The sequence below is a fragment of the Sinohyriopsis cumingii genome, chromosome 12 (assembly GCF_028554795.1).
Source record: "Sinohyriopsis cumingii isolate HCF-2022 chromosome 12, ASM2855479v2, whole genome shotgun sequence".
NCBI classification, from domain to species: domain Eukaryota; kingdom Metazoa; phylum Mollusca; class Bivalvia; order Unionida; family Unionidae; genus Sinohyriopsis; species Sinohyriopsis cumingii.
Genome location: NC_142972.1, coordinates 46,686,639 through 46,830,817, shown reverse-complemented (window position 1 = coordinate 46,830,817; position 144,179 = coordinate 46,686,639). Strand labels below are relative to the sequence as shown.

General features: G+C 38.6%; 2 protein-coding genes across 3 annotated transcripts; both read right to left on the bottom strand.

The window, feature by feature from the left end:
• Positions 1–29,570: 29,570 nt before the first annotated feature.
• Positions 29,571–41,090, bottom strand: LOC149786383 (putative peptidylglycine alpha-hydroxylating monooxygenase 1). The gene is made up of 12 exons (XM_089976803.1): positions 40,697–41,090; positions 39,858–39,915; positions 39,107–39,194; positions 38,500–38,603; positions 38,021–38,098; positions 37,551–37,608; positions 36,918–36,982; positions 36,174–36,254; positions 35,205–35,284; positions 34,572–34,625; positions 31,015–31,064; positions 29,571–30,539 (listed from the first exon to the last, which is right to left on the bottom strand). Exons 1-12 carry the CDS (start codon positions 40,886–40,888, stop codon positions 30,320–30,322), a joined length of 1,128 nt encoding a protein of 375 aa, XP_089832929.1. The 5' UTR covers positions 40,889–41,090; the 3' UTR covers positions 29,571–30,319.
• Positions 41,091–45,297: 4,207 nt separating this feature from the next.
• On the bottom strand, positions 45,298–98,855 carry LOC149786382 (putative peptidyl-glycine alpha-amidating monooxygenase pamn-1). Of its 2 annotated transcripts, XM_089976801.1 has the most exons (11): positions 98,796–98,855; positions 83,300–83,387; positions 80,603–80,707; positions 78,553–78,630; positions 78,140–78,197; positions 76,811–76,875; positions 74,232–74,312; positions 69,587–69,666; positions 48,365–48,415; positions 46,731–46,780; positions 45,298–46,245 (listed from the first exon to the last, which is right to left on the bottom strand). In XM_089976801.1, the coding sequence occupies exons 3-11, from the start codon at positions 80,643–80,645 to the stop codon at positions 46,080–46,082; spliced, it is 672 nt and encodes a 223-aa protein (XP_089832927.1). In that variant the 5' UTR covers positions 80,646–80,707; positions 83,300–83,387; positions 98,796–98,855; the 3' UTR covers positions 45,298–46,079. The 2 variants fall into 2 exon arrangements, with proteins under 2 accessions (XP_089832927.1, XP_089832928.1); XM_089976802.1 differs by lacking the exons at positions 76,811–76,875; positions 78,140–78,197.
• Between the last annotated feature and the right edge of the window lie 45,324 nt (positions 98,856–144,179).

Below are 144,179 nucleotides of genomic sequence, written 5' to 3'. Positions count from 1 at the left end.
TTTTATAGATTTTTTATGTGGAGTGAAATTAAGTCGAGGACGGAGACGTGTACAGGACAGGCCCTCCGTCTTGGCACCAGTGGTGAAACAAGTGGGTACGAAATCGCAAATCCTCGGGGGTCGTAGGTTTCAAATCGACGAGTAAATATGCGTGTGGTGTTTGAGTGGCATCGTCGTACGCCTGAGTCAGCCAAGGCGTTCCTAACTGTTTGGCTAAGACTTGCACTTGCGATTTATCTCGAGGGCTTTTAAACAAGACCACGTGATGCGCATTGAGACTGATGGTGCGATGGGCTTTACTTTGTTGAAACAAATTTTGAGTGATGTAAACGACACTGGCATTACGGTGATGTCCTTTGCGCGTGAACCACAGTTTAATTTCTTCTTCGTCTTCTCCTAACATGTCGTCGAAAATGACCAGATGGGTTTGACGGGAGTCAGAGACGATGCCATCGTCTTCTTTAGGAATGCCTTCCACAAACACGATGGAATCGCCTTGACTTTCTCGCAAGAGGCTGTACGCCGATTGCCACTCTTTGTAACACCACACGATCCGTTGAGGTGGCCGATCGATCAAATGATGTTTATGTTCGATCAAACGTTTGACGAATTCGGTTTTGCCTGAACCGCTAGGTCCAGCAATGTGCATGTTAAAGGGATGGCGAAGATACAAAGCCTCCCAACTGGCACGATCTAAGTGTTCGTCGATGACTTTGACAGTAGAGGAAGAGGGAGCAGAGGTAGCCATAGTGTGAGAAATGTCACTTGTGACACGAAAACAAACAAGACAAGAGTTTATATACTTTTTTCAGAACACGTTTATTGAATGTTTTTTCAAACATGAATACGAAAGACAAAAATACATAAAAGCCAAAGGCTTAAGTACAAGGATAAAAGGCACATGATAACCATTAACGTGGAATAAACACAAGTGTCTGTACAACATGTTTTGGGTAATGTTCTAACCAGTTCTATAGTAGGGGTAAGGTCACACAAGTGTCCTCCCGAAAGGGTCTTTCAGGCCTGTCCACGACAGTCCCATCCTGGGTGACGGGTTCTTCTGGCACCGTCACTAACACGGGTTGAAAAGTAACTTTTTTCCTTGAACAACTCTCGTGCATACTGGGCCACTTCTTGGGTCCAAGCCTCAAAATCCCATTCTTTCCAGGCACGGACATATGTCCAATGGGGATGTAAGTCGCAAGCTACATACACATCGTCATACACGTCTTGGGTAGCTAAAAGTTGACGAATCTTTTTTTCCTGTTGAGGTCGAGAAGTATCCAGATGAAAACGCAAGGCTTTGAGCAAAAGGAGTTTTTCGTGACCATTTAAGGCCATGGGGGTATGGTAAGTACTGATCGTAAAGAGTCCACAAAGAATCGGCTGGCAAACGAAATCCCAGAAAACAAGTCACTAAGACACACACCACTTGTCGTCCCAAATTGAATGGATACAGTTCTTGTAATAATCGATGGTAATGATCCACGGTTTGAATATGGTCATTGAGTTCCTTCCACGGAATCTGTTCAATCACTTGTGACATAAGCCGTGGCATGGATTCCTGTTTTTGTACTCTTTTTTTCTGAAGCAATACACGTACATTCTACCCAGACATCTTCGTTCTCCAAAAGGAAATCTAGAATACTGTAACCTACAGTTCAAACTTCGATTAGAAGTTTTCTCTTCCACTAAGTAGATTCCATGTAACATATGTTGGTAATCCTTTAACTCGTCTTCCTCAATGCGTTGCTCTAGGTGAATCTCGAAGTAACCAAAATGATGAACATTTCGTTCATTCACTAACTCACTAACAAGGTCTGACCACTGAAACAATTTCTGACGAATCAGTCCTCTTATACCATTCAGGTACCAGTGGTTAAAGATCTGGTGACGTATCGGATGCAATTGTTCTTTACGTTTCACTTGTATTTTGACCAGTTCTCGGTAAATCCTTTCTCTCAATTCCACAGGCAAAGAACGAATGTTCTCTTGTAAAGTATCCATGAATAAGTCAGTCCGTACAATTCACAATCTTCTCCTAGAGCAAAAGTAACCCACATAGTGAGTAATTTCTGACCACTGCCAAGCAGGGTAACGTCCAAGAATGTCACTGAACTCTTTTGACGTAAACGGTCTAAAGCGATATAATAGGATGAATGCACCATTGACCCAAAGAAATCTAACACACTGGTTGACTTTTTTCACTTTCCTCTTATGAATTTCTCGATACAAAAGTTCTACAGTGACCCATTGAGATTTCACTCTGGCAAACCCCTGCCAAACTTCTTTGTAAATCTTCTCTTGCAGTTCTTTAGGAAATGATTCAATATCGTTTTTGAAATGAAGTTTAAATACTGGTCTCGGTGATGTCCAACATTTGACTCCTAACCAATCTGGTTTCTTCTTCGTCAACGACATGGTAAGTTACTTCAATGTCTCGGTCCCACTAAGGGTAAGTAATGACAATTCGGTGACCATCGAGCATGTTCTACGTAGGCCGAATCTTGCGGTTCCCAGTGGTGAAGTGACACACCGCAACTGAAGCACTTGACTTTATCTCCTTCGCCCAAGTAGAAAAATCCGGCTCTGGCTAATTCTTCGTGGGTCGGTCCTCCCAGATACTTAGGCCATTTTCCTTTGAACGATTGAAGACGATTTTCAAAGTCGCAGTATTCCGACAAACGCACAGGGAACGAATATTCGTCTTTCACAGGTTCGTTTCGATGAGGGTTGAGTGACATGGGCAGGAGTTTGCTCAGGGCTGGATGACATCCGTAGGGGGGGTAGACGTGAAGGTGAACATTCCCCTTTAAAACGAAACCCAGTAAAATGTCCAAGAGGACGAACGGCATCACTTTCGCATCCCTCAGGTTTGACACGCACAGCATCCCTTTCCATGATAGGGGTAGTGAGAACAAAGTTCCCATGATGCTTTACGGCATCGCTAAGGTCACAACGTACAGCATCGTACCCATCGCAAGGCTCACAATCGCATTCCACTTCCGAAGCCTCACACTTGAATTGTGCCTTTCTAAACAACTTGTTCTGTGTTTCTCTGAAAGTATTCATCTTGTTCGCTCGGTCTTGGTAGTCACAATGAACTATCGATCTTGACCATAGCCCCTTTTTATACTAGTCGCAATGCAGTCTCCAGCTTGTACATCTTTCCTTTTTTACGTTTTTTATGTCTTGTTCTGGAAGGTACCGTCTCTAAGGTACCGTCAACATTGTACCGTAGTGTGATGGGTGGAAAGGCCATAAAAAGGTAAGGGCAGTGCGGAGACTATCGAGTATGTTCCAGAATAGCTGCATCTTTATAGATACATAGATCCATTCGTAACTTCAGTCCGCAAGCGAAACACTGTACCTCGTATCCCAATCCTGACTCAGGTCCCAAGTAGACAAATCCTGTTCTAGCTAAAACATGCGAAGAAGGTAATCCTTCCCTATCCGTAGGCCATTTCTGAAACGTGTCCAATCGACGGGCACAATCACAATAGTCAGGTAAGAAGACTGGAAAATGGTAGGGTTTGAACTTGGAGTTCTCATCGGGTTTCTCACTCGATTCTTGCTGTGGCGAAGTCATCTTTCTGGTGGGTGACTATCCTCTTACAACCAATGTTTTATACCAACGTGTCCATACGGTAAGGTGAAATGATTGGGAAGTCGCACTCGCTTCTGGTACACGATTTGATAGACTTTTTCCAAGGGCCGACTGACGATGTGATGAGTGGGCAAACGTACAATCTTGTTCGGTTGGTAGGTGGTCACTTTAAAGTTTCCATCCCCTCCCGATTGCAAGGCTTCTTTCAATACCCCAAAGTTGACCACACGACTGGTACGATAATTCAGAGTCAGTCCTTTCACTTTGCACGTCGTGAGCACTTCTTGTTTGTCCCGGTATTCGTAGCCGTAATTTTTGGGACCGCCACTGACGAAACTTAGAATCTTGTCGTCGGGATGCTCGTCTGTCCAGGCTCCTAAACGGTCTCCTTCGATGTTAGGGTGCTGTTGACTCGGGTGATGGATGTAAATGCAACTGTCCGTGTCAAAGTACAGGACGCGTTCTCTAACAGTTCTAAAGCTTCGTACAATTTTAAGCGAGCATGAGCTGTCACGTAAGCCGCAATGATGACATTTCCAAAAGGGTCGTCTTGTACAAAATCCAGATCTTCTTCGTAATTGACCAAGATCAAATCCTCTTGAACGACGTCCACGTGTTTCATGTATTTGGTTTTGTCGTGAATCATCTGGAAGTAGCGGGAAGGTTCTGTCAAATATTCCGTCTTGGGTAAACACGGTCGTTGTGCCATTTTACCCCACAAGCAATTTAACATCACTTTGGCTAACGATCGCCTGCCTTCGTTTTTCTCGATGTGGTCTAAAGAGATGCCTTCTTGTTCATAGTATTTCTCTTTGAATTGTATTTGGTCTTCGGGAGTGTGACACCAGGACGGATAGCCGCTGGCTTCTTGTTTCAGTTTCAAAAAGGCATTCACGTAGTCGGCGAAAATGCCTTTCTGACTGGGATCACCCTTGTGGTATTGTTGTGTCTTGGGAAAGTGGCAAATTTCGTACACTTCTAACAGTTGGTATCCCATGTCCAGAGCTTTGAACAATTCTACGCTGACCCAGGTTTCCGTCAAGGCACGTTCTTCCTGGGTGTGATGGCAAGGCTGGTCTTGGTTGCACGTTTCGGCACAAGTACGGCACAAAGGAAACATCAGTTTGCCTTGGCAATGGTGAGGTAACACGGGATGGTACAAGTCCGTGGGCGGCAAAACTTTGCACTTGATCAGACCTTCGTATTGTCGAATGTTTTTCAGGTCGATGTATTCCGTCAGCAATTGCGGGTGCCCTACAGGAAAGCGACAATACTTGCACACGTAGGGATACAGCGAACACACGTCCAAGTATTTGATTTCTTCTCCTTTCTCTTCGTCGGCTTGATACAGCAAACAGGTGGCATTGGTCCTTCTTCCGTACAAACTATCCCTCGGGTTCAGTGGGTCCATGAACTGGTAACTTTCCACGAGGCGTTTAAACTCCGGATCGGTTTTCATACGGTGATCGTACTCGTGTTCCCACATTTCCACCACTTGGTATCCTTGCTGTTCTAACTTTAGGCGTCGCTGACAAGTGGCCTGGTACAAGTCTTCCATGGTTCGTTGTAAAAACTGATTTTCAATGCCACGGTCAGGGTAACAGACGGGACATCCGTGAAATAAGCAACCGTTAAACTCGTACACGATCTTGGGGTTTTCTAAGTCCCAGCCATCGACCGAATACGTTCCGATGGTCTTTTCACCCCCTCCGTTGCGGGAATGCTGAATCCACTTGTCTTCCTTGTCGCACAAGTAATGTAACCAACGTAGGGCTTTGACCGAGTATTGACGCTTGACAAAGTTGGTCGTTTGAGGACTGATGACAGCCACGGTGTTTTCAGGCATGAATCGTTGTCGGTACACTAAGGAACACGCTTTGGCAATGGTGCAAGCTTCTTTCAAAGGATCGACCCCTCCGTGTTGCATGAACAGTTCTCGAAATTTTCCACAGCAACGCCGTAAAATGTCCACGTCGGAACGACAATACTTTAGCATTTCTTCCTGAAAGTCGAAAGGGTCCGAGGCGTGAGCCTGGTACCAAGCGTAGAAAGCTTCTCGTTGTTCGGTACGCATGTTGTCGGGGTCGTAATAGTGAGCCTCAGGTAAATGGGGTAGAACGGCGTGTTGATTGGCTTCCGTATTGAAAAAGTGTGGAAAGTACCCTTTAGCCATTTCTGTCATTCCAAACGTTTTAGGCATTCGACTCAAAGGCATGGCCAAATAGCTCATCGAATCTTTAAACTGTACTTGTCCCACTTGCATGAAAATGATTTTGGCTCCGTTCAAAGTCACTTTAGGACGCTCGGTGCCTTGTTCCGTATAGTATCTCAAAATAAACTGTCCATCGTATCCGGAGAAATTGTGAGCCATCACCGTGGCATGACGATGACAATCTCCGTAACGTTCGATGTCCTCTTGGCTCCACGTCTTGTCGATGGGGTCTAAGACCCATTGTGCAAAATCGGCTAACGTGTTCGGTCCCCGAAAGATTTTTTCACGCCCTCCAGGAATCTTGCTGCAGTGAGGGCAATGACTGAAGATAGGTTCTTGAATGCACTTCTCGCACGCTCGATGAGCCACGCAGAAATTAGGAATGTGAATGCCGGTCTCTTGCATGCATTCGAAATCGAAAAAGATGAAATTGCCTTTCTTCTTGTGACCGTCCTCTTTCTCTGGTTGGGGTTGGTATTTTTGCACGTAGCATTGGTGTTCCAAGTCCACGATGTGGTGACAAATGTGACATTTTTTCTTTCCTCGACATACGTGTGCCTTGGCATTATTGGTAAGTATGCCTTGTCCACAGGTAGGGCAGAATCTCAGCAGTTGACAAGCACATTTCTTCTGTGAACCTTGCGTCTTCAAATGTTGTTGGTAACAGGTAGGACTGACAAACGTGCGCTGACAAGTTGAACAAGGCACTGGTTCTTCGCTCAGACAGGGTGGAGAGGCCAAACATCCTGGGCATTTCATTCCACAATGCTTGTGTTGCTCTCGATTGTTATAACCATAATCACATTTCTCACAGTAATAACCGTATCCCAGGAATCCGGTGATGGCGGTAATGGTATAGAAATGGTCATCGTGATAATAAACATGAATGTATTTTCCGTCCTTAAAATCTTGGCCTCGAAACAACAGAGGCCCGCGCATTTCTTGAGGGTGCACTTTCAAGGTGTATCGTGGAGCTAGGACATCTTGCAATTTTTGCATCTCAGGAATGCCACAGGGTGTGTCTTTGGACAGGCCAGCTTGTTGCAACAGGAGTTCTGCTTCCTTTCGTTGTTTGGCTCGATAGGAACGTTGAATAGTGTTCCAGGTTCTTTTCCATTCTACCGTGTCGTTCTTGTTGGCATAGGTTCGTCCCACCACGATGGCACGGGCTAAACACATCTGGTCATGAGTGTTGTTAATTCGGACGAGACTCTTTTTGGTGTTGCGAAGGTCGTCCACCAATAACATCTTTTTGCGTCCGGTCCCTTGAGGAGGAGAGACGTGAGTCATGTCCAGTGTGGCTTTACCATCGGTGATGTCAAACTGATCATTAGATTGTTGTACGTGTTGAATCTTGTCCATGACTTTGGAAGCGGTCAATTCTGCAGGGGTGCTAAACTCGATCCAAACAGGGGATTTCAAACCGTCGTGTTGTATGGAAAGTCTCAAGCGATCGTCTTCTTTGGGTTGACATTGTCGCTTGAGTGAAGTGAGCAAAGAATCCCACACCCCAGTGATGAACACTTCTGCTTTCTCTAACGGCACTTCAGCCTTGAAATCTTTAAACTTCACCGTGTATTTGTAAGCCGTGGTTCTAAATTTTCTAGAGGAGCGCTTTTCCGTCTCTCGAATGGAATAGTATTTTTCAGGGTTGACTAAGGGTGGTGAACTTGGTTTAGAGGTTTCAAATTCTGGTTCACTCATGTCCTCTTCAAAATCACTGGCATGAATTTGTGCCAAGATTTCAGCCCTGGTACGAGGCGATAGATCACGTTTCTGCCTCTTACTTTCTTCTTCTTCTTCTTTCTTCTCGAATGAATAGGATCGTTTCATCTTGAGTGAAAAACGTCAAATGACTCAAGTTTAAACACCATAGACTAATTTATAGTCATGGCAGACCAGCGTATATAAAAGGGTGTGTGTCTTGTCCTTTCACCATTCATTTCACTCTCAAGCTGAGCACAACGACGGAAGAGACTAACCAAATCGAACGTTTCATCAGACCTTTGCGAGGGGTCATTAGAAAATTCTCTTCAGACCAGCCCACGGACTACTCTCCTTCCTTTCGAGATAAAAGTCAAGATACTTGCTATATCTGTCAAAAGAAAGGGCATTGGTCTTCAGAGTGTCCAGACCGTCAAAAAAGAAAAAAACCAGGGACTAAAAAAGACAAAAGTCAAGATACCTGTTATTATTGTAAAGAAAAAGGACATTGGTCTCCAGATTGCCCAAGAAAGATACAAGAGGAGTCAGAAGAAAAGAAGGATTCTTCAGAAGAAGAGAGGGATTGTTCGGAAGAAGAGAAGGATTTTTCAGAGGAAGAAAGCAGACAGGTGAAGAAAAAGAAACAGGAGAAGAAAAGAAGAAGGGAAGAAAGCGAGGAGGAAGAAGAGAAAAAGAGTGTGACGGTGAAGAAATTTAAAAAACAGAGAGACTAAACAAGGAGAAAGAAGAAGTCAATGAACTTTTTATTAAAGTGTTGTGTTGTGAATTGTGAATTGGATTGTAACAATGGATAAAAGAATAAATTAATGATATAAGGTAAGTGTCTTTGAGTTTTGATTTTAAAATAAGAAGCTACACTCATGCACTCATACAAAGATACGTACTATAGGGGGTAAAATGGGTTGGTTTATTTTTTTTCTGAGTTATTGGCAAATTGAAAGGCTATCTCTTTTCGAGAAATGTGGGTGGCCCTGAAAAGGGTCTTTTCATTTTCGTGTAGGGGTGAGTTTAAGCAATCAACTTTAACTGCCTTAAGCCTTTGCCACGGCCAAGGCCTACTTCTGGACTGCGTAATGTTGATGATGATTGGGTTGAAATCACTAAGGGTGGTACGGTAGGCTTAGTCACAGGGTTGACGTGTTTAGCTCGTGAAGGTCGTATTCTCTTCGGTCGTAATAAAGAAGTCTGATACATTTGTTTCAGACTTCTTAACTCCGCTAAAATGTCCAACAGTACCGTAACCGTTTGATTTTCCCCCTCTTGTTTCTTTGCTGCTACTTCTTCTTGCTGTTTTTTTTTCTTACCTCTTCTTCTTGCTGCTGCTGCTGTAGGAGAAAAGCTTGTTCCGCTTCCTTTTGTCGTTGTATAAATTTCTCCAATTCTTCTTTCTGTCTCTGTCTAAAATTCTCCACTTGCGGTAATGAAGAAGGTAACGAAGGTTCCGGAACAAATTCTTGCGAGGAGAGAAAATCCACAAAATCCCAATTCACCTCTTCTGAAAGTAAGTCCGGGTTCCCTTGGGCGGTCTCCACTGCTGGTGCACCCCAATGAATCGTTTTCTGAGTTTCCGTCATGTTGAATCACTGTCACATAGATTGACTGTACACAAGCGCTAGCGAATCTATATAGACCACGTGACGTCACAGACTGCTCTCTTCGGATTGGATGCGGACTGACTGAATTTTGTAACGCGTGTTCGGATTGGTGAATGAACTCAATCCGTTTCAATCCTTCCTCTACCTATAAATAAGCGCAGTTCACTGCATTGATTCACCTGTTCTCGTCGCTTCAAGATGTGGACCACAGTCGAATCATCCACCCTTGTGTCTTCCATGATGTTTAGGACGGACATGGTCATGTATGTCCGGTCCAAGTGGACCGTTGTCGACAAGTCAGACACCAGTCTGTGGATAAGAAGAGTGTATGTAGAAAGACAAGGTTGCCTCAAGAGGACACTGATTTATGGCCCTCGAGTAAGACGGAGCTTGAGGACAAGAAGATGCCGCAGATGCCCTTTATGTTAATGGATACATTAACATAAACCCAAAGGCCCTTTTCAGGGCCACCCATATTTCTCGAAAAGAGAATGACTTTTCAATTGCCTACCCTTTTTTTAAATTTTTTTAATAAAAAAAAAATCCCATGTTCAATTCCCCTTGTCCCTAGACAAGCCCAAACTCTATTCCCCCATGTTAAATTCCCCTTGTACGTAAAGTGACCCACGATTTATTCCCATGTTAAATTCCCCTTGTACGTAAAGTGACCCACGATTTATCGCCATGTTAATTGCCATTGTACGTAATCTGACCCACGATTTTTCGCCATGTTAAATTTCCATTGTACGTAATCTGACCCAGGGGGGTCTGTAATGCTAATTCCCATTGTACGTAAAGTATCCCACCTTACTACTCTTGAGTCCAGTCTCTGTAAGCAGTGTTGAGAGTAAACGGAATAAATTGTGACATTTACTGATCATCCACTGCACTTGTAAACGTTACAGTTTACGCACAATTATTATTTAGTAAGTGCAGTCTTAACAGATTTATAAAAGTAACAACTTACACACTATTATTGTTCAGTAAATGCATCCTTAACTTTAATTTTTTATTACGTTACAAAGTTGTTTCTACATCAAGGGGTTTGCGTCATTTAACAGCACCCTTGCGGAGACATTGCGTTTGATCATGCTCCTTGTCCGTCGACATGTGGTCATTTTTCCGTAATATATGCAGTGGTGCTTCTGATCCACTGTGGATAATGTATGAGGATGAATAAGACATTTATTTCATTCCTTACCAATCTACCTGTCTGTCAAACTGTCTGTTTATGCATTATCGTCTTTTTCAGAATTTTCTCAGATTCCGTTTAGGGCAGTCTGATCCAGTAAATGATAAACTACTTCAAATACAATAATTCACTAGTGTTAAACCTCAAGTTTTTATTGCACTCGTACCTTCATATTCACCCCAACACCTGACAGTGACCCAGAGATCCCCATACAAAATTACTCAAATGAATGATCTGCCTTCCTGCTTTGACTTCATATATAAATTTAATCGGAATATACTTGAAAGTGTTTTTGTAAATGAAATTTTCGTGGGTTTTTTTTTTTTTTTTTTTGCCTTTGACCCTCTTCACTGGGGCTGGAATAAAGGTTGATACTGCTATTGCCGATAATTACTCTAACGGTAACACACTTACAGAGTTTCATTCGTTTCCGTGCAGCAGTTTCGGAGGGACTATGGCATCGAACAGGCGAAGTAAAAACTGAGGCTTTCATAATATTGCCAGCTAAAGCGTGATAGAGAAAGTTCGAATTATCAGAAGTTCTGTACGTTCTTTTATAAATGGGTACAACTGTTTAGAAGATAGTAATGAATGGTTGCAAATGGTCATATTAGTCATTAAAAATGAATTTGTTCCTTGGAATCTTAATGGTGAAATATATTGTTGCAGTATCATTGATGGGAAAACTGTTATGAAGTTTTCAGAACAAACAAACGCACGAATACAAACTGTTTGTTATATGCGAAGAACTGCACATCTTTTTCTTGAGAGCATTTTGTTTGGTCTCAGACTCGATATTCCATGCATCCTGTCACAATCATGGAAGCTCGAAGTTCTTTTTTCTACTTGTACAATTTACATTGATAATACTGAAAGTGTGGTTCTTTCTGTAAATGCCGCAGTTGTCATCACTTTTAGCACTGTTTAGGAAGTATACTGAATATAGCGTGGCAAGTAACCATCTCCATTACCCGTTACTTTGCATGCCGTGAAACTATTAAATTTCACTTGTGACATTGGCATTTGCGACATTTATAGGCTGTCAACATTTGTCACGAAACTTACACCTGTACATAATATGACGTTAAGATGTCATTTGGGTCGCCATGAAATGCTGCTAAAGGTGTGCAATGTTCGCAGAGATACAATATATCATGGGATGAAAATGAACTAAGACTGAGATACCTGGATATTTAAAACTGTATAAACTGTATGAAACGTTAATAATGTTGATGCTGTTTTAGTTTTAACGCCATTTCTCAGTGCTAGTTATGCTGTACAAGGCATCCTCTATAACTGGTGGAAGAAAAACCCGAGGAAAAAAAACTGACAAGAACCACCGGTCCACGTCAAGGTACTGGCAAGCTTTCTCACACAACCACATTGGTCGAGTCCAAGACTCGAACCCACGCGGACAGAGGTGAGATGGTAGTGACCGGTAAATTCAAGCGCTTTAGAACACACGGCCACACGGAGCCTCCAAACGTTAATAATAATAATAATAATAATAATAATAATGTAGCCCTAGTTTGCCACTCAGATGCATTATAAACCTAGAATGCGTTAGTGCCATAAAATATATAAACTCAAAATTTCTCGGGTGAGATGAATTGGTTAAAATTGTATTGGTAAAGTCATTTCTTCATGACAAAATTTTAAATTTCTAATCTCAATGACAACACTATTTCAAGGAAGCAAATCTTGTTATGTATTCATCAAAGTACAAGAGTAAGGAACATACAAATACTAAATATTACTTCGTTAAGAAAGGCAGAATCTCTTAGCATCATGGAAAGTACAAATTAAAAAATTCCCAGCTGAGACGAACATTTTTTAAAATTTTTATTGTAATTATCACAATTGCTAATAAACAGACGAATTTATCAGCAGAGAGTTATTAAAAATAGGAACACTATTTTATGGACTGAATATGCGTCGTTTTGCATACTAATAACATGATTAACTGTTATTTTTCTGGAAACAAAAATAAAATATAGTCGGTCAAAATAATTAGACTTGGAAAGATTGTTTACTTCCGAAATATTCATTCTTACCTTAACTTCAGGTGAAACAAAGAACTATCAATGAAACTCAAAATGAATGTTTGAATCTATAAATTACATCTTCTAAATATAAAGAAATGCGTTGTCGGTCTTTAGCTACTCTGCTGAACGTTACCGTTACATGCTTCGAGAAGCAAATCAAGGATTCGCTCTCCAGAATAAATCATTGCTTAATAAAAAATGTTTTCCTTTAGAAAAATGTTTTTAACTTTAAAAAAAAAAACTTGTTTGTTGCCCTAAGATGAGTAATAATTTTTCTTCTTTGACATGAGCTTTAAAATATATTATTTTGTTGTTGATGTTGTCAGTATTGTACACATTCACATGTACAATTGCTATATACATCATCATTAAGATAATACATTTGTCTGCGAATTTAAGTACCTACGATATAAGAAAGTTTTAAGCCAGTGCAAATATCTTTACTGGATATTGTTGTTTTGTTGCTTTGAGTTTAACGCCATTTTCCTGAACGCAAGGAGTCCAGTATAACTGGTGGAGGAAGAACCCTGGAAAACCTCGGGAAGAACCATAAACCCACGGAACGCTACTGGCAACCTTCCCAATATATCCACTATAGCAGAGTCCGAGATTAGAACCCACGTGGAAAGAGGTGGCAACGATCGTAAAGTCGAGCGCTTTAAACCACACAACCATCCGAAATCTCTATTTAAAGGATGTATATTTGTTTGAATTAAAATTAAAGAAACTGTTTTCATCATCCCTCTAGTACACCGATAAATAATCAGATGACATTGGAGGTGCCTCTCCATAACTACATTATGAGTCATTATTTAGACTACTACAATTGTTTCTAATTCTTGAACGTAGTATATAATACACTCTCTCACCATATGTACTACAGTGTCACAGATCAGATTGCATAAGTCACAGGTTATCTGAATTCAAGAAATGATGGAGCGATTCTTACATTTACAGCAACCATCTTCCACGGAGACATGGTCGAACTGATATATGACGTATTTGATATTAATCTTTAATTTTATAATTTTTTTCATTAAATCTAATTCTCAAATTATCAGTTGTTCGACTAACAATGAGAGGCGGTGATAAATAATAAAGTTAAATTGGACATTGACCAGTTGCAATGTCATCAAAGGTGCATATTTATGGAATTTTTATCTTTGGCATAATGTTGACCAGTCAGGTTACTTTTATTTTACACCTTTATATAAGGTATACGGTTGAGCATATTTCTAAATATAAATACTTGCAATAACAAAGATGATTGACCTGCTACTACTCCAAGGTTTGTCCTATTTTAGGTTCTGTGTTACAGTGCTTGTAAAGCTGTTGCTGACGTTATTCAAGAAACCGTGCGATTAATGTTTTTCTTCATCTGTATGTTATGTGTATTTAATGTGCATTGTTTGTTAGTTAACTTTGTCTATGTTTTTATTCATTATATGCGTTTGATAATTGTATTTTGGACTTGACCTTGTCCATAATCAAGTCAATTTTCTATCTGATCTGGATTATTGAATCGTTTTAAAAGAAACTTCTATAAACAACTAATACAAAGCTAATATTTTCCTTCTGTGTATGGGTTCACTGTTAAGATTATAATCTTGGCCTTAGTAAAATGCGTTGTGTTTACCGTGTTCTTTATCATAATTTTAGTAACAGAAATTCTAATTATAACTAAGATTTTATCTTGTAAGCATTTGAAACTTTCTAGAATAAAATTTTCCATTAGGTAATATTTTATGTTTTGGGAAATGCTAATTGTGACCTGAGGTCACGTAGAGGACTATAAAAGCTTGTTTATTGAATCAATCATTTATTCGTGTTGTAAGATCTGAGCAGAATCCAGTTGCGTCCAGGACATCATTTGGGCTGGGATTTCTGTTCAAATCATTAAATGCAAGGTATTCATCTCTGGAAATAAAAAGTGTTCAAAAATAACATTCTTGGAAATAGAGACTTGAATTTATAGTGACATTCAAATAAGAACAAATATTCTTGGAATTATATTATAAAATATTCACAGTTGTCAATAAGATCAGGAATTTCCTAGTGAAAAATTAACGTCCTACTCTCAGATACAAATAGATATGTTTACCTACAATAATACTTATGTGAATATGTAATCTATAATCAAAAAGAAATATTAGTTACGTATTATGTTGTTTACGAAATAAATGTCACCAGTCGGACAGACCATGAACTTCATTTTAGACAAAGGTCAATTACAAAATACAAATATACATCACTTATAATTACAGAGAGAAGCCAACAATCATTAAAAATGAAATATACGTAACAGTTTACTTACACATGGTCTAAGGTTGACATTGCCTGGGGTGGGAGTGGGAGACAAGCGCCCCAATCCTCCAAAAATGCCCCATACGGCTTGCGTCTCTGACTGCCTCTGTCAACTAAAATCCAGCTCCTGGCCTTCGCGAGTGGCTTAGATTTGAAGCCCGGCAGACCATGTTTTCTACTAACAGGAGAAGGGGTGAAGGGGGCCCACTGGCGCCTTAAAACCAGTTGCTTTGGGTAGATGGACTCGTAAACCTTGGATGTTAGCTCATCTAGGAGAAGGAAAACTCCGATTCCAAAAATCTGCTGCCTTGTGGCTATACCCACTCATGGGAAAGGCTAAGTTAGTAAACCCCGACAGAAAATCCGGAGATGGAGTCCCTAAGGCGGTCTGACATTGACTTCAACGTCATTCCGGCAACTCCTGCGACGCCGTTGGTGCCAAGCTGTATCGGCATTCGTCGTTCCCTTGGGCACACCAGCTGCGTAGAGAGGGGGGATCTGCTGCATGGACAACAGCTGATTCTCCATACACCCTGCTCAGGCTTCATAGCTCCATTGGAGAGGACACTCCAGCGTCGTCGTACGGTGTCGGCACAACACGAGAAGTAGCATTTTACCGGTTCTAAGTCAAAGCTCGACTTGCGTAGAGCTTGGTGCCAGGGGTTACTTCTGACTGTGGGAGAAATCACCAGGTCTCACTGGACAGCTACCGCCCGCCTCAAGCTGGGCAGCCCCCAGTCAGTAAGGTGCTGCCAGCCATGGCCTACCTGCTTCACTGGGTGCGTGGAGCTTAGAGAACCATCTCGACAAGTGGGCCACAAAACTCCGCACCAGGAAAGACTTAAAGAAGAAATAATAAGACTCCAACTCTTCGTTTTGCAACCTGGAACATCAGGACCATGTGTCCTGGATTGACTGCTGACCTACAGCAGATCGACGATGCACGGAAGACTGCCGTCATTGACAGAGAACACTCCCGACTGAACATCGACATTGCCTGCCTCCAGGAGACCCGATTGGCTGACAGCGGCACCATCAGGGAAGCCAATTACACGTTCTTTTGGCAAGGGAAGCCCTCGGATGAACCTAGGCAGGATGGTGTAGGCTTTGCCGTCAAGAACACGCTAATCGCCTTCATTGAACCTCCATCATCAGGTACTGAGAGAATCCTTGCCCTCCGGCTGTCAACATCCTTAGGCCCGGTCAACATCTTCAGCGTGTACGCCCCAACCCTCCGCTCCACCTACGAGGAGAAAGAAAAGTTTTATGAGGCTCTGGATCATGCAATATCCAGTATCCCCAACAATGAAAGCCTTTACTTACTAGGAGACTTCAATGCTAGAGTGGGAGCTGACCATGAGGCCTGGTCCACCTGTCTCGGCTTTTACGGAAGGGGCAAGATCAGCCAGAATGGTCAGCGACTGCTGAAGATGTGCTGCACCCACAGCCTATGTGTGACCAACACTTTCTTCAAATGCAAGGAGATCCACCAGGTGTCGTGGAGACACCCACGTTCACGCCACTGGCACCAGCTAGACCTCGTCATCACCAGACGTGCAGAACTGGCCAGTATCCTCCTCACCCGCAGCTACCACACTGCCGATTGTGACACGGACCATTCCCTCGTGGCCAGCAAGGTGCGAATATTACCCAAGAAGCTGCACCACGCCAAGAAGAAGGGTCACCCACGCATCAACACCTGCTGTGCAAGCAACCCAGAGAAAACACAGCAGTTCATCAGCAAACTGAAGGAAGCCCTCACCAAAGTGACACCTGATGACACCATTCACTCCAAGTGGTCACATATCCGTGACTCTGTGTACAATTCAGCCATCACAGCTTACAGGAAGAGGGAGCGAAAGAATGTTGAGTGGTATGAGGCAAACTGGGAGGAGATGAAGCCCGTGACTGAGGCAAAGAGGAAAGCCCTCCTGGCATACAAGGCTGCACCTAGCCCCAGAACACTACAAGCCCTCGGGATTGCTAGGAACAACGCCCAGAAGACCGACCGCCGCTGTGCCAACACCTACTGGCTGAACCTTTGCAACAGTATACAGACAGCTGCTGACACCGGGGATACAAGAGGAATGTATGAGGGTATCAAAAAGGCGACAGGTCCTCCCCCCCCCCCGCTACAAGACCGCCCCCTCTCAAGTCCAAGACGGACGAAGTCATCACAGACCAGGGGAAACAACGATGGGTTGAGCACTATCTCGAGCTATATGAAACCCAAAACAATGTCACTGGAACTGCCCTGGACGCCATTCCAGACCTGCCTGTCATGGAGGAGCTAGACAAACAGCCCACCCTGGAAGAGCTCGGAAAAGCCATCGATTGCCTTGCCTGTGGGAAGGCTCCTGGAAGCGACGGCATTCCGCCTGAAGTCCTCAAGCGTGGAAAACCAGCACTGCTCCAGCCCCTTCACACACTCCTCTGCCTTTGCTGGGAACAGGGATACATCCCACAGGACATGCGTGACGCCAACATAATCACTTTGTACAAAAACAAAGGAGACCGTAGCGATTGCAACAACTGTCGGGGCATCTCCCTCCTCAGCATCGTCGGAAAGGCTTTCGCCCGTGTTGCCTTGGCGCGCTTGCAGATCCTAGCCTCCCGCGTCTACCCAGAGTCCCAGTGTGGATTTCGAGCCGGCAGGTCAACTGTAGACATGATCTTCTCACTACGTCAGCTGCGGAGAAGTGTCGCGAGCAGCAGATGCCCCTCTACATTGCCTTCATAGACCTGACGAAGGCGTTTGACCTGGTTAGTCGGAGTGGACTCTTCAGACTCCTGCAGGAGATCGGCTGCCCCCCACGTCTGTTTGCTGTCATTATGTCGTTCCACGAGAACATGCACAGCACAGTGTGCTTCAATGGCGCAACATCTGAAGCATTCCCAGTCATCAGCGGAGTCAAACAAGGCTGTGTCCTTGCGCCGACGCTCTTTGCCATCTTCTTCTCCATGCTTCTCCAGTACGCATTCAAGGACTGCAGCGAGGGAGTGTACATCCATACCAGGGCTGACGGCAAGCTGTTCAAGATCGCCCGTCTCCGTGCTAAGACTAAAATCACAGAGGTACTCATCTGTGAATTGCTCTTCGCCGACGATGCAGCCTTGAAATCACACACGGAAGATGGACTGCAGCAGCTGGTATGCTGCCTCTCCCATGCTTGTAAGGAATTTGGACTGACCGTCAGTTTGAAGAAAACGAACGTCATGGCGCAGGACGCAGACTCCCCTCCCTCTGTCACCATCGATGGGTACAACTTGGAAGCTGTCGAGAACTTCACATACCTTGGGTCTAACATCTCCAGCTCACTCTCCATTGATTCTGAGCTGAACGGCAGGATTGCCAAGGCAGCAGCAGTGATGGCCAGACTTAACCAGAGAGTCTGGAACAACCCCAACCTCACAGAGAAGACCAAACTGCGTGTCTACCAAGCCTGCGTACTCAGCTCACTTCTCTACAGCAGCGAAACATGGACCACCTATGCAAGACACGAGAGGAAACTCAACAGCTTCCACCTGAGATGTCTGCGGCGCATTCTGCACATCCAGGGGCAGGACAAAGTAGCCAACACAGAGGTTTTAGAACGCGCCAACATGAACAGCATGTTCTCCATTCTCAGCGAGAGGCGCCTTCGCTGGCTTGGCCATGTCAAGAGAATGGTCCCAGGTCGCATTCCCAAGGATCTATTATATGGGGAGTTAGCAGAAGGTGCACGACCAACTGGACGACCACACCTGCGCTACAAAGATGTTTGCAAGAAGGATATGAAGACGGCAAACATCAATGTCAACGACTGGGAGAGCTGTGCAAACAACCATTCCAGCTGGCGTCTAGCTGTTAGGCAGGGAGTTCAAAACGCAGAGGAAGAGAGAAGAATAAAACAAGCAGAAAACAGAGCTAGAAAGAAGGATAAACAAAAGCTTACTTTGGAGCTACGCCATCGTCTCCCGTAGACGGACGGATGCCAAGAAGAACACATAAATCTGTTGTTTCGGGTCAAGCTCTATTGCTGATCTTACCTTGATGACTAACATTTATAATAGGATGTTTAGTTCAAACATATTAAGGAAAATGTTTGGTTTCTTAAATACAATGTGGAAAGCTCTAAACAAATTACAATTTAGATCATGAGATAGCCGGCACGAAACTCGAAGAAGCTCGGTCGTCCCATGGAAAAGTATTCGACTGAAACTGTATATTTTCTGGGTGTGTTGCGTATTCCGTGCTGTCCAGATTAGATTGGTTGGCTTTCCATACCATCGAGATTAGACAGTTAGGTATTTCATATTATCGAGATTAGATTGCAACTTGACTAATAGGACAATTCGTAACAGGCAAAAAACATTATTGCAAGCTCTTTACCCATTTCTACACGTACCTACATAACTTCTGATAATTCGAACTTTCAGCATCAGCTGATGATATTATCATACTCTCGGTTTGTACTTCCGCCTGTTCGTTGTCTTATCTTCGCCTAAACTGTTTAGTTGAAATTCACCTGACTTTGTAGGTGTGTTACCGTTGGAGTAATTATTTGCATTAGCATTGTCAACCTTGAATCGCACCAGTAGACTGGATCAAAGGTCAGATAAACGAACATGTCAGTTACAATAACACTTTCAAGTTTATTCCAATAAAATTTTTATATGAAGTCATAGCAGGAGGGCAGTTCATTCATTTTACGGATTTTTTTATTGAAACATCTGGGTCACTGTTTAGTGTTGTGATTAGTATGGAGGTATGAGTTCAATAAAATGCTTGAAGATTAACGATAGTAAACTATTGTACTTGAGCCAGTTTGTCATGTACTAGACAAGACTGCGTTGGATGAAATCTGAGAAAAGTTTGCAAAGAAATAAATGCATAAACAGGCAGTTGGACACACAGACAAACCAGCAAATACATAGATTGGTGAGGTATGAAAGAAATATGCTATTTCATTCTCATAAAATATCAAAAGAGTGTCGGAATCACGAACACGCATATTAAAGAAAAAAGTACTACGGACTGACGGACAAGAGACATGACAAATGCTGTGTCTCCGCAAAGGTATTAAGATAATGAGGTGAACTAAATGATGGGAGAAACAATATTTATCCGAAAAATATTTACAGTTTGGTTTGTACTAACTCAACATTAATTATGTGTAATTTGTCATGTTTACAAATGTAGTCTATAAGCAGTAAATGTCATCATTTATTCCGTTTACTGTCGACACTGCCTTCAGAGTCTGCTGTTAATGTCATAGTGTGGACTTCACCCGCAAGTAAAAAGCAGAAAAAGCAGGCAAAGGTCAAAAATGCTGCTATGTGTCGCTTTATGACACTTACCGCTGTTTGAGACAGCTACAGATGCTTCCCATTTTGATGTTCTTTAACGTATCTCACCTAGTGCGTTTACCATGCAGTAAATATCTTCTTAAATTTGAGTTCGCTTCAAATGAAATTAGAATTTGTCGAATAATTTCAGTCCTTTAAATTGCCAAAGCTAATAAAGGTAGTTGTTTATCGCAACTTATATATTTCATTGAAACAAACACTCATAGAAGACCTTCTGTTTTGTATTAACATGTGAAAGTCTGAAAAGCTATTGATTCGATTGTAACTACATTATTTTGCTATTTAAAAGGTTTGCTTGTTTATGTGACGGACGTTTTACTGGAAAGACCATTTGATATATATAAGCTTGCTTAGAATGATGCATAAAAATGGTTTCTTTCCATCGGTAGTTGTAGTAGTAGTAGTAGCTTTTTTATATTTTTGTTGTTGTTGTTATATGTTAATTACAAGAAAAAGTGTCATTTATTACAGGAATAGTCTCCATTTGGAAATAAAGCCGAGTTTAAACAAATATTTGTTTTTAATAGTTTGGTAAAACTGAGCAAATTTCATTGTTACTTTATTACACATGTGGACTTCTTTTCAAAACTATTTCAGCAATCACGTGGTGATGACACTGAAGAATAATTTGTTTTTGTGAATATGAGACGCTCTGCATATTTCTCTCAGATAATGTTTGACAGCTCTAATCATTCATGGTTAAATTTTGCACTGTCGTACATTTTTCACTAAAATAATTCATATTCAGCCTTAAAGTACATATTTTAGTTGCTGTTCCAGTAGCAATTATATATAAACAGTAAATGTCACAAATGTATTTTATGGACATTTTCTTTTGGACTTTTATATTTTATATCATGACTGAGAGTTAAAAGAAATGAGTGGGTAATGTATTGCAATGAAAGTAAATTCATTACGTACGAAAACACTTTTTCTTTAAATGCCGGTTATACTGAGTAAGAATTTATTAAACATTTAACCAGTTTTTTCCCGACTTAGGTCTAGTGTAATTCAGTGTGCGTGCCTCGTTGCTACAGACACATTCAGAAAGAAATAAACAAAACAACAGGTACATCCTTGTAAGCAACCAGTATCTGACTTTATCTATAATCAGAAGCAAAAAAATGTGCATACACGTTAAACCATATGTGTAATAAACATATTTATCACCTGCATTTAACTTCATCGTAGCGAAGATAATAAACAGACGCATGCATACCGACTTTAAATGATGATACTTAATTAGCCTGACCTTAGTAAAGCTGCATGTACAAATTTAGTAACAAAACATTTCAATCGGTAATGTCACTACATACTTATCTTAGAATACACTTTTATTCGCAAAATAAACAAATCTCAAATGAAACGAAATTCTGTATTTTCTACTCCCCTTCTATCTCTAACCTCTCGTGTAACACTATTTCTGGATCAACCTTACCTATGCATGATTAGGGAGTCAATCCTGATAGTAGCAGTCTGAAATCGTAGAGACTCAGGCGAAGCAATGAGGTTCCTATATGCAGGAAATGAAATAAATCTCAGCATCAACTGTAACTTTAACAACTTCTGTAAGAGCAATAAATGATGACTATACGTTTGGTTTTAGTTTATTTCCCGGAACATACTGAATAAAGTAACTGACACGAACATAAACAGATGCAATTCATTAAGTGATACGAGGTAGTTGAGCACATCTGGTTAAATCAAACAGGATCTACATTTAATGTAATGATATTATTTTATTAAATGATATGCGTATATATATATATATATATATATATATATATATATATATATATATATATATATATATATATATATATATATATATATATATATATATATATATATATATATATATATATATATAACATACAGTGAGTATAATATAAGTAACGCTATTTTATTTATATATATAGTATTTATATCACATACAAATACACATATTTGCCCTCTGAACGGAGATCGAGTGAATATATATTGACAAGCGAGTCGGAAAACGGGGAGAAGCAAATAACAAAGTTTTCCTACGTTTAGTCCGAAAGCAACGTCTTCCTCACGGACAATGAAATACATACACAACGACAAAAACGCACATCAAGAGTTACAGGTCTAAAACAATAAATATTTACATATTGGTTGAGAACACAAAACCTATCCAAGATAATTGAAAGGTCTAAACTAAAAGAGAAGAAACAAAACAACAAGAAATATATAGATGTCATGGAACAGATCTAATATTAATAAACAAAAGAAAAGACAAACTAGAGCTGATACAGCATATTAGTTTAATAGCGTTATGTTGTTAAGAATGATTTAGTTATCTACATATGTGCGATGGTATGGTCTTTCATATATCGGCATCCGCAACGGTGCATTATTATCTTTTAGTTTTAAAGCCCTAATGCCACAGGCCTAGTAGTTAGGAGAATTTGTTCTTGAAAGGCCTAACTGACGTGCACTATTGTTCTTGTCCGTTTTGTATGTTTACAATATATTTGGAAATCAGCAACAGCTGGGTTTGTCTTCATCTAACGTTTGTCCTTCAGAACATTCCACTTCCACGGATGATCACCGATATTCGGGTCTTATTTTTTATCTAAGATATGCTTTTTCTTCTCAGTCCCGCTTAATAAATGCTGTGTTGCCTCTCTTCCTTCCCTTTCGAATCAACATATACGCCACATTCGAATTTTGTTGTTATTAGATTAGCCCCTAATGGAATTCTTTTTGGAAATCCCGTGGAAAATAACGGAATGACGAGCGACTTCAGTGACATTTTGGTAATATCAAGAAACGGTTTATGTAAGATAGCATATATAAGAAATTATTTTATTCTTTCCAAACATTAGTTAGAATGGAGCAATGACGAAATATATGAAAACAGCAGCATGGGGCTATAAATTCCAGAGAATTAACATTTACAATATATGTATGTATGTATGTATGTATGTATGTACCACGTTCCAATGGTACGTCAGCACATTAGTGTATACATGGCTCGGAATCAAAGTAACATTTTAAAAGTTCAAAATTTATCAAGCTGGAATTTGTTTACAAAAAACTTGAAATAATACAACTCTTGGGAGATAAAACTTTGCAAACCCACCCCCAAGGGGTATAGAAAGATAAACCCTTTCAGTGGCATGTGGGCACAATAGTTTCTATATGATCCGAATGAAGCAAACAGGTCTGATTAATTGCTGTGTTTTTTCCAGTTCTTGCAATTGTTCTGAAACTTTCTACAATCTTTATGTTACATTGGCAAGAAGTCATGGATCTTTCATATTGTGTGTTGCTTTTTTGGCTTTGTTTGCCTTTTTGTGCTTTTGTTGTTTTGTTTTTAACGTCTGCCATTAAAGTCACTACTGTATGATAGAAATAAATGTGTTTCTGCCACAAAATCTGATCATTATTTTTGTATTCTACGCAAAAGCAACGGAGAGGTGTTGAAAGTTTCTTTATAGACATAAATTATAAATCCCAATGGAATATTAAATATAAAACATTATGTTCAAGATTCGCCTCAAAATAAACTAAATAAATCTAACTGTCCCGACAGAGATTTCAAAAGTAACAGAATAATTCAACCAATGATTTTTAAGTCATTTTAATCCTCCATGGGTAGTTGTGATTACCACAACATAACATGTACGTTTGGTCGAAGAACATGACTAACATGTTTAAATGCAGTATATATGTTACTTACCACTAAAAGTTCCTTTGAAGAAATGAAAATATGATCTTGACAGATTCAATTGCTGATTTATTTAATACAGAAGCAAGATGTTTGCTTACCAAATACAAGGCGTAAGAGATTTTGCAAAATGTGCTATAAATAATATCCACCTGTAAATCCTCTTTTACATATTCGTTGGCGCTAACAAGTGTGATACAATAGATTCTACGTATATAATTTTAAATTATGATCAGCTTTATTTCAGATTTTATAGAGAGAAAAATATTAAAAAGTGCCAAATTTACCTTGCTCAGAACGTGTGAAACTAATTTACCTTAAGCAAGTACAAACAGCATATAAATTGAGAAAACGTTCGACAATGGAACTATTTAAGTCTTTTCAAAAGTTAACTTCACTTGAGAACTCCAAAATCTGCGACAAGGAATGTCATACATTTATAAGAGTCAAAGGGTAAAGCAAATGTCGATCAGCTGATTCAGTATGCTTTTCTTACTGAGTGAATTTATAGTAGTGCCAATAATGAGGGAAACTTCCACAATAAATAAAGCAACAAGAACGATGTCACCAGCACACAGCAAGTACGTCACCATGACTATATATGTGCTCGGGCGGTGACGGCTATGATGCTGACTTAGTGGTAGCAGTGCTCGGGCGGTGACGGCTATGATGCTGACTTAGTGGTAGCACAAGTGGCTGAGGAGGTAATGGTGTTTGGAGTTTTTTTGTTGTTGCAAAAAGTAGCTGTATGCTGCTAGCTGTTATTGTTCCGGTCAAATGGTATTAGTACATTTACTTCACGATCTGGAGACTCGTTAGTAGTAGTGACATGGAATAAAGTAGAGGAAAGGTTCAAGAGGAGAACATAAATCATAAAAGGTAGGATATTAAATGAATAAATTATGTTATAACATGATAACACGACGTATGACTTTGGTTAATACGAAATTTGGCATCTTTCGAATATTATATTTAAAACCTTTATAATCATTTACACATGCATGTATATCACATCTGCTCGTCCATGGGGAGTATTAATTGAATAATGTACGAATTGTGTTCCCTGTCAATAATTTGAAAAAGAAGTATTTCATGTACAGTTAAATGACATCAAACAGTTATAAATATTTGTATATATATATAGATCAACACGTTCTACATCAACACAATGACACCCCTTGTGAAACCTTGAAACTTGAATATGAAATATCAAAGTGTTGTTTAAGCGGTAATGCAAATATTACTGCAGTACTTATTGTTGACAAGCACGCGTCACTTCCCACATCATGCATACAAGCTTGAATCTGCAGCAGCAATTCATCAAATACTATTGCATAATAATGTTCAGTTGTTTAAAAACAAACCTTGTCTGCAAATATCGTATTAGTTTATCAGTCAGTTATTTGAGTATTTCATCTAAGTCCAACGTGCCAGTAAACATTGTTTGCCTTAGAATATTTCGTAAAAGGAAACATTTAACATAAACATTGCTTGTTTGCATTGTATGACATTATGCACGGAACATAAGTTACATCAAATGATGCATTTCTTTAAAAAAAAATCCTGACCTATCTTAAACTTATAACATAAATAGTGCGGATAAAGTAGTGTTGCCCTATGCTACCTTAAGATGTCATGGAAACATTTTTAGTCTGATGATGAAGGCCTAAAACTGTTAAATTTATCGTTATCGTTTACCTTTCCTAACATAATTCTTATGTAGAAAATGATGCAAGGATTTACTTTATTTCTGTGCCATTTTGAAATATAATTTTGGAAATTCAGAGCTTTTCAACTGTCCTCTTACCATCAAGCCATATTTCATGATTGATATGCTTATAAATAAAATGTTCCAAATCAGAACTTTGCACCTTTTCGCCAATGTATGTAGTCGAATCTACAGATAAATAATAATTAATTATAATAATTATCTTATTAAATATCAGAATTGTGTGTCTACGTCTTGTACATTCCAAACAAATATATCAAATTCTCATTATCTAAGGTTTTAATGTCAGCCACTTTACTTCTAACTTTAATGGATATATTTAGTTGTAAGTTTACAACAAAAATTGGCCACTTGTAACTTGTGAAATAAAGTTGTTAATAACGTTATGAGAAAAGGTTAATGAGGACATTTATTTATCTGTCTCTTTTTTTATATTGACAGACCTATGCCATTCCTATTCTAAGACAAAAATGCCCTTTACACTCTTCACCATATTGTTGTTTCAGGCCTAAGCAACTTTAAAAATAAAAGTTAATTTCTTTAAATTTAGTATCTCTTAGAAAACATTTCCGGACTACTCATTTAAAAACACCATCGACTCCCTAGACCACACTATAATTTCATGGCAGGGCCGAATGACAATACAAAAGTATTTGTTTATAACAAAATAGATCTCCACCTATTATTTAGAGACTTTCAATGTTTAAAACCACTCACCGTTTGAATGTTTGCCTGTTTCTTTAGATTTTATAACAAGTACGCGGAATGTACCGTAATATAGTGATCTTTTTGCTAATCTAGTTGTCTGATTTTTCATTTTAGTGAAGCTTTGTAACATTATGTATGTTATGCTTATTTGCAAGTCATTTTGAAGAAAGCTGTGGTTCAGAAATGACAGCCCAAGCCTCAAAACCCTAACCCCTTATTCCAAGAGATATCAGTTCAGTACAACAAACTTGGTAAAATGAGTAAATAATTAGATCAAAGCATTTTATAACACTTGTATGGAAAGAAAACATCTTTTGAAATGCCATCAAACTTCTACGACATCTTGAATGGCACACCCCATCAACAAGAAGGAACCGCAATGATCTCGTTCCAAACAACGAGATGCACATAGTATAGAGACAAATATCTCCGACGTATGCACTTAATTGCTGTTTGTAATACTAGGCAATATTATATTTATATATACTCTTAATTAAGATCCGAATCTAAATTTGAAACCCTGAGACAACTGAAGCAAGAACTTTATATCGGCTTTTCTAAACGCAGATTGGAGGAGAAATCAACAAGTTTTGTGTGAATCTTATTATAAGTGAAGTAGCTCGCTGATAAACTATCATTTTTCATCGGCTTCAACAAGCGCAGGTCATGAGGAGAGCTCACCAGTTTCATTAGTTTGAGAAGCAACACATTAATTGTATTACCAGCATGATCATTAATTATACGCACTACGTGAAGCTTCAATATAAGTTTGAGCTAAAACACGCTTATTGTACTACCAGCATGATTGTTAATTCTAAATATCATATAAAGAGTCAATGAAAGACTTATTCTGGATATACTGAATCGAGAGCAATTCTTCTTCAGATGGGTAGGTGTCCGACTGCTGCTGTATAGTAAATACATTGTTCAACGTTTGATATTAAGATATGATTCATTTATTTGTTTAGGGTGGGTCCAATGCTTGCTTCCTTGGGGAGTGATTGATATATTGGTTTGTTGTGTTTTGCTTCAATGTTTTTCGTTCTCTTTTGTTGTTTGTGAAGGTTGGTGGTTGAAGTGTTTGTTTTCTCTGACAGTGTATATCCAAACTACTTTCATAAAATAGTGTCATCTATAGAGAGATATTTTCTTGGCTATATAGTCTACTGTAATATGCCCTCAGGGCCCACTCTCATAAACGTCTCATATTACGCAAATCAATTTTATGGTGAAAAGCTCCTTCTTTTTAAATTATTTTCAAAAGACCAGTTAACTTTCAATGTGTGCCTGAAGCAAATTCCTCAGTGACTAGTCATCGCAAAACTATCCTTTCATGTCATGTATGAAACGTTTAACCTGAATAGTACTCAAATAGAGAAGTTGTATCGACGTTAGACCAGGTTAAAAATACTTCGAAGCCTTAATTACGTCGACTAACATTATTTTATATTTTTAGACAGGTACTTGTTCTTATGCTACAGAAGACATATTCAGTCTATTAAATTATTAAATTACATATGAGCGTTCTTCTTTGAGATATCCTTCTCGAAACATCTTCTATGTAAAAAGAGTTTTTTAATTGCCATCAATTTTTCCGATAATTCATCTCACCCAGGAATGTACAAATTTATAGGTTTGATGCTAACAATGCATTCTATGATTATTTTTATTATTCGTACGTTCCTTTAGTTTTCATCAATATGCTTCAAATGACACATAGCAGTTTCTGACCCATGGTCATAAACTGCGATTGATGATGATATTATTATCATCATCATTATTATTATTATTATTATTATTATTATTATTTTTAATCAGGTGACAAAACTTGTTTGGGCAATGGGCGATATCGTAATGTGGATTTCGAATCGCACTTCCTTTCAAGAACACCTCATGAGGAAATTAATGACGTCATCACGCGATATGGGGCAAACTGTAGTTTCCTAAATCTGAATATATTTCTAAGTAGTTTGCTGATCCTTTTGGCATTGTTAATTGTTATTTAATAAATCAAGCGTTTTCGTTATTTGATCTTATTTTATTAATAAATTTTGTGTTTTCATCATGTGATGGCATTAATATTTAATACATCAGCAGTTTTCGTCATGTGATGGCGTTATTATTAAATAAACCAAGCGTTTTCATCATGTCATGAAACAGAATGGTAAATTTGTAGTCATTTCAAATGAAATTCATTAAACTTGTCGAATAACTTCAATATTTTCTCGCTATTATGGTCAAGATTTAAATTAATGATGATATTTTATATATTTCTTGTCAGAAAAGCACTCATAAAAGATCTTATCTGTATGCAGGGATATGAATTTTTTTAAAACTAATGGATGGATTTGATCTGCGTTTACAAATGAAGTTTGTCATTATATATCAGTGAATTTATATGAAATATTGTTGTATACTAAGGATGCTGGGTGGTTCATTATTAGTGGTATTAGCAATAGCATGCAATAGCGTATTAGGAAACAATTGGCGGGGATTGAGAATTACAGAAATGTAAAAGTGAGCGTCCAATCGGAAATGCGAGCTGAGTTAAAACAAATATTTATATGCTTATAAAGTGTTATAACACTAAGATTTCTTCGTGTCTTTTTTGTACGTGAGTATTATTGCTCAACCATATATTGAAGATACTGATTAATAATTTGACTACATTTAAGAGACGTTTGGTAGATTTGCCTCAGACATCGTTTAAAGCTATAATAAATCATCATCAGATCATTGTACCGTCGTCTCCATTTTGCCTTGAAAGGTGGTGGTTTAGTTTTTAGGCATAGGCATATAATTTCCCTTTTGAATTTGCATTTTGAATTTCATCATAAAAGTTACGCGTTTTGCGTTTTTTTAAGATTGTAAAGTGGATAGCGTCAACGCTCTTGTTACATCTCTCTCATGAAGTTATGATATATGTGTCTAAAACGCCAGCAATACAAGCAACTAATGCAACGTGTAGTTTGAAAGTCTCATTAAACTGATAAACTGTCTGCAGCAAATCGTTTACAAATATATGACACCAAAATAGTATCGATTGTACATTCACTAAAACTTAAGCTGTAACCAGCTCGTGAGAATACCCATGCAAAATTAACAGATATTGTATGATGACGCAATACTGGTTTAGATTGTTTGCGATGACGATGGATTTCCAAAACAAAGTTATAACCTACAGTTGCTAGGGGTTACCATTGTGAAAGATGGGCAGATCAAATGGAAGAATTATTATGATGATATTTCCCTTCGTGTTAATATCATAACATGTCAATTCTATTGGAAATTATAACTTGATCTATATTCCAATGTATTTGATCGTTTCTTAAGATACTTCTAATAAATCTGCTTGCAACAATTTAAATGACCTACTAACAGGCCAATGAAAGGAAGAAGGTCAATCGTTAATGAGAAAGAGTCTTTATTTAAGTTTACGTACATTGTAAAGATGCAATGATCAAAATATTTCACCTTTCCTGTATCTACTTAACACACCCCAGTGGGAAAAAATTGAAGAGGATTTACTCGGATTTCTGCATCTAAATGCCTCTGGATAATCATCATTGTCTAAATATAACTTGAGTCATGTTAGAAGTCGTATGTTGTCTTCTGTTTGGTGTCCTCAACCGAATACAAATGACAATTAATTTTCATTTTTACACGAATCGGATAAAAAACATTTACTGTCTGTTTAAATCGAGAACGTTTTTTCACAGAAAGAGATTGCAACATTCAAAATGCATTTTTAAAATAAGAATAATGGCGCATAAAGAGATTGCACTGAAAGGTCAAGATATTGATCAATGGGAACCTTGAAAACTAAGCGTCCCCAAAACATTGTTATTCGTGATCGCAAAGTTACAATGAATTGATTCATGCTCTGTGGTCAAGGAACAGAAAGAGAAATGTTTGATCTGGTGAAGTAAATATATGCTTGATATAATTATTTTCTCGTTTCTAATGCAATAACACGCGTGTCTTATATATATATATATATATATATATATATATATATATATATATATATATATATATATATATATATATATATATATAAGCAGAATATTGTCTTTAAGAATATATACTGTGGATATCTCACTCAGCGTTTCAATAACAGTTTGCCTTTAGAAAAACTATTTCTCCATTCTCGGAATTACATTATTAATTTGTAGATGTCTTCCGGAACCATATTATTGGTTGCCTCATGGTGTAAGTCACATAGCACACCCACTTGATCATGTCCACCATTTGGACACCACACTGTGTCTTGGGCGTCAGAGCCACATTTGACGGACTGAGGAAATGCGTCTATTTCTTTTGCATCGTATTTAAAGGATAACTCTAGATTACACATTTCGTCAAAGAATCCTAATCTATGAAAAGAAAGACAAACTGGCATTATTCTCATTAAATCAAATTATTTTCTGAAGTATAAGCTGGTGAAAATGTTTATTGAATAATTTAAATCTTAACATTGCCATCAAAAGCGAAACTTCTTCTGTAATCCAAACAAGGAAAAATATATTCGGAACCTTCTAAAACCTAATGGTCCAAAAGAAACTAATAATCTCCAAACCGTAGTCAAACTAATTGGCTTCTTCCACAGCTAACCTAGAATTCGATGGCTTAACAATTTATAAAATTTTATTCATGACAAAAATAACAAGTACAAATACAAAGGCGGATCTTTATATGAATTTAATCAATCAAAGACGAACATGTTTTAAGATATATTGATATTTGTCTTTCATGGATCGTATTTAAATAGTAATAATGCCTGACCGAAATCATTAAACTTTTCCAGAGGATTATTAAATACATTGAAAGAGCTTTCAATGGTCAACTTACCCGAACTCAATCTTGCTCGGCCCTGTGTTTCTGTATGAACATCTAGCAGCCTACAAAATAATAATAATAATAATAAGAAGAAGAAGAAGAAGAAGAAGAAGAACAACAACAACAACATCAACAACAAAATTAAACATACATTCGTTAATATAAATTGAAGCCAAAACTCTAACATACAACGTCACTAGAAGGGACCATATGCATGCTGACAATGACTTTAGGACTTCAGGACAAAGGAAGTAACCTAATCGCATGAGAACTAATGACAAATCATAATACTACCAAAACATTAAATAACAAAACAAATAGATAAAACTACGTTTCATTTTAAATAAAAGTTTAATGGTCCCTGTCGGAGTGCTTTAAAATATCTGAATATTTTTCATATAGTAAGCAAAATATGTAAATTAATGTAAAGGTACAGCCAAGTTCACGTAAGTCTCATCTCGTTCCTCTTGAATATTTTAATACTCTTTTCACAAAGAAATAGGAGTAATTTTGGACTTTTGATGTTATGCATAAAATACTATCTCCAGATACTAGATCACCTCGGTAAGATTGTCCTGACAACAATGCAAGTACTCCGTCGGTTTTATAGTTTATCTCATACTGGAAGAGTCAATACCTTCAGTAATGACAGGTGGAGCTTTAACTTCAATCGTCGCCTTACAAATTTGAAAGAGGTTCTATAATTTCTTTAAAAGTGTTCATAGCGCCAATCCTGAAGATTATTTACGAGCTCTACTCTATTCCAGTCGATTAATTGACTGTTCCCGCGTGGACATTAAATGCATTAATATACAACAGATTATGTGCACACTTACTGTATCAAAAAGCCTGTGTTGTTTATAAAATCTATGGTATTCTTTCAATAACATGTACTGATGGATTGTGTATACCTAACGCAATATGTTCAGTATTTTCCATGGTTTATTTTAAATGGCCAATGTTTACCCAAGTTTTAGTTCAGGCGACTGCAACTAAGTTTCATAATACATACCCGTGTCAACGTTACCTATCATATCATAAGTGTTTGAAAATCACATTTAAACATTATATACCATATGTGAAGAACATGATGGTTGTAAGCCAAATTATTCACCATCATTCATATGTGCACATTGGTTTTAATCTCCGTTATTCAAACATTAATTAATTCTTGTATGATACAGTACATTTCTATCAATGATGTATTATATTGGCCATGTGCTTTTTTCCTAAGGTAAATGAATAAAAGTATGTCCTGTACTTTATCAAATTTATGAAGTTTAAGTGATTTTTTTCTTCAAATAAATATATATAAGTCCGTGCAATGTATACTGATGCTTCCACAGCAGTTGGTACTGTGTCTCACAAAATTAATTTAAATTAGGTAAATTGCAATCCTGTGGCGCGACCGGAAATATTCTTAATTCTGTTTCCTTGTATTTGTGCGACGGATCTCAAAATAGTTGCTTTAAATGGTCATGGTTCAGATTGATACGAGGTCACTTCTGTGGAGCCGCAATATTTATTTTAGGTCCCACATTAGTGTTATTGTATATACTTAATTTATCTTTGTTTTTCGAGATTCAGGACCTTCATTTTATTCGCCGATGACGGAACGTTGTACAAATCTACAGGACTGATTAGCGATTGTGAGCGATTGAAACCTGAGTGAAACATCTGGCTGTATGACCGACCAGTACCGTCGGTTTTAATATCGATTTAAGGTCACTCTATAAAAAGCTACCAAATATTGGATTTCTATATGCGCACTTGCAAGCACTTCGTAGTGTTATGTATATTATGTATTTTATGCTTAGATCGTCCCAGAAGATTTAATAGGAACTGCAAATAGGTGTTTGCAATCATTAATAATAATAATAATAATGTTTCTAGTTTGGGGTACTTTTACATTGGATGGGTGGGTCAGATGTGTTGTTAGAAAAAATTAATTATTTCTCATTTGATAAGTCGGTCAGGTGAGTTCGTTTGCGACGTGGGTTAATCTGAAATGGCACATAGCGACTAGGAGAAAATGGTAATTCAGAGCCGTATGCTTATATATAAAGAGATAGACCTGGACAATTAATGTAATACCCATTTTATATGTTCTTGTTTTACATCTGTATGTGGATGTATTTAATGTTGTGCTTAGATATCATTTGAGAGGAAAGATTTGTTTGGATAATGCACTAGAATCATGATGTGCTCATTTACTCTGTATTAACTTATTATTCTGGAATTGTAACGAATTATTCATTCAAAGACATTTTGGACAATGCCGTATTATTACATCAACATTGTTGATACATTTACACATTCGAGGGCCTGGAATTCTTTCGTAACACTCGATTTTCTAGGTCTTTTGTAGAACCTTTCAGGATTATTTTGGATTTAATTCAAAACACTGTAATTTCTTTTAATTTTCCTATTTTAATTTAGAGAATTAAATTAATTACATTTTGCAAAGGTAGTTGGTTTTGCTTCATTATGTTACTTAGTTTATAACCTTACAGTCGTAACAGTAGATATCAGTCATGTTTGCTTTTGTATCTTGTTTATGTTGTGGACTTGAATTCTGTTCTGAAATTCGCTTTCTTACCAATCTCTTTTGATCCAATAACTGGCACGGTTGAAATAACGTTCTCGATTTTACCAATAACTCTTGCGAGCTCCTTTCAAGACTTCTAAATTGACCACCCTTATAGCGTATGTAGAAGATTATCTATTTATTTTTTGTGTGTGTTTCCTTTTAAGTTTTTACATAGTCCTTTTAACTGTTCGTTTTATAGTTATTCTAATAGACTACAATAATCCAAAACGATATCATAGACACACAACTCTTGTAATGTATAAATATTCGTTCGTACATTAGAAAAAATAGTCTTTCAAGAACAAAGCTAGTCAAAACAAACTTTTGAAAGAAATGCTTCATGATTTCTGATTGAAAAATATCATGTTTTTATTTGATGTTATTTGTACGTGTAGTAATGCATAATGTGGATGTCTTTAGAGATAAACAAATAAATCCATGTATTTGTGTATAATTAAGTAGGCCGTAATAACTCTTTGTACTTAGCAAGTCTCACTCCTTATATGACATATATGGGTATTTCGTCTGTATTCTGATATCAGCGAAGTTCAAATATCAGATTTCTCGATGAAGAATATTGGATCATTTTCTTTTTTTTTTCTATATATAAAAGGTTTTGGAATAACTATGTATCTTCTTATAGGATGATGACCTGCACCACAACTACTTTGTTTATGTCCGAAAAGAGAAAAGGTACATCCTATCAATTTGAAATCAATAATTTCGTCAGATGATTATTTTTCTTTGATATCGATTATAATTTGAAAGGACAATGTTCATCTGGTAGCTAAGATGGTAATTTATCCACATTTAAATTTTGGCTATTTTATTTCTACTGGTAAGTAGTTGGAGATACTTTAAAAAATAAAATACAAAACATTCATTTCCTAGATGTCATGTCCCCTATGTATCAAATAACTCGTTTGATATTATATTACTTATCTGAAATCAACTCTCAGTTTTCTTCATCAAAACTTACCAAAATGTCACCAGGTCTAATCTCAATATGGCGTCCCTCAATCTGGACTGTGTCCTGCAAAGTGACAGATAGCAATAGATTTTATTTTCTCTCCTTTAACTCTCGAAATCTGGTCTTCTTGATGTAAAAGCGTACCGATGTGTCTACCAATCAGTGACATAAATTTACAATATATTCATTAAGTGCAATTAAAAATTAGTGATGATAATGATTTCATTTCAAAGTAATTACTCCCAATCCGACTTTTCAGAGATAGAATGAAAATTAAATTTAGTTAGATTAGCATCAATTTTCAATAAGTAAAGATTCCACTTTCGTAACAAAAGTCAGCAACAACTTCTATTTACATTGGAATAGCTGAGAATATGTACGTCACAACATTCGACAGCAAGGAACAGATATTAAAGACAGCACACAAATGATTCCCATTATTCTATGTACGAACGTGACTGTGATTTTGATTACAATTATTCTTTGTACGAATGTGATCGTAATTCCCATTATTCTTTGTACAAATGTTATCATGATTCTTTGTATGAATATGATCTTAATTTCCACTATTCTTTGAAAGAAGTTTTCGTAATTCTCATTATTGTTTTTATGAATATGATCGTTACAACAACCATAACTTACGTGATTTTTTCCTTTGGGTTTGTCCATCGAAAGTAATATTTTGGTGTTGTTTCTTACAATATATCCCTCTATTAGTTGACCTGAACAATTCAAGTAAAGATTACATATTGTGGAATACGATATACGTTCTTTTTTACTTCCTTCTAATTGTGAAATATGGTAGTAATAGAAACACATGCTATGTTTCTCTTATATGATATCACTGTATGAAAGCAATGGTTTGACGTTACGTACATCATTTTAAAATTGAATTTGTCCATGATTTGTGTTTATATATATATATATATATATATATATATATATATATATATATATATATATATATATATATATATATATATATGAGAGACCTTTATGTGTGTGTGTGTGTGTGTGTGAGTGTGTTTGTGTTTTATCCAACTACTGGGCCGCATTACACTTTATGAAATATTAATCTTATGGCAAGTAATAGGGTTTTTCTAGAGGCAATGAATCCAGAGTGATCTCATTCGTGATACAATGTGTGTGTTAACTTTTCACTTGTAACTCAATTGCAATTTTGACAAGATTCATTATGGATCATGTGCAACTAATTTCAATACGAACTACTTAAACCTTATGATGGAGGTATACTTTCGGTACAAGGTAGAAAAAGTGAACTCAGATTATAGTGAAGTATGACTCACCTCATTCTCTCTTTAAGGTTGTCCATATTTTCTAAAGCAATCATTTGGATAACATATACGAATGCAAACATGACTTGTTGATAATAACAAAGAAGAAAATATAGTTTTCTGCAACAGGTAATTTGATATTTATGCATCACAATGTAAACATATACACGGTAAACGATCATGTATGTAAATGTTAACTCCATCATTGTATATCTGCATGTAGTGAACAAACGAAGGGGAATGAAGACCCTGTTGAGCTTGACATTGCATCTGATAATGTGCAAACATTTGAAGATGTATTAAATATTCCACTTACCATAATTGTGTGCATGAGCGAAATACTCATACAAATTGACCGGAATGCTTTCCCACTTGCAAATTATTTCTGCCTTGAAATCTTAAAATACAGAAGTTTGAATTATCATATTGTACGTCAGATGAAAATAAGATTTATCTTAACAGAAGGTGAAACCATTTTAAAAGGTTCAGTTTTATAACTCAAAATACCAATCTTCTAATGTATTTCGAGAAACCAAAACTTAATTAGCCTTTTTTTTATAATAGTATGACAGTAGAATATACCTATGAGAAGTGTTTTGATCTCCACCACGAAAGTAGTACGAATATTTAGCGTATCATATAACCATTATTCGACCGTCAGTGCCATTACGTTTTACTTTTATCTGTTTTTCAAACATGAGGAGTTGGTGTTTCATACAATATTTCTGGTTTCTAATTATCCAGCAAATTGACTGAAGATTACAAAACAATGACTTCAAGTCAATCTTTTAAAGTATGAACAATGCCAATTTTTTAAAAATTTGTTTTGTAGTTGTTTCTACGATATAAATGTTCGATAATTAATCCTGAAACACGAAAACAAGAATCAAGAAGCAACCAAGCAATTCAGCATTTATCATTTGGGTCTCGATACTCAATGCTTTATGCAAGTCATGGATATCTATGTAATTATATTAAAAGCATAAGGATGTGTTCTGCATTTAATATCGTGACGTTATAAACAAGAACTTTGCTCATTTATGACGTAATAACTTCTTACCTTCTGAAAAAGCCGGGATATATCCAGAGGAGTATAAAATTACTTTTTGATAGGAATAATTTCGGCTGAAATATTGATGAGATACAAAAGAAGTAGAAAATACATTTAGTAGTTATCGTGTAGAAACTGAATTATTATATGTGTCTAGAGGAGTATTCGTTGCTACTATTTCACAAACATCTTTCTTTATCTTAATTTTACTGTGCGAAAACGGATATAATTGATGTGTGAAAACGAATTTAATTTATTTGCGAAAACGGATATAATTGATGTGCTAAAATGGATATAACTGATGTGGCAAAATGGATATAATTGCGTCCGAAAACGGATCCATCTTTATAAATGTAATGGGTTCTATTTCCATCAATACGCATTCATCATAGGAAAGAAACCAAAACAAATTTAAATTATCGGTATGTATATAAATAAGATACATTTTCTAATAATAAAAGTATCGCAGGCAAAACATCATGTCTGTCAAAAACATGAAAGTATCACATTTTTTTAAACTTGCGTTGACTGATTAGAACAATATTCAGATTTTGTTATTCTTATTTATGATTACAATACTATCGAGATATTTTCTGAAGTGATTTAATATATTTTATTACAATGCTTTAGATGAATATGTACCTCTCTTCGGTCAAGAAAAGTGTTACATTTGTTGGGTTGTTTTTCAAAGCATCGGGGTCTGCAAAATAAAAGGAAACAAAGGAACCTGCTTCTAAAAGCTGCACAAGAGTGTTACTGTTGATATTCTAGAGAATGAAATAAAAAAAGTATTTAGAACTTGACTAATTTAAATTCTAAAAAGGAGATTTTCAACTCACATTCTCATAATCCTGAAATTACTTCAAAATGTGAAACTTGAAAGTCAAAACTGAATTCGACTAAAATCAAAAGATTTGTTATTTACAATTTACTTGTGATAATTACAAAAACCCAGCTACTTTCATTAAACACTCTTCTTGATTAAAGTGTATCATGCGTTTTCCAAATTTACTTTGAACGTTCATGACTGGTTCCGTCAACATATTTTATATGGGACTTTTAATTGACAGGAACCAGACATTCGCAGTCATTACACATCTTATGTATTTCACCTGGTACTGCTTCTTTGAAATGTGTCTGAATGACTACGTAGTTCAGTTTAACATCCTTTCCTAACTGGATACCGACATCTGTAAATGAAAATCATACGCATAGAATGTTTAGCTTAAACAACTATCGTGATATACATAATTTTTCCAACAATAAACACTCAAATGCGGGAAAACACTGAAGTATAGTTAACGCTGTCGCTTTAAAGGATGTTAGCTTTAACAAAAATTTAGTTCATTTAGGTTATATCGGCACATGATAATGATAACAAATTGTTAATATTCTTTTTAAGAACGCGTAATTTAAATGTTCTTGATATTCATAAAGCACATAAACATCAGTAGTAGTGTCAAAATAACAACCTCACAGGAAGATGTGTTGGTTTTACTTGGTTAATGCTCTATATTTTCGAAGAACTGAAAACATTATAGATAAACAATTGTGATTATAAGAAGATGTGAATAAATAGCATGGTACCTACCTTCGGGGAATACTGTCTCACTGTGGTTTTGTGATCCCCCATCCCAGCTTCCAAACACAGCGGACCTTCCTGAGCAAATGTGACCATGGCCCATCTTGCAATCCCTACATACAAAAGCTAAAAGATGAAGACTTACGTAGTTTACAATGAAAATACGACTCATGTTAAAGTCCATCGTTATTGAGGAATAATTCAACTGAATAAGTTTTCAATACCTGCAATCTTCTTGGGTGGTAGTATTCGAACAAGTTTGCTTGGGTGATAAATTTTTAGAACAAATGGCCCAGGTTACTGTTATAACAATCAGACAATTAAAGAACCATCGTAGAACTTGGCTCTTTTTTCCTAGGTATTGGACAGCTTTATCCCGGCATATAATGATCCAAACGTGCAGTTCATAAAGCGTACATGGCTACAATCATTTCCCACCCTGGTAAGCAGCACATCCATTCTAAGTTTTAGTTTTCTACGGGCAACTAAATCTCCATCAGCTGTAAATATTAAATATAACTGATTCTAAAATAGTGTATGCTACATATCTAAACAGGTATTTTGTATGTCTTTACTTTAATAGTCATGTATGTGTGATAGAAACAAATGTGCTTACCACACTGTCTGATTAGTTTCGTATTCTTCGCACAAAGCAAGGGAAACGTGATGAGTTATTTCTTTGACTACATCAATTTTAAAACCCACTGGAATCAGAAATTAAAAAGAGTATTCGTACGATTAAAAACCAAATTAGACAAATCTTAATATTTTGACAGAGATTTTCATGGTTAGAGAAAACATTAAACTCTTGAAGTTTTTAGGCTTATTTAAATCATAGTTAATTTTGGTTACAACAGCAGAAACGTTCGTTTGACCGTAAATTATCAGCTAAATCGCTCCATACAAACTGTGCAATGTTTCTCACTTATAATGTTCATTTTTCTTCACTTGATCGAAAACATTTCTAATTGTAGACAATCAGATAAGAATCTTAAAACAAGATGCACAAATGTTGTTGACCATTTTGTTGTTGTTATTCTTTAGCGGGTTTGTGTTGGTTTTGTTGTTGTTGTTTCTTTTAAATTTCTTTAGTCAGACCCTGCTTGGAATTGTGGCAGATTAGATAATAACCTTCTGCTTGACAACACGATTAAGAGCTAATTAATGCAATAAGACATATGCGCATGTAGAATGTTTTATTACTATGGATATTTAATAAAAAATTTGTAACAAAATATAAAAAGCTGATGATTCTACATCGCTCAGAACATGTGGGACTAAGAGTGCTCAAATAAATATGAACATCAAATAAAGTGACAATAGTTTCAATATTTTGAAAATGCAATTCTTTTTTAACGTTAACTTACCTACAGTTGAGAACTCTAGTTCCGTAACAGGTACTGCCATACATATGTACGAGTCAGGCTGATAAATGACGAAAAACAAATTTCAACAAATGGTTAACTATACCAATACAGAATCAGTGAAGTATCATTAAATTCGGCGATTGCGACAGCAGCTATTAACAACAACAAATATAAGAAATAAATTATTGTATGTGTGGCGTAGATAGGCATGGTAGTGTTGTCTTGGCTATTGGTTTAATGGCAGTGCTAATGGCAGAGGACGTAATGGTGGGTGTTGTTTCTTGTCGTAAAATTAAGAGTGATTGTTCTAGCTGATAGGTTATTGCCATGATAAGATGGTGCTAGTATTTTTGTGTAACATTAGAGACATAATAGAGTAACAGTGGTTAAAGAAATCAGAAATAAGATGTGACAGCAGCGTGTGAAATAGAAATTTTAGACTCATTTACATCCCCAGATTAGCAACAATATAATCAGAAACATCTCGAGCGACAGCATTGATCTTTATGTTATATTATTACTATTGTTTATAAATATGTTGATATTAACTTATAACTTCCAACGCTCAACGGACAAGAAAAAAGGTTTAAAGCTTAAAACAATTAACAAAAGCATTTATTTCATAGTTATATAGTATTCATAAACATTTCTAAAATAAAATCACAATGGGACGATTTGAATAGTGTTTGTAATCAAGCCATTATTATTTTATGGATCTAATAAATGCAGCACACAAGCATGTTATATAACCATGCTGATATTGGCGAAATATGATTTAAGCAAAATTGTTTGTCTCGCTTAATTCTATGGTTTTGAAATTACCAGTAATTTAGACTTACCTTATCGAGTTGGATTTTAGGCATTTCGATTAGTGTTCTTCTGGTGACTTCAGAAGTTACTTTAATCGGAATACATTGTATACATGTATAATGTATTAGAAGTAGTATCAGTAATATCCGCTGACACGATCTGACTTTCACTGCCAACCATTCCATGTTTTCTTTACTAGCGAATGTGAGAAAGATGTCCATTTTCACCTTTATATAGATTCCATAGCGTCAGCGCACCGTGTGAAGATCGTCAACATGAATATGACAAATTTGTTGTGGTTGCATTGTGTTGAACTAGAGTTAGGTCACCATAACAATGCACGTCAGTACAAGTTAAAGACTACCAGAGATTGTATCAAACACACGAGCATTTTGATACATTAAGTTCGCTCAGAATCTTTTTCGCATGAATAAATTTAATATATATGTTGTGTCATTGGTAATATAATAAAATGCAAACGTGTAGATCTTGTAAATAAACTTCAGTATTGAAACAATAAATACTTTAAAATACACTATTGAACATATTTCAAATTTGTGAAGCGACTATTAAAGTTACAGATCCACCTTTAATTGCTGAAGGTATTTATTCTTCATGCATGTAGTAGACAAACAAAACTAAAAGCAGTTTAGTCTGTCTAAGGTTGATGCACATTGAAATCAGGTAAATAAACATATCCTGTTAGTACCCCATGGTCACATTCTGAAATTTTATCGAAGGAAATATCCGCCGGGAGATATACTGTTGCAATAAATAACTTTCTTTGTAGAAAGTTTATTTCAATTCACATATCCAAAATGTGTTTCAAGGTCAAGCCTTTTTCATAAGCTGTGACAGTTTTTTTCCTAACAAACAAATAGCCATCATATTTCTTTTTGTTAGAACATCTTGAATCTGAATATTGTCATCATAATGGATTTTATTATTGAATACGTAATTATGTAACCAGGTGTTTTCTTGACACTTATACAGTCGTTTCATAGGAGCAAAGAATTGCAGAGCAATAATCTAGTTTCTTTACTACCCTCCTTGCGGTTTTAAACCGAATCATTATTTTCACCAAAATAAAAATAACGATAATTGGTCTGTGGCAGGTACAATATATAAAACTATTTTAATCATAACTCAAAAAGAAACAAGATATAAAACCTTAACAATTTCTTTGTCAACCCAGAAGTAATGCACGAGAGAAAACAATTAAAGTGTTGGGTTAAAAAATTACGCTTCCATTGGTCTTAAAAGTATGGCTGAAAGCAGTGATGATGTATGATGAGGTGCTTGTACTTCTGTTTTTATATATAAATAACTTTTTTAATGTCTGAAATGCCCTCAGTAAACCGAACACCTCTCAAAACCGAACATTAAATTTGGTCACAAATATTTTCGGTTTAGACCAGTTAACATAAACAAAGAAAAATGTACTCACGTCTGGGCTTCTTCTCACCCTCCTCTTTGTCCTCTTTTCACGTCTTCTTCTTCTTCTTCTTCTTCTTCTTGTCTGCTGTTAGAGTTTGTAAGTGTAGTCTTTTTTGTTTGATTGTTATATTAGCTAACTGTTTTAAAGACTTGGCCACATGGATTACAAAGCTTTCCCATATTACTTAATATGTTTGTTTATATGTCCTTGTGTGGCTGCTTTGGTTTTTCTATCATTTGGTCTGTATTCATGGGAACCATTAAATAAATCAATCTTATAGTCAATCGAAATGAGTCAGAACTTTAATTTTTTTCAAAACAATCGGAAACAAACTAACGAACTCTTTAATGAAATAAGTGTGCATCATATGATCGTATTTTTTTAAGTAGTCAATTAGAATTTTTTTTACTTCATACTATTTTAGGAAGGAACTCATGTTATTCACTTTTAACACAAACATTCGACCCGGTGTAAGAGATAAAGGCTCTGTAAAAGATTGCAGATTATAGAAACACATTTGTGACAATATTCCTTGATTTCGAGAGCAAATTCTCGTTTGCGTTCTTTACAATGAATATCGACTAAAGGTTATCAACAGAGTCGCAAAGGATTCAAACACTGAGGCGACCAAACAAACTTTCCACTTGGACGGATCAGGAGAGGAGTGACAGAGCCGATGCCCCACCCCCACCCCCCACTAAATTAAACTATTATCGCAAATCACAAGGCATGTTTGCAAGAGAAAGTTTCTTTACAGTTAGATAGTTAAAACTATGCACAGGAAACACTTAAAATGCAGGAGATTATGATGACATAACCTCTTGGGACCCCACCAAAAACGTTATGAATGGTGAACAAATACATTTGATACACCGCAACAAAAGAACAGAATTCGAAGAGAAGAGGAATACATGTGAATAGCAAGCAAACATTTCTAAAGATCTTATCATTGACATATTGGATGGGCATAAATAAGAATTAAAGCCAAACAGGAATGAAACTTTAACCGGGTTCAAGCATTTTTGTGACAATGTAACGATTTGCGAGGTGCTCGCTAATGGTGATATAAAGGAAAATGAAGGTTAACTTTGTTAACACCAACAAGAAAAGAAAGCTTTCATTTAGAGATAAAATAATGTTCTTGTTTACTCTCTCTCTCTCTCTCTCTCTCTCTCTCTCTCTCTCTCTGAATGTGAGTATGTGAGAAAGCGTGCCAGTAGCTTCTCGTCGGTCGGTGGCTCTTTCCGGGATTTTACCGGGTTCTTCCTCCACATTAATACTGGCCGCCATGCATAGCCTATCGTGTGCTGAAAAATGGCGTTAAACTCTACAACAACTACAACTCTCTCTCTCTCTCTCTCTCTCTCTCTCTCTCACCATTTACAATATTACAACCCCACCCCATTAATTACAACTTTGTGACTGATCCCAGGCTCGATAAACTGAGGAATTGTCCTTTTTCGTTTGATAACCCTATCATCTCGTTCGTAAATATTATATAGTTCCATTCGCTTTCAACAATGCATTCAATATTTTCCCTACACCATGTTTTAAATTCGCCATGATACTAATTGTTTCCACATTGTTCAATATATCTCGGCTATCGATACTATTTATAAATAAATCTTTTTTAAGGCGATATGCCCTGTACCCTATCCCGCTGTACTAACGTCAGTAGCCAAGTCATAAGAATGTCGTTTATGTGGAGGGGAGTTGCGGGGTTGGCAGGGGATCCGGACAAGTCACGAAACTTGTTAAGCACTAAATCCAAGCTAAACTTCAAACCACCGAAATAATAATAATAATAACAACAACAACAACAATAAAAATATACACAGTACTTCTTTTTTGTTGACATTAGGAACTTGATATTAGTTAATCTGAAAGTACGACGATTTCAATGATTTATAGCTCTTTCGTTATTAGAGTTAAAGACTGTCGGAGTTCTGGGACTTTACAGGTTAAGTTTCATGCTCAAATATTCTTTGAACAATAGAGGGCCTTGAGACGTAGCGCTATAGCTATTATTGCATGTATTGCTTGTAAATCAATTACTCAAAAAATGTGTGTGTCTACAAATAACCTGTACATTTCAATGTTTGCTGATGGTCCAAACATTCAATTATAAATTTATCTCTGATATGCCTTGAAGACAAGTTATGGTCAACCAGTTTTTGGCATGAAAATATTGACTGCACTGGAAGGTAACCAATAGTCCGTCAGCAAAATCAACAATACAGAACTCATTAAACATTTTCTCTTCTGCTGAGGCTTTGCTATTGCTTTCTAATGAATACAAATAACGTTGGTTGCGAAAAATCTCCAGTCAGAAATATTCCGTTAACAATGGATAATACCGCTGTGATTTCAAACAACTTAATTCACAAATCAAATTTCAACTACATTAATCAATTATTAAGGTGAAAACGAATGGGGTTTAAAACATATTAGAAAAGAAGTAAACAAAGTTATAACATTTTTTATAGACAGTAATTGAACAAAACTTCAGTACAGTATGGTGTGTGTGTGTGTGTGTGTGTGATTTGGATTTTTAACGTAGCTTGAACAATTTTTCAGTCATATCGCTACGATGTCTGCAGTGTGACCGCTTATAGTGATGTCTAGCATTGGGGCATCATGCCGCAGACATGTAGCATGATGTCCCACCCAGTCACACTATCCTGACACTAGGCCGACCAGTCCTAACACTAACCTCTTAATGCTGAGCGCCAAGCGAGGCAGCTGTTAGTTATATTTTTGTAAGTCTTTGGTATGACTCGGCCGAGGATCGAACCCACGACCTCCCGCATCCGAGGTGGACGCTCTAACCAATAGGCCACCGGAGCGGTTGGTATGATTTGTAAGTTAATAAACTAAGATACCACATTTATATACAGTAATTGTAACAACGTTGCGATATTCAGCACGTGATAGGCTATGCATGGCGGTCAGTATATCTGGTGGAGGAAGAACCTGAGAAGACCTCGGGAATAAAACACCTACCCATGTGAAGCTACTGACAATCTTTCTCACATACCCGAGACTCGAATAGAGGTGTAATATGAGTGATCGGTAAAGATGAACGATTGGACCACTCGGTCACCCGGATTCATTTTAGCACAATATAAAGATACATTGATCTAAAATGGGCCATGAAAGCTTTCCATAAAATCAGTAATTCAATACCTTAAATTGCTTTAAAAACTTTATTTAATTAATCTGTGAAACATATTGAGAAATAATCCCACGTATATTCTGAAGTGACTAGTTCAGTATTTCAGTTGGGAGAAAAAGCAGAACAAAACTCAAAATATTGATTTCATACTTTTCTGAAAAGCTTGATCATGTTTTAACTATTTAAACTGATCATGAGGGAAATAGAATAGCAACTTTTCAATGAAAAGTGCTCAGTTGTACAATAAAACTATTGTGCGTTAAAGTCTTTGTCTGCACGACAAAAGAGATTTGCTCAGATCTTATGAAACAAAGAACTGCATTAAACATAACATGTAGAAATATTCTCAAAAAATCAAGCAATAATATATCGTTACGTTCTAAGCGTAAACGAGGATCACAAAGTCAAGGCTTTTCAAATAATAATAATTTCTGAAATGCAACAATTTCACTTTCAACTTTTTGGGCAAAAAAAAAAACAAACAATGAAATCTGCATAAGCCTGTGTCTTTAGACTTTGTATTGGATCAGCTAAGGTCCCACTAATACCGTCTTCCTTTTAAATCAGTATGTATGAACAACTCACACTGAAGCCAATATGCTGACCTTGTTATCATGCTCTAACACCACAACAAGCCGACATCTGATCCGTAGAGTGTATATATCATAAATGGTTGTAACCCCTTACACAACCAATGTAAACTGAAATTAGGGTTTATTTTTAAACCTCAACTTGCTTGTTGTTTATAATCATGTGACAAAGTTCCAAGGAAAATGTTTAACAGTATTCCATCAACTCATTAAAGACCGCAGAGCACATTGCTATGGTGACTGCTTCCGTTTTGACACCAAACTTTTTCCTGGACGTCTGCGCTGCATTTGATGGCACGAGGAAATGTCTCATTCTTCGTAGAGTCATATTTGAAAGCCAGATCTAGGTTACACATCTCATCTGCTCCTCCCAATCTACAGAGAGTTTTGAATAGGGAACATAGACGTGTCAAGCAAAATAAAGCATTCAATATTTTTTCTGAAATATAAGACACATTAAGGAACCAAATTTATAAACTAATTAACTCATTTTTGCATGGTTTAAAACAAAAATGAAGTTGTTTGATAAGTTCATAAAATGCGTTTCATAGTTACAACTTTGTATATATGATTATCTGAAATACCAATTACAATTGTTACAGTTGAAATGCAAATTAATCGAAACTCGTGTAAACTGGATACAGCGAATTCCAACGGCCACTCTCACTGCAATAATTAGCTTCTATAAGAAAATTCACCATTGACAGATTCAAAATGTATTAGATAATTTATCTAGACAAGGAATATATATATATATATATATATATATATATATATATATATATATATATATATATATATATATATATATATATATATATATATATATATATATATATAAGAAACACAAATCCACTTACCCGAAGTTAATTCTGTGCGATTCCATATTCCTAAACGTACATCTTCCTGCCTGTTATATATACATATATACATACATATATATATATATATATATATATATATATATATATATATATATATATATATATATATATATATATATATATATATATATATATATATATATATATATATATATATATATATATATTTACAACGTAGTAAGTCTAGATCAATAAGGAAAATTTTCATAATAAGTATTTTCGACTAGCACCACAGGCGTGTATGCGTAGCTTGAGTGAGCAAAGAAAAAACAAAATGTGCTAAATAAAAAATGAAAGGAACCAACAGTACTACTGCACTGTCAGACCCATCGACCATGTAAAGCATTAATGAACGAGTTAAACGTGTATGCTCAGTGTGCGTTGAATTGGTCCTGATCCGAGGCATAAAATGTACATTATTTACGAAAGCAAGCCAAAAAGTACTTATCGAATGTTTTCCATGAAATAATTTTCTAAACATTTTCAGAAAGCAACGATATATCTTTTAAAAACTGATAATATTAGAATCGAAAAGTCAGGAAGCGTAAATTTTGCTGAAACCTTATTTGACTGATGCGTGTGAGCAATTAATTCAATGAGAAGGCGTTACATTTCCGAGACAAAGTTTTAGTTTCAATAAATGAAACACTGCCATTTGTCGTGGTAATATATTTCCCGTATTGATCATCCGTTAATGACATGTCGTTTTTAGAGATAATGCAAGTTACCGTATTAGCCTTGCTAAACAAATGTTTTAAAGTTCGGCAACTGTAAACGGACTAAATATCTAAGGGACTTGCTTGTCTTTCTTGAATATACATAGTGAAATTCGAATCTAAGCTCGATGATCATGAGGAACGTGTTAACTATCTAGTTCCAAAGACGACGAAGCAAGATATACTTCTGACGGAATGCATTAATCAATGCAGCTATTTATTAGTAGTAACAGTAGTAGTAGTAGTAGTGATTCATCATATCTATTTCATTAAACTGAAACATGATGAACATCAATGGTCTCTTTCTTTATCAGTATTCCATTAAGAATGCTCATGAAAGCGTCTCCGTCTTGTCTTAATCTGAAATTATCAGTGGTGTTGACTTTGTGTTTCTGTTGGCAGCCTGCTTAAGTATGAAGCAGTTTTACAAGACTAATTGTATCCTACTATTCACTGATGCTTGTTCAATCCAATTAATAATAGAAGGTTCTCATATACTTGTATGGATAATTGCTGTTTGGGGAAAAGCTGTAGATATAGTCGTTTTTATGTGCATCAGTAATAGTCATTTTTGGTATGCATTAGTTAGTCATTTTTGTTATGAATTAGAAAGTCAGTCTTGTTATGCCTCAGTAATAGTCATTTTTGTTATGCCTCAGTAATAGTCATTTTTGTTATGCATTAGAAAGTCAGTTTTGTTATGCATCAGTAATAGTCTTGTTTGTTATGTATAAGGTAGTCATTGTTGTTACGCATCAGATATAGTCATTATATATATATATATATATATATATATATATATATATATATATATATATATATATATATATATATATATATATATATATATATATATATATATATATATATATATATATATATATATAAACATACCAAAATGTCTCCGGATCTGATATCGACAGCTTCTGACAGACTGGTCTTATCCTGTGTAGAGATAGATGAGTGCAAAAAATCAACAAAAATGAACTATATATATAGATATCAAAACGAATGAAATAGAATGGTCTCTAATGGATCGATATAATTTAAAGCATTTTTATTTGACAACATTAAAACAATATATAGGAAAATTTGTTTAGCTTTGGAATTATCGAGATTACTTGCTTGATCACTGTCCTTAACAGTTCCGATATATTTTGCCGTCCACTGAGATAGCACTTTGATGTCATAGTTGTTCATGAAAGCCCTAATAAGAAATAGATTCATCTAAGGTCATCGTCATTCATTAAGGCCCTAATTAGGCACAGTCTCATCTGACAAAATATAAAGCCTTAACAAATATAGGCTATATACGTGACGTCATTAGACTTGAAAAAGTATTCACCGTTATGTTCATATAACTTCGCTCAAAGACTTTCAGTCAAATCTACGAATGTTCTGTACAAAAAGAAACTACAAGAATGGTGGAATGGTCTTACCTACACTTTTTCTGCATCAACGGTAAAGCTATGCTGTACTAATACGCTTCACTAAACGCGCTTAGACGTTTCATCCGTTATGACGTCATGTTCGTCCATCTTATTTACTGTTACGGTTTCGCACTGTGCAATCATTCACTAAACATGGAAATAAACTACACAACCTTTTTATTATCTCGATTACAGAGGAGTGCGATGTAATGTTTAACGTATTTAAAGCATGAAATAATGTACGTTTACTGGTGACTATGGTGGAGGAAGGTGTTTGTTCGCTGCACGCACTTGTGACCCATGAGTAGTGAAGGGGGACACTTTACGTACAATGGGAATTAGCATTAAAAACACCCTTGGGACACTTTACGTACAATGGAAATTTAACATGGAGAAAAATCGTGGGACACTTTACGTACAAGGGGAATTAACATGGGAATAAATCGTGGGACACTTTACGTACAAGGGAATTTAACATGGGAATAAATTGTGGGATACTATACGTACAAGGGGAATTTAACATGGGATTTTTTTTTTAAAAAAAAGTTTTTTTAAAATTTAAATTTAAATTTAAATTTAAAAAAGGGGTAGGCAATTCAAAAGACTATCTCTTTTCGAGAAATATGGCTGGCCCTGAAAAGGGCCTTTGGGTTTTCTTCTTCTTCTTCTGCTTCTAATTTCTTCTTTTCCTCCACCAACTTCTTATTTTATCTCCAACACTCTTTCTCTTCTTTTTTTTCTCCTTCTCTTCTTTCTTCTCTTCCTCCTCTTCTTCTTTCTTCCTCTTCTCATTTTCCTCTTCTTTTTCAATTTTTTCGTTCCATGTTCTTATTCTTATCTTTTCCTCTTCATCCTCCTTCTCCTCCTTGATCTCTTTCATTACACCACTAATCTTGTCCTTTGCTTTCCTTAAATTGTTAATTTCCATCTTTACACGATGGGGACTATAGGAATAATGGTCTTCAACCAGTCTTAATAGCATCTGTTCCATTATTCCTAAGTTGTCTAAAACGTCTTGCAAGGTTTGTAATTTGTCCATTTGGTTTGACGCCATCTTCTTTGTATTCTTTGCAGAATGGTTTGAACGACGAATACTGTGGGTTCTTATACGAAAAGCGCGTACGTGAAGGAAAACATCCCCCTAAAACATAAAATGGATCTTACCTAGATCATGACCAAACATCGCGCGTACGTGAAGGAAAACATCCCACTTTTCTCATTTCATATAATATAACCCTAACTATACTCTCCACATTTGCTAAGAAACCCATAATCTACTATTCACACCAACATACCTGAGCTCTTACAAACACACAAACACATACACTTCCACTATTAATAAAGAGTTAGTGTTTATTTTCACACTACTCTACCTACATACATTGGCAAATTAATAGTTATTTCTTTTCTAGAGTATTGGGTAGCCCTGAAAAGGGCTGTTTTGTTTGGAACTTCATGGGCACCTGGTTAATGGTGGCACCTTCCAGGCCTGGCGCCACATACACATCTTATCCCCCAGTTACTTTTTACCTTTTGAGGGGAGAGAGCAGAGGCAGGATATGTTGCTTCAGAATCCCAATTTTCACTCTCTGGGATTTTGAAATTTCTTCTCTCCTTTTCCTCCTCCTCTTCTTTGTTTCTTCTTTCCTCTTTATATCTTCTTTCTTCTTCTTCTTTGTTTCTTCTTTCCTCCTCTCTTATCCTTCCCTCCTCGACAATGGCTTCCGCGGCCAGTTCATTTAATATGCGCCTGGCATATTCCAGATGCACATGAAGCTCCAACAGTTTCTCAAGTCTCGTGTTCATTTTTGGCGTTGATCAATCAACAAGGGTAGCTCGACTGCCGAACGAGTTTCAATTTATAGTGAAAGCGCGTACGTGATGGAAAACATCCCCCTAAAAACATAAAATTCATCTTACCTAGATCATGACCAAAAACAACAACAACGCGCGGACCTAAAAGAAACACTCTCTCACTTTTTTATGCTACCCATCACTTCAATAGACTATCCACATACGCAAAGCAATCCAATCTAACCCCTAATATACACCTCAAGCAGCCCAAAAAAAACAAACATCATTTTAATCTACTATCCACACCAACCTACTTTATGACTTACAAACACAATCACACAAACTCATACGCTCACATTTTTAAAAGCTAGAGTTAGTGTTTATTTTCACACTACTCTACCTACATACATTGGCAAATCGATCGTTATTTCTTTTCTAGAGTATTGGGTAGCCCTGAAAAGGGCTGTTTTTTGTTTTGCTATGGCATTCTTTTTTCAGTTTCTAAGAATGCGATGTCCTCTGAGGATAGACTTTCTGGCAATAGGTCTGCTTCTTCGGAAAGAGAAGAAGAATTCTTTGGTGTCGATACGACAATCGACAAAGCCTCTGTCAGCTTCAGGTTGCTGCTGCTGTTGTTGCTGTTGCTGCTGTTTTTGAAGTCTGTACTTCTCTGTCCATTCTTCTTTCTCCCTGTTCATTTCTTCTCTGAAGAGCTCTTCTATCAGGTCTTCAGTGATTTTTAACATTCTCACATTCTCTATTTCTTCTGGTTTCGGTATCAGACTGTGTCTGACCCTATGCAAATTCACGTAGGCTTCGTTGAGCTTAGCTAGTTTGGAGCACATCTTCTTAGGAGGATGAGTCGACAATGGATGGCTAGACTGGGAACAACCCGGTTCTTAAAGTGAAAGCACGGACGTGAAGGAAAACATCCCCCACACGGTTTTCGAGCCGCAACGTTCATGAGAGGGATAGTAAGAAATTAAAGAGCATCAATCCAACATTCTTATAGCTAAACAAACCACAAAGGCATTTTTTTCAAAACACAACATTTTTTATTCAAAAATCACTTAACACTAACTAACAACAACTCTAACAATAATCCAACATTATAACATCAAACAATTTTTTTCAAATTACAAACATTTTTTTCTTCAAATACAATCTACTTTAAACAAGGCTGACAACGTTGTGAATGAAATTGTGATTTCCACTGTTCGAAATCATTAGGCCATTGATGGACACTACGTTTCCTAGCTTGAGACAAAAGATAAGCATAATGGTCACAAAACCATCGATCTACTTTCACATCGTTTCTAGCAGAAGAACGAGGATCGAAATGAGTCACTAAATGTTCTAAGGAATAGCCCAGGTTGCGATGATGCAGAAAATACACACAGTACTGTCCACACACCAAGGAATCTGTGCCTTGTAATTTCACGTTATTGAATCGGGTGGTTTGAGCATTTCTTCTCATAAAGTCAATGATATCGTCTTCCAAAGGGGGCAATCCATACGAATCGAAATATTCCACATAGCCTTCTTGAGGAAAGTAGACGGCTACCCAGTGGGTTCCTGGGAGATGACTATCGTCCGTGTTGATCACGTAAGCTTGATGGTCTTTAGGTTTGCGATGAGGGAGTTCATCTTTAGCACAGACGACAGGATTCCAAGAAGCCGTATACGAACTGTGGTTCAAAAGGTAATAAAGTTCCCAGGTATCCATTGTTTTCTTCTTCTTCACAGGTAATAATACGTCGTCAATTCGATCCTGACTTTTTGCTTGAAAATGTCTGACGAATAAACGGTTATTCGTTCTGTTTCCTCACTCTGATTCAGGAGAGCTTCGATACGATGGATCTCTTGAGTGGTTAATGCTGGACAAGAATGTTCACGCAAGTCTTTATACCACTGGTGCAACACGTCTTTGTTCGAGATGAGGCTCCAAGCTTCGTCCAGATACTCGTCCAATTTTTCTTCTTGACTCAACATCAGGCATTTATCGTGTTGAATTTGACTGGGATGATCGTTTTGACATCCATAGCAATTTTTCTTGATCAATTCCGTCATTTTGTCGACCAAGTGTTTGGCAAAACAGCAGACTAAATGGGCTTCTTGTTCTGGCCATCTCGACTTCATCATGATATCTTCTTCGTCTTTGTCTTGAGATTCTTCTCCTTCCACGGTCTCCTTACATTCCATCTCCAAAGTTTCTCCACTAGGTAAAGAGGGACAACAGTCTTCCATGGCTTTCTAATAATCTAGAATGACTTCTCTCAAACTGTTGATTTCTATGGTATTATCGAATTCTGCATACAGGATGACGTTCACTGTCTTGTCCAGTGGCTTTGCAAACTGAAGTTCCACACGAATCTGGCCGGATTTTATAGGGTGGAAATGTCCCTCGTCGCTGCCTTGGTCTGGAGTAAAATCGAAAGCCCACAAAGCATAGCCTCCTGCATAATCGTCATACGTAATGCCGTGAGTGGTGTTGGTTCCTAACTGGCCGGTGGCTTCGTACAGGGACAAGTACGATCTCAAGTAATTGTTCTTGGCAAAGTCAGGTTCGAAAGGTCGGGTACACAAGGTCTTGCCATCACGACTGACTTCGATTTTCTTCACTAAAAAGTGTTGAAAGTTAAAAGGATTTTTTTCGGCATCTCCGTTGAAGGCTGTATTCTCGACGATACCAACTATCAAACGTTTGGGTAACTGTCCTTGAAACAGATGATCTTCGGTTATGGATTGCAGTCCAGCAGAAATGGTGAACGTTTTCACTTCCACGCGTCGGATGGGATACTTGGCGGTCGTTCTGCTCAACGTCTGACTGATGTCGTTACCTACTTTAGGTAGCACTTCCACACGTCGCACGTAGAGTCTGGCTTCTTGGATTTTGGTTTTGTAATCGTCAGCACTAGCCAATAAATGGAAAGCGGTACTGCTCCGATTCAGTCTCAGGCGAACATTCACCCCGTTCAGCAAATATTTCTCTTGCAACCACATGTCCAAATGCAAACGATCCATCAGTTCTAAACTCTTTCCATCTTTGATTCTGTCTCTTCGTTCTACAAATCCCCCATTGTGTTCTTTGGTTGTATCAGTTACCAATTCTTCAAACTGGCCTTCATCGTCAGCTTCCCATACCACACAGGCATTGAGATGAGTGTTCTTGGCATCTATTCCGTACGTCAAGAGATTTTCCAGGTAGGCCCGATAAGGGTAAGTATCCATGCTGCTGCTGACCAGTTTGTTGTTCAAGTACAAGTCCACTCCACTGAACAAGGAATGCATGAAATTGTTGACGGGAGCTACTGCTTCAGTGTCTATATCACCTCCTGTCTTATCTACAACTTTGACTTTCAGGTACAAGTAACTGCTATTCAGATCGATGTAATCTTCGGGTTGTCCTTTGATTTCAAACTCGATGGGAGTGGAATCAGTCAATGAGGAGACGGGATGAAATTCCACCCACTGGGATTCTTGCATCGTCATCATGGTGGGGGGCATGGCAAACAGATCCAGTTCCGTCTTGGAACAAGCGCAAGACTCTCGGTGCATCATTTTTTGTTGTTGCTGTGTTTCAATAATCGAAAACGTCTAAGTCTCGAACGGTTCTTCTTTTTTTGGCCTTTCTCGCTTGAAGTCTGGTGAAAGGGTGTTTTCTTCGTCGTCTCTTTCTGCCTTGTCCTTGCTGAATGCCTGATTCGGTAGCGTGCAGGTCATTTATAGGTGTCTCTCGTCGACCCAAAATGTCTTTGCCTGTTTGCAGCAAGACATTTTTGCCTGCCCTCATGAAGGCTTCTTTAGGGTTTTGTTTGTCGATGATGACATTTTGGAGAAATTCTTTGCCTTGTGTCAGTGCCGCATCTTTCAAGGCGTGCAATCCTCGTGTCACCATCGGTTTCAAGACTGGAGCCACCGAACGAAAGGCCGATTTTAACATGTCTCCTAAACCGTGTCCTCGCTGTCGAGCCACCCCTTGGTACACTGGATACATGACTTACGAGTCGTGAGAGAACCGTTTTCGAAAATGGAGTTTCACCGTGACTTTTCCTTTGGTGAATGGAATATTTTGTCCCAAATCTCCTTTTATAGTAATGTTGACCGTGTCCAAATACGACTTGCTGACAGGCAAATAGTGAGGATGGACAAATTCGCGGTGGACGTGGTAAGTGTTTCCACCTTCCTCGTCAGCGTTCGTGGCAGAATCCACTTTGAAAGGAATGACACGCAGTAACGGCACGGAGGTGTGTCCCACCACGTTGTATTCCACCACATCGGAATACACAAAGATCAAATTCAGTCCTTGGTTCAGTTCTACCGGGCTATTAAAATACTGGCCAAAAGTCACGTTGTCGTAAATGATGGGTAATTCGGGTGGTGTTTTTTGTTCTAATTTCTTCCTCAGCTCCATGTTACCGCCCAACATGTCAAACAATTCAGGACAAAATTCAATGGACACGATTTTACTTCGCTCAAATTTCATCAAGAAGCGACGAGCTACTTTGTGGTACTCCAGGGTGACACTTTTGTTCTTGACAATGTCAAAAGCTTTCCCAAACACGCCATTAAACCTGGAGGCTATGGCGCTGACCAAATGATGACCACTGAAATAATAGCCTGGGAGAATCACAAAGTGGTAGGTCCACGTTTTAGTTTTCTCATTATAGGTTTTATTGTCATATTTGACATTCTTATCCAAGTACTCTTGCAATGGCTCGTCATGAACTTCCACATCGAATTTATTTTGATTGGGAATGACATTGTGAACTTGGGTCGGGTGAATCATTTCCACTAAAGCCACTTCCCAATGGGCTTCGTGATCTAAGGGGATGGCTTGAGGTAATTTGGCCGTGTAACAGCACAACGTGTTGTTGGGAAACACCTCCATGGAACTGTCACTGGGTAAGGTTAAGTAAAATTGGTTTTGGTGACTCATAATTCCAGAGTTCTGTGACTGTCCGAGGGGTTAGTGGATGTCAGAGGCGTGTCTCCGCCCAAAATGGGGTTCTGGTTGTGGTTGTTATTGGAGTGGTGACTGACACTGGCACTGGACACAACGTTCCCGTTCGAGGAGAATTTCAGGGAGGGATTGGGAAGCAGGTAACCGATGCAACTGCTCAATAAAATGGTCCACAATTGTTTGTCTCCTTGTTGCAAACACAAATTGGCGATGGCTGCCCCGATGACACAATACACCACGAAGATTTGGCAGAAAAAGACGATTTGCGTTTTAGGCACACGTTCTCCACACCACACCCACAAGGGTTGTTTTTGTAAATCTTGCACAGAAGAACTAGGGGAAGAAGGACTGGTCGACGTAGCTGCGTCTGCTGCTGTGTGAAAGGGCATGATGGTCACTTCTTCTTTTTATAGTCGATGACTTGCGAAGCGTCGATCCAAGAATCGAAACTGGGTGGATATCCTTTCCAACGTACTTTGACTTCTTTGACACGTCGTTTGCCCACTTTACGGGTTCTGCGTTCGAGAATGCTTTCGATGTCGTACACGTCGTCTTCTTTTTTGGTGACACGTTGTAACTCGGGCAAATAAAACGTTCCTTTGAGTACTTCTCCGTTCATGTCTTCCAATTTATAGACGGCAGGATGACGGCCATGCACTCGTCCAGTGACGCGAAACAATTCGGTCGTCCAGTTAGGTAAGTAACCTTTGTCGAAAGTGCGTTTGGTTTTGCCAATGCGCACCCAATCTCCTACGGCCAACTCTCCACTTTTCTTAGGGACAGCCCTCGTCGGGGACGTACCAAACAGGCGCTCAAACACCAGCACTTCGTTGTCGGGAGTCACGTCTTGCGGGGCACGTCCGATGCTTCGATGGTAAGATTGGTTGTACGCTTGCACCAGGTGCGGTAAGATGTCGATGTACTTCAGAGTGTGGTGATGCGTAAAATATTTCCACATGCGTTCTTTCAAAGTGCGTTGAAAACGCTCCACGATGCTGGCTTTGGTTTCGGGATTCTCGGTGGTAAAAAAAGGAATGTCACGTTTCTTTAATTCTTTTTGGAAAGCTTGGTTCAGAAATTCGGTGCCTTTGTCCGTTTGCCATCGAAGAGGGTGACGACCGCTTTGTTTCAACACCCGTTGCAGGGCTCGCACTAACTCGCTGCTCGATTTGGAAGTCAAAGGCACGACCCAGGCAAATTTGGAAAAGACGTCGATGACACAAAACAAATATTTGTAACCACGATTGTAGCTGGCCAAATGAGAGACATCGGCTAAATCGGCTTGCCATTGATGATCGATACCTTCCACTCGGGTGCGACTTCTGGCAAACTTGCGTCGAATGGGTTTGTGTAAAGTGTAGGTAGCTTGTTCTTGTAACCATCGTTGCACTTGAGGTAAACGGAGACTTTTCAGTCGGGTTTTGGCAGCACGATACAATTTTTGAACTCCTGCGTAACCTGCAGGATGGGAGGGATCGTAGTAAATGCTAGCTAAGACTTTTTCCATTTTTTGTGTGGATTGGTGTCTTAATAAGGCACCCACTCTTGGAAGAGGCTACTCTTTTTCTCTTGGGGTATTTTCTTGGATTGCAAGGCTTTGCGTGTGCGGCCTGCAATAGGTGTCGAAGAGGAGGAGGATGTCTGAGCGGGGGATATCGGTTCTTGTTTCACTTCTGTTTTCACTTCTGTCTTCACTTTCTTTTTCTCTTGTGAGGAAGAAGGGGTGGCCATCATCTTTTTAATCCATCCAATTCTGGAGGTAGGTGGTGTTGTTAACTTGCGTACTTTTTCGGGTGGAGTTTGAAATCCTTCTTCTTCTTCTTTTCCTTTTTCTGTCTTGACCACTGGTACTGGTACTGGTACTGGTGATGGTGCTGGACTTTTCATCAAGGTCTTAAAATCTTTCAAAGTGGGTAGAGCTGTTTCGTCTAAAGCTTTCTGGTGAAAGAGTTGCAGTCGTTGCAAGAGTTGACCGTACTTTTGCGATTTTTCTGTTTCGGACAAATCTTGGCGATCCATCAAGGACTGCAATTCGTGTTGTAACTGGGACATCTCGCTCAAATTGGGATTGGGAGGTAAATGCGGGGTGCGTTGTTCTTGCCACCGATGGTATTCCATCCATCGTTTGTAAGGCACTAAAGCTAGTTTTCGTCCTTCCATGGGGTTGTCAGGGGTGAATTCTGAGATTGGGACTTCCGAAGGCCTTTTTATCTTGCTCCCATCAGTCCTCCCAACATGGTTCCCAAGACTCCTTTCAGTATGGGGCCTAACAAGAGAGGTAAAATGCCTCCACGTTGGACCAACATCTTCTTTTTTTGACGAATGGGAATTTTCTTTTGAACCATTTTCCGAAGAACGTGACGATGTTTGCCTAAGCATTGTTTCTGGTGTTTGGACAAAGGGATAGTGCCTTTCAAAACGTTCAAACAACATTCGCACACGGTATCGATGACCTCTTTGGAGGCCGTTTGAATGAGTTTTTTTCGTAGGGGTGGAGAAGCTTTGGACAGGACAGATAACAGGTCCCCATGTTTGGCTAAACGTGGTGGTAGTCCTTTCCTTTTCTTTCCTTGGGGTTTTCTGGAGGGTGACATCTTTGAGTCTTTAGGAGCACCTAAAAACACTGATACCCTACTCGGTCACAGGCCTTTTTTATACTGGAACGCGTCGCCACTGATTGTCTTTACGTTTTATCAGTTTGAGGACAGGCATGACACGTCGTGCAGGGGTACGTAACGGACTAAATCGAGCCAGTTCTTGCTTGGACAAATCCAGTAAACTTTGTAACATGCCCGATCTTTCTTGAACTTTGATTTTGGGAGAAAGTACTTTGTGAGCAGCAGCCACTGCTGCTAAATTGGAAGGTCCTGCCACTGGGGAAGCTCTTTTGGGGGTCATCAACGGAGAAGTTCTTGGTGTGATCAACGTCTCCAAGTACTCTTCAGTTCCTGGTGACATCAACGGAGAAGTGGACAAACGTGAGGCTGCCGGAGACGTTGTGGCAGGTCGTGGCTTGCGAGTGTAAGGTTGCGTCCTGGCCGAAGTGCCTCTCTTGCGACTAGTTTTCTTCTGTGGACTTTTCTTTTTTTGAGGACTTTTTCTCTGTTTCTTTTTCTTGGGGCTTCTTTTCTTTTTTCGGGGTGATGGTGGTGGTGTCTGGTAAGAGGAGGGTCCTGCCACTGGAGAAGTTATTCTTCTTGGGGACTTGGTCTTTTTCTTTTTCTTCTTGGGGCTTCGTTGAACTTTTGTCTTGGGGATAACTTTGGGGGCATTAGGATCCCATCTTAAGAGTGAGCGAATGATGACCCCTCCTAGAGTACCGCTCCCTCCAGGTTTCAAAATGATTTGTTTTTTGGTTTGAGTGTCGATGCGGGGATCGGCCAGTTGGACCAAAGCGACTTTGTTTCGATCGAAAAAGCGTTGGGTTTGATGAGGAATCTGAATGATTCCTTGGAGTAATTGACGTGCCGTCACCGTGAACCATCGTAAGACTTCTTTGAGACTAGCTTCTAAGACACGGGCTCGTGTTTGTGGATCTTTTTCTCGGCTGATGCCATACAAGGCACGAATCAATTTGACGGGAAGATGTGACTGAAGGGACGTCATGTTCACACTGTGTGAGACAGACGAAAAAGGGTCTGAGGTTTTTATAGATTTTTTTCATGGGAGGAGTGAAATGAAGTCGAGGACGGAGACGTGTACAGGACAGGCCCTCCGTCTTGGCACCAGTGGTGAAACAAGTGGGTACGAAATCGCAAATCCTCGGGGGTCGTAGGTTTCAAATCGACGAGTAAATAGGCGTGTGGCGTTTGAGTGGCATCGTCGTACGCCTGAGTCAGCCAAGGCGTTCCTAACTGTTTGGCTAAGACTTGCACTTGCGATTTATCTCGAGGGCTTTTAAACAAGACTACGTAATGCGCATTGAGACTGATGGTGCGATGGGCTTTACTTTGTTGAAACAAATTTTGGGTGATGTAAACGACACTGGCATTACGGTGATGCCCTTTGCGCGTAAACCACAATTTAATTTCTTCTTCGTCTTCTCCTAACATGTCGTCGAAAATGACCAAATGGGTTAGACGGGAGTCAGAGACGATGCCATCGTCTTCTTTAGGAATGCCTTCCACAAACACGATGGAATCGCCTTGACTTTCTCGCAAGAGGCTGTACGCCGATTGCCACTCTTTGTAACACCACACGATCCGTTGAGGGGGCCGATCGATCAAATGATGTTTATGTTCGATCAAACGTTTGACGAATTCGGTTTTGCCCGAACCGCTAGGTCCAGCAATGAGCATGTTAAAGGGATGGCGAAGATACAAAGCCTCCCAACTGGCACGATCTAAGTGTTCGTCGATGACTTTGACAGTAGAGGAAGAGGGAGCAGAGACAGCAGAGGTAGCCATGGTATGAGAAATGTCACTTGTGACACGAAAAAACAAACAAGACAAGAGTTTATATACTTTTTCAGAACACGTTTATTGAATGTTTTTTTCAAATATGAACACGAAAGACAAAAATACATACAACCCAAATAGTGATGTACAGGAATATAAAACACAGCAAAGCGATCAAAGTGAAATATAAACAAGTGTCTGTACAACATGTTTTGGTTAACCAAGATGTCCTAGGGACAGTGTGTAATGTTCTTACAGTCTCTACATGAGGTATTGTCACACAAGTGTCCTCCCGGAATGACCTTTCAGGCATGTCCATGACAGTCCTGTCCTGAAGCGAGTGGTTGTTCTCGGTGACGGGTTCTTCTGGCACCGTCACTAACACGGGTTGAAAAGTAACTTTTTTCCTTGAACAACTCTTGTGCATACTGGGCCACTTCTTGGGTCCAAGCCTCAAAACCCCCCTTTTTCCAATCACGAACATCTGTCCAATGAGGGTGTAAGTCACAAGCTACACACACATCGTCATACACGTCTTGGGTCGCTAAAAGTTGACGAATCTTTTTTTCCTGTTGAGGTCGAGAAGTATCCAGATGAAAACGCAAGGCTTTGAACAAAAGGAGTTTTTCGTGACCATTTAAGGCCATGGAGGTGGTAAGTACTGATCGTAAAGAGTCCACAAGGAATCGGCTGGTAAACGAAATCCCAGAAAACAAGTCACTAAGACACACACCACTTGTCGTCCAAAATTGAATGGATACAGTTCTTGTAATAATCGATGGTAATGATCCACGGTTTGAATATGGTCATTGAGTTCCTTCCACGGAATCTGTTGGATGACATGTGACATAAACCGTGGCATGGCAGCCTGTTTTTATATTCTCTTTTTTTCGGATGCAATAGACGTACTTTCTAGCCAGAGATCTTCGTTCTCCAGTAGGGAATCTAAATCTTGCATACTGTAACCGAAACGTCAGAGTTCGTTTAGGTGTTTCCTCTTCCTCTAAGTAGATTCCACGTAAAATATGTTGGTAATCCTTTAACTTGTCTTCCTCAATGCATTGCACTAGGTGAATCTCGAAGTAACCATAATCATGAACATGTCGATCATTAGCGACCTCAAAGTTTTGAACAATGTCTGACCATTGAAAGAATTTCTGACGAATCAGTTCTCTTATACCATTCAGGTACCAGTGGTTAAAGATCTGGTGACGTATCGGATGCAATTGTTCTTTACGTTTCACTTGTATTTTGACCAGCTCTCGGTAAATGCGTTCTCTCAACTCCACAGGCAAAGCACGAATGTTCTCTTGTAAAGTATCCATGAATAGGTCATACTAAATCCTCTTTGGTCTGACACAAGAAATGTACTCTTTGCACAAACATGGTTTCACTTCAGTGTCGAATTTAAATCGTTGAGTCACTAATCTACACATTACAATTCGTTCAGAAGTTTCCTCTTTCACCAAGTTGACATTGTGTTCAAAAAGTTTGTAATTCGTTAACTCTTCCTCTGGAATTCGATGCAATACGTTTACAATGTAGTAACTACAATCGTCCATACCAAACCATTCCTTTTTATAACCAGAAGGTCGTTGATCAATGTCCGTCCAATGGAACACTTTCAATTGAATCAGTCCTTGTATAGCCTTCAGATACCAGTGGTTCAAACACCGGTGACGTATCGGATGCAATTGTTCTTTACGTTTCACTTGTATTTTGACCAGCTCTCGGTAAATGCGTTCTCTCAACTCCACAGGCAAAGCACGAATGTTCTCTTGTAAAGTATCCATAAACAGATGATTATGGTAAAAAGTTACTTCAATGTCTCGGTCCCACTAAGGGTAAGTAATGACAATTCGGTGACCATCGAGCATGTTCAACGAAGGCCGAATCTTGCGGTTCCCAGTGGTGAAGTGACACACCGCAACTGAAGCACTTGACTTTATCTCCTTCGCCCAAGTAGAAAAATCCGGCTCTGGCTAATTCTTCGGGGGTCGGTCCTCCCAGATACTTTGGCCATTTTCCTTTGAACGATTGAAGACGATTTTCAAAGTCGCAGTATTCCGACAAACGCACAGGAAACGAATATTCGTTTTTCACAGGTTCGTTTCGATGAGGGTTGAGTGAAATGGGTAGGAGTTTGCTCAGGGCTGGATGACATCCGTAGGGAGGTAAACGTGAAGGTCGACATTCCCCTTTAAAACGAAACCCAGTAAAATGTCCAAGAGGACGAGCGGCATCGCTTTCGCATCCCTCAGGTTTGACACGCACAGCATCACTTTCCATGACAGGGGTAGGGGTACTAAAGTTCCCATGATGCTTTACGGCATCACTCAGGTCACAACGTACAGCATCGGTCCCATCGCAAGGCTCACAATCGCACTCGTCTGCAAACTCCGTTACGCAATTACAATGGTAACCACATGGACAATCGCAGTTTCCTTCCGGACATTTTCCGTCGCAATGCATGGGTCTTATCCATCCAATATTAGTCACACTAGAGGAAGATACAACTTTTTTACAATCCCCAAACTGGAACGATGTCTTTTTCAAAGTATTCATCTTGTTCGCTCGGTCTTGGTAGTCACAATGAACTATCGATCTTGACCATAGCCCCCTTTTTATACTAGTCGCAATGCAGTCTCCAGCTTGTAGATCTTTCCTTTTTTACGTTTTTTATGTCTTGTTTCGGAAGGTACCGTCTCTAAGGTACCGTCAACATTGTACCGTAGTGTAATGGGTGGAAAGGCCATAGAAAGGTAAGGGCAGTGAGGAGACCATCGAGTATGTTCCAGAATAGCTGAATCTTTATAGATACATAGATCCATTCGTAACTTCAGTCCGCAAGCGAAACACTGTACCTCGTATCCCAATCCTGACTCAGGTCCCAAGTAGACAAATCCTGTTCTAGCTAAAACATGCGAAGAAGGTAATCCTTCCCTATCCGTAGGCCATTTCTGAAACGTGTCCAATCGACGGGCACAATCACAATAGTCAGGTAAGAAGACTGGAAAATGGTAGGGTTTGAACTTGGAGTTCTCATCGGGTTTCTCACTCGATTCTTGCTGTGGCGAAGTCATCTTTCTGGTGGGGTAACTATCCTCTTACAACCAATGTTTTATACCAACGTGTCCATACGGTAAGGTGAAATGATTGGGAAGTCGAACTCGCTTCTGGTACACGATTTGATAAACTTTTTCCAAAGGTCGACTGACGATGTGGTGAGTGGGTAAACGTACAATCTTGTTCGGTTGGTGAGTGGTCACTTTAAAGTTTCCATCCTCTCCCGATTGCAAGGCTTCTTTCAATACCCCAAAGTTGACCACTCGACTGGTACGATAATTCAGAGTCAGTCCTTTCACTTTGCACTCCGTGTGCACTTCTCCTTGTTTGTCCCGGTATTCGTAGCCGTAATTTTTGGGACCGCCACTGACGAAACTTAGAATCTTGTCGTCGGGATGCTCGTCTGTCCAGGCTCCTAAACGGTCTCCTTCGATGTTAGGGTGATGTTGAATCGGGTGATGGATGTAAATGCAACTGTCCGTGTCAAAGTACAGGACGCGTTCTTCTAACAGTTCTAAAGCTTCGTACAATTTTAAGCGGGCATGGGCTGTCACGTAAGCCGCAATGATGACATTTCCAAAAGGGTCGTCTTGCACAAAGTCCAGATCTTCTTCGTAATTGACCAAGATCAAATTCTCTCGAACGACGTCCACGTGTTTCATGTATTTGGTTTTGTCGTGAATCATCTGGAAGTAGCGGGAAGGTTCTGTCAAATATTCCGTCCTGAGTAAACACGGTCGTTGTGCCATTTTACCCCACAAGCAATTTAACATCACTTTGGCAAACGATCGCCTGCCTTCGTTTTTCTCGATGTGGTCTAAAGTGATGCCTTCTTGTTCGTAGTATTTCTCTTTGAATTGTATTTGGTCTTCGGGAGTGTGACACCAGGACGGATAGCCGCTGGCTTCTTGTTTCAGTTTCAAAAAGGCATCCACGTAGTCAGCGAAAATGCCTTTCTGACTGGGATCACCCTTGTGGTATTGTTGTGTCTTGGGAAAGTGGCAAATTTCGTACACTTCTAACAGTTGGTATCCCATGTCCAAAGCTTTGAACAATTCTACGCTGACCCAGGTTCCCGTCAAGGCCCGTTCTTCCTGGGTGTGCTGACAAGCTTGGTCTTGGTTGCACGTTTCGGCACAAGTACGGCACAAGGGAAACATCAGTTTGCCTTGACAATGGTGAGGTAAGACGGGATGGTAGAGGTTCGTGGGAGGCAAAACTTTACACTTGATCAAGCCTTCGTATTGTCGAATGTTTTTCAGGTCGATGTGTTCCGTCAGCAATTGTGGGTGCCCTACGGGAAAACGACAATATTTGCACACGTAGGGATACAGCGAACACACATCCAAGTATTTGATTTCTTCTCCTTTCTCTTCGTCGGCTTGGTACAGCAAACAGGTGGCATTGGTCCTTCCTCCGTACAAACTATCCCTCGGGTTCAGCGGGTCCACGAACTGGTAACTTTCCACGAGGCGTTTAAACTCGGGATCGGTTTTCATACGGTGATCGTACTCGTGTTCCCACATTTCCACCACTTGGTATCCTTCCTGTTCCAACTTTAGACGCCGCTGACAAGTGTCCTGGTACAAGTCTTCCATGGTTCGTTGCAAAAACTGATTTTTAGTGCCACGGTCAGGGTAACAGACGGGACATCCGTGAAATAAGCAACCGTTAAACTCGTACACGATCTTGGGGTTTTCTAAGTCCCAGCCATCGACCGAATACGTTCCGATGGTCTTTTCGCCCCCTCCGTTGCGGGCATGCTGAATCCACTTGTCTTCCTTGTCGCACAAGTAATGTAACCAACGTAGGGCTTTGACCGAGTATTGACGTTTGACAAAGTGGGTCGTTTGAGGACTGATGACAGCCACGGTCTTTTCAGGCATGAATCGTTGTCGATACACTAAGGAACACGCTTTGGCAATGGTGCAAGCTTCTTTCAAAGGATCGACCCCTCCGTGTTCCATGAACAGTTCTCGAAATTTTCCACAGCAACGCCGTAAAATGTCCACGTCGGAACGACAATACTTTAGCATTTCTTCCTGAAAGTCGAAAGGGTCCGAGGCATGAGCCTGGTACCAAGCGTAGAAATCTTCTCGTTGTTCGGTACGCATGTTGTCGGGGTCGTAATAGTGAGCCTCAGGCAAATGGGGTAGAACGGCATGTTGATTGGCTTCCGTATTGAAAAAGTGTGGAAAGTACCCTTTAGCCATTTCTGTCATTCCAAACGTTTTAGGCATTCGACTCAAAGGCATGGCCAAATAGCTCATCGAATCTTTAAACTGTACTTGTCCCACTTGCATGAAAATGATTTTGGCTCCGTTCAAAGTCACTTTAGGACGTTCGGTGCCTTGTTCCGTATAATATCTGAGAAGAAACTGTCCATCGTATCCGGAGAAATTGTGAGCCATCACCGTGGCATGACGATGACAATCTCCGTAACGTTCGATGTCCTCTTGGCTCCACGTCTTGTCGACGGGGTCTAAGGCCCATTGGGCAAAATCGGCTAACGTGTTCGGTCCCCGAAAGATTTTTTCACGCCCTCCGGGTATCTTGCTGCAGTGAGGGCAATGACTGAAGATAGGTTCTTGAATGCACTTCTCGCACGCTCGATGAGCCACGCAGAAATTAGGAATGTGAATGCCAGTTTCTTGCATGCATTCGAAATCGAAAAAGATGAAATTGCCTTTCTTCTTGTGACCGTCCTCTTTCTCTGGTGGGGGTTGGTATTTTTGCACGTAACATTGGTGTTCCAAGTCCACGATGTGGTGACAAATGTGACATTTTTTCTTTCCTGAACATACGTGTGCCTTGGTATTATTGGTACGTATGACTTGTTCACACGTAGAGCACAATCTCAGCAGTTGACAAGCGCATTTCTTCTGTGAACCTTGCGTCTTCAGATGTTGTTGGTAACAGGTAGGGCTGACAAACGTGCGCAGACAAGTGGAACAAGGCACTGGTTCTTCGCTCAGACAGGGTGAAGAGGCCAAACATCCTGTGCATTTCGATCCACAATGCTTGTGTTGCTCTCGATTGTTATAACCATGGTCACATTTCTCACAGTAATAACCGTATTTCAGGAATCCGGTGATACTGGTAATGGTATCAAAATGTTCATCGTGATAATAGACATGAATGTATTTTCCGTCCTTAAAGTCTTGGCCTCGAAACAACAGAGGTCCGCGCACTTCTTGAGGGTGCACTTTCAAGGTGTAGCGTGGAGCTAGGGCATCTTGCAATTTTTGCATCTCAGGAATGCCACAGGGTGTGTCTTTGGACAGGCCAGCTTGTTGCAACAGGAGTTCTGCTTCGTTTAGTTGCTTGGCTCGATGGGAACGTTGAATAGTGTTCCAGGTTCTTTTCCATTCTACCGTGTCGTTCTTGTCGGCATAGGTTCGTCCCACCACGATGGCACGGGCTAAACACATCTGGTCATGAGAGTTGTTAATTCGGACGAGACTCTTTTTGGTGTTGCGAAGGTCGTCCACCAATAACATCTTTTTGCGTCCGGTCCCTTGAGGAGGAGAGACGTGGGTCATGTCCAGTGTGGCTTTACCATCGGTGATGTCAAACTGATCATTAGATTGTTGTACGTGTTGAATCTTGTCCATGACTTTGGAAGCAGTCAATTCTGCAGGGGTGCTAAACTCGATCCAAACAGGGGATTTCAAACCGTCGTGTTGTATGGAAAGTCTCAAACGATCGTCTTCTTTGGGTTGACATTGTCGCTTGAGTGCAGTGAGCAAAGAATCCCACACCTCAGTGATGAACACTTCTGCTTTCTCTAACGGCACTTCAGCCTTGAAATCTTTAAACTTCACTGTGTATTTGTAAGCCGTGGTTCTAAATTTTCTAGAGGAGCGCTTTTCCGTCTCTCGAATGGAATAGTACTTTTCAGGGTTGACAAAGGGTGGTGAACTTGGTTTAGAGGGTTTGGATTCTGGTTCACTCATGTCCTCTTCAAAATCACTGGCATGAATTTGTGCCAAGATTTCAGCCCTGGTACGAGGCGATAGATCACGTTTCTGCCTCTTACTTTCTTCTTCTTTCTTCTCGAATGAATGGGATCGTTTCATCTTGAAAGCAAAAAGTCAAATGACTCAAGTTCAAACACCATAAACTACTTTATAGTCCTGGCAGACCAGCGTATATAAAAGGGTGTGTGTCTTGTCCTTTCACTATTCATTTCACTCTCAAGCCGAGCACAACGATGGAAGAGACTGACCAGATGGAACGTTTCGTCAGAGCTTTGCGAGGGGTCATTAGAAAATTCTCTTCAGACCAGCCTACGGACTATTCTCCTTCCTTTAGAGATAAAAGTCAAGATACTTGCTATATCTGTCAGAAGAAAGGGCATTGGTCTTCAGAGTGTCCAGACCGTCAAAAAAGAAAAAAAACAGGGACTAAAAGAGACAAAAGTGAAGATACCTGTTATTATTGTCAAGAAAAAGGACATTGGTCTCCAGATTGCCCAAAAAAGAAACAAGAGGAGTCAGAAGAAAAGAGGAATTCTTCAGAAGAAGAGAGGGATTCTTCAGAGGAAGAGAGGGATTCTTCTGAGGAAGAAAGAAGACAGGTGAAGAAAAAGAAACAGGAGAAAAAAAGAAGAAGGGAAGAAAGCGAGGAGGAAGAAGAGGAAAAGAGTGTGACGGTGAAGAAATTCAAAAAACAGAGAGACTAAACAAGGAGAAAAGAAGAAATCAATGAACTTATTATTAAAGTGTTGTGTGATAAATTGTGAATTGGATTGTAAAAAATGGAGAAAAGAATAAATGAATGATATAAGGTAAGTGTCTTTGAGTTGTGATTTTAAAATAAGAAGCTACACTCACGCACTCATACACAGACACGTACTATAAGGGTAACATGGGTGAGTTTTTTTGAGTTATTGGCAAATTGAAATTGTATTTCTTTTCGAGAAATGTGGGTGGCCCTGAAAAGGGCCTTTTTTCTTCATGGTGTAGGGGTGAGTTTAAGCAATCAATTTTAACTGCCTTAAGCCTTTGCCACGGCCAAGGCCTACTTCTGGACTGCGTAATGTTGATGATGATGATTGGGTTGAAATCACTAAGGGTGGTACGGTAGGCTTAGTCACAGGGTTGACATGTTTGGCTCGGGAAGGTCGTATTCTCTTCGGTCGTGATAAAGAAGTCTGATACATTTGTTTCAGACTTCTTAACTCCGCTAAAATGTCCAACAGTACCGTGACCGTTTGATTTTCACCCTCTTGTTTCTTTGCTGCTGCTACTTCTTCTTGCTGTTGTTTTTTTCTTACCTCTTCTTCTTCTTCTTGTTGCTGTTGCTGTAGGAGAAAAGCCTGTTCCGCTTCCTTTTGTCGTTGTATAAATTTCTCCAATTCTTCTTTCTGTCTCTGTCTAAAATTCTCCACTTGCGGTAATGAAGAAAGTAACGAAGGTTCCGGAACAAATTCTTGCGAGGAGAGAAAATCCACAAAATCCCAATTCACCTCTTCTGAAAGTAAGTCCGAGTTCCCTTGGGCAGTCTCCCCTGCTGGTGCACCCCAATGGACCGTTTTCTGAGTTTCCGTCATGTTGAATCACTGTCGCATAGACTGACTGCACACAAGCGCTAGCGAATCTATATTGACTACGTGACGTCACAGACTGCTCTCTTCGGATTGGATGCGAGCTGACTGAATTCTGTAACGCGTGTTCGGATTGGTAAATGAACTCAATCCGTTTCAATCCTTCCTCCGCCTATAAATAAGCGCCGTTCAATGCATTGATTCACCTGTTCTCGTCGCTTCAAGATGTGGACTACAGTTGAGTCATCCACCCTTGTGTCTTCCATGATGTTTCGGACAGACTTGCTCATGTATGTCCGATCGAAGTGGACCGTTGTCCACAGGACAAACACCAGCCTGTGGATACGTAGGATCTACGTCGAAAGACAAGGATGCCTGAAAAGAGTGCTGATGTACGGACCAACAGTAAGACGCAGCCTAAGGACAAGAAGAAGACCAATGCGGTGCCATTTATGTTAATGAATACATTAACATAAAACCCAAAGGCCCTTTTCAGGGCCAGCCATATTTCTCGAAAAGAGATAGTCTTTTGAATTGCCTACCCCTTTTTTAAATTTAAATTTAAATTTAAATTTTAAAAAAACTTTTTTTTTAAAAAAAAAATCCCATGTTAAATTCCCCTTGTACGTATAGTATCCCACAATTTATTCCCATGTTAAATTCCCTTGTACGTAAAGTGTCCCACGATTTATTCCCATGTTAATTCCCCTTGTACGTAAAGTGTCCCACGATTTTTCTCCATGTTAAATTTCCATTGTACGTAAAGTGTCCCAAGGGTGTTTTTAATGCTAATTCCCATTGTACGTAAAGTGTCCCCCTTCACTACTCCCATGATCATTGTCACTAGCGAATGATTAAGCCTAATCGTTGGACAAATAGGTATTACTGTCTATTTATTTCCATCCAAATAATACTTACATTATGTTTCCCCTTCGGGCTCTGCTTCGCCAGTAAAATTGCTGTATTGTTCCTCACAACGTATCCTTCAACCAGTATACCTGAATTGTTTAAATAGAGATCTCCATTAAATAGAATACTTATATCCTGTGGTCGTTGCATAGGTTAAAATTGTTTAAATATCTATTTGTAACAAAACACGAATCATATGCTCGCGTTAAGCCTGTGGGCTGTTAACGACCATGTAAATGTTTCCCTATCCTGCATCCCATCCTTACTCAAACGTATTACATTTAAAGCACTCAGACATGTTTAAACCAAGTTAACGAAACATTAGATGCGTGTTATTTCACGGAAAAGAATACGTACTGCTATATGTAATGCAATCGATATCCAAAACATCTCGCTTTTGAGAAAGAAAAGATGACAGAAAGTAAAACAAATACTGTGCAACGACTTGTTTACCCATCCTAATCTTTCTTTTTTGACACCAAAAAATATATTTTTTTTAAAAAAGAAACCTTCTCATATTTCTTCTGGAATCATGTCACGGTTTGGAGTTATTTTGTGAAACGTTATCCTTCACTGGAAGACACACAAATTTGAATCTAAATTAATTCTGCAAATTTACATCGAAGAGTTCGTCCCTCCTATTTGTTACATTCAGCGCTGTCATTGACTTTGTTTTAATTCATACATCTTAGTTACCATGTAATTGGTTTAAAATAAAATTCATCAAATACTTTAAGTGTTTAGTTGACGGAATGAAATACAACACGTAGACTTTCAACTCATTCTGTTTTCTTTGCAACGTTTCTTTATAATCAAATATCAAAAGACCAGTAGGAAAACCCATGACACATAAATCTGAATTGTCTGGGTCATATTCGGTTGAATCCAGTACGAAGATTTTGTCAGTTTATCATAACCCAGTATGAAGTCTTTATCGTAATAAACCCAATATGAGGTCTTTATCACAATAAACCCAGTATGAACTTTTATCATAATAAACCCAGTATGAAGTCTTTATTACACTAAACCCAGTATGAAGTTTTATCATAATAAACCCAATATGATGTCTTTATCACAATAAACCCAGTATGAATTTGTATCATAATAAACCCAGTATGAAGTCTTTATTACACTAAACCCAGTATAAAGTTGTATCATAATAAGCCCAGTATGAAGTCTTTATCACACTAATATATTCATCAAATGGTCGATGTTACAAAAGAAAGCAAAGCAGCGACCAACGTGTACGGTCCATTATTTTAACATACAGTAAGGCGTACTAAAAACAAACGGAGAACCAGAAGAGTATAAAAAATACGTGACTACATTTAGAGGATACGAATAGTCTTGCAAAATGAAAGTTTTAAAAGTAAGCAACATTTAAAATGTCAGGAGCAGAAAATATGCAATTTAGTGCTTTAGACCAATCCATGTTATCTCCAACACAATAGATATATATATATATATATATATATATATATATATATATATATATATATATATATATATATATATATATATATACAGACAGACAAAATTGATTAGCTAATTACAGAATGAGTCTTGAATTCAGGATATGAGGATGCTAAAGTTTTGGTCACCACACAAAGATGATGACATTTCGAATACACTTTCAAAGGACAATTTATGATACTGATTTGACCTGACGAAAAGATGTGAAACTTCAATGTGCGAAATCGCACCTTTGTTATATCGATTAGTTGAATGTTTACTACGTGTATCAGTGTGGTCATGTATAACCTTTACTGATCTTAAACAAATTACCGTTTATTGTTCTAAACTTTAATACTGGTGTAATTTGACCAACGTATGTCTATTTCCGATTGGTAAACGATCTGCACCTTAGTTACTATCAAAAAACTTCAGACCAAAATGGATCGATCGCTGTGAACGTTTACATCGGTGACTGGGCACGAAAATGGGTCTAAACAGGTGGATATCGGGTCTGACTGTTGCCTGGACAGTGTTGTTCTTTCTTCTTTTTTTCCAGTACGCAGCGCTTTCACTGCGACATCATAGCGACATTGAATCCGGTTTATACTGGATCAGCCTTGCATGGTTGACCTCGCACAAAAATGTTCACATACTGTATGAACCACTTTTTTTGTAGGATATCTTTATATGGCTGTATTATATTCACCTTGCAATAAATATTTGTCGACTAGGAGTAAAATACACTGAACAATTGCTATTAAAAGTATGTGGAATCAAATTATAAAAAATTACGCGTATAGCTGAAATAGTCGGTAAGGCACGTACACTACCTGTTAGACCTACACTTTAGCTGTAATATTTATGTTTTAGACTAGTTTTGGAGAGATCAGAGAAATCAAAGGAAGAAGAGCCAGTCAGCATACACCTTTCGAATGACAAGGCAGAAAGTTTGCTGGTATCCAGTGTGCACAGTAAGGAGCATGCAATGAGGGGACCAGCCAATAGGCGCGGTGCATGAAGGGGAAAACTACGGAGATTCCGTACTTTTGCTTAGATGGAAGATGCTAGTTATCTGTGGTCCACGGCCCTACGAGTATGAAGCAGTAGTCAGCGAAAGCAGAAAGAACAATTGTGATATCTAGTAGGAAATCGAAACATCGTCGTTCCTTTCAGATGTGAGTCGAATAACTTTGACCGCCTAACCTGAAATCCCTGACGGCCGAGTGGTCTAAGGCACTCGGCTTTACAGATCATTCACACGTCCCACCTCTGTCCGCGTAATTCTAGTCTCAGGCTAAGCCAGCGTGGGTACGTGAAAAGAATGCCAGTAGCCGCCATGTATAAGCTCGTCATGTCATGAAAAATAGCTTCAAACCCAGAAAAACAAACAAACAATCACTTTAGTCTAAGCCTGATTAAGTCGGCATTAATTTTATTTCAGATAATGTTAACATCATGAAGATTAACTCGGAACATTCTCAGCTTTTACCGTCATCTGCTGGTTAAAGATCTGGAATGTAACTAATGAACATTTTGATTAATTTCCATTAATGGCACATCCATTCGATGACAGCCCCTAGCTAACAGTCAAACAAGTAGCACTGAAGCCCAATAATTTATTCATTTTCTTGGGTGAATTTCAAAATGTAAAGTGATCGTAATTCATTCATGGTTGAAACACCCTGCGAGCAATATTTTCAACACCTATTATTTCGTGTGGATCTATTCTTCACCCATCCATTCAAGAAGCATTACTACGATTACCTCCTAGTTTGTTTTAGTCTCTTTCAGAAAGAGGTTATGATGCTATTTTGGCTTAATAGCAAAAACTGGCTTGAGGGTAGTTCAAATGGCCATCATTTATCTGCAAGGTCTTTTCCTGCATGCGACGGGAATAAACTGAGGACACTCGGATTGATTTATTGGGTTACCTTTCCGTCTGTTCAAGTATGAAATCGGTTTACAATTGGAAATATTAATTAAACTGTAATGTGTTCAATGTAGGTGATGACTATTTATCTTTCGGATGACAATATTTATAGTAAACGCTCGAAAGGCTAAATCATGATAAAATGAACAAAAACTATAGTACAATTCATAGGGATCATGTACGCGTTAAGCAGCGACTATTTTATTAACGTGTGTCGTTTTTTTTTTAGAATTTGATTACACATACCTTTAAATGGCAATTATTCACTTTATTTGGATTTTTATACAGTCATATTCCTTCGGAAGGTCGTTATTTACAAACCCCAACAAATACATACGGAAAAGCTCGATATTAAAGCATGTCGATATTTGGACAAGGTCAACATGAAGGTGTGATCCAGTACAATCCGGATTGGATGTCGCGCGCTGTGATGTCACAATAAAGCCGAATGAACCTGACATGCTTTATTCTTGACCCAGTTTAGTAAATAAAGCCGAATGAACCTGATATGCTTTTTTCTTGACCCAGTTTAGTACCTGACCGCAATTATAAAAGTTCATAGTGATCAATAATTTTCGTCTGGAAATTTCTTGATGACCGCTAAGGTGCAGAGCATTGAACAATCAGGACTAAATAGTCTTTGGTTTATCTATGATAGTATTAAATTTTGGAACAACAATTATTATTTAATTTAAATTGAGTAAACGTACCTACCTATATGACAACAATGACATACACTTTAGAAAAGTTGTTTCGTTGTCTCGGCCTCAACAACACTAGAAAAGCGGAGATCCTCAATAAATTATTGTTTCTCCATGATAATACATATATAAAATTCTTTAAAAAATGTTATTATGTATAGACTTAAATCGTTATATATAAAACATATTTCACTAATAGTGCCTTACATTCACGTATGTGTTCGAATGAAACAGACTGCTTTCGATGTGGCGTTTACACTTATCTCGAAACTCCACTGCCACTTGAACGCATGCTCTTGTTTTTGCATCATTATTTCAAAGGATTCGTAACAAGTAAAGGAAAATGTCTCAGTTTTAAATCCTTGATCCAGCCTCCCTAACACTGTTAATGTTAACTTTATAGCTTGTTTTAGCTAACACTCAACCAAAAATGATTTAGATGTCAACTCAAAACAACGTTGACCCTAGATCAAACGTTCTGTGCAAGGCAGTGGCGCTGTTTACTACATCACTGGAAAGCAGTTTAAACATGAAAGATACAACGCTGTCATACATGTAACAATCTCACCATGGTCGTGTGTATGGATAGAATACTCATATACATGGACTGTGATTCCTTCCCACTTGCACATCATCTCTGCCTTGTAATCTAAAACAGATAGTTAATTCGAACCATCGTTTAATTCATGCTATTTAAATCATGCTAGAATGGAATTTTTTTTTCTCTTAAACTGGGTGACTGTCCGTAAAGGTCAGTGACAAGGATTGAAACATAATATAATTCTATCATATGTATGCCTGTTGGTGTGGGCGAGTAAATCCCAACATAAGGATCATAATTAATGGGCAAAAACAAGACTTTGCGGAGTTTCTCCCCATGAAGTACATGTCCAAGAGTAAGAACAGTACGTACTAACGGGGGGGATCGGGACTGTGTAGTTGCCCCGGACGCCAGAGGTATTGGGGCGCCAAAACCCTCTTTTAGCCATCATCGTCGCCCCGGGAGCCATTCACCATTAGTACCCAAATGAATAAAAATTTCCTATCCATCATCAATGCACATGGTTAAATATATTTGTCTCAATCTCTGAACAACACTTGTTGGTTTCAGACCAAAATGTCATGCCAATTGATAAGCTGACGCATTAGAAGGACACTATCTGAACAAAAGTCTCATAGGAATAAAGTGTGCCAACACTAATAGCCTATCTATACTCAAAATGAGACAACTTCATTCTAAAACAAAGTGGAAACCAGTGTAATTTCTTGCAATTTATACATGCAATTGAAGAATTTGAATCTTTTGAAGATCAATAAAATTCCAAAACGTTTGAATGAAGACAAATATCCTAATGGAATAAATCAAATAAAACTCATTTTAATATATACTTGTATCAATTTCCGTTAAAATACAAAGTGCAATAAATCTTCACATTTTCTTTTCATTTCTGAGATGAGATTGCGATGAATGGCACAAAGTGGCAACCACTAGTTTGATAACATGTGCCGCACACTTTCATTTAAAATTGAAGGCAGACATTAGGTATTTAATTCATGCCAGATATTTGCAATCAACTCATTGTTATAAAAAACGCATAAAACTCGTCTATGTGTCACTACTACATATATATATATATATATATATATATATATATATATATATATATATATATATATATATATATATATATATATATATATATAAAGATAATGTTCCCAGTTCCCACCACCACTGTCTCGAAATCTCACACTTTGATAAAACTTATCTGGAGAAAGTTATTTTTGTAAGCAAGACGCATTGTCTTCAAACGAGAATAAGAACTAACGCTGGCGATGAGTTGTACGTATGATAGGAACAAGGACATTGAACCTAACATTCTTATGGTACTTTGTAAATCACTGAAAATCATTAAAATGCGTTTCATGTGTCGTTTTAAGTATTTTAATTGAGGTATGGAATGTTTAAGCACCTAACCGATTTCCTTCCTTATGTTTTCATTTGTTGTCTTGACTAAAGTTCTAAGCCAATTAGTTAGGGCTGAAATCATTCTTCGAGCGACTTTATATTCAATATTGAATATCAGACTGTTTCTTGCTGACGTAAAATGCAAATATTAAATTAACAGCATATGCAATTAGTCTATCACAGATGGTCGCAAGAAAGGTTGCATGACAAATCAAAATAATACTACTGCGTCATCACGTGCATTGAAACAATTATAAAGGCTCTATGTCTCATTCGAACTCACTCATTTTATTTAACTCTCTAGGCTTTCGACTTTTTCAAGTTAAACTAAATTCTCTAACCTGCAGCCTTCGACTTAAATCTTATGATATTGAAGACAAGAAGAAAATATATTCTCAGTCTTTTCCAGTATTAATATTTAGAAGTTCTATTATCACGGATATTGAGAATTAAAGACAAGAAGAAAAACAAAGTAAACAAAATGTTTTCACTAATCGGAAACAGGGGGCTAGTTTTACATAACCTGTATGTTGAAAGTATGGATCCTTCTACCAGGGACCTACCTGGCGTAGGCTTATGTTACGAGTGTGGAGCCTTCTACGAGGGACCTACCGGAGGTAGCCTGTATGTTACAAGTATGGATACTTCTACCACAAGCATACCTTGATGTAATCTGTATTTTAAAAGTATGGTCATCCTTGATGAAGCGTGTATGTTAAAAGTATGGATACTTCTACGACGGGTATAACTTGGTGTAGCCTGTATGTTAAAAGTATGTATGTTTCTACCAGGGGCCTAGCTTGATGTGTCTGCATGTTAAAAGTACAAAGCACGTATGCTTCTACCAGGAGCCTAGCGTGATGTGCCTATATGTTAAAAATACGTAAGCTTCTACCAGGGGCCTACCTTAATATGCCTATACGTTAAAAGTACGTATGCTTCTACCAGGGGCATAGCTTGATGTGCCTATATGTTAAAATTATGGATACTTCTACCAAGATGCTCACAGTGTCCGTTACTTTAGTGCCGTCTTTAGCAAAGTTGTACTACAACAAAAACGGGGATAATAAAGTCTCGTTTCGCAACACCTAATTTTAGGATACACAAACAAATAATAAAGACAACACTGTTTAATAAATTAGCCTGCATATTAGCATCAAGAGAATGAAATAAACGTTTACCTTCCGAAAATGGCGGAATATATCCAGACGAATAAAAAAGGACCTGCTGATAAGAAAATCTGCGACTGAAAATGAAATAAATAATATACAATTGTAATTTTAATTATCAGATAACATGTGACATTAAAAGCAATATATACATCACTAAGAAAAATATTATCGATCATCGATTTTCACAAAAATGATATAAGTGGATGAATGATATATTGCAATTTATAATGTATGATTAAAAGTGAAGTTGAGACAAAACAAGATTGTAACACATACCAGAAGTAAAGCTGAATCAAAACTGTAATATATATATATATATATATATATATATATATATATATATATATATATATATATATATATATATATATATATAAGAACGAATTTTCCTTTTAGTATATTAATAAAGCCACAGTTATGCAGAATGATATTGCTACATTGTGAACATTACTTATACAAAACCTTTAAAAATTAAATCGTCAAAAATGTATAAAATATGTCCGTAATATTTATGTACCACTGTCACTTGATAAGTACCAAATATGTACGTGTCTGGTTTTGATATTTACATTTATTGTAATATGTACCACTGTCACGTGACTACGTACCAAATATTTACGTGTCTTAAGATACTTACCACTGTCAGAGGATTATGTATGAAATATCTACCAGCGTGAAAAGGCTCAAAAATTTTAAATTATTTTTATTAACACGGGAGGAGCCGAGATGGGTTGTTCTTAGTCTGTGACCCTAGTAGTCTGATTTCTCCCACAAAACGTGAGATTTATTTCATTTTTGTGGTCTTGCAATATAAACTGCATTTTCGGATTCTCTTATTAAACCAGGAGGCGATTATTAAAAACTAAACTGAGCTATTTTGAAGACTAGTCTGCAGACTTGTATGCATATATTAAGTTCCCTTGTCATAGATACTTGCATATATTTTGAATGATATCTTTAAGCAATTAATTAAATTTTCGTATGATAATTAATACACAAGATACACATATTCAATCCAAGGTATCTAAGTTCCAAAATTCTCTCTCTCTCTCTCTCTCTCTCTCTCTCTCTCTCTCTCTCTCTGTATCACTGTTTATTTCTGTTTAAATTTGGGAATTATACATTTCACCCATTCTAGTACTATCACCCCGACCTGAGAATAAAAGTCTTAGGGTGTTAGAGCACTTTATATTAAAAATCATTTACATTTGATAATTGTTCTTATTTCACTGAATATAAAACAAATCTCTCAGCAACAACTGTGCTTTGCTATGCTTATGAATATCACAGCTGATGGAAAACAAGTGCTTCGATTTATTATCACAAGAAAGTACATACCTTTCCCTGGTCATGTACAGTGTCACGTTTGTCGGGTTGCTCTCCATTGTATTGAGATCTGAATAAATGTGGGGGCTTCAGTTTAAAAGTTGTCATGAAAACTGATTGATCTTCAAAAAGATTGACATGTCCAAAATGAAGAGAAAAAATATTAGACACTGCAGAAATGAACACAATAAAGCAACAAACAGAAACGCTGACAATGTATTTGACAAAAGATATCTGTTGATTGTATTCATAAATTACGATAACAACTTTTAAGGAAATTTATTTTAACACTAATATATACGTTGATTATTTACCATGATTTAAACAGAAAAAATGTCTAAACAATAATCAGATCTGAGTAATTCTTTGAATGAAGCCTCAATCTTTCTGTAAATTGTATACCTCACAATTCTACAAGCGTTTACCTGGCACCGGCTCTTTAAAATGTGCCTGAACGATTACGTAGTTCAGTTTGGAATTCTTCCCCAATGTGACTGCAACATCTGAAGAAATTTGAAGTAATACTTCACTTACTATCATTCATTGCCAGTGCAGTATTTTTTCCATTTTACGAAATGACTTTATTTTATTGCAACACCCATCTATCAGTGTCGACATCCATTACTGCTATAGTTTTAGCGTGCCCTTTTAGACTGTACCCCTATCTCTATCTCACTAAATAAATGCAAAGACTGTGGTATCATTCCCAATTAAAATTAGTAGACTTTTGTTATGTTAACTTTTCACCATCTAATTCCTGAGACATAGAAGTTTGTTGATGATGGAGATTTCTTGGCGCGTCTATTATTGGACGAGTAAATCGATGTGTGTGCATGCAGGGATGATACGATCCAAAATGTACGGAAAGTTTTGCTCACGAACCTTTACGACCATTTGTAAAACGGGTCATTCTTGCATTTATCAGCCCTTCGCAAATTAGACTCATCAACACCCATTATGCATCTGGATGAAGTTTGTAATGTTTAACAAAAGGTTTATCGAGTGCATCCAAAACAAAATCGGAACATCCGCTGCCTTTCTCGTGGGACAAAAAAGCTCAGATGCGCGCAGCGCGTGCTTTTCACTCATGAGTATGAATATATCACTTGACGGATGCACGTCACAATATATGATGTCACAATGTATATGAAAACTAAAGTAACAAATGCAAAAGTTACTTTCAGTGAACAAAATATTTCTAAGCTCGAGTATTTTTTATTTACTTCTTTTAAGTCGGTAAACCTGCATATAATACATTGAATTTCAGCGTGCTGCTTTGTGCGCAGTAAATTTTTGATGTTGTTTTTCTTTTTTGTTTCGTTTTGGTGTTGTTTTCCACAACATTGCGAACGCATATAGTTTCAAGCAAAAATGGATACGACAGTCATGACACGGAGACACTGAAATTTAGTTTGAAGGCAGAAAATATTTCACATATTAGATAGTGGTACACCGTTTGAGCAATATTGTGGTTTATTTAGTCCGGTCTAGATAGTGGTGCACAGTCTGAGCAATATTGTGGTTTATTTAGTCCGGTCTAGATAGTGGTACACCGTTTGAGCAATAGTGTGGTTTATTTAGTCCGGTCTAGATAGTGGTACACCGTTTGAGCAATATTGTGGTTTATTTAGTCCGGTCTAGATAGTGGTACACCGTTTGAGCAATATTGTGGTTTATTTAGTCCGGTCTAGATAGTGGTACACCGTTTGAGCAATATTGTGGTTTATTTAGTCCAGTCTAGATAGTGGTACACCGTTTGAGCAATATTGTGGTTTATTTAGTCCAGTCTAGATAGTGGTACACCGTTTGAGCAATATTGTGGTTTATTTAGTCCAGTCTAGATAGTGGTACACCGTTTGAGCAATATTGTGGTTTATTTAGTCCAATCTAGATAGTGGTACACCGTTTGAGCAATATTGTTTTTTATTTAGTCCGGTCTAGATAGTGGTACACCGTTTGAGCAATATTGTGGTTTATTTAGTCCAGTCTAGATAGTGGTACACCGTTTGAGCAATATTGTGGTTTATTTAGTCCAGTCTAGATAGTGGTACACCGTTTGAGCAATATTGTTTTTTATTTAGTCCGATGTAGATAAAGGTAGGTACAAAATGTGAAGGGTCGCGGATAAAAACTATCTAGAGAGATACGGGAGAACAGATTATTACCATTATAAACACATACTTTTATCAAGTGAGAGTCTTTAACGAATCTTAACAAGGAAAATACTGAAATCTGCCGTGTTTCATCATGCTGCTATAGAGTGAGTACAGATATATACGTAATTATGCAGATCATGCCACCTTTATAATTTCTGGGGGAAAAAAAGTATGCTATCCTGAAAATAACACAAAAAGACATTATTTTTATTATTTTAAGACCGTTTTTCAGTTATAGCTTTAACATTTTCCCATTTTGTAAACACTTAATAGATTTCACCCTGTTATTTAAATATATAACAGTAGCCGAAATACTCACCATCAGGAAACATCATTTTGCTGTGATGCTTGAGACCACCCATCCCAACCACCAAACGCAATAGACCTTCCTGAACAAAGGTGACCTTGGTGATTCTTGCAATCCCTAAAACAATACAATATTCTAGTTTAAAGTTTCGCACAATGCCCATAGCTGACACAACCTTGAGTTGAAAGTAAGGAAACCAAGCCCATCAAAATGTATGGGCATTACTACAACTGCATCCGATGTTATTTCTCCGTTTGGGGGGTGGGGAATGACCGTGTGATGCTCCGATTGAAATAAAAACAATTTTTTTTTAATTCCGATGACATAAGACGGATACCTCTCTCTCTCTCTCTCTCACTCTCTGGTATGGTTTAGGATATATTAATTTAATGTTATAGAAGAAATTTTGAACAAGAACAAGAAGAGGCTCGGGTGTTTCTTATCCCAGGGCCCGTGATCGCTCTCTACGACCCTGTATGCATAAGGGATTCAGTACTTTTTAGTGGTAAACTGATCCAGCTTCACGCGTACATTCAGATTTCTAGAAAAGCCGCATTTGCTCAGTTCATAGAGAGTCTGACTCGAAATCCAAGAGTCTTGGATTACATACACGTCCAGGACAGCCCATGGATTACATACACGTCCAGGACAGCCCTTTGGATTACATACACGTCCAGGACAGCCCTTGGATTACATACAGGTCCAGGACAGCCCTTGGATTACATACACGTCCAGGATAGCCCATGGATTACATACACGTCCAGGACAGCCCTTGGATTACATACACGTCCAGGACAGCCCTTGGATTACATACACGTCTAGGACAGCCCTTGGATTACATACACGTCCAGGACAGCCCTTGGATTACATACACGTCCAGGATTCTACATTTTTGTACAGTTAATTTGTTTTGATCAGAAAACTGAGAGTAGACCTTTATAACAAGCTACGAGAAATATTTTCATTTTACTAATGAAGCCAACAGATTGATAAATGAGTTAGCGTGTCATTTTTTCTAAAGTTATGCTCATCACAGGAGTTGATAAGCTATATTTAGGTGACCGTAACCATTTCGGATTAAGTGACATAAAACCTGTGGATAAAGGCAATTTTATCTATGCTCATGTTTTTAATACAATACCGCGTATGAAACAATTTATAAATGAAACTGAAAATGGCTCATCTACTGGAACTTGCAATCCTTTTAATCTCTCTCTTTTTCTCTCTCTCTCTCTCTCTCTCTCTCTCTCTCTCTCTCTCTCTCTCTCATACACACGGAGAAACATACACATACAACGGTAGGTGGTTAGCCATATTGGATTCCACGTAATGGATTTCACTACTCATTATATACGATGCAGGATGACTGCTCATAAATTCTGTTGGAAATATTTATTTTAAAAAATGTGTCTTTCTGTAAATGTCTATGTGACTAATTTTGTATTCATTTTATCTAACCTGTTCAAAACTGCAAACCTGTGTTTACCTTTATCATAATAGTGACAATTTTGTACACCATGTAAAGCAAATATATTTATGAGCACTTCATTTGTCTGCCAGTGATATGCGTGTGCCTTTCTCAAATAAAATGAATACGGACATTTTTATTATTCAAGTCTATTTTTGCCGTTATTTTATGTATAACAACATATTGTATTCCGCCGTGTCCACACATGTATGCATTCCTTGATTTGATTTGATGGCCTATTCTACTTAAACATATTTTATTACATAAGCTAATGTTCAAAGGGGTCGGATCAAACATTCACCAACTTAGCTAAGGTATTCCCCGTCAGACAAATATAAATTCTGAAGATTCAACGTGTCACATTAAAAAAATGTTGTGGGGGTGTCTTAGAAAAAAATGTTGCCTCCATACTAGGTTATACATTGTCCTAGTTACAGCTGGTCTCCATACTAGGTTATGCCATGTACCAGATACATACGGTTTACATACTAGATTATGCAATGTACCAGACACATATGGTCTCCATACTAGCTTATATGATATGCACGTGGTCTACATACTAGATTTTGCAATGTACCAGATACATGTTGTTCTTGTTATTGTGCGCTTAATGCCATTTTTCAGCAAATACCAGGCAATACACAAGGGCGCCAGAAGAATTATTTTCGGGGTGTGGGTGTGGGGTGGGATGGGGTAAATATATAGTGGTCAGTTTTTAAGCTGTACGGATGCATGCCCCACCCACCCCTTGCCCCTATGTGCTGGCGCCCATGGCTAAAAATGGCGGCCAGAACAACTGATGAAGAAAGAACCCGGTTAAAAAAAAAAAGGAAAAAACACCGACCCAAGGAAAGCTAGTGGCAACTTTCTCATATACCTACATAACACATAAAGGCAAGAGTTTTAGAACACTCGCCCCCACCCCTATATGTTTACTCAACACTAGGTTATACAATGCACCAGGTACATGGAACGATATAGAATGTCCACAACGTTCTATTATTTAGTATGCAGTAAAACTCATACTGAAATTTTGAATAAATTACTACAAAAAAATGATGCATGAATTTTCGTAGTTATTTTGTGCAATCCGCAAGTTACCAATCTCAGCAAGGATAAACTTTTGAAACAAAACAATGGTCATTTTGCATAATTTTTTGTAACTTGGTCATCACATAATAAACATTTTCTTTCCCAGCAATTAAAAAAATTAATTATATTCTATAGTCTGTATACGTTACCATAAAGTCTCGTTAGATTCGTATTCTTCGCAAACAGCAACGGCCACGTGATGGATTAGACCTCTGATCGCCTCGATTTGGAAACCGACTAATTTCAGAAAAAGAAACGAAAATCTTCTTTAAAATATAATACATAAAATTATTTATATTTGTATCAAATACATGAAATTATTTATAATTTTATCAAGTGCGCTTCATTAAATTGCCAATCAATCAGTAGTGGGAAGGCAATAAAGTTAATTAAATTGTCTGCTATTGTAAGTGCTTGCAACTACTAAAATAAAGACCAAATATACTGTGTATGTGTGTGTGTGAGAGAGAGAGAGAGAGGCTCTGACAGTGTCTTTATTAATGCCTTTTCTACATACCTGATACATTAAATGCGCAATCATACCATATAAACTGATGTAATAAAACATTATAAAATATATTACTATGTATTGTTAAAACACGAAGTAATTCTTACTGCATTATGCCATACACAAGAAACAAAGACCCTGCGTGCACAAAAGCAGCAAGGAGGGCGAACAGACCTTTTTTTTGAAGCATACAATTTCGAAAATAAGCCTTAAAAAGGGTGAACAGACAATTTTTGAAGCGTCTAAATTTCTAAAACAAGCTCTGAAAAAGAGTGAACAGACCTTTCTTGAAACGTCAAATTTGTAAAATAAGCCTAAAAAATGAGTGAACAGACCCTTTTTTGAAGCGTCCAATTTCTAAAATAAGTCTTAAAAAAGTGATAGGAAAACATGGTTTCTGGAAGTGTTATTTTTGAAAGTGAACCTTTCTTTGATTTGAGATTTTTCTCTAATTGTGGTTAAATCGTGTTGAAAAAATATTTTAGGTCGGCAAACTCTCCTTTACTACCTGGACACTTACTTGCGCTCGCGCCCTCCCTGCTGCTGTTTTTTTTAACCTAAACTTTTATCAAGAGATACACTATATTGCGACCGATGATCATGTAAATTAATTGTAATAAATCTGTATGTGCGTAATTAAATCATCAATTAAATCATTAATAAAGTGTAATTATATGCCAGCTATGGAATGTTACATATCTAGACTAGCTCGAGAGTGACTAGATACAATTAATAAATATCTTCCTGTCCGTGATTCTGTCAAACAAAACTTACAAGCTCGTCAGGAGTCTCAGGTGGAATTTGCAAAGGGTACATAAGAGTTATTTAAACCTGTCACATAGGCTACCAAAGGTCTTCTTCCCACGTTCGAGCAAACCGCTAAAACAACTAAAAAAAAAAAAGCTGAAAGAACTATATATAAAAAAGATTCTACGAGAACTTCCAGGTGAAATAGCTATTGTTCAACCACAAACCCAATAAATACTTGAGCAGCTTCGTTCTGAAGTAGCCGATATAAGAAAGGATCTTATATCAGAACCAGAACCAAAAAAATCAAAAGAATTTTTTTTTAAAATTAAATGATAAATTTACCGAAGGTGGTATTAAATTCATTAAAAAAAAAAAAACGTGAATAAATTATCTGCGCTTGCCGTGGTAAGTTTTGATAATAGAGACAAGCTTTTAAAACCCAAGAATGTTAATCAGATTGTAAGTCGTGAAAGCTGATACAGATATATATTTCGCATATATTTTGAAGCTAATAAGGCCCGAAGCAATGATACAATATATATAACATTTAGTACTGGAATAGATAAATACATTGCACAATTTTAACAACAAGAACAACCTCCTCAACAAAAACTTCCACAACAGCAACCACCACAGCACCACTCGTCAAAAGCTAAAATAAGTTTTATAAATAGATTGACGCCTGAAGGTATTGCCGCTATCAGGGATCCAAAACAAGTAATAGAAATTTCCGCGTTTGGATACAATGAAAGAGAAAGATACGTGAAATCCAAATATGTTGAACCTTGGAAGAGTGAAAATTGGATTAAAGATGTAGATATCGTCGCTAATAATCTTCAGTCTGTCAAAAATAGTGATGAAAATGTTATTACATTTAAACAGAACATAGACAATTATAAATAAAAAAGGACGCTTAGTACTACCAAGTGAAAAAGAAGAATTTTATGATACAGATCCTGGCCCCAGTTTCACTGGAAATGGTCTTGCTACTGACAAAATATATGAAGCAGAAGAAGATTTATATAAACTACAACAATCAGTGAAACAAAAACAGATTTATGAAGTAGCAAAAGAAGTAGCAAAACCCAGGAACGTCTTAAGAAGAAAATTTATGAGTATCTACAGCAATCATTAACGAACGAAAAAACTGGAAGTGGTTTGTCCAACGGTGGCCTTATTACCTCATGTCCCAGCAACGTTCTTGCCGATGTTGAACGATTAGAAATTTTGAAAACGAGCCGGTAATAATTCCCCAGAAATCATCACTGAAGCAGCTGCTATTTATCAGATTATTTACAGGCGGTATCATGGACACTAATGCGTATCAGTCTTTCATTGATGAAATCGATGATAATTATCACAGTGATTAATGGAATTAATTAGATACAATGACTAAAATAAGATGAACATACATAATGCTCAACGTGGACCGATCATGGATTACAATGTCCACAGACCACAGACAGTATTCAAAGTAATGCTGCTGAGTTATTCACATGGCAGGTAGCATCACAACAGGGAGTGTCAGCACCACGACATATATTCATCGCATTTCTGCCAGAGTAGATTCGCAGGAACGAAATCCAATGGGTTTGCTACGTTTGGAGTTAGTGAAGTGTCTTTGAGATAAATGGACATCGAGAACCTTCTGAAGAGATGTTGATGAATTTTGATTGCAATAATACTGCACGAGCTTATCATCGTTTGATGACATTTATGGGACGTGATCAAAATGTTGGTTCTGGTTTGCAGATATCTCACCGGGATTTCTTGGCGTTGTATCCAATCTATTACTTTTCACTGGAACATTTGGATTTGTTTAGATAATCAGTACACTTCCAAGCTCGAATAGGTATATTACCCGCTGCTGTTGGTTACAGTGCAATCGCCATTATACTCTCAGACAAAACAATGCTACTTGAACGTGGACGAATTAGAGCTATTGATGCCCCAGTGGAAAATATGTAATTGGATCGCGAGCGTTCAGTAATAAAAACACTCGTGATGTTATAATGTCATATCATCTTAATGTTACTCAGACTCCGGGTCAGATTAAAAAATCTTTAATCGAAATCAGCAAGGAACTGTGGAGCAAAAATAGCACTAATACAAGAACAGGTGACAGGTGGTCCAAAATAATATATCACTGACTGAACGTCAACTCAGGTACTTCAATGAAGCCAAACAATCAAAGACCGACCTACGACTTAATCTTTCTACGGGTGCCATTAAAGACTCAGTCAAGTTGGGTAGTATATTTCCACTTCTTTCAGCTATACCAGCATTAATAGCCTCTGCAGCCCCAGCTGTTGCAAAAGCTGCACTTGGTGCTGTTAAAACTGCTGCTGGGATGGCACAAAGAAATCAACAGGTCGCGTAAGAAAGAATTCCAAAATAAGCAAAAGGGTCTAAGACTACCAGGACACACCCACCCCATGCGTGGTAAGATCAAGGTCTGAGACTTCCCGGAACATTTCGTTAGACGCAAAGCGTCTCCTTCCTATGTCCAACTTTGATTTAATTGATGCTGCTAAGCGATTAAATATCAAAAATGTCAGAGGTGTTTTTATGCGTGAACATTTACCAAAACAACCAAACAATGTTGAAACCGGTACCATTAATCTCGATAGAAGTTCTGGTCCAGGTACTCATTGGGTTGCATACGCGATTGATCCACGTGGAATTGTTTCTTTTGATTCGTATGGGTTGGCGCCACCAAAAGAATTTTTAAAATATGTTGGAATAGTAAGAAGTACTCCCGTCTGGTATTCATCATTACCAACACATACAATAACTGATCCGTCAATATGTGGCCGTGAAGTAATTGCTGTACTCAATACTATGTCAAGGTCGCTGACACCGCGTCATAAAGCCATGCACGAGTATACAAGTAGACGGTCCGTCATTTTAAACAGATCTTATAGTATAATGGTAGATATTTACGGAACATCTCGCCTGAGTAAAACTCAGCAAGGTGATTCATCTAAATATGCAACCCTTGACGAGGTCAAGGATAAACTCTCTAATCTTTTGAGTCTCACAAATGTGGACCAAAATGAAGTCGTTGATTGTCAGGATAAACAAGGACGATAAAAGACGAGTGATATCACGTTGAAAGATATTATTATGTGGGTTCCAGATCCGACCGAAGATAACTTGGTGGTGTTTACTAAAATCGGTAATATTAAAAAAATCGGAGGAATCTATTTTATCACTCATGGGAGAGATTACTGGACGCATCAGAAGAATTGGAGATATTATGTATGGTGGTCTAAACATACGTGAAAATACAATTCTTAAGATGAGAGAACCAAAATCAGGCGATGTGGTAACAAAAAGAAATGTAGACAGAAACAACAGCACGATCTGAACTGAGATCAATGATCGTTTGATAACCGCAGGTGATACAATGACTGGTCCTTTCAATATGACTAATAATAAAATTACTGGTCTTGGCGAACCAGAATCAAGAAATGACGATGCAACGAAGACATAGGTCGATGATAACAACATACCGATGATGAAATCGTTAAGGACAATCAATGGTGGAATGACCACATTTAGATCTGAATATTATAATCACGTACAAACGTTTTTTAATTTTCGGAGAAACATAAATAAGAACCATCAATGAATTTTTTGGGAGTCCATTAGTCATCGACATTAATCTCTCTGACATAAAAAAGATCACAGACAGTGTAGTATATACAGTAGCGTCGGGATCAGCATTATGGTCTCCACTTAATGAATCCATAAAACATCGCGCTGAGGTTACCGGTATATTCAGGTTCTCAATAATCGGCGAAACAGCATTTACAATATCCATCACAATACCACGCCGTCATCCAATTAACAAGTTTACTGGATGTGTGTTAGTTTTGTTGAATCAAAACGAAGAGGGAACATTCGTAGTGGAAACTAAGGAAAAAGGCAACCCCGTGTTGTACCGTTGGTGCCTTGAATTAGTCGTTAAACTACCACCTATTTAAAACATAATGAACATTACGGATACAATCAAGAATGTGAGTGGCAAACCAAACTAAAAAATATCGTTGACGAGTATACAGTAAAAGTAAGAAATTATCGCAGACGTGTAGTTGTTGTTGATATAATTGTGTATTTGTGGTCCGCTGATATATCTGGAACCTGCGTATTGCTATCAACAATAACAATGACATCATCAGTAGTTATAACAATTTGTGTTTCAGTTGCAACAACAATATTAGATCAAATTCATTCGGTAGGTTGCAAGCAAACAATTTTATGATATTTGCGCATAAAAATAAACCAGATGGAACTCCCGATTGACAATTTGTTGGTATTCCCACATGCAGTTATCAGATCGAACAAATCAGCCACGAATTCCAACGCAGAATTAAATCTAATACAGAAAAAGAATCTAAAATAATTATCACTGTTGACGAACCTACATTATCAGCCGCGATATAAATAAATTCATTTAATTATGCCGTAGATATATATTAGTAGTTGATATGAACCCTATTAGGATGGCCAAAAATTATCAAGCGCTGCCAGAACCTCAAAGGGGGGATTTCATCACGGATGAAAAATATTTATAAAACTTCCAGAGTATCGGAAAGATAATTTATCACGTCAATTAAGGGAAAATAGAGAAGAGGAATATTGCCCTGATTACATTGTATATGATAGTAAGAAAAAATTCCTGTACCATCAGCACTAGTATTTGGTATTGATTACGAAACCCATATTCCATATGTTTATGAAGATGGTTTTAGACCATATTGTGATAAAATAAAAAATGAACATCCGTGACTCTACAGCGGCTATTCCACAGTTACATTCATGAGTATCCCAACAACGATCTAAAAAAAGCAAATCATTGAAACGATACAACATCTAAACCAGGTTGCATAAGACCTTGAGTATGTCAATTTAGTTATTTTTGGAAAGGTAATCGTCAGACCTTATCCCGTGAATGATCAAACAACCCTTAAACAATTATTTATCAATCATTATAGAAAAAAAAATGAAATTGATTTACCACATTTTATACTACCCGTACTTAACAGCGAAGAACTATATAAATCAGTCACTGATTTTATCAAAGAAAACTTTCCAAAAATTATCGCGTCATGGAAACAAATAGCCCCACCAGCAGCTATTCTTAAGTATAACAATAATCCCTACGGGTGAGGTCGTCATATTTCACCATGAATTGTAAATATAACATCAACGATCGCAGTCAATCTTGTATGTGTTATGAATGACAGCAGTTTTCAAGTTGATCTTGAAAACTCCATTAGGCTTAAAAGGGATATATTCTTATATACATTCACGCCTCAAGTGCCTCCAGGATTTTTGATTGCACAAGAACCTATCAATCCGGTATATTTGCGATGTCATAATCCGTTATTATCAAGGATACATTTCAAACTTACTGACCAGAACGGACATCTGATTGATTTGCGATATAAAGGTTTCAATATAAATATGTATGCAAAATCATTAATATTTTTTACTTTTATATATTTACTTTTCTACTTTTACCGTTCCATGTTTTTCACTTTTACCTTTCCATATTTACTTTTCCATTTTTACAGTTCCATATTTACTTTACCATGTTTATTTTTCCATATGTTCTATTCATATAGGTTTCAGTTTGGTAAATACTGTGTTCTTTCATTTTTTTCTTCTACTTTTACCGTTCCATATGTACTTTTCCACTTTTACCGTCCCATATTTTCCATTGTAAATGCTGTGGGCTTTTCTTTCATTCTTTCTAGTTTTACTGTTCCACTTTTACTTTTCCATTTTTATTTTTCTACTTTTATTTTTCTTTTTTACTTACATATATACCTCGAGCTTCTTCATACATCTCTTTGAGCGATGAAAAAAATAATAAGTCTACGTGGAAGTGAATAACCCACCAAAAATTTTTAAAGAATTTCATATTGGCTTAAATCGTCTATACAACAGTTTGAAGGAAAAAAAATCATATTAAAAGACATTCCTGCTGGTAGCGCTGGAGTAACTAAAGGTAAGGATCTTGCTGCGCAAATTATGAAGCATAATGAAGTCATTAATTTACAAACAAATAAAATTAAAAATAAACAGATTTATATAATGAATTATGCGCTAAAATTCAAGAGTTAGATAAAACCGTTAGTTTACAATAAAATGAAATTAAGAATGAAAAAGATTTATATACTGAACTCTGCGCTAAAAGACAAGATAAAACCATTAATTTTGCGTTAAATGAAATTAAGAAAGAAAAAAAAGATTTATGCGCAAAAAATAAAGAACTTAAAATGAATTAGCCATAAACGAATCTGTTAATTAAAAAATCAACAGATTTCTGCGCTACAAATAAAAACCACGCAGAACAATACAACGAATACATTAATTCCGCAGATGTTAGCGTGGCTCAGTTATTTAATGAACATCTTTGGGAATTCTCCACGAATGGGAAATTAATTTCTTTATCTACAAGATTACTTAATATAGCTGCATGATTATTAATAATCTTTCTCTTTCGTATTCGCTCGGTAATATATATGTAACATGCTTATTCGCACAAGCAAGGGGAACGAATTTAGAAAGATCGTTCTTTGACATATAAAGCATTGATTTGTTCTTTGCATTTTCAATTGATTTAATAATACGATATTATTGATACATTTGAAATGTATCTGTATGATATCGTCGTGATATCTCTTTTGAGTTTTATTCATATCTGATATGTTCAGCATTAAGTATCTCATTACTGGGTGTCAATTTTAACAATCCTGTAGATTTTACTTTTTCAACTTCACTGTGATAGCGTTAATATTTTTTTAATTAATAATATATCATATTCAAGTGTCTAATTACTTGAATATGATACCAAAATTAAACATAATAAAAGGCTATCAACGTATTAAATTTTTTGAAAATGATAGATAAGATCTACCGTCAGCAACGTATTTTAGCAAACATGTTTTAATATCAAAGTATTTAGCAGCTGCGTATATTGATTCAAATTCAATTTCACTAATTTCAACGACTGCGATAGCTGGTCTGTTAATTTTCCTAAATTTACCAGTTTTGCCATTTTTACAATTTTTACGCTGGGTGACAGCTTTCAGATTCGATAGAGTATTATCTCTTGGATTTGAATTAATATCATCAATTACAAGACCTTTTTCAATTGGTCCATTTAAACAGTCATAAATAAATATATGAGAAAGGTGCGCCTTATATTTAATCCTGAGCATAAAATAATAAATATTAATAATGATACCAATTTGTCGTTTTAATCTACAATTTCTGATGATTCCATCGCGAGATGCTTCATATTGCTTTATTTTGGGTGTTTTAAATTTCTTTTTTTCCATTGCTATGATAATGGGGTATTCAAATATATATTGGAAAATGTATCCATATAATCCTTGATATTTATATAAGAATTATATCTTATTTTATAATACACATCAGTTCTCGACATTTTTACTTCAACATTTTTAACATAATTGTGTTTCTCCTCGCATTCCACATTTGCAATTTACACATGGAATTGCTCCTTTGCTTCCACGTTTTATATACTGTAAGTGAGATGCACAATATTCATTTACACAGTTACAATTACAAAAATTCGTAGAACCAATCAACAACCATTTAAATTTCTTTTCTTGCTCAGTCATAATAATATAAAAGTGTTAATTAGATATATACTTGTTTGAGTATTATATGAATGAATTTTCACTCGAAATTAAAAAAAAATGATTTTTCTTACAGGTTTGATCTTGATAAAAGAACCCCTGATTTACTTAGGCGATTTCTGACTGATCCAGCAAATAATAACCTAATTAAAAGTATTCTTGACGCCTAAAAGGTATTCGCAACGATGATGGAACTCATGTGTGGACAACATTCCAAATTATAATTAACACCAGAAGTGTTATTGATGCTACAATGAATAACTAACGAGCGGCGACGATTATTAATTATCTTGACGATTGAATATATTTTAGAGTAAAATATATTAAGGAACTAGACGGTACTTGGATTATCCGCGACAAGTGTGACACCGTCCTTCTTCACACAGGAAGAAAAATTGTTACGTTAAATAAGAATTCCCAAACAGGAATATTGACAGGAATTGTTAAACTGTATAATGAACGAGCGTATCCTGTAACCGTAGTTTTTATGCGATATATCCACTGTACCATAAACCTAACGTTGGTGCTCTTATGCTGATGAAATTCTCATCAATGACAAAATCAAGAAAAGATAAATTGTGTTGCAGAACGAGTGAAGGAACATTTTACAAATGCGTTTCGTGAAAACGGTTTAACGGATTATAGATGTAAAAGAAATAAATGAGTGGGCTGAAACAGTTAAATGTAAAGGAGCGATTATCAAAGACGTCGCTGAACTGGGAAATAAATTAAGTTCCCAATGATAGCAAAAACAATAACCGGAGAGATTTCGAACGAATTGAAAAATAAATCGAAAGGATCTCTGATAAATATTATTTATCATAATGCGCATGCGTGGGCATCGACGGTGACAATGTTTCAACGAGATCGAACTGTTAAGTTCTATAACTGCGATATGTTTGATTTTATCAGGCATAGAAGTAAAAGCGATCCTGTATCTGTATGGCTGTTTCAAAGTTCCCTTGATGGAAATTATGATCAATTTGTAGGGCCTAATGGAGATATTCATCGTACATAATCTGTCCATGCAGAAATTAAAAGTCTTGCGTTGAAATATACTCTTGACGATACTGAATAATTACTGTGTAATTGTTTTACCATTTCATCAGTTGCTGCTCAATTTGCTCAGAAGGATAATTCAAGGACACAAACACGGTTGGAATTTCTTGAAGAAATACAACACAGTTGTGTGGAATGCGGGCACTGCGGATTATGGAATACTAAATACGATTATAGGGATGTTATGTCAGTTGATATGGCGGCATGTTATCCTGGACGTTTTCTCAGAACTGGAGAATGTTCTGAGTATTTTAAAAGATTTGGACATCCAACACACAAAATGATCAGAGTTGCGATAAACGGACCCTTAACAGATTTTGACTTGACTGGATTTGCACGAATTAAATCATATAAGTTTGCCAGAGATTTCCATCCGATGTATTATGTCTTGTTTAGCAAACACACTCTAGAAAAAAATGTGAGCACCAGTAGTATTAATATGATTCATGCTTGATACAAAAATATTAGAATTGGCAACTATTGACGAAGCAATTATATCATATAGTTCGCAGGAACAAGTTTGGTTACTGCAACAAAAAAAATATTCTGATGATGAAAATCCTGATATAACTGATCTTGAGAATTAAATCGCAAAAGATCTTAGCAGAAAAATAATTGGCAAATTTACCCAAGTAGGATCGTATGAACGTAAACGAGATTGTACAAGATTAATTATAGACGATACTGAACTAGATTTTATAATTATTGATACAACGAAGTAACATTAATATATCGGACGGAACTAAATGAGGTACAATTGTGAGTTACATTGATGGTGACTCAGTACAGTTTACTCATTTAAGTTCTTCAATGCTCGCGAACGTTTCGATAAATATATTATCGATGATAAATAGATTTCCTGATGCTGCTGTTAGAGTCGAAACAGGCTTATTTTATATCAATAACAAATATGCACGCTTGTTAGAACAACATATAGGCGTTGATGCATCACGGGGCAGGTGGAGAATAAAATGAGAAAAAATATTTAGTTATTCTGAATTTGCCGACGTTAAAATCAAGGATATTTATTACAAAAATAATCAAACATCAGAATGGTCATCTGCACCATATGATCATGTGACCAGATATAAGACTGATTATCTTAATGGACCGGGTGGTTATGGTTAAACAACAAGTGTGATCGAATTATTTCGTGGACTTGATTGTGTTAACTCGTACACATAGACTCGCCAGAGAAATGCACGAACGGGGAGTTAAATCTCATACTTATCATAGCTTTTTTCCGATGGAAGGGATATACATGGAATCCAAATCGAATGGGTAAGAAATATATTCCAAAAATTATTATTTGGGATGAAATATGTACAGTGTCACTAGAGACACTAAAAAAGATTTCTTGATTGTTTGTTATTAAAAGATACAGCTGTGATAATGTGCAGCAATCACTGTTAGCCTCCACCTTTTGTTGGACTGTCTCCACATGAATGGTAAAAAATTGTTGATTATTATGAAGAAATAAATGTTGATCATAAAGCATTTGATGCACCACTAAAAGAGTTTAAACAATTAATCAGACTACAACCAGATAAGATTCAGTGTAAGGTAATACGTATAGTAATTTCACAAACTCCTATGAATCATTTTTGGAATATGTGGATACCAGATAATTTGATAGTTTCAAGTAGAAAGATAGTTCGTGATAAACTTCAGCAACAATTATTTCTGTTACATTAAATAAAGTTTCCAGAATTACTTGTACCATTGTGTTATGGCCCAGCAGACACTCGACGGCAAAATATCGACGTTGAGATTCCAGGTTGTGGCAGTAAACAAAATCTTGTGTTAAATGATATTGTTTTAGTTCCCGTCAGTGTTGTTCAGGGTTTATTAACAATGGACAAAACTCCATGGACCCTAGGATATGCTATAACGATTAATTCGTCACAATGATTAACTATTTCCGATACTTATATTTGGATTGTTGATGATCGTTTTCAATGGTCAAATTTAGTTTATCTCGCAGTGTCTCGAGTCAGAAGAATATCTCAGCTGCGGAGAGTTATTGGTTGCACAGAAAATAATAATCAAACTCAGGAAACCATTACTGGCGATAGCGAAGATGCAATAATACATTAGTTATAAATAGTGTGACAAAAAAGTAAACGCGACTTTGATCTCAATGTTGAATATATCATGACACTGAAATAACAGAATATTCATTGTGCAAGCTGTAACACGGTAATGTGGCAACATTCAAATAATAATCCAAGACAGTGTACCGTAGATAGAATTAATAGTAGTCTTGGTCACACACGTGTAAATGTGATGCTGACCTGTCTTGGATGTAATCGAGGTCGAGGCGCTAGTTCAAAAAAGTGAAGACGGTGGTAATTTTGCATCCTCAGGAATTACTTGTAGTTGTTCACGTACAAATCCACGTTGATGAGAAGTTGTTGAATTTAGTCTGTATATTGCAGGTCTACCCGTAGATGTAACCACGCTGAAAATTGTATGTGTCGTCACACTCCGAGTAGGATCAGTTACTCTTTTTTACCCTTTTCAAGTTCACCAGGTTCATATAATTATCTTACAGTCACATTGCCTAGCACAAATTGCTTTGAGAAAGAGTCATTTCGTTGTTTTGATATATGTTTTTTGTAATCGCGTTAATAGGTTTCATAGAAGCTGTACGAGTAATTTCATTATTTAGCGCAGCTATTATACTTGATAGTCTTGCAACCCATTCACGACATCTCTTATCTTTTTGAATTATTTCCAAACAATCGCTCAGCAAATGTTCGATTAAACCGTTCAACAATTACCTGATCACGAAGAATTGTGGTATGTCCTAGTCTGATTTTGACGTTGGTTTTTTTTATATCAAAAAGATGATTCTTAACCAAGAAATTCCTTGCCAAGATCAACCTGTAGCAACTGTGGCCATTGTAGACCACCACGTTGGTAATTCTTTCAAACGCAGATGCAACTTCAGTTGCTGTTTTAGTTGATAGTGGTTCTGCTTCTTTTATACCTACTTGCAACGTCAACAACATTCAACGCATATTTGTATGTGTGTGATTGACGTCTACCGGTCTTAATAGTATCGTGTGGTAAAAATAAAATATCAGCTTGATGAACTTTATTGGGAGCTCTAACATCCAAAATTGCATACTGAATTTGTTTAGGTGGTGGTTGATAAATTTGCCATATTACATGTCGTGCTAACCAATTTGCAGCAACAGAACGTGTGACATTTGCTGCATCAGCAAGTTTACTAATCGCTGATCTACCTTTCAAATATCCTCTTGGGCTATAATAAATCGACTCCATTATTTTTTTAATCGGTTGATTAATTACCAGCCCTTAGCACCAGTTTACCTTTCATCACAGATTTGACTAGGAAGCTAGCAAGTTTTTCTCTAAGAGATTTAGTTTTATGGTATTTAATGAGTGAATCAGCTTGACATCTGCAATATGTAATTGTTGTAAATCCTTATTTTTTTTATAGCATTTATTGGATACTCTCCAGGTCTTGGTTGATCTCCCTCATCAAGTCGGATGTCAAGTCGGGCCCCACGACCACAATAATTCTATCCAGGAACATGTTTTTCTCCTTGATATTTAGCCCATGGAGTTCCTGTTAATTTTCCTAATGAAGCAGTGTGTGTGTGTGTGTGTGTGTGTGTGTGTGTGTGTGTGTGTGTGTGTGTGTGATTTGGATTTTTTAACGTAGCGTGAAAACAAAATTCAGTCATATCCCTACGATGTCTGTAGTGTGGCAGTTTATAGTGATGTCTAGCACTGGGGCATCATGCCGAAGTCATGTAGTATGATGTCCCACCCAGTCACATTATCCTGACACCAAGCCGACCAGTCCTAACACTAATCTCTTAATGATGAGCGCCTAGCGAGGCACCTGTTAGTACCATTTTTGTAAGTCTTTGGTATGACTCGGCCAGGGATCGAACCCACGACCTTCCGCATCGTAGGCGGACGCTCTAACAGACTAAGCCACCGGGGCGGTCGACTGTGGCAGGGAGATAAATTTGTATTTTTGTACCACATTTCACACACCTGCATGTAAACACGCGCTTTTCATTTTTATTTTTTGAATATTATTGTTATTATTCCACTTGTCAAAGTGAATGCTCTGCATCGAACACAGCATAAATCCATATTATTTATTATATTTTTCCAACATGGATATCACTGATATCTCATCGAAACGAAAGCAAGAGCCAGTGAAACATCATCCAGCTCTACCGAATTCTATCAAAGCAATTTTCATAGCTCCATCTGGGTCTGGTAAGACGCAATTATTACTTAATCTGATAATGAGATGGCTCAAGTGGGATAAGTTATATTTAGTGGCACCATCCGTAGATGATCTGAGATGCTACGATGTGCTTAAAGACTTTCATGAAAACGCAAAATTGTTGAACGAGGATGGTAATGATATTATTGATTTTATCACCGATATCGATGAAGCTCCATCTGTAGACGACCTTAATGAATTAATTAATAATCTTGTATTATATGATGATGTAACGCTTGACAAACAATCAAATCCAGTTCGGTTATTTTCTCGAGGCAGGCACAAACACACAGACGTGATTTATGTTACTCAGCTATATACACAAATACCTAAAGTAACCAGAGATAACTGCAATAATTTTAGTTGTGTTTAGTAGAGTCGATACACATACTCTGCGAAATATTCATCAGACTTGGTGTTCAGGAGACATGTACATGATTAAATTACAAAATTTCTTCTCAATAGCGCAATCTATCCCACACGGATTTATCACAATAAATTATATAGTCCTCGGTCGCGATATTGCGTATGTCTCGATAAAATGTTAGGTTGAAAAAAATAACAGCAGCAGGGAGGGCGCGACCTTAAGAGTGTCCAGGTAGTAAAAGTAGAGTTTGCCGACCGAAACGATTTTCTCAACACGATTTGACCACAATTAGCGAAAAATCTCGAATAAAAAAAAGGTTTACTTTCAAAAATAGCACTTACAAAAATAAATTTTTTTTCACTTTTTTTAAGGCTTATTTTCAAACTTGGACGCTACAAGAAAATGTCTGATCACTCTTTTTTAAGGCTTATTTTCGAAATTGGACGTTTCAAAAAAGTACTCTTCGCCCTCCCTTTTGCTATAAATAAAATACCACCTACACATAGAAATCGGTATGCCAGATTATCTATAATTTGATGTTTTGTTAATTTCATTCCTTCTTTCGTGTTTAAAGGAGAGAGGATTATTGATCTTGCGACTTAATTTACCGTAATTCCCACATTCTGCGAGTCGAGTTGCTCAGTGGTTATCGTGTCAGACTCGCGAGCAGTAGGATACGGGTCCATAACCTGTCATCATATCAGCCCAAATCGGATGACACCTTGGTATTAAGGTACTTTACCCTATTTGTATAGGCACATAGGCACAACATTAACTTCAAATGTTGGTGTGCTTCATACACAACCACACACGCGCGCGAGCGCACGAGCGCGCACGAGGGCCGCGGTCAGGATTTGTGGGTCCTAGGAAACATTATCCAGCGGACCCTTATGAATTACAAATTGTAACGGGCCCCTTGACCGTTGTGGGCCCACATAATTTTGTCTTAGTTGTTTTACCCTGTCCGCGGCCCCAACACACACACACACACACATGTTTGTCTTACCAAGGTTAGGCTTCTCCAGGTCGTTAACAGGAAAGGCTAAGCACATGTACGAGTCAGGCTGAAGTATAAGAAAGGATCGGTTAAAACAAATATGGTGCATGTTTACATTAAACATTTGAACAGTATTCATGATTACTACTACCACTACCACTCTGTATTGTAAAAACTCAGATCTATTGGGAAAATAACTTATTTTAGTCTGTAAGTAAAAATCTATCTTAGGTGAATGCATAGGCCTACTCATCGGAAAAACAAATGTTAAAGATGGCATATAAAAATTTAAATACAATTTCAGACAGCAAAAGAAGCCATCAAGTGAACAAATATTAGTAACATGTGATATTTTCATACTATTATGATACTTGCTAAACTTCAGGATACTATATTAAATGTGTGAGTTAATGTTCCTTTTATGCAATTTATAATTTTCCCATACGTAACACTTAGCACGAAACGAGCAGTTTTAACAACTTTAGTATATCCATCATATTCAACGGCATTCGCATACATTTATTTCTGAATACAAGTTTGGTCAGTAGTGTTGATAAGTCGATATTTTCTGTCTTTTTTTTTCTTTTTTTTTTTTTTTTTTTGAAAGCTTTATTCATCCTTCTAAACATTATTATAAGACGACAACAATTTTTGGTCACCCTTATCAATGTCACAATGTGCGTACACCACACGTGTGCATGGCCCAACGAAGGCTTCATTATCGGTCCTGCATGAGAACTCGTAAGGAAGAAACTTTTGACTCTAGTAGTGATGTAATAATTAACTCATCTGATATTAGTGGCTAATAGTATAAGTAACGTGTCTGATATTAATGGCTAAGAGTATAAGTAACTTGTCTGATATTAATGGCCAATAGTATAAGTAACTTGTCTGATATTAATGGCCAATAGTATAAGTAACTTGTCTGATATTAATGGCCAATAGTATAAGTAACTTGTCTGATATTAATGGCTAAGAGTATAAGTAACTTGTTTGATATTAATGGCCAATAGTGTAAGTAACTTGTCTGATATTAATGGCTAATATTATAAATAATTTGTCTGATATTAATGGCTAAGAGTATAAATAACTTGTCTCATATTAATGGCTAAGAGTATAAGTAACTTGCCTGATATTAATAGCCAATAGTATAAGTAACTTGTCCGATATTAATGGCTAACAGTATAAGTAACTTGTCTGAAATTAATGGCTAAGAGTGTAAATAACTTGTCTGATATTGATGGCTAATAGTTTAATTAACTTATCTGCTGTTAATGGCTAATAGTTTAATTAACGTATCTGATAGTAATGGCTAATAGTTTAATTAACGTGTCTGATAGTAATGGCTAATAAGTTCAATATAGTGATACATTAATTTTCTGCTATTGGAATATAGGCATACCTTATCAGTAGTGAATGGGGATACTAGAGCGACAATGGGAATTAGCATTAAAAAGACCCTTGGGAACATATAGCGACAATGGAAATTTAACATGGAGAAAAATCGTGGGAACATATAGCGACAAGGGAAATTAACATGGAGAAAAATCTTGGGAACATATAGCGACAAGGGGATTTCAACATGGCGATAAATCGTGGGAACATATAGCGACAAAGGAAATTAACATGGGATTTTTTTGAAAAAAAAAAAATAAAAAATAAAATAAAAAAAGGGTAGGCAATTCAAAGACTATCTCTTTTCGAGAGATATGGCTGGCTCTGAAAAGGGCCTTTGGGTTTTATGTTAATGTATTCATTAACATAAATGGCACCGCATCGGTCTTCTTCTTGTCCTTAGGCTGCGTCTTACTGTTGGTCCGTACATCAGCACTCTTTTCAGGCATCCTTGTCTTTCGACGTAGATCCTACGTATCCACAGGCTGGTGTTTGTCCTGTGGACAACGGTCCACTTCGATCGGACATACATGAGCAAGTCTGTCCGAAACATCATGGAAGACACAAGGGTGGATGACTCAACTGTAGTCCACATCTTGAAGCGACGAGAACAGGTGAATCAATGCATTGAACGGCGCTTATTTATAGGCGGAGGAAGGATTGAAACGGATTGAGTTCATTTACCAATCCGAACACGCGTTACAGAATTCAGTCAGCCCGCATCCAATCCGAAGAGAGCAGTCTGTGACGTCACGTAGTCAATATAGATTCGCTAGCGCTTGTGTGCAGTCAATCTATGCGATAGTGATTCAACATGACGGAAACTCAGAAAACGATCCAGTGGGGTGCACCAGCAGGGGAGACTGCCCAAGGGAACTCGGACTTACTTTCAGAAGAGGTGAATTGGGATTTTGTGGATTTTCTCTCCTCGCAAGAATTTGTTCCGGAACCTTCCTTACCTTCTTCTTTACCGCAAGTGGAGAATTTTAGACAGAGACAGAAAGAAGAATTGGAGAAATTTATACAACGACAAAAGGAAGCGGAACAGGCTTTTCTCCTACAGCAACAGCAACAAGAAGAAGAGGTAAGAAAAAAACAACAGCAACAACAGCAAGAAGAAGTAGCAGCAAAGAAACAAGAGGGTGAAAATCAAACGGTCACGGTACTGTTGGACATTTTAGCGGAGTTAAGAAGTCTGAAACAAATGTATCAGACTTCTTTATCACGACCGAAGAGAATACGACCTTCCCGAGCTAAACACGTCAACCCTGTGACTAAGCCTACCGTACCACCCTTAGTGATTTCAACCCAATCATTATCATCATCAACATTACGCAGTCCAGAAGTAGGCCTTGGCCGTGGCAAAGGCATAAGGCAGTTAAAGTTGATTGCTTAAACTCACCCTTTCACCATGAAGAAAAAAAGGCCCTTTTCAGGGCCACCCACATTTCTAGAAAAGAAATACAATTTCAATTTGCCAATAACTCAAAAATAAACCCCACCCATTTTACCCTTATAGTACGTGTCTGTGTATGAGTGCGTGAGTGTACGTTCTTATTTTAAAATCATAACTCAAAGACACTTACCTTATATCATTCATTTATTCTTTTCTCCATTTTTTACAATCCAATTCACAATTCACAACATAACACTTTAACGAAAAGTTCATTGACTTCTTCTGTCTCCTTGTTTACTCTCTCTGTTTTTCAAATTTCTTCACCGTCTTTTCCTCATTTTCTTCCCTTCTTCTTTATTTCTCCTGTTTCTTTGCCTCTTGTAAATAGAATTGTCTTTTTTCTTCCTCTTCTTTCTCTGAAGAATCCCTCTCTTCTTTCGAAGAATCCCTCTCTTCTTCTGAAGAATCCTTCTTTTCTTCTGACTCCTCTTGTTTCTTTTTTGGGCAATCTGGAGACCAATGTCCTTTTTCTTTACAATAATAACAGGTATCTTGACTTTTGTCTTTTTTATCCCCTGTTTTTGTTCGTTTTTGACGGTCTGGACACTCTGAAGACCAATGCCCTTTCTTCTGACAGATATAACAAGTATCTTGACTTTTATCTCGAAAGGAAGGAGAGTAGTCCGTAGGCTGGTCTGAAGAGAATTTTCTAATGACCCCTCGCAAAGCTCTGACGAAACGTTCCATCTGGTTAGTCTCTTCCATCGTTGTGCTCGGCTTGAGAGTGAAATGAATAGTGAAAGGACAAGACACACACCCTTTTATATACGCTGGTCTGCTATGACTATAAAGTAGTTTATGGTGTTTGAACTTGAGTCATTTGACTTTTTGCTTTCAAGATGAAACGATCTAATTCGTTCGAGAAGAAAGAAGAAGAAAGAAGTGAGAGGCAGAAACGTGATCTATCGCCTCGTACCAGGGCTGAAATCTTGGCACAAATTCATGCCAGTGATTTTGAAGAGGACATGAGTGAACCAGAATTTGAAACCTCTAAACCAACTTCACCACCCTTAGTCAACCCTGAAAAATACTATTCCATTCGAGAGACGGAAAAGCGCTCCTCTAGAAAATTTAGAACCACGGCTTACAAATACACGGTGAAGTTTAAAGATTTCAAGTCCGAAGTACCGTTAGAGAAAGCAGAAGGGTTCATCACCGGAGTGTGGGATTCTCTGCTCACTGCACTCAAGCGACAATGTCAACCCAAAGAAGACGACCGCTTGAGACTTTCCATACAACACGACGGTTTGAAATCCCCTGTTTGGATCGAGTTTAGCACCCCTGCAGAATTGACCGCTTCCAAAGTCATGGACAAGATTCAACACGTGCAACAATCTAATGACCAGTTTGACATCACCGATGGAAAAGCCACATTGGACATGACCCACGTCTCTCCTCCTCAAGGGACCGGACGCAAAAAGATGTTATTGGTGAACGACCTTCGCAGCATTAAGCGTAGCCTTGTCCAAATTCACAATCCTCATGACCAGATGTGTTTAGCCCGTGCCATCGTGGTGGGACGAACTTATGCCAACAAGAACGACACGGTAGAATGGAAAAGAACCTGGAAAACTATTCAACGATCCGATCGAGCCAAACAACGAAATGAAGCAAAACTCCTGTTACAACAAGCCGGACTGTCCAAAGACACACCCTGCGGCATTCCTGAGATGCAAAAATTGCAAGATGCCCTAGCTCCACGATACACTTTGAAAGTGCACCCTCAAGAAGTGCGCGGGTCTCTGTTGTTTCGAGGGCAAGACTTTAAGGACGGAAAATACATTCATGTTTATCATCACGATGACCATTTCGATACGATTACCAGTATCACCGGATTCCTGGGATACGGTTATTACTGTGAGAAATGTGACCATGGTTATAACAATCGAGAGCAACACAAGCATTGTGGATCGAAATGCTCAGGATGTTTGGCCTCTTCACCCTGTCTGAGCGAAGAACCAGTGCCTTGTTCAACTTGTCTGCGCACGTTTGTCAGCCCTACCTGTTACCAACAACATCTGAAAACGCAAGGTTCACAGCAGAAATGTGCTTGTCAACTCCTGAGATTGTGCCCTACGTGTGAACAAGTCATACGTACCAATAGTACCAAGGCACACGTATGTCGAGGAAAGAAAAAATGTCACATTTGTCACCACATCGTGGACTTGGAACACCAATGTTACGTGCAAAAATACCAACCCCCACCAGAGAAAGAGGACGGTCACAAGAAGAAAGGCAATTTCATCTTTTTCGATTTCGAATGCATGCAAGAGACCGGCATTCACATTCCTAATTTCTGCGTGGCTCATCGAGCGTGCGAGAAGTGCATTCAAGAACCTATCTTCAGTCATTGCCCTCACTGCAGCAAGATTCCTGGAGGGCGTGAAAAAATCTTTCGGGGACCGAACACGTTAGCCAATTTTGCCCAATGGGTCTTAGACCCCGTCGACAAGACGTGGAGCCAAGAGGACATCGAACGTTACGGAGATTGTCATCGTCATGCCACGGTGATGGCTCACAATTTCTCCGGATACGATGGACAGTTTCTTTTGAGGTACTATACGGAACATGGCACCGAACGTCCTAAAGTCACTTTGAACGGAGCCAAAATCATTTTCATGCAAGTGGGACAAGTACAGTTTAAAGATTCGATGAGCTATTTGGCCATGCCTTTGAGTCGAATGCCTAAAACGTTTGGAATGACAGAAATGGCTAAAGGGTACTTTCCACACTTTTTCAATACGGAAGCCAATCAACACGCCGTTCTACCCCATTTACCTGAGGCTCACTATTACGACCCCGACAACATGCGTACCGAACAACGAGAAGCTTTCTACGCTTGGTACCAGGCTCACGCCTCGGACCCTTTCGACTTTCAGGAAGAAATGCTAAAGTATTGTCGTTCCGACGTGGACATTTTACGGCGTTGCTGTGGAAAATTTCGAGAACTGTTCATGCAACACGGAGGGGTCGATCCTTTGAAAGAAGCTTGCACCATTGCCAAAGCGTGTTCCTTAGTGTATCGACAACGATTCATGCCTGAAAACACCGTGGCTGTCATCAGCCCTCAAACGACCCACTTTGTCAAACGTCAATACTCGGTCAAAGCCTTACGCTGGTTACATTACTTGTGCGACAAGGAAGACAAGTGGATTCAGCATGCCCGCAACGGAGGGGGCGAAAAGACCATCGGAACGTATTCGGTCGATGGCTGGGACTTAGAAAACCCCAAGATCGTGTACGAGTTTAACGGTTGCTTATTTCACGGATGTCCCGTCTGTTACCCTGACCGTGGCACCAAGAATCAGTTTTTGCAACGAACCATGGAAGACTTGTACCAGGACACTTGTCAGCGACGCCTAAAGTTAGAACAGCAAGGATACCAAGTGGTGGAAATGTGGGAACACGAGTACGATCACCGTATGAAAACCGATCCCGAGTTTAAACGTGCCGTGGAAAGTTACCAGTTCATGGACCCGCTGAACCCGAGGGATAGTTTGTACGGAGGAAGGACCAATGCCACCTGTTTGCTGTACCAAGCCGACGAAGAGATAGGAGAAGAAATCAAATACTTGGACGTGTGTTCGCTGTATCCCTACGTGTGCAAATATTGTCGCTTTCCTGTAGGGCACCCGCAATTGCTGACGGAACACATCGACCTGAAAAACATTCGACAATACGAAGGCTTGATCAAGTGTAAAGTTTTGCCTCCCACGAACCTATACCATCCCGTCTTACCTCACCATTGTCAAGGCAAACTGATGTTTCCCTTGTGCCGTACTTGTGCCGAAACGTGCAACCAAGACCAACCTTGCCATCACACCCAGGAAGAACGGGCCTTGACGGGAACCTGGGTCAGCGTAGAATTGTTCAAAGCTCTGGACATGGGATACCAACTGTTAGAAGTGTACGAAATTTGCCACTTTCCCAAGACACAACAATACCACAAGGGTGACCCTACTCAGAAAGGCATTTTCGCAGACTACGTGGATGCCTTTTTGAAACTGAAGCAAGAAGCCAGCGGCTATCCTTCCTGGTGTCACACTCCCGAAGACCAAATACAATTCAAAGAGAAATACTATGAACAAGAAGGCATCACTTTAGACCACATCGAGAAAAACGAAGGCAGGCGATCGTTTGCCAAAGTGATGTTAAATTGCTTGTGGGGTAAAATGGCACAACGACCGTGTTTACCCAAGACGGAATATTTGACAGAACCTTCCCGCTACTTCCAGATGATTCACGACAAAACCAAATACATGAAACACGTGGACGTCGTTCGAGAGAATTTGATCTTGGTCAATTACGAAGAAGATCTGGACTTTGTGCAAGACGACCCTTTTGGAAATGTCATCATTGCGGCTTACGTGACAGCCCATGCTCGCTTAAAATTGTACGAAGCTTTAGAACTGTTAGAAGAACGCGTCCTGTACTTTGACACGGACAGTTGCATTTACATCCATCACCCGATTCAACATCACCCTGACATCGAAGGAGACCGTTTAGGAGCCTGGACAGACGAGCATCCCGACGACAAGATTCTAAGTTTCGTCAGTGGCGGTCCCAAAAATTACGGCTACGAATACCGGGACAAACAAGGAGAAGTGCACACGACGTGCAAAGTGAAAGGACTGACTCTGAATTATCGTACCAGTCGAGTGATCAACTTTGGGGTATTGAAAGAAGCCTTGCAATCGGGAGAGGATGGAAACTTTAAAGTGACCACCTATCAACCGAACAAGATTGTACGTTTACCCACTCACCACATCGTCAGTCGACCCTTGGAAAAAGTCTATCAAATTGTGTACCAGAAGCGAGTGAGACTTCCCAATCATTTCACCTTACCGTACGGTCACGTCGGTATTGGTCTGTATATAAAAAAGGAACCCTAGGCAAGATCGATAGTTCATTGTGACTACCAAGACCGAGCGAACAAGATGAATACTTTGAAAGAGACATCGTTCCAGTTTGGGGATTGTAAAAAAGTTGTATCTTCCTCTAGTGTGACTAATACTGGATGGATAAGACCCAGGCATTGCGACGGAAAATGTCCGGAAGGAAACTGCGATTGTCCATGTGGTTACCATTGTAATTGCGTAACGGAGTTTGCAGACGAGTGCGATTGTGAGCCTTGCGATGGATACGATGCTGTACCTTGTGACCTGAGCGATGCCGTAAAGCATCATGGGAACTTTGTTCTCACTGCCCCTATCATGGAAAGTGATGCTGTGCGTGTCAAACCTGAGGGATGCGTAAGCGATGCCGCTCGTCCTCTTAGACATTTTACCGGGTTTAAAGGGGAATGTCGACCTTCACGTTTACCTCCCTACGGATGTCATCCAGCCCTGAGCAAACTCCTGTTCATGTCACCCAACCCTTATCGAAACGAACCTGTGAAAGACGAATATTCGTTTCCTGTGCGTTTGTCGGAATACTGCGACTTTGAAAATCGTCTTCAATCGTTCAAAGGAAAATGGCCAAAGTATCTGGGAGGACCGACCCCCGAAGAATTAGCCAGAGCCGGATTTTTCTACTTGGGCGAAGGAGATAAAGTCAAGTGCTTCAGTTGCGGTGTGTCACTTCACCACTGGGAACCGCAAGATTCGGCCTACGTTGAACATGCTCGATGGTCACCGAATTGTCATTACTTACCCTTAGTGGGACCGAGACATTGAAGTAACTTCTTACCATAATAATCTGTTCATGGATACTTTACAAGAGAACATTCGTGCTTTGCCTGTGGAGTTGAGAGAACGCATTTATCGAGAGCTGGTCAAAATACAAGTGAAACGTAAAGAACAATTGCATCCGTTACGTCACCGGTGTTTGAACCACTGGTACCTTCAGGCTATACAAGGACTGATTGAGTTGAAAGTGTTCCATTGGACAGACATTGATCAACGACCTCCTGGTTATAAAAAGGAATGGTTTGGTATTGACGATTCTATCTACTACATTGTAAACGTACTGCATCGAATTCCAGAGGAAGAGTTAACGAATTACCAACATCTTTCACGCAATGTCAACTTGGTGAAAGAGGAAACTTCTGAACGAATTGTAATGTGTAGATTAGTGACTCAACGATTTAAATTCGACACTGAAGTAAAACCATGTTTGTGCAAAGAGTACATTTCTTGTGTCAGACCAAAGAGGATTTAGTATGACCTATTCATGGATACTTTGCTAGAGAACATTCGTGCTTTGCCTGTGGAGTTGAGAGAACGCATTTACCGAGAGCTGGTGAAAATACAAGTCAAACGTAAAGAACAATTGCATCCGTTACGTCACCAGATCTTTAACCACTGGTACCTGAATGGTATAAGAGAACTGATTCGTCAGAAATTGTTTCAGTGGTCAGACCTTGTTCAACACTTTGAGTTAGTGAATGATCGAAATGTTCATGATTTTGGTTACTTCGAGATTCACCTACAGCAATACATTGAGGAAGACAAGTTAAAGGATTATCAACATATTTTACGTGGAATCTACTTAGAGGAAGAGGAAACTTCTAAACGAACTCTGAAGTTTCGGTTACAGTATGCAAGATTTAGATTCCCTACTGGAGAACGAAGATCTCTGGCTAGAAAGTACGTGTATTGTTTCCGAAACAAAGAGACTATAAAAACAGGCTGCCATGCCACGACTTATGTCACATGTCATCCAACAGATTCCGTGGAAGGAACTCAATGACCATATTCAAACCGTGGATCATTACCATCGATTATTACAAGAACTGTATCCATTCAATTTGGGACGACAAGTGGTGTGTGTCTTAGTGACTTGTTTTTTGGGATTTCGTTTACCAGCCGATTCTTTGTGGACTCTTTACGATCAGTACTTACCACCTCCATGGCCTTAAATGGTCACGAAAAACTCCTTTTGCTCAAAGCCTTGCGTTTTCATCTGGATACTTCTCGACCTCAACAGGAAAAAAAGATTCGTCAACTTTTAGCGACCCAAGACGTGTATGACGATGTGTGTGTAGCTTGTGACTTACACCCTCATTGGACAGATGTTCGTGACTGGAAAAAGGGGGGTTTTGAGGCTTGGACCCAAGAAGTGGTCCAGTATGCACAAGAGTTGTTCAAGGAAAAAAGTTACTTTTCAACCCGTGTTAGTGACGGTGCCAGAAGAACCCGTCACCGAGAACAACCACTCGCTTCAGGACAGGACTGTCATGGACATTCCTGAAAGGTCATTCCGGGAGGACACTTGTGTGACAATACCTCATGTAGAGACTGTAAGAACATTACACACTGTCCCTAGGACATCTTGGTTACCCAAAACATGTTGTACAGACACTTGTTTATATTCCACTTTGATCGCTTTGCTGTGTTTTATATTCCTGTACATCACTATTTGGGTTGTATGTATTTTTGTCTTTCGTGTTCATATTTGAAACATTCAATAAACGTGTTCTGAAAAAAAGTATATAAACTCTTGTCTTGTTTGTTTTTTCGTGTCACAAGTGACATTTCTCACACCATGGCTGCCTCTACTGTCTCTGCTCCCTCTTCCTCTACTGTCAAAGTCATCGACGAACACTTAGATCGTGCCAGTTGGGAGGCTTTGTATCTTCGCCATCCCTTTAACATGCTCATTGCTGGACCTAGCGGTTCAGGCAAAACCGAATTCGTCAAACGTTTGATCGAACATAAACATCATTTGATTGATCGGCCCCCTCAACGGATCGTGTGGTGTTACAAAGAGTGGCAATCGGCGTACAACCTCTTGCGTGAAAGTCAAGGCGATTCCATCGTGTTTGTGGAAGGCATTCCTAAAGAAGACGATGGCATCGTCTCTGACTCCCGTCTAACCCATTTGGTCATTTTCGACGACATGTTAGGAGAAGACGAAGAAGAAATTAAATTGTGGTTTACGCGCAAAGGGCATCACCGTAATGCCAGTGTCGTTTACATCACCCAAAATTTGTTTCAACAAAGTAAAGCCCATCGCACCATCAGTCTCAATGCACATTACGTGGTCTTGTTTAAAAGCCCTCGAGATAAATCGCAAGTGCAAGTCTTAGCCAAACAGTTAGGAACGCCTTGGCTGACTCAGGCGTACGACGATGCCACTCAAACGCCACACGCCTATTTACTCGTCGATTTGAAACCTACCACTCCCGAGGATTTGCGATTTCGTACCCACTTGTTTCACCACTGGTGCCAAGACGGAGGGCCTGTCCTGTACACGTCTCCGTCCTCGACTTCATTTCACTCCCCATCAAAAAATCTATAAAAACCTCAGACCCTTTTTCGTCTCTCTCACACTCAGTGCGAACATGACGTCCCTGCAGTCGCATCTTCCCGTCAAATTGATTCGTGCCTTGTATGGCATCAGTCGAGAAAAAGATCCACAAACACGAGCTCGTGTCTTAGAAGCTAGTCTCAAAGAAGTCTTACGATGGTTCACGGTGACGGCACGTCAATTACTCCAAGGAATCATTCAGATTCCTCATCAAACCCAACGCTTTTTCGATCGAAACAAAGTCGCTTTGGTCCAACTGGCCGATCCCCGCATCGACACTCAAACCAAAAAACAAATCATTTTGAAACCTGGAGGGAGCGGTACTCTAGGAGGGGTCATCATTCGCTCACTCTTAAGATGGGATCCTAATGCCCCCAAAGTTATCCCTAAGACAAAAGTTCAACGAAGCCCCAAGAAGAAAAAGACCAGGTCCCCAAAGAGAAGAACTTCTCCAGTGGCGGGACCCTCCTCTTACCAGACACCACCCCGAAAAAAGAAAAGAAGCCCCCAGAAAAAGAAACAGAGAAAAAGTCCCCAGAAAAAGAAAAGTCCACAGAAGAAAACTAGTCGCAAGAGAGGCACTGCGGCCAGGACGCAGCCTTACACTCGCAAACCACGACCTGCCACAGCGGTGACTGCGTCTCCGACAGCCTCACGTTTATCCACTTCTCCGTTGATGTCACCAGGAACTGAAGAGTATTTGGAGACGTTGATCACACCAAGAACTTCTCCGTTGATGACCCCCAAAAGAACTTCCCCAGTGGCAGGACCCTCCCATTTAGCGGCAGTGGCTGCTGCTCACAAAGTACCTTCTCCCAAAATCAAAGTCCATGAACGATCGGGCATGTTACAAAGTTTACTGGATTTGTCCAAGCAAGAACTGACTCGATTTAGTCCGTTACGTACCCCTGCACGACGTGTCATGCCTGTCATGAAGTTGATACGACGTAAAGACAATCAGTGGCGACGCGTTCCAGTATAAAAAAGGTCTGTGACCGAGTAGGGTATCAGTGTTTTTTTGGTGCTCCTAAAGACTCAAAGATGTCACCCTCCAGAAAACCCCAAGGAAAGAAAAGGAAAGGACTGCCACCACGTTTAGCCAAACATGGGGACCTGTTATCTGTCCTGTCCAAAGCTTCTCCACCCCTACGAAAAAAACTCATTCAAACGGCCTCCAAAGAGGTCATCGATACCGTGTGCGAATGTTGTTTGAACGTTTTGAAAGGCACGATTCCTTTGTCCAAACACCAGAAACAATGCTTAAGCAAACATCGTCACGTTCTTCGCCAAATGGTTCGAAAGAAAATTCCCATTCGTCAAAAAAAGAAGATGTTGGTTCAACGTGGAGGCATTTTGCCTCTCTTGTTAGGCCCCATACTGAAAGGAGTCTTGGGAACCATGTTGGGAGGACTGGTGGGAGCAAGATAAAAAGGCCTTCGAAAGTCCCAAGATCTCAGAATCGACCCCTGACAACCCTATGGAAGGACGAAAACTAGCTTTAGTGCCTTACAAACGATGGATGGAATACCATCGGTGGCAAGAACAACGCACCCCGCATTTACCTCCCAATCCCAATTTGAGCGAGATGTCCCAGTTACAACACGAATTGCAGTCCTTGATGGATCGCCAAGATTTGTCCGAAACAGAAAAATCGCAAAAGTACGGTCAACTCTTGCAACGATTGCAACTCTTTCACCAGAAAGCTTTAGACGAAACAGCTCTACCCACTCTGAAAGATTTTAAGACCTTGATGAAAAGTCCAGCACCATCACCAGTACCAGTACCAGTGGTCAAGACAGAAAAAGGAAAAGAAGAAGAAGAAGAAGGGTTTCAAACTCCACCAGAAAAAGTACGCAAGTTAACAACACCACCTACCTCCAGAATTGGATGGATTAAAAAGATGATGGCCACCCCTTCTTCCTCACAAGAGAAAAAGAAAGTGAAGACAGAAGTGAAACAAGAACCGATATCCCCCGCTCAGACATCCTTCTCCTCTTCGACACCTATTGCTGGCCGCACACGCAAAGCATTGCAATCCAAGAAAATACCCCAAGAGAAAAAGAGTAGCATCCTCCAAGAGTGGGTGTCTTATTAACACACCAACCAACACAAAAAATGGAAAAAGTCTTAGCCAGCATTTACTACGATCCCTCGCATCCTGCAGGTTATGCAGGAGTTCAAAAATTGTATCGTGCTGCCAAAACTCAACTGAAAAGTCTCCGTTTACCTCAAGTGCAACGATGGTTACAAGAACAAGCTACCTACACTTTACACAAACCCATTCGACGCAAGTTTGCCAGAAGTCGCACCCGAGTGGAAGGCATCGATCATCAATGGCAAGCCGATTTAGCCGATGTCTCTCATTTGGCCAGCTACAATCGTGGCTACAAATATTTGTTTTGTGTCATCGACGTCTTTTCCAAATTTGCCTGGGTCGTGCCCTTGACTTCCAAATCCAGCAGCGAGTTAGTGCGAGCCCTGCAACGGGTGTTGAAACAAAGCGGTCGTCACCCTCTTCGATGGCAAACGGACAAAGGCACCGAATTTCTGAACCAAGCTTTCCAAAAAGAATTAAAGAAACGTGACATTCATTTTTTTACCACCGAGAATCCCGAAACCAAAGCCAGCATCATGGAACGTTTTCAACGCACTTTGAAAGAACGCATGTGGAAATATTTTACGCATCACCACACTCTGAAGTACATCGACATCTTACCGCACCTGGTGCAAGCGTACAACCAATCTTACCATCGAAGCATCGGACGTGCCCCGCAAGACGTGACTCCCGACAACGAAGTGCTGGTGTTTGAGCGCCTGTTCGGTACGTCCCCGACGAGGGCTGTCCCCAAGAAAAGTGGAGAGTTGGCCGTAGGAGATTGGGTGCGCATTGGCAAAACCAAACGCACTTTCGACAAAGGTTACTTACCTAACTGGACGACCGAATTGTTTCGCGTCACTGGACGAGTGCATGGTCGTCATCCTGCCGTCTATAAATTGGAAGATATGAACGGAGAAGTGCTCAAAGGAACGTTTTATTTGCCCGAGTTACAACGTGTCACCAAAAAAGAAGACGACGTGTACGACATCGAAAGCATTCTCGAACGCAGAACCCGTAAAGTGGGCAAACGACGTGTCAAAGAAGTCAAAGTACGTTGGAAAGGATATCCACCCAGTTTCGATTCTTGGATCGACGCTTCGCAAGTCATCGACTATAAAAAGAAGAAGTGACCATCATGCCCTTTCACACAGCAGACGCAGCTACGTCAACCACTCCTTCTTCCCCTAGTTCTTCTGTGCAAGATTTACAAAAACAACCCTTGTGGGTGTGGTGTGGAGAACGTGTGCCTAAAACGCAAATCGTCTTTTTCTGCCAAATCTTCGTGGTGTATTGTGTCATCGGGGCAGCCATTGCCAATTTGAGTTTGCAACAAGGAGACAAACAATTGTGGACCATTTTATTGAGCAGCTGCATCGGTTACCTGCTTCCTAATCCTTCCCTGAAATTCTCCTCGAACGGGAACCACGGGAACCTCGTGTCCAGTGCCAGTGTCAGTCACCACTCCAATAACAACCAGAACCCCATTTTGGGCGGAGACACGCCTCTGACGTCCACTAACCCCTCGGACAGCCACAGAACTCTGGAATTATGAGTCACCAAAACCAATTTTACTTAACCTTACCCAGTGACAGTTCCATGGAGGTGTTTCCCCACAACACGTTGTGCTGTTACACGGCCAAATTACCTCAGGCCATCCCCTTAGATCACGAAGCCCATTGGGAAGTGGCTTTAGTGGAAATCATTCACCCAACCCAAGTCCTCAATGTCCTTCCCAATCAAAATTTTTTTCATGTGGAAGTTCATGACGAGTCATTGCAACAGGAGTTGAATAAGAAAGTCATATATGACAATAAAACCTATAATGAGAAAACTCAAAAGTGGACCTACCACTTTTTCATTCCCCCAGGTTATTATTTCAGTGGTCAACATTTGGTCAACATCATAGCTGCCAAGTTTAATGGCGTGTTTGGGAAAGCTTTGGAGCATGTCAACAAAAGTGTCACCATGGAGTACCACAAAGTAGCTCGTCGCTTCTCGATGAAATTTGAGCGGAGTAAAATCATGTCCATTTTATTTTGTCCTGAATTGTTTGACATGTTGGGCGGAGACATGAACCTGAGAATGAGCATACTCAAGAACAACGAATTACCCATCGTTTACGACAACGAGTCTTTTAGCAAGTTATTTCGTACCCCAGTAGAACTGAACCAAGGACTGAATTTGATGTTCGTGTACTCCGATGCGGTGGAGTATAACGTGGTGGGACACACCTCCGTACCGTTACTGCGTGTCATTCCTTTCAAAGTGGATTCTGCCGCGAACGCTGACGAGGAAGGTGGAAACACTTACCACGTCCACCGCGAATTTGTCCATCCTCACTATTTGCCAGTCAGCAAGTCGTATTTGGACACGGTCAACATTACTATAAAAGGAGATCTGGGACAAAATATTCCATTTACCAAAGGAAAAGTCACGGTGAAACTCCATTTTCGAAAACGGTTCTCTCACGATTCGTAAGTAAGTCATGTATCCAGTGTACCAAGGGGTTGCACGACAGCGAGGACACGGTTTAGGAGACATGTTAAAATCGGCCTTTCGTTCGGTGGCCCCGGTGTTGAAACCAATGGTGACACGCGGATTGCACGCCTTGAAAGATGCGGCACTGACGCAAGGCAAAGAATTTCTCCAAAATGTCATCATCGACAAACAAAACCCTAAAGAAGCCTTCATGAGGGCAGGCAAAAATGTCCTGCTGCAAACGGGTAAAGACATTTTAGGCCGACGAGACACACCTATAAATGCCCTGCACGCTACCGAGTCAGGCATTCAGCAAGGACAAGGCAGAAAGAGACGACGAAGAAAACACCCTTTCACCAGACTTCAAGCTAGAAAAGCCAAGAAAAGAAGAACCGTTCGAGACTTAGACGTTTTCGATTATTGAGACACAGAAAAAAATGATGCACCGAGAGTCATGTGCTTGTTCCAAGACGGAACTGGATATGTTTGCCATGCCCCCCACCATGATGACGATGCAAGAATCCCAGTGGGTGGAATTTCATCCCGTCTCCTCTTTGACGGATTCCGCTCCCATCGAGTTCGAAATCAAAGGACAACCCGAAGATTACATCGATCTGAATAGCAGTTACCTGTATTTGAAAGTCAAAGTGATCAAAACTGACAACACCAATCCTGGAGCCAATGATAGGGTAGCGCCCGTCAACAATTTCATGCATTCCTTGTTCAGCGAAGTGGACTTGTACTTGAATAACAAACTGGTCAGCAGCAGCATGGATACTTACCCATATCGTGCCTACTTGGAAAATCTCTTGACGTACGGAAAAGAAGCCAAGAATACTCATCTGGATGCTTGCGTGGTATGAAAACCTGACACGGCAGGTGCAGGCACGTTTAGCGACACAGCCCTGACAGAAGATGACAATCCTCACAATGTGGGGTTTAACACACGTAGAACTAAAATTCTGCAAGGACGTAGTTTAGAACTGATGGATCGTTTGCATTTGGACATGTGGTTACAAGAAAAGTATTTACTGAACGGAGTTGATATTCGCCTGAGACTGAATCGTAGCACTGCCGCTTTCCATTTGATGGCCCATGCCAACGAATACAAAACTGTTATCCAAGAAGCCAGACTTTACGTACGCCGTGTGGAAGTGTTACCTAAAGTGGGAAACGACATCAGTCAGACGTTGAGCAGAACGAACGCCAAGTATCCCATACGACGTGTGGAAGTGAAAACGTTCACCATTCCTGTTGGACAGCGATCCATGATCGAAGATCATCTGTTCCAAGGACAGTTACCCAAGCGTTTGATCGTTGGTATCGTCAGGAATTCAGCTTTCAATGGACTTCACAACGAAAATCCTTTTGAGTTTCGACACTCTAGCGTGTCCAAAATCGAAGTCAGTCGCGACGGCAAGACCTTGTGTACACGACCCTTTGAGCCTAACTTTGCCCAGAACAATTACTTGAGATCGTACTTGTCCCTGTACGAAGCCACCGGACAGTTAGGAACCAATACCAGTCACGGTATTACGTACGAGGATTATGCAGGAGGCTACGCTTTGTGGGCTTTCGATTTCACTCCAGACCAAGGCAGCGACGAGGGACATTTCCACCCTATAAAATCTGGCCAGATTCGTGTGGAAATTCAGTTTGCAAATCGAGACCCTGCTGATCCAACGTTGAACGTCATCCTGTATGCAGAATTTGACAATACGATAGAAATCAACAGTTTGAGAGAAGTCATTCTTGATTACTAGAAGCCATGGAAGACTGTTATCCCTCTTTACCTAGTGAAGAAACTTTGGACATGAAATGTGAGGAGACCGTGGAAGGAGAATCCCAAGACAAAGACGAAGAAATTGTCATGATGAAGTCGAGATGGCCAGAACAAGAAGCCCATTTAGTCTCCTGTTTTGCCAAACACTTGGTCGACAAAATGACGGAATTGATCAAGAAAAATTGTTATGGATGTCAAAACGATCATCCCAGTCAAATTCAACACGATAAATGCCTGATGTTGAGTCAAGAAGAAAAATTGGACGAGTATCTGGACGAAGCTTGGAGTCTCATCTCAAACAAAGACGTGTTGTACCAGTGGTATAAAGACTTGCGTAAACATTCTTGTCCACCATTAACCACTCAAGAGATCCATCGTATCGAAGCTCTCCTGAATCAGAGTGAGGAAACAGAACGAATAACCGTTTATTCGTCAGACATTTTCAAGCAAAAAGTCAGGATCGAATTGACGACTTATTATTACCTGTGAAGAAGAAAAAAACATGGATACCTGGGAACTTCATTACCTTTTGAACCACAGTTCGTATACGGCTTCTTGGAATCCTGTCGTCTGTGCTAAAGATGAACTCCCTCATCGCAAACCTAAAGACCATCAAGCTTACGTGATCAACACGGACGAGAGTCATCTCCCAGGAACCCACTGGGTAGCCGTCTACTTTCCTCAAGAAGGATGTGTGGAATATTTCGATTCGTATGGATTACCCCCTTTGGAAGACGATATCATCGACTTTATGAAAAGAAATGCTCAAACCACCCGATTCAATAATGTGAAATTACAAGGCACAGATTCCTTGGTGTGTGGACAGTACTGTGTGTATTTTCTGCATCATCGCAGCCTGGGCTATTCCTTAGAACATTTAGTGACTCATTTCGATCCTCGTTCTTCTGCTAGAAACGATGTGAAAGTAGATAGATGGTTTTGTGACCATTATGCTTATCTTTTGTCTCAAGCTAGGAAACGTAGTGTCCATCAATGGCCTAATGATTTCCAACAGTGGAAATCACGATTTCATTCACAACGTTGTCAGCCTTGCTTAAAGTAGACTGTCAAGTGAGAAAAAAAGTTGTGTTTTGAAAAAAATTGTTTGATGTTATAGTGTTGGGTTATTGTTAAAAAATGTTAGAGTTGTTGTTTAGTGTTAAGTGATTTTTGAATAAAAAATGTTGTGTTTTGAAAAAATGTCTTTGTCTTTTGTTTAGCTAGAAGAATGTTGGATTGATGCTCTTTCATTTCTTACTATCCCTCTCATGAACGTTGCGGCTCGAAAAAAACCGTGTGGGGGATGTTTTCCTTCACGTCCGCGCTTTAACTTTAAGAACCGGTTTGTTCCCAGTCTAACCATCCATTGTCGACTCATCCTCCTACGAAGATGTGCTCCAAACTAGCTAAGCTCAACGAAGCCTACGTGAATTTGCATAGGGTCAGACACAGTCTGATACCAAAGCCAGAAGAAATAGAGAATGTGAGAATGTTAAAAATCACTGAAGACCTGATAGAAGAGCTCTTCAGAGAAGAAATGAACAGGGAAAAAGAAGAATGGACAGAGAAGTACAGACTTCAGAGACAGCAGCAACAGCAGCAACAACAGCAACAGCAGCAGCAGCAGCAACCTGAAGCTGACAGAGGCTTTGTCGATTGCCGTATCGACACCAAAGAATTCTTCTTCTCTTTCCGAAGAAGCAGACCTATTGCCAGAAAGTCTATCCTCAGAGGACATCGCATTCTTAGAAACTAAAAAAAGAATGCCATAGCAAAACAAAAAAACAGCCCTTTTCAGGGCTACCCAATACTCTAGAAAAGAAATAACGATCGATTTGCCAATGTGTGTAGGTAGAGTAGTGTGAAAATAAACACTAACTCTCTCTTAAAAAATGTGAGGGTATGTGATTGTGTGTTTGTGTGTTAGTAAGAGCTAAAAGTAAGTTGGTGTGGATAGTAGATTAAAATGATATCTTATCTTAGTTTTTGAGGTGTATATTTGGGATTAGATTGGATTGCTTTGAGTATGTGGATAGTCTATTGAAGTGATTTATAAAAAAATTTTACAATAGTGATGGGTAGCATAAAAAGTGAGTGAGTGTTTCTTTTAGGTCCGCGCGTTGTTGTTTTTTTTGGTTAATGATCTAGGTAAGATGAATTTTATGTTATTAGGGGATGTTTTCCTTCACGTCCGCGCTTTCAGTATAAATTGAAAGTCGTTCGGCAGTCCAGCTACCCTTGTTGATTGATCAACACCAAAAAAATGAACACGAGACTTGAGAAACTGTTGGAGCTTCATGTGCATCTGGAATATGCCAGGCGCATATTAAATGAACTGGCCGCGGAAGCCATTGTAGAGGAGGGAAGGATAAGAGAGGAGGAAAGAAGAAACAAAGAAGAGGAGGAGAGAAGATATAAAGAAGAAGAAGAAAGAAGATATAAAGAGGAAAGAAGAAACAAAGAAGAGGAGGAGGAAAAGGAGAGAAGAAATTTCAAAATCCCAGAGAGCGAAAATTGGGATTCTGAAGCGACATATCCTGCCTCTGCTCTCTCCCCCCAAAAGGTAAAAAGTAACTGGGGGATAAGATGCGTATGTGGCGCCAGGCCTGGAAGGTGCCACCATTAACCAGGTGCCCATGAAGTTCCAAACAAAACAGCCCTTTTCAGGGCTACCCAATACTCTAGAAAAGAAATAACGATCGATTTGCCAATGTGTGTAGGTAGAGTAGTGTGAATATAAACACTAACTCTTTTTTAATGTGTGAGGGTATGTGTTGGTGTGTTAGTGTTTATAAGAGCTAAGGTATGTTTGTGTGAATAGTAGATTATGGGTTTATTAATTGTTTCTTAGCGTATGTGGAGAGTATAGTTGGGGTTATATTATATGAAATGAAAAAGTAGGGGATGTTTTCCTTCACGTCCGCGCGTTGTTCGGTCATGATCTAGGTAAGATCAATTTTATGTTTTTAGGGGATGTTTTCCTTCACGTACGCGCTTTCAGTATAAAACTAACAGTGTTGGCCATTGGAACCCATTCTACGGAATAAGCAAACAAGAAGATGCCAGCAGCTTCAGCTTTATACAACGATCTTATGGGAAGTTGGTATTGGATGGTAGATGGATTGAGTGTAGTAGAAAGGGTTGAACAGGAATGGAGGTATGCAGTGACAAAAGACTTCGTCTCAAGACAAGTAACCAGCCTCCACTTATCCGTAAATATTGTAAAAGAAATGATAGAGGATGAGGAGAAGAGAATCAGAGGTTTAATTAACCCACCGTATGTCAAAGTGGGTAAGTTAAAAGAAGCAATAGATCATGTGACAAGTGCAAGGTGCTTTTTAGAAGACGTTGTAGAATGGACAGATTGGTGTTTCGCAAAGTGGGGGCTAGAAAAACTTAAGAAAGCTGAAGAACTAATGAGGAATGTGCTGACCAAAGAGGTCAAGAAGATCAAAGAAAAGTGGTCCAATGAAAGAAAAGACGAAGAAAATAGAAGAAAAAGGGATGAATTAGAAAAACTGAACACAAACTGGATGAAAATCCAAGAGAAGTTCCGGGCCATGGGCCACCCGGACTGGTTGCCGGAAACAGAAAAGAAAAAGAAGAAAGGAATGATGGACAAAATAAGAGGATGGTGGAAGAAGTTAAGAAGTTAAAAGAAGAAGAAGAAAAAACCCAAAGGCCCTTTTCAGGGCCAGCCATATCTCTCGAAAAGAGATAGTCTTTGAATTGCCTACCCTTTTTTTATTTTATTTTTTATTTTTTTTTTTCAAAAAAATCCCATGTTAATTTCCTTTGTCGCTATATGTTCCCACGATTTATCGCCATGTTGAAATCCCCTTGTCGCTATATGTTCCCAAGATTTTTCTCCATGTTAATTTCCCTTGTCGCTATATGTTCCCACGATTTTTCTCCATGTTAAATTTCCATTGTCGCTATATGTTCCCAAGGGTCTTTTTAATGCTAATTCCCATTGTCGCTCTAGTATCCCCATTCACTACTCTTATCGACTCGAATTTTAGGCATCTGAATTTGTTTCTCGCTCACTACATCAGAATTTGTTTGTGTTGAGTTCTGTTCGATGGGCCCTGCTCTGATCAGTACGAATATCAGAACCTTTGTGACACACCATGACAAACGAATTGCTGTCCACCCCATCTTTCTTGAATTGGAAATCAGGTAACACTACAGATATACAGATATATATATATATATATATATATATATATATATATATATATATATATATATATATATATATATATATATATATATATATGTATTATATTACGTCAATTAACCTTCTAAAGGTCGTGAACGATGATCTTTCTTTCTAATTTATCTAATCAATATCAAATTGTTCTCCCCTCACAAGGATTAACGTTTCGTCGTACGTTCATGTTTATGTTGGATCGTACTGAGACTGGGTCGAGCACATGCCAATATTCCCACATGATATGCTCGTCTAACTGCGTAGTGGTTTGAAATGTTAGTAAACAAATTGGTTTGACATCACTTGCGACGTAGTGTATGCATCAAGTGTATGCATGATCATGTGATAAAGTCATCTGCGAAAGTAAGACATTACGTACCAAATTACTGAAGAATATTTTACCATCTTTATTCGTAACACATTCGCAAAACCTGCCCTTTTGCAACCAGGCCTCGTCTGTAAACATACTAGATGTAATTGATGCCACTCTGATAATGATTAAACTTCATTGTGTTGGCCACGTTTTCTAAATTCCAAAGTATTTGGTTCCAGCAATGTCCACTTTCAAGATTTTGTTTTTTACTAATTATTTTCACAGCTTATGATCATCAGACCAAACTGTTTATGTTTTAACTCACAGAAAGTTTGATGAGCCTCTGTATGCAGAGTTTGTTTTGATGAAAACAAAATCTAATCAGGAAAGGTAATGGACGGCTTTTCTTCAATATTTTGTTTAACATGTTCTGAGACGCTGGATAAGTAATCCGGTACGGACTGATAAATATAATAATGTTTATTTAATGAAATGTATCAATCAGGTAATCAATCAAACAATACGAGAAGAGATACATATACACTTGCCTGCTGCACAATCACTGAAATTCATGAATAAATAAATAACTGAAATGATCAATTTATAAATAAGCAAAACTTCGTATGCCACCATGGCAGAGTAGAACAAACTAGGGAGTTTACAGAGACAAGTAAAATCTTCAGTGCTTTTAACGACATCAGATTTTTTAAAATTTGCGATGGCTGTAGATTGTGGTTTATATATATATATATATATATATATATATATATATATATATATATATATATATATATATATATATATATATATATATATATATATATCCTTCAATAAAGTACAAATCAGTATAAGAAAGAAGAAAACCTTTCTAGGGAGAATACAGCATTGTGAAGATTGATGTATTTGTATATATATAAAATGTCATAAGTTTATTTAATTCAAAATAATCTAGGTAACCATATTTAACTTCATAGAACCAAATAGATTCCATCTCTTTATATCACCGCTGCTATCCCACGAATTAGTTTTCGGTGAATCATTTCCTGTCCTTTAAACGAAACTTTGAGTTAAGTTAGGTCGATAAAGTGTAAAGACTAACATTTGAATTGGAAGCTATCGATTAAAACGTGTTACCTTGCAACATGTATGAGTGCACATTGCTGTGGCCCACCTCCACTTGTTTTGTTGTTGTTCCGTTTCTTTTATTTTCAGTACTTCTGTTCTTAATAGACCTTTAATCTGTGTCACTTAAATATACATTGAGAATTGAGAATATTGATTAATCATATTAAACTATTTTAATTTGGTGTACAAATGAATGCTTATCAGATTTTTTGTTTAAAGTTTTATATGTTATTGGAAAGGCAATTTTAATTTGGAATAACTTATATCTAACCCTTGTCCTTCCTACTCTATGCAATAATATATGTTTAAAAACCTATCACTGAAGAATGAACAAATAAACATATTTAAACACATCGATGATCAGGTCATTAATTCATTGATTCATTGACCAGTTCAATAATTCTACTATGTGCCCTTTAAGACAAACTGATAAGATATGTAGAAATGTCGTCAAAAGATGTCAACAGTTTCTGGAAAAGATGCAGCTGTTGTCAATAGTTAGTTTTGGCAGGTTTATGTCATATGTACTTGAAAATAGGAACCCGTGAGTCAGGTGGTACATACATCGGACGACTTGCTTTATAAAGGCACAAATTTCAATCTTTGGGCCAGATCGAAAAACTATAACAGCAGAACAGATACCTATATAGAGACCAACACTTGGATCGAAATTAGGCAAATTACGACAAAGGAACCACAACCTAAGTAAGATGCTTGTATCGACTGCACTAGCTTATGGATAGGCATGGGTATCACTTCTCAGGTGGCGACACTGGCTTAATCAAGAATGATAAGATTTGGTTTTACAGTTATTCCCGGTTGATATAACATCTGTTGCTGTATTCGAGTACTAAAAGGGCAGCAATGTTTTATCACCTGGTTATAGGATTCTGGAAGTTACATATTTCCTATCAGAGAACAAGGAATGTACGTTAAACCTCTGCATTCAAGATTTGAGTTAGAGTGTATAAGCCTGTAAAAATTCTATATTTTTCAACAATTGTATCGCGAACAATCATCAGACTAAACGACCACTTATCATTTTGTTATCCTCTCATATCTGACAAAAGCAGGTCATACTGACTGACAATCCACGCTTCAGTCACGCCATTAAGGTTTTGCAATTAGCCATATTTCTCTTCTATCGATGATAGTCAATGAATTTGAAGGTTTGCTCATCGTGACCAACGCTACTCATCGCTTGGAAATGCAGGTCACAATGACCCATTTTTCAAGTTCCGGTGGCAACTTCAATTTTGTCTAGTATGCGTAAACATGACGAGACTTGTTTCACTTTTTATGTTCGAGTTACCAGTCAGATTCATTGGGTGTGTATCAATGGACACAGCACAGAAAAGACATCGCTTTCCGAGGAACCATTGTCTTTTCTTCTTGTTATAATCTCACAGACAGGTTCTCTAAAAGTGTAGATTGTTGGAAACACACTCACTTTGCATCTCTACTTTCCCGTGTTAAACATCATGCGCCGTCACACTGCAATGCGAGTTGTTGCCAATCCGAGACCAGTGTATTCCTCCGAGTCCTCTGGTTTCCTCTACCTCAAAGGTCCCCTCACACCAACATACCTGATTGAAGATGTTAAAATCTTTGTAAAATCGATATAAAATTGATTAATTAAAAACAAATAACATTCAAAATGAAGAAAACCAGAATTAATTATAATTAGTGAAACAATATGTTAAGTATTTGAAAATGCCTTTGGATTTTGTTGTATACACTATAGTAGGACAAATGCATAATTAAGATTTCTTTTGAAATCTGATGAAAAATATCAAGTTACAAGTTGTGAAATACATAGATACTAAACAATGTGAGAACCTGTAGTTCATGGAACCCTAGTAATAACAAGGACACCATAATAATTACATCACTACATCATAGCTAAAATGTCTTTTGCATGTTTCTTCTACAGATTATATAACTGTCAGGTTAACATCACCAGTACAAGATGAAGATCACGTACATTTGTGTCATGTATCTTGTCATCGCCAATATGAAAGGTATTGGTCTAAAATTCTAAATAAAACTGTAATCCAGTGAACAATTACTAATTTTGTATGCTCTGGTGGAGAACGTGTGTGTGTGTGTGTGTGTGTGTGTAATGACACCAATACAATCAAACAGTTTGGAGTTCATTTGTTCAAAACAGTATTCCAAACCATACTGCGGGTAACGGCAACTATATCTGAGTTGTCAAGTACTAATATCATGATTCTGACGACTATGGTACTATCAGACTGAAAGGATGGAATAAGATCAAAGGTGCACGAAGACTCATTAGCTAGGTAAAAGAAATTTAAAACCAGTAAATGCACAAACCCTCTGGATTTATATTTCAAAAGAAAGGGACCTATCATTGGAACTAACATTATATGTTAGATACACTGATATATGAACAAATGTATCTAAAACCAATGTATGTGTGTGTGAGTATATATATATATATATATATATATATATATATATATATATATATATATATATATATATATATATATATATATATATATGTGTGTGTGTGTGTGTGTGTGTGTGTGTGTGTATATATATATATATATAGTCGAAATATTAGGTATTCCTTAAAAAGACTACTCATATGATGAGAATCTTTTGTCGCCAACTTTCCAGCAAATGGTACTCTTACTCGACGTAGTGCTGATGATGCGGCCAACAGTTTCAGCACTCTCACCAGACGCAATCCCTGACGAGAAAGCTTACAGTTTCAGCACTCGGAACAAACGTAGCGCCGATAATGAAAGCAGTTTCAGGGCCCTAACTAGACGCAGTTCCAATGATTTGCCCAGCAGTTTCAGCACCCTTACTAGACGTAGTGCTGATGATCCGGCCAACAGTTACAGCACTCTTACCAGACGCAGCTCTGACGAGACAGCTAAAAGCTTCAGTACTTTGAACAAACGTAGCGCTGATGATGCCAGCAGTTTCAGCACACTAACTAGACGCAGCGCCGATGATTTAGTCAACAGCTTTAGTACTCTAACCACACGCAGCCCTGAAGAGGCAGCAAACAGTTTCAGCACTCTGAACAAACGAAGCGCTGATGATGCCAGCAGTTTCAGCACACTAACTAGACGCAATGTCGATGATGTGCCCAACAGTTTCAGCACCCTTACCAGACGCAACCCTGACGAGACAGCTAACAGCTTCAGTACTCTGACCAAACGAAGCGCTGATGATGCCAGCAGTTTCAGCACACTGACTAGACGCAGTATCGATGATGTGCCCAACAGTTTCAGCACGCTTACCAGACGCAACCCTGACGAGACAGCTAACAGCTTCAGTACTCTGAACAAACGAAACGCTGATGATGCCAGCAGTTTCAGCACACTAAGTAGACGCAGCGCCGGTGATTCAGTCAACAGCTTTAGCACTCTAACCAGACGCAGCCCTGAAAAGGCAGCAAACAGCTTCAGTACTCTGAACAAACGAAGCGCTGATGATGCCAGCAGTTTCGGCACCCTAACTAGACGCAGCGCCGATGATTCAGTCAACAGCTTTAGCACTCTAACCACACGCAGCCCTGAAGAGGCAGCAAACAGTTTCAGCACTCTAAACAAACGAAGCGCTGATGACGCCAGCAGTTTCAGCACCCTAACTAGGCGCAGTGTCGATGATGTGTCCAACAGTTTAGCACCCTTACCAGACGCAACCCTGACGAGACAGCTAACAGCTTCAGTACTTTGAACAAACGTAGCCCTGATGATGTCAGCAGTTTCAGCACACTAAATAGACGCAGCGCCAATGATTCAGTCAACAGCTTAGGCACTCTAACCAGACGCAGTCCTGAGGAGGCAGCAAACAGTTTTAGCACTCTAAACAAACGTAGCGCGGGAGAAGCCAGCAGTTTCAGCGCTCTCGCGAGACGCAGCCCCGATGACGCTGCCAACAGTTTCAGCACCCTAATAAGACGCAGCACCGATAATGCAGCCCTGACGAGACGGCTAATAGTTTCGGTACTCTAAGTAAACGTAATACTGCTGAAGCAGACAACAGTTTTAACACTCTCACTAGAAGCAGTACTAAATGACGTCCTTAACTGTTTCAGCACTCTCACCAAACGCAGTTCTGATGATGTACCCGAAAATTTAAATTCTCTGACTGGTCGTAGCGTATGTGATGCATGCAAGAGTTTCAACGTTCTCAACAACGCAGTGATGTACCCAACAGTTCCAGCACTCTCACTCAGCACTCCCACCTAACGTTTCATGTTCCATTAACTTATATATATATATATATATATATTGCTTTTAGTTCATAGCTTTTGTCTCTAGCTTGTGTGCTGTTTTATATTAGTTCTAGTTTTACACTTTACTGTCAGTCTAATTCCTGTGATATTTTTGTCAGCTTTGAACGGAGATAATTTGTGGAATTGCCTTTCTAAATAAGTGTTATACAGCGTTGTGGATGATTTCTTATTTGTTGTTTGTCTATTTAATAATGTAGTTTAATTAAATTTTAAATTAATTTTTATTCTTGTACTTACATTTTCCCTGTCTAACCATCTAGCATTCTGATCATCAAGACGATGCGGCATTTAAAACCATCAAAATATCTACTTTATATATTATTTGTCTTTTCCTTTTGGCATCATATGTAATATACATACGTCAATGAAGCTACTTTGAAAGACTTATTTAAAAGCAAATGTATGGATTTTATTGAAGAGTTTATGCATTTAAGGTACCAAGAATAACATATTCACTATTTTTTTTCCTAACAAACTGAATTTGTCTGCTAAGCTATAGGGATGGCCACGAATAAATTTTGCAAGTACGTAGCAGCAGCTTAATAGACAAATGACCAGAACAAATTCAAATAAATAATTGAACCTGACAAATATGACAAATTACCACTATCGTTGTTAAGCTTCAAACCATATGGAAGATTCTGGTACAGTACTTTTGTTTTGGATCACATCTTCTTTGATTCAGTTTGGGGAGAAGCTGGAAACGTGTGCAAATATGCGATATAAGCTTGCACATCTCTGTTACTGACATGCAGCACTGAGACGAGAGATTGTATCACATATCATTGACAGAACACCTGAACCAGCTGACATTGTGTGCTTGACACGAAAAAATACAGGCCGATGTAATATGGATAGTATATTGACGGCAATAGATCGGTATACCTACTACCGGTTGTCTCTAAACTACAAAATTTTATTTATGCCCTAAATTGCACAAAAGAACCTAACCGATTTATGTCTGTATTGCCAGAAATAAACATCTTTCAACACTTTCTGAATTCATTGGCTATCATCGTCGCTCCTTCGGGGAAAACGTCTTCTGTCCTACGTCCACGATAATACTTACTTCATAAACTTAACAGCGACAACTAAGCTTCCAAAGAGCAACCTCATCGTCAGTCTGATTCCTCTATTCCTACTGGCTACTAGTATTTGGTCAAATTTAGGCCATGTTCTTAAATTTAAATATTTTGTATTTCAAACAGCACATTTTACCAGTGGATGGATCTTATTGGGTACTAAAATATGGTACCTTCGTCTACCAACATTTTCAACAATGGCTACTCAGTGAGGACACCCACAGACCTATGAGTTGGCGTAGATTCATTGACAGCATGGCAGCAAGATGGATGAAAATGAGCGACAGTTTCAATATTGTTTGAATCCGTCACATTTAGCTACGTTGGAGTCGTCAAATAAGTCAAGTGTCATCTATGATGCGCCGTAGCGCACAAAAGCTGGTCCAGTGAGAAAGTTGCAGTTGAAATTTCGATGTCGTATGTCGAGAAATCCAATATCACGTGTTGGATCAAATTGCACGACCTTGAAGTTCCATTTTCAAGGTAGAGATTTTAGATTTCATATGTTGAATTATACAGTAGTGATAGGCCCGACCCTAGGATGTGCGGGGCCAAAGGCAGCATGCGGTGCCGAAGGCGGCAAGATATGAGCGAGGGGCCCCAAGCAAATAATATGCATTGTATGAAAGCGCGGGGCCCAAGACGGTTGCCTCGTTCGCCTTGCCCTAGGGCCAGGCCTGAGTGGTGGTTTCAAGTTCTATTTCCTATGTCTACGTTTTACAGTGTATATTTTGAATTACACAGCGGTGGTTGAAATTTCAATATCATATGTCAAGAATCCTTAATTCACATGTTTTATGTAACTGTTTGTGATGAAAGTTCCATTTCATATGGCGAGTATTTAGATTTCATCTGCTGAATTTCACAGCAACGAGAAGCAGCCTCCTTGTCCACGAGACAGACCTCTGGCGAAGAAATGCATAGTAATTATCGATCTGTGAATTGTAACTTTCAAACTGTAAATGCATAAAATGTATATGACATTCAAATTTCAAAAACCGCCGTGCTATTCAGAATGTACAATTTAAAAACCTGACATTGGACATCGAATATTTCAACCAGCGCTGTGTAATTCAAGAGATGAAATCTAAATACTCAACATATGAAATGGAACTTTCAACATACACTCGTTGAACCAGTAAGTAAATTATGAATTCTGGACTAATGACATTGAAATGTCAACCACCGCCGTGAAATTCAAACGACACAATCTAAAACCTCGACATAGAAAATATAACTTTCAACCACTACTGTTTAATTCAACAGATACATTCTAAAATCTCGACCTAGAAAATGGAACTTTAAGGACAAGCATTTTTTATACGACACGTGAAATTGGAATTCTGGTCATATGACATTAAAATTTCGACGGCAGCGTTCTGGTTGGACCAGCTTTTGTCCGCTACGGCGCCTCACAGTCATCCTAGAACCCAAATCTACCACCATGGGGAATATGGAAACTGCCATGAACTGCAAACCAACTGACTCTCGCCAGTATCTGCTCTTGCCCACCAGACACCCCAAGCACCTACTAAAAAAAAACGAAAAACTTCCTTACGATTTATGTGTTAGGAGAAAAGGCTTTTCCATCACTGCAGCTTCACTTGAGGGGAATTCAAGGGCTACCTTAGAGGGAGGGGATACAGAAGGAAATGCATGACAAGGTGGTGAACAAAACAAAATCTTCTAAAGACATGCCCACTTAAAATAAAAAAGGCCAACAAACGCATCTCTTTCGAGGTGAGTTACTACCTTGATGGATAAATTTGCCCCAATAAAAAATGTTTAATCTGATTGTTGTTAAACAGACATATATAGGCATATGTATATATCTTTGGTGGTTTGGTCAAATCTGGCCCTCATTGTGTTTGGGGCGATAAATTACGTCTATCGTTACAATATCAAACTCATAGAATTTGAAGAAACTGTTTCTTTTCATTCGTTTTGATTTTAGGTCTAACTGAAAGATGTCACTTACGCTTTGCAAGCGCTATTTCTAAGTCTCCTCGATGGCAGATTACGACCGTAATTCTCCATCTTGACTGTTCCATCAAGCTGAGAGCCAATTTCCCTGGCACGTTCCATTCCACTCTATAACTTTGAAGCTATTTTAGATTAAGGAATGAATGGACAACACCATTTGAAGATGCGCCGCGTGCAATGTACCGCACTGGATGTGATATTTTCGACGTCAAACTAAATATGTTCAATTTTCTTTCATGAATAACTTTCCGCTTTAAAACTTTTAAGCCACTGGAGATCATAGTTAAATATTATAAATTTTGCCTCACTCTATTTTTATTATATATTTTTTTATTATTATTTTTTTTTCATTCATTGAGTTTATAGCCGTTTGAGATTAAGGCTTGAAATTTGGTAAGTCATTAGTGTACGCTACAGTGGTGGTCGTTTCTTCAAGGTCGAGGTTACAGATCAATACCACCACGCTTTCCTTTATGTATGCGGTGTGGCAGTTTATAGTGGTGTCTAGCAGTGGGACATCATGCCGCAGACATGTAGCATCATATGCCACCCAGTCACATTATCCTGACACCTGGCCTACCAGTCGTAACACTAACTTCTTAATGCTGAGCGCCTAGTGAGGCAGCTGCTAGTACCATCTTTGGTATGACTCAGCCGGGGTTGGAACCCGCGACCTTCCGTATCAGAGGTGGACGCTCTTTAGAACATATTTCGAGTTCCATATTTGAAGTCATGCCCGTGGATCACTACTTGAAGTTTTCGATTACACTTTCCTTTCCTCTCCATAGTTTACGAATCATTGAGATTTTAGAGATAAAACATGTTATAAATCATCACTGGCAAGTGTGTAAAGTACCATTTTATTTAGGGAGAGATGTGGGTCTAGCTATCTTCAAGGACAAGGTCAAATCGTTCTTCGTACTTTGCTTTCCGTCTTATTGCATTACGACCATATAGAGTAATGGAACTTACTGTTCCTGGTATGTACCACACTGGGGCCTTCCTTATAGTCAAAGTCAATACCAAAGGCAAATGGGGGCCCCGAGTGGCCGTGTGGTCTAAAGCGCTCTCCGTTACGGATCATTGCCATCTCACCTCTGTCTGCGTGGGTTCGAGTCTCGGATTCAGCCAATGTGGGTATGTGAGAAAGCTTGCCAGTAGTTTCTCGTGGGTCGGTGGTTCTTTCCGGGGTTTTCCTAGGTTCTTCCTCCGTCATTAATACTGTCCGCCAGGCATAGCCTATCGTGTACTGAAAAATGGCGTTAAACTACACAACAACAACAACAACAACAAAAGGCTAATATTTCGGGTTTCAGTACCATTTAACTTTCTGGCCTATGCATTGTACATTGTCACCAGAAAATGTGTTGAATTCTGCATGCGGGGTCCTTTCTTCACGGTCAAATTTATTGGCATATAGTTCATGGTTGATTTTGCTTTTGCTTTATATCTTAAAAGATGTTTCAGGTTCATGGCCATGATACGCGTGCTTCTCTATTTGATGACATCTCAAGGATGACAGTAAATTTATTGTCTTCAATATTAAGGTCACTTACCTTTTTTCCCCCTTTCCTAGACGTTTAATAAAAAGTCCGATTGAGATAAAGACCTGAAATGTATTTACTTTCCAGATTTAAAAACTCTCCAGCTGAGTCATGAGGTCACAGCCAGATTTCATCATTGTATCCCAATACTTTTCTTTAATTTGCTCCTTTATATGTGTAACTTATCCTTGTATCCTACAGGGCTTGACACATGTAATAATTCTGCTTTTATCTACATTTCATTGTCTCTATTATTTTTATTTTTAACAAGAAATAACAGGGGCCCGGAGTGGCCGAGTGGTCTAAGGCGCTCTCCGTTACGGATCACTGCCATCTCACCTATGTCTGCATGGGTTCGAGTCTCGGATTCGGCCAATGTGGGTATGTGAGAAAGCTTGCCAGTAGCTTCTCGTGGGTCGGTGGTTCTTTCCGGGGTTTTCCCGGATTCTTCCTCCACCAGTAATACTGGCCGCCATGTATAGCCTATCGTGTGCTGTAAAATGGCGTTAAACCCTACAACAACAACAACAACAACAACAAATAACAGCAAAGATTAAGGGTTAAAATCTTGACACCATTTGATTTCATGTTGTAGAATTATTTTTCAAATAAAAATTGCTACAACAATAACTTTTATTTACTTCTATTTTAATACATTTCACTTTGTCCATTTTTCTCCATTTTAAACAGAAGTAACAACACCGATTTGGTGATAAATTTTATACCATTTGTTTTCCTGTTGTAGATTTATTTTTAAAACATAAATTGTTAAATATATACCACGATGCAGTGAATGAATCAGAGTTTATAATATTGAACTTGAAGTACTTTTAAAATGTCTGTTTGCGTAATAAGGATGAGACAGCCACAAATATCTATATCACAGTGCGAAATTTCACCCTGAAAACCTCTTCCATCGACAATAAAGAACCAGGTTGTGATACCCCGCAGGCAGTCCCTCTGGTGGTCCTTTGATTTTAAGTGCCAAAAGTAGTATATGGGGCCACCCTAGCGACAATGGGAATTAGCATTACAAAACCCCTTGGGCCACTCTAGCGACAAGGGAAATTTAACATGGAGAAAAACCCTGGGTCACTCTAGCGACAAGGGGAAATGAACATGGAAATTGAACATGGGAATGTCACCTGGGGATCCGTGGGAATTAAACATTGGTAACGTCATAGGTTTATAGGGTCAAAACCTTTTATAGGGTGAAATGTATTTGTAGGGACAAAGGGTTGATAGGGACAAACATAGACATACAGAAACAAACAAATACACATTGAAACACACAGAAAAGAGGACAGAAATATTCTAAAGAAAGACTCACAGATAGAATAGAGACTCGATAAAGAAAAGTCTGTTGTATGGGTTCAAAACATTTATTCAAGTACATATATACATGGGCTCTCTGGCCTGTGCTTTGGTCTAAGCACTATCCATTAAATACGTAAACATTTGAACATAAAAGAAACATATTGACGAGTTGTTTAGCTATTGACTCTAGTAAACTAATGTTTAAAATTAACGTTCACTCCTTTCTAAAATCACTTCATATGCAACGAATTTACATTAAATGTTCGTTTATAAGAAAAAGTTAAAACAAAACAAGTAACAAACAATCAAATAAGAGAAAGTTCGTGTTTGTCTCTCTATCCGTTACACACGTTGTTTAAAATCTGGTCAGCTACCACTTGTGTCCCAGCATAGATGTTTCCGATCTCGTATTCCCTGTCAGTCGTAAATCTGCTGTTACGTCCATCGTGCTAGGTACACTTATCGGTAAGCAGATCAAGAGCAGTGATCGTCTTCTTCCCATGGAGGTACAACATATGCCATATGAATAGTCACTTTTCCATCGGTGATGTCAAATTTTTCTCTCACCGACCGCACGTCTTCAATAGCCCTCAAAAGTTTGGAAGAAGTTATTTCTGCAAGTGTGCTAAATCCGAGACATACAGGCGAGTTCAAACTGTCGTGATACATAGATAAGCTCAAACGACCTTCATCTTTGACTTGGCAATGACATTTGAGTTCCTCTAACAGTGAGTCAAGTAGATCCGTAATGAAACCTGATACTTCCTCGGTTGGAACGTCAGACGCGAAGTCTTTAAATTTCACCGTGTAGGTGTAAGTTGTCGTTCTAAATTTTCTCGAGGTCGCTGTCTGGGTCATTTGGATGCTAAAATACTCCTTTAGGTCTATTGAATCCTTTCCCTTCTTGAACGCACTTTGCTGTGACGGTATGGTGGTGAAAGAGGTCAATGATGTTTGTTCCTTCTCGTTTTTCTTCTGCGTAGAGTTATTCATCTTTCTCGTCGCTTGTCCTCGCAATGAAGTGTCGTTCTTGGAAGTCGTTCCTTTTTTATACTGGGTGATATCAGCATGTCCATAAGGTAAAGTTTTGTGGTCTGGAAGTTTCACTGGTTGCACGTAGTTTGTCATGGCATTAGTACATAACAACTAAGATGTGGTATTGCATTGGTGATGTGATCGTGAGGCATAGAATCACACCAGAGTTTCTCGTTGGACTTGAGTCTTACGCTCTATACTTGCTGTTTGAAAGGATTCATTTTTGTCGATTGGTCTTGGTAGTGACAATGAACTATTGGTCTTGGACGTTGTCCCTTTTTATATGCCGACAAATATCGATGTGACCGTACGGCAACGTAAAGTGATTGGGAAGTCTCACTCGCTTCTGGTACACGATTTGATAGATTTTTTCCAGGGGTCGACTGACGATGTGGTGAGTGGGTAAACGTACAATCTTGTTCGGTTGGTGAGTGGTCACTTTAAAGTTTCCATCCTCTCCCGATTGCAAGGCTTCTTTCAATACCCCAAAGTTGACCACTCGACTGGTACGATAATTCAGAGTCAGTCCTTTCACTTTGCACTCCGTGTGCACTTCTCCTTGTTTGTCCCGGTATTCGTAGCCGTAATTTTTAGGACCGCCACTCGCGAAACTTAGAATCTTGTCGTCGGGGTGTTCGTCTGTCCAGGCTCCTAAACGGTTTTCTTCGATGTTAGGGTGTTGCTGACCCGGTCGATCGATGTAGATGCAACTGTCCGTGTCAAAGTACAGGACGCGTTCCCCTAACAGTTCTAAAGCTTCGTACAATTTTAAGCGAGCATGAGCTGTCACGTAAGCTGCAATGATGACATTTCCAAAAGGGTCGTCTTGTACAAAGTCCAGATCTTCTTCGTAATTGACCAAGATCAAATTCTCTCGAACGACGTCCACGTGTTTCATGTATTTGGTTTTGTCGTGAATCATCTGGAAGTAGCGGGAAGGTTCTGTCAAATATTCCGTCTTGGGTAAACACGGTCGTTGTGCCATTTTACCCCACAAGCAATTTAACATCACTTTGGCAAACGATCGCCTGCCTTCGTTTTTCTCGATGTGGTCTAAAGAGATGCCTTCTTGTTCATAGTATTTCTCTTTGAATTGTATTTGGTCTTCGGGAGTGTGACACCAGGAAGGATAGCCGCTGGCTTCTTGTTTCAGTTTCAGAAAGGCATCCACGTAGTCAGCGAAAATGCCTTTCTGACTGGGATCACCCTTGTGGTATTGTTGTGTCTTGGGAAAGTGGCAAATTTCGTACACTTCTAACAGTTGGTATCCCATGTCCAGAGCTTTGAACAATTCTACGCTGACCCAGGTTCCCGTCAAGGCACGTTCTTCCTGGGTGTGCTGACAAGGTTGGTCTTGGTTGCACGTTTCGGCACAAGTACGGCACAATGGAAACATCAGTTTGCCTTGACAATGGTGAGGTAAGACGGGATGGTATAGGTTCGTGGGAGGCAAAACTTTACACTTGATCAAGCCTTCGTATTGTCGAATGTTTTTCATGTCGATGTGTTCCGTTAACAATTGCGGGAGCCCTACAGGAAAGCGACAATATTTGCACACGTAGGGATACAGCGAACACACGTCCAAGTATTTGATTTCTTCTCCTTTCTCTTCGTCGGCTTGGTACAGCAAACAGGTGGCATTGGTCCTTCCTCCGTACAAACTATCCCTCGGGTTCAGCGGGTCCATGAACTGGTAACTTTCCACGAGGCGTTTAAACTCGGGATCGGTTTTCATACGGTGATCGTACTCGTGTTCCCACATTTCCACCACTTGGTATCCTTCCTGTTCCAACTTTAGGCGCCGCTGACAAGTGTCCTGGTACAAGTCTTCCATGGTTCGTTGTAAAAACTGATTTTTAGTGCTACGATCAGGGTAACAGACGGGACATCCGTGAAATAAGCAACCGTTGAACTCGTACACGATCTTGGGGTTTTCTAAGTCCCAGCCATCGACCGAATACGTTCCGATGGTCTTTTCACCCCCTCCGTTGCGGGCATGCTGAATCCATTTGTTTTCCTTGTCGCACAAGTAATGTAACCAACGTAGGGCTTTGACCGAGTATTGACGTTTGACAAAGTTGGTCGTTTGAGGGCTGATGACAGCCACGGTGTTTTCAGGCATGAATCGTTGTCGATACACTAAGGAACACGCTTTGGCAATGGTGCAAGCTTCTTTCAAAGGATCGACCCCTCCGTGTTGCATGAACAGTTCTCGAAATTTTCCACAGCAACGCCGTAAAATGTCCACGTCGGAACGACAATACTTTAGCATTTCTTCCTGAAAGTCGAAAGGGTCCGAGGCGTGAGCCTGGTACCAAGCGTAGAAAGCTTCTCGTTGTTCGGTACGCATGTTGTCGGGGTCGTAATAGTGAGCCTCAGGTAAATGGGGTAGAACGGCGTGTTGATTGGCTTCCGTATTGAAAAAGTGTGGAAAGTACCCTTTAGCCATTTCTGTCATTCCAAACGTTTTAGGCATTCGACTCAAAGGCATGGCCAAATAGCTCATCGAATCTTTAAACTGTACTTGTCCCACTTGCATGAAAATGATTTTGGCTCCGTTCAAAGTCACTTTAGGACGTTCGGTGCCATGTTCCGTATAGTATCTGAGAAGAAACTGTCCATCGTATCCGGAGAAATTGTGAGCCATCACCGTGGCATGACGATGACAATCTCCGTAACGTTCGATGTCCTCTTGGCTCCACGTCTTGTCGATGGGGTTTAAGACCCATCGAGCGAAATCGGCTAGCGTGTTCGGTCCCCGAAAGATTTTTTCACGTCCTCCAGGAATCTTGCTGCAGTGAGGGCAATGACTGAAGATAGGTTCTTGAATGCACTTCTCGCACGCTCGATGAGCCACGCAGAAATTAGGAATGTGAATGCCGGTCTCTTGCATGCATTCGAAATCGAAAAAGATGAAATTGCTTTTCTTCTTGTGACCATCCTCTTTCTCTGGTTGGGTTTGGTATTTTTGCACGTAGCATTGGTGTTTCAAGTCCACGATGTGATGACAAATGTGACATTTTTTTTTTCCTGAACATACGTGTGCCTTGGTACTATTGGTACGTATGCCTTGTCCACACGTAGGGCACAATCTCAGGAGTTGACAAGCACATTTCTGCTGTGAACCTTGCGTCTTCAGATGTTGATGGTAACAGGCAGGGCTGACAAACGTGCGCAGACAAGCAGGACAATGCAATGGTTTTTGCCCTTCGCTCAGACAGGGTGGAGAGGCCAAACATCCTCGGCATTTCGATCCACAATGTTTGTGTTGCTCTCGATTATTATAACCACGGTCACATTTCTCACAGTAATATCTGTATCCCAGGAATCCGGGGATGGCGGTAATGGTATCGAAATGTTCATCGTGATAATAGACATGAATGTATTTTCCGTCCTTAAAGTCTTGGCCTCGAAACAACAGAGGTCCGCGCACTTCTTGAGGGTGCACTTTCAAGGTGTATCGTGGAGCTAGGGCATCTTGCAATTTTTGCATCTCAGGAATGCCACAGGGTGTGTCTTTGGACAGTCCGGCTTGTTGTAACAGGAGTTCTGCTTCATTTCGTTGTTTGGCTCGATCGGATCGTTGAATAGTTTTCCAGGTTCTTTTCCATTCTACCGTGTCGTTCTTGTTGGCATAGGTTCGTCCCACCACGATGGCACGGGCTAAACACATCTGGTCTTGAGGGTTGTTAATTCGGACGAGACTTGTTTTGGTGTTGCGAAGGTCGTCCACCAATAAGACCTTTTTGCGTCCAGTCCCTTGAGGAGGAGAGACGTGGGCCATTTTCAGTGTGGCTTTACCATCGGTGATGTCAAACTGATCATTAGATTGTTGTACGTGTTGAATCTTGTCCATGACTTTGGAAGGGGTTAGTTCTGCGGGTCTGCTAAACTCGATCCAAACAGGGGATTTCAAGCTGTCGTGATCTATGGATAGTGTCAAGAAATCGTCTTCTTTGGGTTGACATTGTCGCTTTAGTGTGGTGAGCAAAGAATCCCACATCTCGGTGATAAACCCTTCTGCTTTCTCCAATGGTACGTCGGACTTGAAATCTTTAAACTTCACCGTGTAGGTGTAAGTTGTGGTTCTAAATTTTCTAGAGGGTCGCTTTTCCGTCTCTCGAATGTGATAGTACTTTTCAGGGTTAACTGGTGGACTTTGGTTTGGAGTGGGCTCTCTATGTCTGGTCGCAGACGTGGAAGGTGTTGGTTCAGGTTTGCTCATGTCTTCGTTTTGAGCGAACACTTCTTTTCGTGTGTGAGGCGATACGTCACTTCGCTGCCTCTTACGTTCTTCTTCTCTCTCACTGAAATCGTGCGATCGTTTCATCTCGATTGCTGATTCAGAAATGATTTAACCAAGTTCATTCTCTCCATATATACCCTCTCTACCTCTTGTTGTCACAATGACTTGGTATATTTCACAAGGGCAAGTGAAAGCCAAGCATATAGGAGCCCAACGACAGCGGTGCGTCTTAAACACCTCATGCATCTTGATGACCCTTCGATTCAAACCCTACCACGAAAGAAAAAAGTTGCAAGAAAAAAACCCAGACAGTTGGTGTCTTCAAGAGAGCTAGAGACGCCGGCACTGTGTCGCTGGGACACGTACGTACTCCAGAAAACTACGCCACTCGACAACGTTGTCTCCTTCTCTCAGTCACTTCTACTTTGTCGCTGAATACATTCTACCAACCCTGTTTTAACACACGTTTCTTCATCTGATATTTTTAAAAAATATACTAAACGCATTTTTAAAAGAACTACCCTTTTTCGACAGCAGTGACGGCGTCTCCTCCTGCTGTTACCACTGTTGCTGCACAAAGATGATCTTTCCTTAAGATCAAAATATGAGACAGAGCAAGTAAGTTGTGAAGTTGAGCGGAGGTGTCTAAACAACAACTGTCAAGCCCCTATGTTCCATTTCTGTTTGTGATAATAACTTGTGATACTTCACATTTTCTAAAGTGGAAATCTTTACAAACCGTACAAAAGTTATATGACTTTGGCTTTTGACAGTTGTACAGACTCTTCACTTTATAAGTGTCACGAGAAAATAGTGTATCCAAGTTTTACCATTTTCCAAAACACCCACACACTTGCAACGTGACCAGAATCTGTACTTCTTTATTTGTGGATATCCAACAGACCCGTCCCAGCATATATAGCTGGTTAAGAACTGTAGGAATATCACCTCATTTTTTTTCAGAAATATCAAAGCTTTTATGTGTATCTTCCCTGTTCCACCCTTTATTAGTGCTTAGGTATATTCCCTAAAAAACACAAACAATTTGGAACAAAATTAAATTTTGAATTAAGGTTTCTCTCTGTTTATACATTTTTTTTTTCAAGTTGTTGGTACATGGCATATGACATCCAAATAGTTTCTCAAACTGAGAGGCATTTCTACACGTCATTGCCTTTGTTAAATTCGGTTTTGTTGGTTAGTCATCGTTAATCTTTAATTCTATTTTTATGATGTATTTCTTTTTTGCTAGAAGATTTAATTTATTTATGTTGTTTAGTCTGTTGCTGCAAAAAAGAAAATTCATGTATCTATAGCAAAGTGTTTAAGTTTGTTCAGTTTTTTATTTCAAGCTCTACAAAAGGTACCAAGTTTGTCTTGCAAAGGGATTGAAACTTTAAGTTACGCGGACGTGAAGGAAAACATACCTTTGTTACTACAATTTGCTGTCTTTGTGTTCGTTCTAATCATGCTTGCCTTATATCTTTTTGTTTTAGGATCATATTTCTTCTGATGTAAATACATACATCAATGGATAGACAGCTTGGGTTATCATCCTTGAGGTTCACTGTACTTTTAGTTTCTTTACTTCATACAAACCCCAAAATCACTAGCTTGAAGGGAAAAAAATAACAAAAAACTGACACCTGGTACTGTAACACATCTGTCTCTGTTGATATGAGTGTGCTTGACAAAATGTTTGAGTAAGATTAAAAATGTTTGTCAGTTTCAAAACTCGAACCAGTACTGTGGCCGTTTAATATTTTCATGTGGCAAGAAGAAATGGTACAATACGCAACAAAGGGATTGTACATTTACGCTCCAATCTGTCTGCACTGCAATGGTAACAACGCTCTTGCGTTGACATTATTTTGCCACACTACCTAAGAAAAAACAATTCATCACTCATCATAAACGATTTCATTGGCTGTACATATTTTCTTACCGCTTTCGCTTCGAATTGACTTCAGTACCTTTTCGCACAGTGACAAGATCGGACGTGTTTTTTGCTTTTTTTTTATTCTGCGGCTGGTCGCTACACTACTTGCTCTGAATTTACAACCAAACATTGTGTTACGCATTGTAAGTGACTTCATTGGGCCAACCGATATTTTACACTTCTATCTCTATTCATGTGTGTGTGCTTGTCAAAGTGTTTGAGTAAGATTAAAAATGTTTGTCAGTTTCAAAACGCGAACCAGTACTGTGGCCGTTTAGTATTTGATCTGGCAAGAAGAAATGGTACAATACGCAACAAAGGGTTTGTACGTTTACACTCTCCAATCTGTCTGCACTGCAATGGTAACAACGCTCTTGCGTTGACATTATTTTGCCACACTACCTAAGAAAAAAACAATGCACCACTCATCATAAACGATTTCATTGGCTATACTTATTTTCTTACCGCTTTCGCTTCGAATTGACTTCAGTACCGTTTCGCACAGTGACAAGATCGGACGTGTTTTTTTTTTTTGTTTTTTTTTTTTATTCTGCGTCTGGTCGCTACTCTACTTGCCCTGAATTTACAACCAAACAATGTGTTGCACATTTTAAGTGACTTCATTGGTCAGTCGATATTTTCCACCGCCTTAGCTTCAAATTGGTTTCACTTGTTATTCGCACCGCGAGATGATCAGACGCGTTTTTCTGTACCTGACCATTAGTCACTTCACAAACAATAAAACCAACACACAAATGATCACGCCATGGGCGACTCATGGAAATTATGTTACTCATGTTACGAAATATATCACGACTTGTTTGGATGTACTTTTCTGTGGTCACTCTTTAATCACATGCGTCTTCAGTTCACTCTTGTGATATTTTTTAAAGGGTGTATTTTTTCTATGGATGTGATTGTTATGTGCTATATGTTCTTTTATGTTTTCAGTGATTTTACTTTATATCTGTATTTTAATTTAGATGTATAGACTATGTAGTCTGAAATAAAGAATTCTTATCTTATCTTATGTAAGTGGAATGAGTGTTTCTTTGAAACTTTCGTAAGGAAAATATACCGTAAAAAAACAAACGTACGTGTCGTGATATTTTTAAAGTAGGAATACATGCTTTCTCTCTCTCTCTCTCTCTCTCTGTGGTTTTGATTTATACCCTAATGAAATATGTTCCCGTTTGAAGATACCTCTCCAAAATTGTGATCAGTGGTCACCATAATTACGCGAACTGTTCCGTTTGTCATCTTATTTTTTTCAAAAGTTTACACTCTAAAAAATTGTAGAACGATTTTTTTTCTTCCATCAGTAAATCTTTGGATAAAATAAAAGCTTGAGTTTGCACAATTCTGGTATCTTAACTTTATCCTATTTTGGAACTGAAACATGTCACGGAATTTTTTTTCTTCTAACATTAGATTTACAGTTTTCAGAAAAAAAGACAATCACACGGCTTTTTCAAGAATGAAGCAAGCGACATTGCACTGTATAACCCTGCCTATGGTTAACTCTGAATTCTAAAGTCAAAACATGGATTCAGGAAAAAATGTAACAATGTTCGTCTTAGGAGGATAGGACGAACATTGTTACATTTTTTCCTGAACCCATGTTTTGACTTTAGAATTCAGAGTTAACCATAGGCAGGGTTATACAGTGCAATGTCGCTTGCTTCATTCTTGAAAAAGCCGTGTGATTGTCTTTTTTTCTGAAAACTGTAAATCTAATGTTAGAAGAAAAAAAATTCCGTGACATGTTTCAGTTCCAAAATAGGATAAAGTTAAGATACCAGAATTGTGCAAACTCAAGCTTTTATTTTATCCAAAGATTTACTGATGGAAGAAAAAAAATCGTTCTACAATTTTTTAGAGTGTAAACTTTTGAAAAAAATAAGATGACAAACGGAACAGTTCGCGTAATTATGGTGACCACTGATCACAATTTTGGAGAGGTATCTTCAAACGGGAACATATTTCATTAGGATATAAATCAAAACCACAGAGAGAGAGAGAGAGAGAGAGAAAGCATGTATTCCTACTTTACAAATATCACGACACGTACGTTTGTTTTTTTACGGTATATTTTCCTTACGAAAGTTTCAAAGAAACACTCATTCCACTTACATAAGATAAGATAAGAATTCTTTATTTCAGACTACATAGTCTATACATCTAAATTAAAATACAGATATAAAGTAAAATCACTGAAAACATAAAAGAACATATAGCACATAACAATCACATCCATAGAAAAAATACACCCTTTAAAAAATATCACAAGAGTGAACTGAAGACGCATGTGATTAAAGAGTGACCACAGAAAAGTACATCCAAACAAGTCGTGATATATTTCGTAACATGAGTAACATAATTTCCATGAGTCGCCCATGGCGTGATCATTTGTGTGTTGGTTTTATTGTTTGTGAAGTGACTAATGGTCAGGTACAGAAAAACGCGTCTGATCATCTCGCGGTGCGAATAACAAGTGAAACCAATTTGAAGCTAAGGCGGTGGAAAATATCGACTGACCAATGAAGTCACTTAAAATGTGCAACACATTGTTTGGTTGTAAATTCAGGGCAAGTAGAGTAGCGACCAGACGCAGAATAAAAAAAAAAAACAAAAAAAAAAAACACGTCCGATCTTGTCACTGTGCGAAACGGTACTGAAGTCAATTCGAAGCGAAAGCGGTAAGAAAATAAGTATAGCCAATGAAATCGTTTATGATGAGTGGTGCATTGTTTTTTTCTTAGGTAGTGTGGCAAAATAATGTCAACGCAAGAGCGTTGTTACCATTGCAGTGCAGACAGATTGGAGAGTGTAAACGTACAAACCCTTTGTTGCGTATTGTACCATTTCTTCTTGCCAGATCAAATACTAAACGGCCACAGTACTGGTTCGCGTTTTGAAACTGACAAACATTTTTAATCTTACTCAAACACTTTGACAAGCACACACACATGAATAGAGATAGAAGTGTAAAATATCGGTTGGCCCAATGAAGTCACTTACAATGCGTAACACAATGTTTGGTTGTAAATTCAGAGCAAGTAGTGTAGCGACCAGCCGCAGAATAAAAAAAAAGCAAAAAACACGTCCGATCTTGTCACTGTGCGAAAAGGTACTGAAGTCAATTCGAAGCGAAAGCGGTAAGAAAATATGTACAGCCAATGAAATCGTTTATGATGAGTGATGAATTGTTTTTTCTTAGGTAGTGTGGCAAAATAATGTCAACGCAAGAGCGTTGTTACCATTGCAGTGCAGACAGATTGGAGCGTAAATGTACAATCCCTTTGTTGCGTATTGTACCATTTCTTCTTGCCACATGAAAATATTAAACGGCCACAGTACTGGTTCGAGTTTTGAAACTGACAAACATTTTTAATCTTACTCAAACATTTTGTCAAGCACACTCATATCAACAGAGACAGATGTGTTACAGTACCAGGTGTCAGTTTTTTGTTATTTTTTTCCCTTCAAGCTAGTGATTTTGGGGTTTGTATGAAGTAAAGAAACTAAAAGTACAGTGAACCTCAAGGATGATAACCCAAGCTGTCTATCCATTGATGTATGTATTTACATCAGAAGAAATATGATCCTAAAACAAAAAGATATAAGGCAAGCATGATTAGAACGAACACAAAGACAGCAAATTGTAGTAACAAAGGTATGTTTTCCTTCACGTCCGCGTAACTTAAAGTTTCAATCCCTTTGCAAGACAAACTTGGTACCTTTTGTAGAGCTTGAAATAAAAAACTGAACAAACTTAAACACTTTGCTACAGATACATGAATTTTCTTTTTTGCAGCAACAGACTAAACAACATAAATAAATTAAATCTTCTAGCAAAAAAGAAATACATCATAAAAATAGAATTAAAGATTAACGATGACTAACCAACAAAACCGAATTTAACAAAGGCAATGACGTGTAGAAATGCCTCTCAGTTTGAGAAACTATTTGGATGTCATATGCCATGTACCAACAACTTGAAAAAAAAAAAATGTATAAACAGAGAGAAACCTTAATTCAAAATTTAATTTTGTTCCAAATTGTTTGTGTTTTTTAGGGAATATACCTAAGCACTAATAAAGGGTGGAACAGGGAAGATACACATAAAAGCTTTGATATTTCTGAAAAAAAATGAGGTGATATTCCTACAGTTCTTAACCAGCTATATATGCTGGGACGGGTCTGTTGGATATCCACAAATAAAGAAGTACAGATTCTGGTCACGTTGCAAGTGTGTGGGTGTTTTGGAAAATGGTAAAACTTGGATACACTATTTTCTCGTGACACTTATAAAGTGAAGAGTCTGTACAACTGTCAAAAGCCAAAGTCATATAACTTTTGTACGGTTTGTAAAGATTTCCACTTTAGAAAATGTGAAGTATCACAAGTTATTATCACAAACAGAAATGGAACATAGGGGCTTGACAGTTGTTGTTTAGACACCTCCGCTCAACTTCACAACTTACTTGCTCTGTCTCATATTTTGATCTTAAGGAAAGATCATCTTTGTGCAGCAACAGTGGTAACAGCAGGAGGAGACGCCGTCACTGCTGTCGAAAAAGGGTAGTTCTTTTAAAAATGCGTTTAGTATATTTTTTAAAAATATCAGATGAAGAAACGTGTGTTAAAACAGGGTTGGTAGAATGTATTCAGCGACAAAGTAGAAGTGACTGAGAGAAGGAGACAACGTTGTCGAGTGGCGTAGTTTTCTGGAGTACGTACGTGTCCCAGCGACACAGTGCCGGCGTCTCTAGCTCTCTTGAAGACACCAACTGTCTGGGTTTTTTTCTTGCAACTTTTTTCTTTCGTGGTAGGGTTTGAATCGAAGGG

Coding starts and splice junctions, on each gene's coding strand:
- LOC149786383 (XM_089976803.1), bottom strand. CDS start 40,888: ATGGACATCTTTCTCACATTCGCTAGTAAAGAAAACATGGAATGGTTG. Junction 36,255..36,917: donor TATCCCGGCTTTTTCAGAAG/GTAAGAAGTTAT, acceptor CTGTATTTTAAG/ATTTCAAGGCAGAAATAATT. Junction 30,540..31,014: donor CCGAGCAAGATTGAGTTCGG/GTAAGTTGACCA, acceptor TTCTTTTCATAG/ATTAGGATTCTTTGACGAAA.
- LOC149786382 (XM_089976801.1), bottom strand. CDS start 80,645: ATGGGTGGTCTCAAGCATCACAGCAAAATGATGTTTCCTGATG. Junction 78,631..80,602: donor CAAAATGATGTTTCCTGATG/GTGAGTATTTCG, acceptor AAATTTCTTCAG/ATGTTGCAGTCACATTGGGG. Junction 48,416..69,586: donor GCCCGAAGGGGAAACATAAT/GTAAGTATTATT, acceptor ATCTCTACACAG/GATAAGACCAGTCTGTCAGA.